The sequence below is a fragment of the Telopea speciosissima genome, chromosome 3, assembly GCF_018873765.1.
Source record: "Telopea speciosissima isolate NSW1024214 ecotype Mountain lineage chromosome 3, Tspe_v1, whole genome shotgun sequence".
In the NCBI taxonomy this organism is placed as follows: domain Eukaryota; kingdom Viridiplantae; phylum Streptophyta; class Magnoliopsida; order Proteales; family Proteaceae; genus Telopea; species Telopea speciosissima.
This window is the reverse complement of record NC_057918.1, coordinates 12,238,699-12,382,321: the sequence shown is the minus strand read 5'-3', so window position 1 is coordinate 12,382,321 and position 143,623 is coordinate 12,238,699. Positions and strand designations below refer to the sequence as shown.

General features: G+C 38.0%; 8 protein-coding genes, 2 long non-coding RNA genes, 3 other non-coding genes and 1 pseudogene across 20 annotated transcripts in view; 6 read left to right on the top strand and 8 right to left on the bottom strand.

Moving 5' to 3' along the window:
• The window catches only part of LOC122656937 (cytochrome P450 704B1), a 2,748-nt gene extending 2,409 nt beyond the window's left edge, over positions 1-339 (top strand). For both annotated transcript variants that reach the window (XM_043851641.1, XM_043851640.1), the window contains exons 5-6: positions 1-21; positions 113-339. The exon at positions 1-21 is cut by the window's left edge and continues 180 nt beyond it. In XM_043851641.1, the coding sequence (XP_043707576.1) occupies positions 1-21; positions 113-292 (201 nt within the window). In that variant the 3' untranslated portion in view covers positions 293-339. The remainder of the gene's footprint in view (positions 22-112) is intronic.
• A 4,645-nt stretch (positions 340-4,984) lies between these two features.
• On the bottom strand, positions 4,985-16,748 carry LOC122653555 (2-hydroxy-palmitic acid dioxygenase mpo1-like). Of its 2 annotated transcripts, XM_043847422.1 has the most exons (5): positions 16,742-16,748; positions 13,920-14,311; positions 5,523-5,585; positions 5,366-5,437; positions 4,985-5,276 (listed from the first exon to the last, which is right to left on the bottom strand). In XM_043847422.1, the coding sequence occupies exons 1-5, from the start codon at positions 16,743-16,745 to the stop codon at positions 5,160-5,162; spliced, it is 648 nt and encodes a 215-aa protein (XP_043703357.1). In that variant the 5' UTR covers positions 16,746-16,748; the 3' UTR covers positions 4,985-5,159. The 2 variants fall into 2 exon arrangements, with proteins under 2 accessions (XP_043703357.1, XP_043703358.1); XM_043847423.1 differs by lacking the exon at positions 16,742-16,748 and having other exon boundaries at positions 13,920-14,382.
• A 1,704-nt stretch (positions 16,749-18,452) lies between these two features.
• Positions 18,453-19,424, bottom strand: LOC122654853 (annotated as a pseudogene).
• Positions 19,425-38,164: 18,740 nt separating this feature from the next.
• On the top strand, positions 38,165-39,862 carry LOC122653886 (thioredoxin-like 1-2, chloroplastic). Its single transcript, XM_043847842.1, has 5 exons — positions 38,165-38,192; positions 38,244-38,546; positions 38,967-39,143; positions 39,273-39,437; positions 39,555-39,862. Exons 2-5 carry the CDS (start codon positions 38,316-38,318, stop codon positions 39,792-39,794), a joined length of 813 nt encoding a protein of 270 aa, XP_043703777.1. The 5' UTR covers positions 38,165-38,192; positions 38,244-38,315; the 3' UTR covers positions 39,795-39,862.
• A 6,289-nt stretch (positions 39,863-46,151) lies between these two features.
• LOC122656486 lies at positions 46,152-46,770 on the bottom strand. Its single transcript, XR_006332112.1, has 2 exons — positions 46,614-46,770; positions 46,152-46,302 (listed from the first exon to the last, which is right to left on the bottom strand). It is a non-coding gene; the product is annotated as an uncharacterized LOC122656486 (long non-coding RNA).
• A 7,709-nt stretch (positions 46,771-54,479) lies between these two features.
• On the bottom strand, positions 54,480-70,006 carry LOC122653757 (pentatricopeptide repeat-containing protein At5g15280, mitochondrial). The gene is made up of 2 exons (XM_043847692.1): positions 69,997-70,006; positions 54,480-58,420 (listed from the first exon to the last, which is right to left on the bottom strand). The coding sequence occupies exon 2, from the start codon at positions 58,396-58,398 to the stop codon at positions 54,538-54,540; it is 3,861 nt and encodes a 1,286-aa protein (XP_043703627.1). The 5' UTR covers positions 58,399-58,420; positions 69,997-70,006; the 3' UTR covers positions 54,480-54,537.
• On the top strand, positions 58,703-59,148 carry LOC122653759. Its single transcript, XM_043847698.1, has one exon. The coding sequence runs from the start codon at positions 58,902-58,904 to the stop codon at positions 59,061-59,063; it is 162 nt and encodes a 53-aa protein (XP_043703633.1). The 5' UTR covers positions 58,703-58,901; the 3' UTR covers positions 59,064-59,148.
• On the top strand, positions 63,500-69,361 carry LOC122653758 (KH domain-containing protein HEN4-like). 4 transcript variants are annotated; one of them, XM_043847695.1, is made up of 8 exons: positions 63,500-63,595; positions 65,045-65,637; positions 66,344-66,775; positions 66,872-67,126; positions 67,252-67,503; positions 67,779-67,840; positions 68,068-68,142; positions 68,321-68,943. In XM_043847695.1, exons 2-7 carry the CDS (start codon positions 65,068-65,070, stop codon positions 68,114-68,116), a joined length of 1,620 nt encoding a protein of 539 aa, XP_043703630.1. In that variant the 5' UTR covers positions 63,500-63,595; positions 65,045-65,067; the 3' UTR covers positions 68,117-68,142; positions 68,321-68,943. The 4 variants fall into 4 exon arrangements, with proteins under 4 accessions (XP_043703630.1, XP_043703629.1, XP_043703632.1 ...); XM_043847694.1 differs by having other exon boundaries at positions 65,026-65,637; XM_043847697.1 differs by lacking the exons at positions 68,068-68,142; positions 68,321-68,943 and adding an exon at positions 69,213-69,361 and having other exon boundaries at positions 65,026-65,637.
• Positions 70,007-86,010: 16,004 nt separating the features above from the next.
• On the bottom strand, positions 86,011-86,140 carry LOC122654700. The gene is made up of 2 exons (XR_006331953.1): positions 86,101-86,140; positions 86,011-86,048 (listed from the first exon to the last, which is right to left on the bottom strand). It is a non-coding gene; the product is annotated as an uncharacterized LOC122654700 (long non-coding RNA).
• A 7,201-nt stretch (positions 86,141-93,341) lies between these two features.
• On the bottom strand, positions 93,342-93,425 carry LOC122657160. The gene has a single exon (XR_006332234.1). It is a non-coding gene; the product is annotated as a small nucleolar RNA R44/J54/Z268 family (small nucleolar RNA).
• An 87-nt stretch (positions 93,426-93,512) lies between these two features.
• Positions 93,513-93,582, bottom strand: LOC122657155. The gene has a single exon (XR_006332231.1). It is a non-coding gene; the product is annotated as a small nucleolar RNA Z267 (small nucleolar RNA).
• Positions 93,583-93,816: 234 nt separating this feature from the next.
• Positions 93,817-93,900, bottom strand: LOC122657162. The gene has a single exon (XR_006332236.1). It is a non-coding gene; the product is annotated as a small nucleolar RNA R44/J54/Z268 family (small nucleolar RNA).
• Positions 93,901-102,919: 9,019 nt separating this feature from the next.
• LOC122654241 (polypyrimidine tract-binding protein homolog 1-like) lies at positions 102,920-119,300 on the top strand. Of its 2 annotated transcripts, none has more exons than XM_043848235.1 (10): positions 102,920-103,157; positions 109,047-109,256; positions 110,086-110,148; positions 110,250-110,323; positions 110,413-110,508; positions 111,546-111,603; positions 111,677-111,781; positions 111,872-111,953; positions 118,292-118,404; positions 118,629-119,300. In XM_043848235.1, the coding sequence occupies exons 1-10, from the start codon at positions 102,972-102,974 to the stop codon at positions 119,076-119,078; spliced, it is 1,437 nt and encodes a 478-aa protein (XP_043704170.1). In that variant the 5' UTR covers positions 102,920-102,971; the 3' UTR covers positions 119,079-119,300. The 2 variants fall into 2 exon arrangements, with proteins under 2 accessions (XP_043704170.1, XP_043704171.1); XM_043848236.1 differs by having other exon boundaries at positions 118,292-118,357; positions 118,629-118,771.
• Positions 119,301-123,423: 4,123 nt separating this feature from the next.
• Positions 123,424-135,829, top strand: LOC122654242. Of its 2 annotated transcripts, XM_043848237.1 has the most exons (4): positions 123,424-123,598; positions 124,714-125,155; positions 134,513-134,553; positions 134,628-135,829. In XM_043848237.1, exons 2-4 carry the CDS (start codon positions 124,840-124,842, stop codon positions 135,588-135,590), a joined length of 1,320 nt encoding a protein of 439 aa, XP_043704172.1. In that variant the 5' UTR covers positions 123,424-123,598; positions 124,714-124,839; the 3' UTR covers positions 135,591-135,829. The 2 variants fall into 2 exon arrangements, with proteins under 2 accessions (XP_043704172.1, XP_043704173.1); XM_043848238.1 differs by lacking the exon at positions 123,424-123,598 and having other exon boundaries at positions 124,353-125,155.
• The last annotated feature ends 7,794 nt before the right edge of the window (positions 135,830-143,623 follow it).

Genomic DNA, 143,623 nt, shown 5'->3' with positions numbered 1-143,623 from the left:
TTCAAGTTCACCGCATTTCAGGTATGTAAGAAGTAGAAAGAATCAGTTTCACCTGGCACTTCAAAATGTGAACTGGGTTGATTTACTTTCATAGTGAATTGGTGATTCACAGGCAGGGCCTAGGATATGCCTTGGGAAGGACTCAGCATATCTCCAGATGAAGATGACACTTGCCATCCTGTGTAGATTCTTTGACTTTCAACACACACCCAAGCATCCCGTGAAGTACAGGATGATGACAATTCTATCGATGGCGCATGGATTGAAGCTCAGTGTCACTAGACGTTCTTAAACTCTTCTTTGGTGTCAAGGTAATAACTATGAATAATCATTGACTCCCGGGAAAGGGTAGAAGAATGGGACCTATTATAAGACATACTGCCCTATTATGGTTGTTTTCTGATTTGTTGTCAATACTCTTACACAAACAATTAAATGAATTACAGAGTTGACTAGATGTGTTGTCCATTTTTTATTTCTCTCTGGTTTCAGTTCAGAAGTAGAATATGTTTGGTTTGAGGTAATTCCAAATATGATGGTTGAAAGCACTGAATTCCTACCAATTGGAAAAAGAGGATGCTATGACTTGAAAAATTGAGACTTGCAGTCAAGGTCCTCAAGGAATGATAAGGACTCCATTTGAAAGATAATATGATTGGAAAGAAAAGACTGAAAGTGAATTCCTTTTTTACCTTACTATGATTTGATATTTGATGGGATACCCAAGCATCCCATGAAGTGACAATTCTGTCAATTGCGCATGGATTGAAGCTCACCTTTACTAGAAGTTCCTCGAAACTGCATTATTATGGGGTCGTATGGTTGTTTTCTGATCTGTTGTCAATACTCTACAAACAATAAAAAGACTTATAAAATTGACTAGCACTGTTCATGGTTTTTTTGGTTTTTTCCCCTCTATGATTTTAGTTCAGAGGTACATTATTTTTAGTTTGAGGTAATAGTAAATATGATGAAAGCTCTGACATCTATCAATGAAAAAAAAAAAGGAGGAAGCTTTGAGTTGCATAATTGAGAGTTATAGTCAAGATTCTCAAGGAATGATGAGGACTCACTTGAAAGACAATGATAGAAAAGAAAACAAAAGACTGAAAGTGAATCTCTCTTTTACCTTATTAGGATTTGATGTTTGATGGGATCGAAATAAAACGTAACATGAAAGCTTAAACACCCATGATGAGCCCACAGAATAGTCTGTACAGAATTTTTCTCTGAAAATCTTTCAAAAATTCGGAAAAGCTTAGAGAAAAATCAATGGGCGAGAAATGTTCTCTTCTTTTATCTACTGAACAGTGAACATAAAGTATTAAAAGGTCAAGGTTTTCCATTTTTTCAGGCAAAATTTTTATTGTTAACCCGTCCCCTACTTTTGAGTCTTTGCCATCCTTTCACAGCCTTACACCCAAGTCCCTAGGCCTTAACTCTTAATGGGTCCATAACTCCATATTATATAGTACGAGGGGCCCTTCTTTTGATTTCAAGGAGTCTCACAGTCTCAGTAGAAAGGTAATCATGAACGAAAGAGAAAGATCAAATGTGATGATTAAAAATTAGTTGTGACGATCAGTAAAATAAAAAGGACAAGAGCTCCAACCTTCACCAAAGGTTGACCGAGCATATGGGAAAGATGCTCCAACTTTCGAACTCTGAAGCAAGAGATCTTAACTTCGCCTCTGCGATCGCTATAACAGGCGCCATGGACTATGCAAACCATCTGTTCAAGAAAATCACGGAACCGGACATGTTCATGCGGAAATTGGAATACAATGCTTAGGGGCTCAGCTCAAAGTTCGAATCCCTCAAACGCCATTTCCTCTATATCCAAATGGAATAAAGGCTTGAACGACCTGATACTTTCACCTTTCGTGTCTCCTCGAGGCCTGCGTCAAGCTCTGTTGGGTTAAAATGGGGAATGAGGTTCATGGAAGGATTGTAAAGTTTGGATTCGAATCGAATACTATGGTTAGGAACACTCTCCTTCATTTTCACGCCAACTGTGGGGATTTAACTGTTACTCAGGCACTATTTGATGGTTCGCCATCTATTCGAGGAAATGCCGATTAAATATCTGATGTCTTGGAATGTGAAAAGTGGGGACATTACCACATCATGGAATACGATGATTGCAGGTTATGTGCTTTGCAGGTCCTGTGACAAGGCCTTACAATGCGCCGATTTGCAGATGATGCATTAGAACTGTTCTCTACAATGATAGAGGAGTCTTATGTGTTTGCAGTCACAGAAGATGAATTCAATCAACAACAAAGCACTACGGGTGTCTCTTAAAACATTTGATGGAAGCGTGCCAACTAATTTTTGAACTCACCATGACATTGAGAGGGGTCTCTTAAAGCTTTAACGGATCTAACGAGTTGAACAGATAATGCAAGCATACCAGGATTTTAAACACAAGGAATTGGGGATCGAATTGGTCCACATATAAGGAAACTCACCGATTCTAGGGTTCCTTAAGCATGAATCGGCTGTATCAGATCAGTCGGATTTGGGATCGATCACAGCCGATTCACCAATCCAATTCCTGATTTTTGAAACAGTGAAGCACAGGTACAATAAGCATTCCACAGTTGGTCATGGGATACACAAGTGAGGTACACTATGCAATGCGCCGCACTTGAGAAGATGAAAATCCTGCATAAAGTTAGTCTAACTTGTTTAGGATAATTAGTATTTTTTTTATTTTTTTTTTTAACACAAGTAAATAATTTGTATAGGTTGCACAACGTTAGTCTAACTCCTACGTTCCAACATCAATTATGAATGTATGGCACATAAAGTTTAGCAATACTCACTACAAATAGCACTATTATTATGTGTCTAATGGGATCCACTCTAGTATATGGACGTTAGACTGGGCCAATCTAATATGTGATAGGTTAACTTAACAATCCAACCCCTCTTCAAACACCCACTTGAAGATTACAAGATTGAAAATAAAATAATTGGAGAAAGAACACTACTTGGTCGTGTGGCCTACGAGCACGTATCAGGCGTCCAACATGGGGTGGGTGATCATTTCACCATGCTTGTGTCCGTGCATAAGGGCATGAGACCAAGCAGCGTTCTTTTTCTCTAAAATGACATACACATTTTCATTAATAGAGCATTGACTGAAGTGTTTTATCTAGCAACTAAACTACAACCAATTGAATCAAACTGAGAAGCTTTAACGAGAACTTCACATTAACAAACTCTCCTCACTCTTAGATTTCAGAAGTGCTTGAAAACTCTCTTCACTTCACCACTTTGCGCTTGACTATCACCTTTTCCTTTCTCATCTTCCACACTTCTCTTCTTTGCAAAATCCTCTTTTCTTTGCACTCGGTTCACTCCACTTCTCTTCTTTTCTTTTCAGCTCTAGAGTTTCAATATATCTCAAGCATCTTTTCAAGATACTCCACGCAACCTTTATATAGCATAAAGTGCTTCAGAAAGAAAGATTTTGTGGAGCTATTGTCAATGTGGGACCTATAGTGGAAAAGATGGACCTACTGTCAATACATACTCAAAAGCTAAATGAAGATTTCAGACCATCGCCGGCGGACCGGTTTTGTTGGATTTGGAAAACTTCTTCCAGCTTTCAATCCGTCTAGGTTGGTCCATTCAACCGCCTTGCTTTTCCGATCGACCACCCAGTCTTCCAACGAACATCACTCACTAAAGTAGCCATATCTTTCATGTTTTGAGGTTCAACCCAAAATGACTGCAAGCGGTCAGAAATTATGCTTGAATCTGCTGGATGTCCAAGAGTAGAGTTTTGAAGCTCACAGAACATGGCTACTGTCCGAGCCATAACTTTCAACCCAAATATCAGAGCAGCCTGATTCAAATTCTAGATGGAAGCTAACTTGATTTCCAACAAATCTCATGCTTACCACTTTAGGGCCCAACGATCAGATGTGAAGATTTAAGGAAAACAAGTACTGCCCTGACATTAAACCTGCAATCTGCAACTCAGCATGCTTCAATACCAAGTGAAAGTGTAGAGAAATTGATGGTGTTGACAACAATGACAACGCTTCGTCAATACACCACCTTGCTTAACACTAATAATGATTATCCCAATGGAGTGTAATACCATTTAGTGGCGGGCACTGCTGGGTGATTATCGCATTCTGGGTCACATTCAATTGGGGGAGAGGGTGATCTTCTGGAGCTACAGCCAGATCACAGTGGTGATTATGTTTTCTTGCAAATATGTATGCAAGTGCAGGTTATTGGAATGATGTATTTAGAGTCGGAACTCAGAATAGCAATGAAAAAAAGGGGAATTCAGAAGCCAGAGCCTGCTAACAGATTTGTTGATGTTCAGCCTTCCTGCTTGTCTTAATTAAATACATGTGTAATTTATGAGTGTTTCTTGCACTTCTAAGCCCAACCCATGATGATTCTCTTAGAACTACTCTTTGAGGCTATGATCCATAAACTACTGGTTAATGCAGTCTTGGTTTTTACAATTCCATAAATAGATCTCTTAGGCCTGGTTGCCATTTACAAGCCACAAAACAATCTCTGAAGTGGTTCTTGATTTACAGAAAATCACTAACCTAATAGGCCAAATAATGCAAATCAAGTTTTTAATCCTCTAGGCATACTTGAGGACCTGAAATCTATCTTTGTCTTGAATAACCTTAACAATTTAGGGACTACTCCCTTAATGAATCAATGCCATAAGTTAAAATATTTTCACTGAATGGAATCTAGGTTCTTCAGTAGCCAACCTATAACTGTGATCCTAGATCAATATATAAATAAATAAAATCACACTAATTATTTGAACTACCACTGCTTATTCAAAAAATATGCAATTGATAAGATGATTATATTTCTTTCTCTTTCATCATCATCCCCCACAACCCAAAAAAAAGGAGTTTTTTGAGGGAACCATTAAAAAGTGGAACCCCTTGTATTTGAACCACTTGTATAAGATCCACCCCAACTTGAAACCAGTTCTTGAAGCAGTCGCAAGCATTTTAACTCTAAAAATTTTACAAGTGTATATTTCTTTTATATGGTACATTTCCATACACACAGAAACTATAGTTAAATCATGGAATGGGCTCCATGAATGTTCTTCAACAACCAGTATAACTTGTATTGACTGCATATTTCCCATTTACAAACTAAGAAATTTTCTTCTGATTCTTGGATTTCCATTCTTTGATTTGAGCATCTACTTTTGCTCGCACATTTGCATGAAAACCAGGATATGGTTCATAACCACATAACATTTGAAGAGCCTGAAACAATAAAAAAAGCTGCTATATCTATCTTGCCCTTAATTTCAAGGAAACAACCTTATAAACTTATGAGGATTAGACAAATTTACCTCCAGTAGAACAAAGAAAGGGGCCATTAGAAAGGCTTGAAGGAGGTTGTCCAAAAGAGCTGGTGCTCGTTTCTGCAAAAATATTTGAATGAAATGAATAGATCTGATAAGCAATGAATTATCTCTCAATCACAAATAATTAATACTTAGAAGTTACCTCAAAGACTCCATGGCCTATAAACTGTCCAGACCAACAAAACAACTGTGCGGCCAGACCTACCTGAAAAATAACACAGCCAATACAGTCACCTTCCAAGTCTAAAACAAAAGAGAAGCTAGATGGCGCAGACTATACCTTCAAGTTTTTTTGCTTAGATCAACAGAACATAACATGCACAACCAGAAAGCAAAAAAGACAACTTTTTCCACTCCCAAAAAGCAAAATAGAATCTCATGTCTTTGCAAGCAGGTCAAGTTTGTGGGCATCCCTTTGGGGGGGGGGGGGGGGAGTGTGTGTGTAAAATTGCAGAAACTCATGTATGAGAGAGGGGCAACCCTCCAAAAGATTAATCAGGTCTAATGGATTAATACCTCAACAATTCTTCCTACTCTCAAGACAGATGATGTATTCCAGGAATCTTGTCCCCTTACTTTTTCCAGTAATTAATAGCATATTTTTTATTTCATCATAAAAAAAATGTATATTTTGTTTCAAAGAGAAACCAGGGCAACAAAGTTCATTTTATTTTTTGATGAAATACCAGCATAATATTAGATATAAACAAAAGGATACTTTCATTATTTGTATTCACATCACCATATGAATTAATCTGAAAAGGCCATCAGATATACTGTACAAAATACAAAAACAAATAAACAAATAAACAAATAAAACCTCTTATGTTCTTTTACAATTCGAAGAAAACAAAAAATCTACAGCTATCACGTTAACATTACTAAAAGAGACTAAAAGGAGAGGACGTCATAGAAGTTATTGTCCTGACAGAAAAACTCCATTCCCATGGTAAGGTATGACATTGTCCAGGAACATAGCCATATTTTCTGAGTCTGTTTTACATCAATCTTGCCCAAGCCTACCATTGCATCAAGATTGTGGGAAAGGGTTGACAAAACTATAATCAAGTCTTGGGCAGAGTTTTAAAATCCTCATGTTAAGGATGAATTCGATGTGTTTCAGGCAATCAGTAAAATTTGCCAGCTTGATATTCTTCTTTTACCAATTTCTGAACAAAAGTCCCATGAGTATTCACTTCTGGTGTTGCATATCATGAACTGTATATTACAGTAATATTTCCAGATCAATTTCCATGGTACATGGAATTGAAGTTTCCAGATAATTTTTCCTTGGACCTCCAAGGAAAAATCATTCTCTAAATTTCTTAGGGATGAAAATGGACAATTGAAATCAGGATTGATCTGGAACCTTATCCATTTATTTTCGTAAATGGTTACCAGTATGAATTTGGATACTTATTGGAATTTGCAGGATAATCAGATATGAATTCAGATATCGATACATCCACTCCAACTATAATTTAAGATTACAGATAATTATTTAACACTGTATATATATATATATATATATACACACACACACACAAACAATAATGTATTACTTTATGCTAATATTATTAATATTTTTTTTTGGGTGGAAAGTATTATTAATATTTGGATATAATGAAATTTGAATTTAGATGCGGGTGCATTCATTTCATTTTCACTTGTTTACATCCCTAGATTGTCCAAACGAGAACTTTATTCTTCCTCTCACTTCATCTTGCTTTTAGAAGAAAGGGTATGGATTCTCTTCAATTCCAAAAGCACCACAACTCACTACATGTATCATAGGATATTGGGATACCCTTCAGCGCGTTCAGTTGGCCTTTTATTTTTTTTTTTTCTCTTACTGTTTTCTTATTATAAAAATTGGTATATAAGTATTAGTCTTTTCTGTTTCTTTTTGAGTAAATTTCATTTCTCCATTTTGTCAAACAAACACTTTACCTATTATACAACTGCTACATGCCCACTCCTACCTAATCTATACATTTCAGATCATATTATAAAAGGGAAAATCTATTTGTAACCGAGCTGGTTACAACAGGTTTAGTAACCACTTTTTTTTGCCTTTGCCCATAAGACAGTACAATGTTTTAATATGGGGATAGTTTTGTAATTGGTCTTGGAAATTTAGGACTATAGAAAATCAGGATCTAAAACCAGAACCTGTGAAGAAGAAGAAGAGAGCTGAGAGAGAGAGAGAGAGAGAGATGGCGAAGAGAACGATGGGAGAAGTTTCTGAACCACGATAGACTTAGACTATCTCTATCATAATTAGAAAACCAACTAAGAATACACATCTAATTCCAATGAAACAATGACTACCAAAACAACTCTCCTAACACTAAGACTCAACATAGACTCAAACCTAAACTCTACAACTCAACATAACTCAAGATTAGGAACATGAAAAAATACTCCAGCTTGGAACAATAAGAATAGATATTAAAAGCAGTTTCAATCTTGAATATATGTAGCAGTCATAGACACCAGTGAACACACACAGAACTTCATTCTGGTAGCAATACCAACTCAAGCACACCAATCATCAACAATAACATCATAAGCCCTTCTCAAAGAAGGCAGGTAGTTGGTAATAATCTTCACAAAAAAGATAGGGTAGCAATGATGTGATTAGTAAAAATCACATGATTAGAGATCTGATTAGTAAAGATCAGACACTTATGAGCCTCAAACAAAGATCACAAATAAAATTGCAGCATAAGTTGTTGCGAACCAGGTAAAAGTGCAGTTAGGTTACTGGGAACCAAGTAGCAGCATAAGGTGCTGGGAACCAAGTAGCAGCAACATAAGGTTGCTGGAGGCCAAGTACCAACAACATAATGTTGTTGGGGACAAAGTAACTCAACATAAGGTTGCTGGGAACCAGATAAGAATGTTGTTGCTGAATACCACAAATAACCATCTTCATAAGATAAAATTATTGCTAAGGGCATGAGCAAATGACACGAAGAAGAAAATAATAATAATAATAATCTTTAGCTGATGACTTGAGAAGATAATAATAATAATAATAATAATTTTCAATCTCCCCCTCACGTGTAGCATTACACATGGACAAATAATGCAGAAGATGCAATACATAATATTCCTCCATCATATGGCAGCAATAACCATCATCATGAAGGATGAGCATCTCATAAATCCCATAATCAAGAGCAGCCGCAAATAAGATCTCACATAGGTCAGATTTAAACAAATCTTAGCAAATAATCTCCAGTAATTGCAAATATACGACCAATGGCAATTCTGTAAATTCTGGCCATACACATGGGCCCATCCAAGCAAGAAAATACTCAAAATATGTCAATAATAAGAGATAGTGGCAGTTCAATAATTATTTTGAAAGTTTGGGACTCCTTTTTTTTTTTTTAAGGCGAACAGACCTTGGGATGGAAACATAATAAAAGTTTTAGAAATAGGGCTAATTTGGAATCACATATTAAGTGTGGGGACAAAACATAAAAGAATCAAATTTAGCGGGGTATTATATAAATTACAAAAAAAGAGGTATACTAGAAAATAAGAAGAAAATATCTTCTTCTTCCTTAGGCTGAAACTGACTCACGATAGAACCAGCGGAGAGCAACTCGATTTCTAGGGGGCATAGCACATTCGTATGGACTCCTATGGCTCTGAAGCTTTGTATGAAGGCCATAAATCCATCGATCTACCAGATCCAAGCAGTAATCAACCAAATATAGGTTCAAATACCAGGATAAAATTCACTGGGATCATCCCTGACAGTAACTCTATACCAGCCCTGTTTGCAGGCAACAGGCATGCTTCTCAGCCCTATGATGTTCTGTGGGACTAAAGCTGGACAGAATAGGTTGCCCCTAAGAGTATAATTAATAAATGAGATCTCAGGTAGAAACGAGAAGAACTAATATAATTGGATTCAAATCTCAAGGACAGTCAGTACCACCATAAACTGAGGATAACGGTAGATGATGATTCAAAATTCAACAGGGAAGAAGGAGGACTCAACAGCATAGCCACAACAGCCTACAAATAAATTTCCTTCAACTCGTCCAACAGGTACTGGTACCTACTAAAGATTGTCTCTGCCACTACCAAGGACAAGAGATTCCATGTTCTGACTTCTAACTCCTGAGACCTGCCCATCCAAGTCCTTTCTTCCATGTGGTTACTGTGAGCCGCAACAGAGACAGGAGGAGCTTCAAATCTTCAGAACTTCAAACTCCCCCATGCATTGGGGTTCAACTTGTAGAGTTCAGCAAAAGATCAAGGCCATAAGGGAACATCGTAAGCATATAAAAGAAAAAAACCAATACGACAGTTGAACAACAACAAACGATAGCATGTAAGCATCGGAACACACTAGCAAACCCTATATTTTTTTTTAAAACTAGCGTTTAATAGTTTTTTTTTCTCCTTTTCTTCTTCATAGCTCTAATACCATGTAGCAAATCAGGATCTGAAACCAGAACCTGTGAAGAAGGAGAGAGAGAGAGAGAGGATGGAGAAGAGAACGATGGGAGAAGTTTTTGAACCACGATAGACACAGACTATCTCTATCGTGGTGCTCTGCCTTTATTTATAAAACCAGAAATTAGACTCTTGGTAGGAAACCTACTAAGAGTACACATCTAATTACAATGAATACCAAAACAACTCTCCTAACACTAAGACTCAACATAGACGCAAACCTAAAATCTACAACTCAACATAACTCACGATAGGGAGACTCCCCCTATCGTAATAAACCTTTAACAGGGACTACCCTCAAAAAGCTAGATTCCATCTTAAAAGAAAAAAAAAAAGGGTAGTTATGTAACCCTCTCTCTCTCTCTGTGTGTGTGTGTGTGTTTGTTGCTCCCATGGCTACGAAGGAGGGGCCACGTCTTCTTCCTTCAGTCATCCATGTCTCAGTTTCTCCTCTCAGCTGAACTCCCTTCAAAACATCCAAACATTCTTCCTTGCCTATAAAGGAATCCTCCTGCATCCACACCAACCCCAAACTCACAGACATCATCTTCGAGTTCTTTGACTTTCGAGAGCACCATTTGGTGGACGGCTGGTAAGAAAGAAGTTGCAGGGGAGATGATGCAGGGATTTCGGCTGCCCTACCAGGTCAAGGCCAGAACCAGTCAAGCACCCCACGATGCACCACCTTAGGCACAGGCCCAAGATGGACGACGAGGCTTAAATGGTAAGTCAAAAATATTCTAAATCATAACTTACGGACAATCGAGATTTACTGCTCTATGTCCACAGATGACCATTGCGATCTTCCGTGAATGTCTAAGAGTAAATGAGACTAAGCCTTCTCAAACGAACGATCCCGTGGTCTTCCGTGACCAGCTTTCGTCTATGTCCGAGAGTGACAGTCTTGAGTCCTTGCAATCGTGGTCTTCCGCGACTGTCGTGCCATCTTGTGTGCGATAGTATTTATTGTTGCATGGTTATGATGTTGAAAGGTTTTGATTCATCATTAATTAATCACTTGGACTCTAACCACTTGAGTGGAACTCTTAAACATCTTTACTAATGCTGAGGAGCTCCAACAACTAGTTTTTTTTGGAAAATATAAGTTGAATATTGGAGACTAAAATGGATTAAATACTTTCAACCATTTTGAATTATAAATGGTTCTCTAACAACTAGTTTCTCTTGAGAATGGACGAAGAATTCAAATGTTCAAAGGAGAAATTGAGCTTGACACTAACGACTAGTTTAACAGCTAGTTCATTTGCCTATAAATAGGTGGAGTCACTTGAAAGAAGAAACCACTTCTGTTGTAAGTTGAGCTTGTGTGGCTTGAAAGAAATCCTTGTCCTGTGTGGCCTGGGTAGAAATTCTTGACCAAGGGTGGTCCGGGTGTTGAATCCGAGGATAGTGGTTGAATTGTGTACGGGCTTGATTCTTTCTTGGGAAAAGAATTGAATAGTGGAGAAATATTTAGTCCGTGATCAGGGTAGTAGACGTAGGACAGTTGGTCCGAACCACTCCAAATCGCCGTGTGTGCATGCTTGTCGCTCTCTCTCTCTCTCTCTCTCTCTCTCCCTCTTGTACTTAGTTTACTTCAAGCAATTGGTAATAACCTCCATGACACTCTCTACATTTGTTTCTAATTTATTTTCTGTAATATGCCATTGTGTGATGTTAGGATTAGTTTTGGGTTTCTGTTTTGTTTGTTATATTTTGTTAATTAGGTCACAACCCAATTCCACCGCCTTCTTGGGTTGCATTTGATCCTACATACACCAATGGAACGACTATGCTTCTCCACTTTGTGGTGGAAGAGGTAGTCTAATCTGAAGGGAAACTGTGTCTTATTAACCGCGACCACAAACTCCGTCAAAGAAATAGCCGAAACAGCAATAGCAATGTCAAGGGGAGTGTGGGCTCCCAGAGTGGCACAGTGAATGAAGAAAGAGAGGAGGAGTATATAACGCTGGGGTTACCGGTGGTTGGAGGACTCATTGTGGAGGTTCTCATATGTGAAGAAAGCACAGCCATAATAGACTACGATGCCTTCGCCAAAGTGTGCCAGGTTGGTGAGATTTGGCAGTAAAGCTTAATGCCAATTCCTTTTCTACCCTCTATGCCATGGGTTGGTAGTTATTTTAAGTATTAAATGCTATTTTATATGAAGTTACCTCTTACCCTAATGTAAAAATTAAAACCAATTGTGCTAGAGGGGCTAAAGTACGGTTACATATTCTGTTTGTAACCTGCTTGGTTACAAATATTCGAACCAATAATAAAAAATAAAAACCCTACAAACTATAGCCTAACAAATTTTGTAATAAGTGGTTTATAGAGGTGCAGTTTTAGGAGACTTAAACCAATTAGTCAAATAGAAAATCAACAACATTTTTGAATAATGAGCACTTTGAGGAGTAATAAGACCTCATGCACCTGGTAGGTTACTTTTCTGCCTTGTTTTATTAATATGGTCATCACTGACCTGAAAAGCAGCATATCATCCCTTAGTTTCTCCCAACAAAGTTGTATCCTTTAAGGTTCCCTTGAGACCTCGGAAGTTTCCATTTTTGCTCTCTGTACCATCTGCCTTCAAGCTTCAATATTCCATGAAATTGCCATCATTGGATTCTCATAACTTCCTACTGTTGCATTTTCACCTAAACTCTGCTGCTTTTGAAGGGGATTAAACAGAAATCCAAATCCCGCAAATATAGTAAAGAGATTACTCAACATTCAAATGCCTCCAAGATAGAGATCAAGCAAAATTAGGTACAAACCCTCAATTTTATGTAGCTCTAGAACTACACAAACCTCCCTAATGAGTCCAGTAACCAATCAAGTTGAGTCAGTCCCTTGCTTTTCAATCTCCTATCTGAGAAGATAAAATGTTTTATGTGGTTTCCCACATCATCCAGTTGGAAGAAAGAGAATATAAACATAGTAAGAACACTGAACTAAATGTTAAAAGATATGCAAAACAGCTGAGATCTTGGATGATTGAGTCGTTTAAGGGGTTTTTGGTACAGCTTTCTGATTGTTTACCAATCTGAAAGCACAATTATCAGGAAACCAAGTCCTTAAGGGAGTCCACAATTTTCAAAACATAACCTAGAATGCTAACAGTCAAGAGTACTGGTGCTAAGGATATTCTATTTGTTCAGCCCAAAAGAGGCCAATGCTCCGTAATTAAAAAAAAAATAACTGTTCCATAAAAAACAAACAGATACACAGAACAGTAAGAAAGAAGACGAGAAATGCAAAAATAAAGGACAATAACGGATGTTACACAGTAAAGTTAAAGAGACCAGAAAGATAAATATGCCCAACTCTGAAAACACAGCATAAGCTCACAATTTTTTTTCAACAATCGAATAACCCACATGGAGAAATGCAGAATTGAACAAGCTGAGAACAAATATAGAAATTAAAAGAGAAAGTCAAAAAGACGCTTCTTTTCAGTTCCAAAAATAAATTGGCGTGCCTATTTTTAAAACAAAAGCTGATTTCTTAGTTATCTACACTATACTAGAGTACATCTTCTTGAAACAAATTAATAAGTAGATAACAGAAACAAAGATAAAAGTAACCCAATTTCAAAATATGGCCAAATAAGACCCTTCAAATTTGTGAACAGGAAAAAACATGCATTGCTTTCAATTCAGAAGACAAAGATGAATACAATATTTTCCGAAAGAAGTACCTAATTAAGCTACCTAAAATTGGATCTACTATTATGAGCTAAAGGCCACTACCAAACAATCCCAGATAGATAGTTAATGAATTGACAGTTAGCAATCTCAGATACTCCAAAAATGGGAAACTCCGTGCCCAAATTACAAATTACCTGTTTGCAGACAAAAAAACAAAAAAGAACAAGCAGATAAACAGAACAGCCCAGTTCATAATAAATGAATAAAACAACAGAGCGAATCAATAGTCATGATTCAAGGAACACTGGCCACAATACCCATTTTCACTAAATAACAATAAATCCAAATAAAATTCGTGAAGAAGATAGAGGGAAAAGAGAGAGAGGAGGGGAGGCACAGCGTCTCACCTTCCAGGCCAGAGAAAAGCCAAGCAGAGCTGCAAGATAACTGCCAGATACCCAACAGAAGAAGCAGAGTAGGGCAGCCAAAAAACCAGCTTTCTCATCGAAAACAATATAGAACGAGGCATATAGCAAAGTAAGAAAGAAACCAATATTCAGAACCAAGTTGACGTTGTATCCCAATGGAGCGAATCCAACCTGAGGGAGATTGAAAAGGGTAGGTGTGAAGTACAGAAGAAGATGAGATGAAAATAAGATAGGCCAAACAAATAACATATGTAAAAAAATATTAATGGGGTTGCTATGATAAGCCCCATAGAAGGCAAAATGCTTCTCAAGATCGAACAATCCAATCCTCCCCATTGAAATAAATTTCAGGAAGCTTGAAAATCTTAAAACTCGACAGAGACCAGGTAGATTAGATGGATTTATAAAGGGGAATAGAAAGATAAAATAGGATGAATGATTCAAATTTGGAGAATCGGATGATTGAGGATAAGGTTCAGATCAAGCACACGAGATTGTTGAAAACAGAGGCGCAAAACCCTAAGACCTGTTAAAATAATTAAAAAAATTTGGCCTAGACAGGTCTCGAACCTGTGACCCAACAATCCCGAGGCGCGACAAAACTCGTTAAAAAAAAGTTGGCCCATACAAGTCTCGAACCTGTGCCCTTCGCATTATTAATGCGACATTTTAACCAACTGAGATAATAGGCCAATTGACAACTGTTATGTAAACACTATAAATTTAGTATAGTATTCTCGCTCTATATGCCTTATGTTCTCTCCCCTTCTCTCTCATATTTTGATTAGTATGAGATCTTTAGTTTGAGCTTTGATAACCATGTTCAAATTGTTTTTGGAAAATTAGGTTTTTCGATTTAACTTGACCTGTCAAAAAATTGGTGAAGTTGATTTGGTCACTTGTGGAATCCAATCATTTTATAAACTTCACTAAGTTCGATTCAATCCCTAGAAGTCATCTTTTGAAAATGATGGGTGACAACACGAAGCGGTGAAGCACGCCAATATTCAGTTGCAAAGGGACATAAAAATAGAGCATGTGTGATAGTTTCCTTTTGATCCTTACAAACGGGGCACTGAGAAGAAAATGCAAGGTTTCTTGCTATAAGGACCTGATTAACATCAAGCAAGTTAGTGCAAAACTGCCACAGGAAGAGCTGCATCTTGGGGAGTAAAGATAAGCTCCAAAGCCATGTTGAAAATGGGTTTAGAGTAGACTCTGATTGGGGGGGGGGGGGGGATTATTTGAAACTGCCAAGAAGTGATATGCAAATTTTACCGAAAAGCAACCAGTTTTGAAAGGGGGTTCAAATCTAATCATTAGGAGTGTCAATGATAAAAATAGGAATCTGGGCAATGGCAAAGGTCTCCGGCACTGAAAAAATGTTATTTAATATACCAAAAACCAATTCTTTAGTTGTTTGATAAACAAGGTCAGATATTTGGGGGAAAGAAGGGGAGGGTAGCAGCTAGTGATATGACCACCAAGTAGGGAGATATCAAATGTATGGGTTGATATACCATTACCAATACGTCTGCCCATGAAGTAAGCTACGCCAACCCCAAGAACAACTTTGTATCCATAGATCGTCAAAGCTTTATGTATATATATATATATATATTTTTACGCCAAAAGATTCTCTTCCGATTTGAGTCTTTCCATCAAAAACGTCTTAGAAGTTTTATAAAGTTTCGAAATCACGCTGGCCGGTAGAAGGAATATAGACATCACATAGATGGGTAATGCTTGGACAACTGCTTTAATAAGGATTTCCGTTCCCGCTGTTGATAGAAGGGAGTCCTTCCAACTGAATAATTTTTCCTCAACAAGCTCTAAAATGTAAACAAATAGAGCACTTGGATCGACCAAATTTAGAGGGTAGGCCAAGGTAGTTTCCATGATTTGTAACTTCTCAGAAACTTATTATCCAGGTAATTTCATGCCAAATAGGGAGAGGGGTAGTAGGGCTGAAGAGAATGCAAGTTTTCCTAAAATTAATCTCTTGACCTAACATGGTGCAATAATCATCAAGTAAAGAGAAAAGGGCTTCGCTCTCCCGAATTCTTGCTTTTGAGAACTCCATGCAATCATTTGCAAACATGAGGTGGGAGATCAGTAGGCTCGACCGACTAGTCTTAATCCCTTGGATTGAACAATTTTGTTCAGTTTGGATGAAATAGGATGATAAGACTTCTTGGTAAATGATAAAACGGTAGGGGCTTAGAGGACACCTTTGGCGGAGACCTTGTTGTGGGGCGAATTTACCAATTATTGACCCATTGACTCTAATCCTACAAGAAACATTAGATACACATTCCATAACCCAATAAATCCATTGGTTCGCAAATCCCATTTGGAGGAGAAGACAGTTTAAGAAATGCCTACTTTATCTTATCATAAGTCTTGCACAAATTAAGATTTAATGCCATATACCCCGCTCTACTCTTGGAGTAGCACATTTAAGAAGAATCTCATGAGCAACATAAACATTGTCAGATATTGCTCTTGGGGAGAAGGGGGGATAAGGGCAATCTGAAATAAACTAATGATAGAGTTTAGGAAAGGTTTGATCCAGTTTACAAGGCATTTAACTATAATTTTATTAAAAAAAAAAACCAGTGCAAAGACAAATGGGGTAGAATTGGCTAATCTCCTCAGAGTACTTTTGTTTTGGGATTATAACCATTATAGTATGGTTAAAATACTTTTAGCATATGATCATTTTCAAAGAACCATTGTATCGCAGAGATGACATTGGGTCCAATAGTATCCCAATTTGTTTGGTAAACTTGAATGACAACCCATCAAAACCAGGTGCTTTAAAGGCTCTAATTTGAAATGTTGCAAGCCTAATTTCCTCACTTGTGAAAGGGCAACATAGAGTTCTACTACAAAAAAAAATTATAAAAAGAAAACGCAACATAGAGAATTATTTTGTTGAGGGGAAATACAAGGGTGGATGCAAGAAAGGATATAAGAAGGAACACTTGGTAACCTATGCAGAAATCAAAGAGGAAAAATAGTCTGGCAACCCATTAAGGAATGGATTACAAAGAGTCAAAGACCTGAAGGGAATACAAGAAAATAACTAAATACATGGACAACCTTATAGAAAAAATGTAAATGTGGGAAGAGAGAAGCTCTAAAATTTATTGTTTTTTGGGAGGAACGAGAAGTGTCCGGCCTTTGACCAATTAATTCCCTCAGGACTCGTGCACACTCCCGTAACACACACGAATTGGGAGATATTGAGACCACCATGTTCACCAGGGAGTTTCCTCTTAGGCAAGTGACCCCAAGGTAGGAGGCGAAGACGCGGAGTCGAACTGAAGCTCTAAATTTTAAAGTTTTATTATAGCTGGATTTGCCAACTCCATTTCGTTGTTTTATTGTAAATAAAAAATTAAGTCAAAATCAATTTCTTTAAAGGAGAATAATGATTAAACATGTACCATGAATTTCACTACCGTTTCTTTCATAAATAAAAAGTTTCACTTTCCTATGATAATATGATTTAAATCAAATGCCTTTCCCGATTCGCAAGTCTGGCTTCAAAAGTGAATCTGTGAATGGCCCGGCCCGGTTGATAGTGGATAAATGTTTTAAAAACCGGAATTGGTCCAGAATCGAGGGAAATCGACTAGAAACACCCTAACCCTAGTTTTTGTACAGGATTAGTCCGATCCAGATCAATCTGTCCAAATTTTCAAACCCTGTACTGAATTGGTTCAAGTCATGTTAGGTTATGGCAGGTAGGAATGCTAGTCCGGGAACAATTTGGTTTAACCCAGTTTTGATCTAGTGAGAAAAATAGATAAAACTTCTGATTTTTTTTTTTTCTTATTTGGAGAAAACTTTTCTTCACCATTTCACAAACCCCCTATAAAGTTTTAGTATGTTCCTCAAAATGCCTTTTCTATAATTCTTTTGCGCATCCAAAGCCCTACAAGAACTCTACTCAATCTTTTTTATTTTATATTTTCTTAAAGGGATTGTTTCATTGACACTCGTGAATGTGTCAAATAATTTATAATCTTACTTTTTAACTTAATATTGTCATTTTCACTTGTGTACTTGAAATATGTGCATGACAATGATGTCTATTCATAATGACATAATGACATGTTGATTTCAAATAATTTTTGAAAACCATTTTATAATCCTAACTTAAAAAGTAGAAAAAATTACTTTTACCACCCCTATAGTTTGAAAAAATTATGCTGATCTTTCTTTAAATTACGCCTACCCCCATCCAAAGGGGAGGTGAATGTAATTTTAAGGGGGATCGGTGTAATTTTTTCAAACTACAAAGGATTTTTTATAACTTTTCTTAAAAAATAATATAAGACAAGGAACAATTAAAAAAAGATGTCATATTCTAAATAACAAACGAGTTGGCACAACTAAACCCTCTTCGCACATAACAACTCAAAGAGAAATAACATACAAACACCATTAATTGTATTGCAACACATTAACATGAAATCACTCATCATCATCATCATCATCATCATCATCGCGTCGTCAATCAACGTCTTGAAATAGCCACAGCTGACATTGAAATTAGAAGGATGAACACAACAATTCCAACGAATGACCCAATCAAAGCTCCAGGAGATACGTTGACAGAAGGAGTTGAATTGCTGACATATCGCAAACCAATTTGCTCTCACATTTCCTTTGTGTGCTAAATACACTATTGCAGCTGCCGCAGAAGCTCCAGCAGTTAGCAGAGCCAGCGATGCCTTCATTCACAAACCCCCCAAAACATATCAACATTGATCAGAAAACTAATAAATTTTCTCAATTTGGATCCTCTGTTGTCGCCGCCGCGTGGCCTGCAGCCTCACACACCCAAGCACCCTGACCGGATGGGGTAGGGCGGTCAATTTGCCCTATCTGTGTGAGGCTACACGCTGGCCAGACGGGCAGATGGCAGTAGAGGATCACAATTTGTTAACCCTAATAAGCTTGAAATGTACGACAGTGATTCTTTAGAAATTTAGTTGAATCGATATCCGGAAATATATACCGAGTCAAGGAAGACCAAGAGAATTCGACTGGTTCTTGCTCCGCTCCTCACAATGTGAAAGATGGATATGAAAAGAGAGAAAACGAGATATGTGCATACCAGTGCATTTGCTACCACAAAAAACCTAGCAATAATAATAAACACACACAAATTACAAATAAGTAATATTAATGCAAGTAATTAGTAATTAAATAAATTACTCCAATAAACTAATTAACTTACGTGAATGTGGGGAGATCACTGTATTGGGCTCTGAATTGGATGAATTGTGTGAAGAAAGGGAGAGTTTCATTAGTGGTACCCATGGCGATTGCACTTGCTAATGTTCCTATAATTGCAACTATCCTCAGAATGAAGTCTAATATAGAGACCCCTTTGTTCATCATCACCCCTCCTGGGCTTCCAACAAGGGCAGAAGTCTCTCCACGTTCTACTTCCACTGCCTTCATCATTTTTAATGGCTGATTAGTGATTCGAGTTGAAAGAAATGCTTCTGGGCGGGTTTCTTAAGCTAATAAGCTCTTGGATCTTAAGAGACTATTAGAATGCTAAGGCTGACTGCTTTGAAAGAGGGTATGGCGAAGCTGTTTATTTATACAATCTGGGAGACTGGAAATTAAAGAAGAAGAAAACCAATCAATAAGCCTTTTGGGCCCTCATGCACCAAAGAGCAATCAAATTAAAGGTGGGTATTAGGTTTGGGAGTTCTTATGATCACCTGCCCTTACTTGCTCATTTTTTTGTACTTAACAAAGCACAAGTGGTCATATAGATCGAAGGAATAGAGGACTGACTCGAGCCTTCCCCAAATACCCATTAAAGTTTCGTTAGTTGTTGTCTAATCAGAATGTTTCTAATTTGGTGACAACTTCAAAGTCTAAGAAACACCTGATGATTGAGTGGGTGCGTTATTGTTAAATCCTACTCCACTTGATCCACTCTTTGTAGAGTTGTATTAATTATAATTGACTCGTTTCCATGTCTATTCTATGCATTAAGTTGACCACTGACTGGTGAAGGAACTAAATATGCATTACAGAAATAGGTTTAGTGGTTTTGGTTTGGACTAATTATTTGGACCTCAAAAAGCATATTCCAATATTATCTCCTATATATGTTTGGAAAAAATAGTTAATTGGTTGATAATGCAGACCCCATTTGTTATATCTGTGCTCAAAAATCTGGGCTAATTTGAAATTTTGATATTAAGTGTTGCAATACCGACGAATGACGACATCGTTGACCTTGGACTATAGCAGTCAAGGATAAAATTATTGACAGAAAGGATGAAAAATACTTTTACCATAGTAGAACTGTCGACTACCCTCTGTGCACGTGTTGTGGTGCGGAGTCAGTCGGGAGGGGAACCCGAACCCCCCACTCGGATGATTAGTGATAAGTGGCTAACCGTGAATAATTAAATTCAACCATGCATGGTAGCTAATGACATTTGATGCGTATGATCCATAGTATTTATGCTCTTGAAGGTGTGCGAGTGAACTAGGGAAAGTCTCAGCTCGATCCGAGTAAAAAAATAGGCCATTTAAGCTTTAAAACTAGATTAAAGGAATGTGGGCCCTACCTAGCCCTAAGTGAGACCTACCCCTACTTAATGTTAACTTAGTCTAGGGGTATTAAAGTCAACTCACCCCAAGTGGTGCTTGTAATGAAGGTTTATAGGAGTTATTGATCGGAGCGTATGTATGTATACTACCTAGATCAGGTGGGACCTACCTACCCCTATATGACATTAAATCGGGTTAGAGACATTAGCCCACTTTACTCTTTTATATGGACTGTGGGCCTAAGTTGGTTAGAGGGCCCAATAACTTAAAAAAGGACCTAAGTTGTTAGTGATTAGCCAAACATACCCTAGGAAACTAAGTATAATGTCTAACCAAACATGCCCTAGTGGCCATGTGTGTTAAATAGAGACCATTGCACTATTCACCCATTTCTCCCCCAAATTAGAAACCTAAATCGATTTGGAGAAGAAGAAGAAGAAGAGGAAGAAGAAGAAGAAGAAGAAGAAGGTGAGAGGAGCACACCCTTTACCTTGCCTCACCATTGTAGGTACACTCATCTCCATTTCATTTTCCTCTCTCTCTATGCAATCTTTGGAAGAAATCATGGAAGAACCATGTCCTACCATTGATGGAGCTCTACCTAGCAAGTGGGGAGTGCCATCAATAAGGGATGTTAATGCTTTGATGCTTGTACTAAGTGAGCTGTTATGGCTTCCATGCTTCCATAAATGTTATTCTAAGACCATTAGGTAAACCCTAACCCAAGAGCTTGTGATTTTAGGTTTCTCCTTGGAACCTTGGGTTAAACCTCCATGGTTATGTATCAAACAATTCATGGAGGTTTGATTGAGCACATCTACCCCTCTTATGCACTTTCATGTACCAAAAAAATCCCTACTATTATGGGATAGTCCATCAATGCCAACTCTAGCACAAGAATGTATAAGCTAGGGTTCATTGATTTTAAATCTATCACCCATCTCATGTGTAAGCTTGGGTTTATAAACCCTCTTGGTGATAAGACATAAAACCCTAGATTTGGGTAATAGTTCGAACTAAAATTGCATGGTATAACCCTAGGATATACCTATTTAAGCCATGAAACCAAAGCCCAAGCCAAGTATTCAATGTAAGTCTTTTCTGTAAAAAGGTAGATGCAGTCGGTTGAAAACGGTAGAAGCAACCTAGGTGCCCTTCTACTTTTTTCAGATCTGCCTTTCTACCTTTTTCTCTCTGCCTAAAAAGGGTAGAATGAAAACGGTAGAAGCAACCCAGGTGCCCTTCTACCTTTTTCAGATCTTCCTTTCTACCTTTTTCTCTCTGCCTAAAAAAGGTAGAATGAAAACGGTAGAAGCAACCCAGAACCCTTCTACCGTTTTCAGAAATTGCTTCTACCTTTTTTCTGACCTTTACCCATTGTTTTGATCATAACTTCGTCAATACATACTCAATCGATGCAACTCGAATTGCGTTATAAACTAGACTTGAAGGGCTACATTTCATATGAAGATACCTTTAGCCAAATCTGAGGGGAAGGCCCTATAAATTGGGTTCAAAGATGACTAATGTGCATTGATAGCTTTACCACAATCGAATTTACTTCAGTGACCTCGCCTACTTCGACAATGCTTAAGTAGGGGTTTTAAGGGATTTTAATAAGGGTTATCTACAAATGTTAATGCCTTCTAAAATATATTAAATTAGGTAACTACAACCGTCTGGAGGAGCCGTACGGATACACGCGAGGATTAGAATTTTGGTTAGCATAATTGATTCGAAGAACAAGGTGAGGAAATCGGATACCCGACCCTATTTTGGAATGTTTTATATCTCGTTGTGTGACTGTCTTACATGTATCTATTTGTTTAATGGTCTAGAGTGTATAACTAATAACGCCTATTTGTTAGAGATAAATTGGTATAAATTCTTCCATGTTTAATGTAGATGCTAGGATGTATTTTATATTCGAATTACTATTGTGATGAGATTTTGAATGAAAACATAGTTGTGTGACGAGACTGAGAATGCGAATGTGATTGAATGATGAGATGGACATGTGTGATGAGGATGGTTATGGTTATATATGTTGAGATTAAATATGGTTATGGGTGTTGCGATTGAATATGGTTATGTGCCGTAGTGTGCACCGGACTTGGGATCAAAGATTGAAAATAATTATATGTATACGTGTAGGCTAGAGGGCGCGAGAGGATAGCGAGCCCGACATGGAGGGACTATGAACTCGACCTCTGGCCTATACCTATGCATGCACCTTTACTCATTTAGAAGCATATGGTTAGGATCACACTTCCCCAGTGCTACACCCCTTACCAACAGGGGGTAAGGTGTTGGGTAACCGGTGGTGACTTCCGACGGACTGGGGGCACCATTCTCAACAGATCAGTTCCGTAGTGGGCGCCGGGACAGAGTGAGAGCTAGGGTTATATCGGGGGTTTGCCGTACAGGACGTACACGTGTATGGCAGGCTTCCAACCACAACTCGGGTGGACATTGTTGGATAGGCCATCCGCGTGTGAGAGATGGAGGGCCGGGGATGCTACCTAGGGTGTTGCAGTAGCACTAGACCTGACTTAGGCATTTCTTTGGTAAGTGGATAATATGCACGTGTAAGTTAGAGGGCACGAGAAGATAGCGAGCCCGACGTGGAGGGACTATGGACTCGACTTCTGGCCTACGCATGTACGTACCTTAATATGCATTAGATGTATGCTGGTTAGGATAACACTATACCCGGTGCTATGACCCTTGCCAACAGGGGTTTATGTGTTGGATAATCCCCCCATGGGGACACCAGTGTGTACCAATTGAGGTGTTGGGAGCGACAATTTCCATGCGAGGACTGGAACCGTGGTAGTGGGGTTATATCGGGGGTTTGCCGTACAGGACATACACATGTATGGCAGGCTTCCAACCGCAACTAGGGTTGACATCGGCCGATAGGCCATCCGCGTGTGAGAGATGGAGGGCCGGGGATGCTACCTAGGGTGTTGCAGTAGCACTAGACCAGACTTAGGCATTTGTTTGTTAGGTGGATAATAATAAAAATTGAATTCATGTGGCATTACTGTAAATCAGACCTGATGTACGAATTGTCCTGGTGGTATGGGACACTGTGGGATTCGTTTATCATGTTTGATTTACACGCTTGTGATTGCATTTATGAATATTGTAGCCATTTGCATGATTCGATTTGCTCATTGGGCTCAGTGGAGCTCATTCCTCGTGGAAACCTCTTTTTAGATGATGGTGCAGGTATGGTGGAGCTGGTCGGCTCAACGTATGATGTCCCTGAGGGCATTAGCGATGGCTGGTGTGCTCCCAAGGTTGGGGAGCATGGATCGGACTGCTACTGCGAGGCTCACTACCATGGGGAGTAGTAGCTTGGGTCGTGGGCCGCATTTTTATACTTTATGTTTTGCTACATTGATACCTTGCTACCTTATTATTTTGACTCATGTCATGAGTGAGGTGTTATCGAAATATTATGTAATACATAAGTCCCGATGGGAATGATCTATAACTGTTGACATCTTGATGTGGTGAAATGATAACTTTGGATAAACTGTCACAGTCAATATATCTATGTTATCACATAGTCATCACTACTCTGATTATGATTATTTATATTTCATCTAGTCGTTTAAATTAACGCGTGTGGTGTGGGTGAGTTAGCTTAAATACTGCATCAGTGATCCTGGTGGATGTGTGGAGCGTATTTGTACGCTCTAGTCACGGATTCCAATGGTATAGGAATCAGGGCGTGACACCATTGACCCTATTAATCGGATCCGGGTCTTGTACCCGATTCATGGAGCCCATGAGGAGCGGTCTGACCCAACCCACGAGCAAGGGGAGGGAGTCGTTTATTGTTTGAGTGAAAGACTGTAAATTAAGGGGGGGGCTTAGGATTTTGCTATAAATAGATGTTCTAACCCTAAGTCCCTGCATAATATTGGCAACCAACATTTGTCTCTCTCCCTACTCTCCAAGTAATTATGTGTTCTTGGGATTCCATCTCTTCCCAAGGATTTGTGGTGTGAAGTTATTCTTCGTGGAGAAATCTCTCAAGATATTCGAAAATCGTGAAGGAGATCGTTCGAGTTCGTAAAGCTAGTAACCAGACCCGTACGAGATCTTTCTGCTGCGTTCCCATCTCCGTTCAGACTAGGAAACACCCTAATGGGTGATGATTTATTTACAGACCCATTGACCCATTGACAGAGAAAACTAATATGAACCAAACGATTTCATTAAAATTTTTAATCTAAACCATCTAGGTCTACTCAGAGTTGGGAAAGAATACAATAATGTCTAGCATATTGGTACACGTGAATTGACATACATAGGATGTGTGTCAATACAAAAGTGGGTATTTGATTAATTCAACTCTTAAATTCGACATGTGGCTAATCTAGATCATTTCCTTTCTATCCAATGGTCAGAATGGACATATCATCTATTCATGTGGTAAATTAGAAACTTAATGACATAACAGTTCACCATGGTTTGGGTAGTTATCCATCTAACATGAATGATTAAAATCACCCAATTAAAATTGATTATTGATAAATGAGAAACCCATTATAGCCTTGGAGACGCGGATGAGATGAGATGAGATCCTCCGCCTCGCGTCGCAAATTATTTAGTCCCAACTAAGTGTAAGTTTTTTTTTTCCCCCTATTTTTTGATTTAAATTTAAGGGAGAAAGTTCTCTAAGCTGTCGGGGCAAGATAGTACATTAGCACTCTTTGTGTTTTATCTCTCTTCTTCTTAAAGAAAATGACTTTATTGTCCTCCTATATATGATATCATTTCGTTGCACCTGATTGATGCACCTCCCTATGCCGCTTGCGAACCCTCTTCCAAAATTTAATGCAATACTATAAAAGTAAGGAGCAAGCTGATCATGCCCTGTATGCACCCCAAGCCCATTATCCAGACCCTTCAAAAGTTTAAGGGCTGGAAAAAGAATAAGTAGACAAATCCTTGGGCCTAAGATTTTCCAAAGAGTACATCTATCTAACCCTTGGGCCTACGAATTAAAAGTTCAGTATGGGCCTTGGAAGCACTTAGCCGTTGTTAATTTCCCTTTTGTGACATATGACTTCTCATTCTTAAATGGGTTAATCAGGACAAGCTTGATGATGATGATGATGATGATGATGTGTCTATCTCTCTTTCTTCCACCCTTTGAAATGACTCTCTTATCCTTCAAAGGGAGAAAGAGAGAGATAGACACATAGAGTACTACCATACAGTATACCACTAGCATACCCAACCTACCCAATTTGCATCCCGGATTACAAGGAGGAGAAGGAGAAGGGTTACACTCGTCAAGAAGCTTTCTTTACTCGCCAACTCACCATGTCTCTCCAAACTATCCACCCTAGCTCTTAATGGGAAAGATTTGGGCTCACAGATTTTGTCAAACATGTGAGAATTTACAAGAATTGAACATGGAGAGAGAAATCAAATTTTGAATGCTCTCCAATAATGCTGAGATGGTACATGCATGAAGGCTTTTGTGTCAACCGAAAGATTTAGGTTTAGCATCAATCAATCAAAAGATGAAAAGTAGGAATAAAGGTGAACGAGTGACACGTTGTTAGAAGCATTCATGAACAAAATATGTTTAAGGCGGCTTTATATCACTATAAAGAATCCCTAACTAGGGGAGTTGAACATGTAGATCATCACAGTGAAAATATAATATTTAACTTTTCTCAGCACATATGAAGTTCATGGCACAATACTTGATCAGCTTCTGCAAATGATTGAAGAGATTATAAATTGTTTCTTGGATTTCCAAGATATGAAAAAATAATTGTCAAATAAAATATATAAGCCAATTCTAAGACTCATGCTAAGAAACCCTAGAATCAGTGAGTTTTCAGATGTGAGGATCAATTCTATCCCCATATTCTAAAACAATGTATGTTTAATGTTGCTTAAAAACATATTATGATATTTTCTAGACCTCTCGAAGTGGCAGAAATCTCGTGCACCAGATACGCCTTTTACTATAGTTATGGTTTAGAACTACAGAGTGATCGATAGATGTCCTTATCCATTATTCCAGCAGTTGGGAAAAAGAAATACTGAAGAAAATTAACCAAAAAGTTTCCTCTGCCATGAGACAGAAAACCGCCCCAACTCCCAAATCAATGGTCTCTCTCTCTCAAAACCAATGGGCCATCATCGCGCACTCTTTCGGACAAAACCGTATTAGAGACATTACAATGAGAAATAAGTCTTGAGCTCAAAATCTCGTATGTTTTGCTTGTCTTGATCAGTCTTGACTCTTGACTCTTCAACCCAAACATCCTTCACCAGCTACCACCTCCCAGGCAGGATTTAAAAAGAGGACAAAAAGACAGCAAAAGAAAGAAAAAAAAAAAACTAAAAGATGATGAGTTTATTTCATCTGGTATGGCTCGGAATCTCTCGTGTCTGATGGATACAATCACTAACTTTCTTTGTAAATTTCCTCCTTTAAGTCTCTGCCAGGAATTTCTCCTTGCCGTTTTTGAATAATTATCTTTTGGACCCAAAAAAAATCTATCTTGGGTTCTTGTTTAGATTTTTCACAGTACTTGTATCAAATATCTTTTTTTATTGTCGGGTAAAACTTCTAGCAAATATCTTACAATCAAATCATGGACTTTGTCCTGAAAAAGGCAGGATGTGGCTCTTTAAATTTGTTTTATCAAATATAAGGGAGGGAATCCATAAAGAAAATATCATTTACATGGGATCCATATATTCAAAGTAGAGAAAGAGAGAGAGAGATTAAATAGAAAATGTGAGGAGTAAAAAAAAAAAAAAAAAAATGCATGTAAGAGGGGAATCACATTATCATCATGACAAAGTTTTTATCCAAATATAATTACTACGGCTTCGTTTGATTCGACATAAAATTTTATAAAAAATTTTACACAGTAAATTTTACTTCGTAAATGTAAAATTTTACATGATGAAAAGTTTTTCAATATTTATTTCCATTAAAAAAACAAGCATTTGAAAACATTTATACAAGTAAAATTTTGTAAGTCAATTTTTTTGAACAAATAGATAACATGGAACAAAAGAATTGAAATGGAGCGAAATCTAAGTTGCATTCGATTCCTCATCATATTTAGTTATGCTTGGATCTTAATATAATTAAAACATCATGGTTCTTTACTAGTGGTAAAGTTACGTTTAAGTTGGATTATTTGGGCGCGCCATGTAAAGGGTTTGGATGATTTTTCTGACTTATCCATTCAATGGGTAGATTACCCTTTGGATTGTGGCAAATTTGTTAGTCCCAATTCAATCATATGGTCTATCATATATTATGTTTTTTCTTGTATTTTGAGTAGACTTCTGTATCATTTTTCAAATAATTTCATTAAGTAACATAGAAAATTCAACTGCGTTCTTACTAGATGAAAATATACTACTGTAGACAACATGTTCATAAATCTTGATCTCTAATTAATCTACCACGAACGCAAAGAAAAAAAAATTGTGACATTCCAAATATTCAAGGCTATGTAGGTAAAATTTTCTTTGCAGAACATGATGGAAACATTTTGTATTAGGGTTTGTGAATGAAAAAGCATGTAATTTTGATATATGATTAGATCCAATTCATTTTCCTAATGGAAAAAAAATGTACAAAGTGCCCGAGGTTCCCGCCACTGTGAGGTCTGGGGAGGGTCATAATGTACATCGCCTAATGAATTTGACATAAATCCAAATCCATACCTTGTTAAGAGTGCATCTATGTCCTGTTCTTAGCAAAAAAGACATACTATGCCCTGACTTTTTTGATAGTGATATCACACACCAATCCCAAAAGGTTAATTGACTTAGGATCATGAAATGGCGAATATACAGACCTTTATCCCATCAAGTATAGTACAACCTCAAGTGCACCCAAAAGGTACATCTGACGGTGCACATGCACTTGAAGAGTGTTTTAAACAAAATCACTGTAAAATGCACCGTCAGATGTACCTTTTTAGTGCACTTGAGGTGTACTGTACTTGAGGTGATATTTGGTCACTAGAAATTTGGTGCGCCATGTGCATTGTCTCTTTCGTAGAGTTATCGATGACTCCTTAGCCCTTACAAATAGGCATAGATTTTCCAACCCACTTTAAATTTTGGACACAAGTAGCAACTACCTCATCCAGGATGTATCGTTTGTGGAAGAAACTTAAATGAAAGAGTTTAGCTACCATTAACATTTAACCGTCACCATCCATAGAATGCCCTAATTAGTCCAATGAGGTACATTCCTCATGGATAGGTCCACATAGGTGTTAGAATAGGGCTGTCAACAGTTTGGATCTTGTCCACTTTGGTAGTTGGATTTGGCCCATTTAAGTCAAATAAGAATATGGGAAAAAGTATCTTTGAGTCCACTAGTATTCATTCAATGGCGTGCTAGGCAATAATTATGAATAGCTCATACTAGCACAAGTTTTTTTTTTCTGTTAAATCTGTCTGGGAAGCCATTAGAAACAAAACAGCAGCACCAGGCTGGGCCTTAACGGTTTGGGATCGAGATCTCCTCCCTAGAACCTCTATCTTTGGTTGGCATTTAATGCATGATGCACTCCCAACGGACCACAAAGTGAGATGCAAAGCTGTTCCCTTAGCCTCTCGTTGTGATATTTGTTATGCAGCCTGTGATTCAAGTCATCATATTTTCTTAGAATGTGGCTTTTCAATTCAGTTGTGGAGGAAGATTATGTACAGTTTCAACCTAACTTGGAGCGGGTTCCCTTCCATTGAAAGGCTCTTCTCATGGTGGCGCAAGAAAATAAAGGTGGTCCCATTACCGCAAGCATGGCGAGTTTTGCTCATTATTGGCTGCAAGCAAATATGGTGGGAGAGAAACAAAAGGCGTTTTGAGAATCGGCAGAGAACTCCCTCTCAGGTAGTTAAAGCTTGCTTCGCTGAGATGTCGGATTGCACAAAAAATAAAGGAGCCTTGGTATGCTCAGTCCAGGACCTCACCTTGGCGCAAGCCCTGAATGTTGTGATTGCTAAGGCCCAGCATAGGACCAATTTTGAAGTTAAATGGAAACACCCCCCCATAGGCTGGTGGAAATTGAATATTGACGGGTCCTCTTTAGGAAACCCAGGCTCATTTGGAGCAGGTGGCATTTTTAGGAACCATAATGGAGCTGTAATTCATTGCTTCGCAGCATACCTTGGGACGGGTTCAAACTACAGGGCTGAATTGGGCGCCTTCCTTACAGGCATGAGGCTCGCCTGCACTTTGATGCCAGAGAAGCTTTGGATTGAAAGTGACTCTCAGGCAGCAGTTGCGACCATTCTCACTGGCAACTATCCCTGGTATCTCATGCAAGAATGGTGGGTAGCAAAGCCGTTCTTGGATTCCATTCAATGGCGAGTCACTCACTGCTACAGAGAGGCGAAATCTCCAGCTAATGCGCTTGCAAACTTGGCAGCTAAGAGGAAAACTACAACTTCTTGGAACACAGCTCCTAGCCTAATTACAAATGCTGTTAACTGGGAAGCTCTTGGGCGGCCAAACTATAGACTTCAATAATCTTCTAGCTTGTATGTTTGCCAGAATCCCTTGGATTGCTGGTAACTCTTAGTTCCTTTTCAGCCATTCCTTGTACATATTTCGTTTCTTTTTTAATACAATTTTGCTGACCTTTAGCGAAAAAAAATAATTATGAATAGATAATTTCGAGACATTGCGGAAACCTATATTTATAGCATTGGAAGTCCCTTGACCCTAGTAATATCATGAATCTTTATGAGGAACTTAAAAGAAAATGCCCTAAAATGACCTTAGAAGTATGGTTTAAGGTATTGGTATTGTATCGGATGATATATATATACTGGTTTTTTAAGTGACTGATCAATACCGTGCCAATATCGTAATCATGAGCAAATTTATTTGATACGGTCAATACCAATCTCCCATATCGATTTCTAGATTGATTGAGTTCCGACAACGTGCACTAAAACCATGCTTAGATGCCCTTGCGGGTTTGACCATAGCAATTATTACCTTGAATTCGGTTTAGTTTTATAATTTTATGATGATTTAATTTCAAGTATTAAAAATGGTTTGATAAGGCCTTGATTAATTTTACAATTATTTCACAAAGATTATATTTATTTATTTATTGTCTTTTGGGTCCCATTGTTCGTTCGATCAAAATGATTCTTCCTTTTCATCCCATTTTAAAATACTCCGTTTAGCACTTTAGCATAAACCCTAAAGTCAGCCCAAGCCAGCAGAAATAATTGGCTTGGGCCGAAATAAAAAGAGAATCTATCGATGTGGTCGAGAGGTCAACAGACCAATTGTTTACATTGAAGAATATTGCACATCGGAAGATTCCCTTTCGACTTCAATTTATAGGTAGTTGTAGAAACTTGGACTCTTGAATTCATAATTTCCATTGTTTGGATAGGCTTTAGTCTTACGATTCCTCGCATACGGATCAGGATCTTTTGCAATACTAGCAGATGTGCGGTGTACATCTTGCGGCACTACAGAGGTCACATTGCACATATGACACACATGGCCTCTACTGTGCCGCAAGATGTGCACTGCACACCTGACGGTACTGCTGCGGATTTTTATCCCTCACCGATTCAATAACCAGCCTACGACGACACTTAAGACTTACTAGTCCCAAAGGGACTTGATAAAAACAACCAATTGAATTTTGGTCAATTACAAGATAAGGATTTTTCAAATATGAGCCTACCATCATTTTTGTCATTAATGAGCCATAACCGCCTTATCTCTCTTAAGACCTTAGGAATCTTGAGGAATATCTTAGATTAAGGATGTCACCACAATCGTTGGCAACATCCAATATTATAATAATAGGGTGCATCACACGTTAAGAGAAACCTATTAAGAGAGAGCAAAGAGACTTTAATTAGAAGTTTGCAGATAGAGACCTTTCGTAGTTGTAAAGACTTGAGCTCTCTCACGCTTGAGCTTAGCTTGCCCCATAGCTTACTTCTCTCTCTTCTAGACTTTTCTTCCTCACTAAGTCTTCTTTCTTTTGGCTTTGGTTTAATTGAATTTGGTTTGCTATACTGAGAGAACTTCCATTGTTACTATTGATTTATCATTATTGTCCCTAATAGAACAATGATGATATGCCGGAAATCCATGAGTTTAATTTCTGATGATTTTACTATTTATTTTTATTTTTTTTGATTGTTTATATATATGTATTGTTTTTTCAGGTTTTGTGTTCTTTATGTTAGGTTTTGTTTTATGTGAATTTCTCAAATATTTTAGTCCAGTATTGATAGAGAGATTGGTTTTTAAGTGTTTGATATTGACCTTATGATTCGTCCATCATTCTTATTTTTTTTTATAGATTTTATCTCAATTTTATTTGAATATTTATGCATACATGCATTATAAGAATTTAGGGTTTTTTTCATTATGCATGAATTAAAATTTTTTTTTTCTTCATGTTATTTTATGATTTGTTACTAATTAACAAACAGTAGTTTAGGGTACTTTTTGTATGATTATATTCTCTAACTTTTGTATTATAGTGTAATTGGATAGAAATTTGTTTCTTATCTCTTTTCTTTTTTTTTTTCTTGTTTAACACTTTCCTTAAAAGCAAGATATATTATAATTTAAGGAGAATGTTCTCTATGCCGCAGTGCAGCCTGCACCCAGGCACATGGGCAGTCTGTGCAGGGGAGCAAGGTAGTCATTGCGCCCACCCCCATGTGCCGGGCGCAGGCTGCGCTGCGGCAGAAAGAACGGCGCCCCTATAATTTAATGATGAAAATACTAAAGAAATATGATGTTCAGTTTAAAGGGATGAACTGAGGTGTTAACACCTTCCTTGATCCACAATCTACCAGACTCGATCTCTTGATTAGAATCTTTATCTGTGCGATGACTCGGTGTCATTGAAACTTCGATCTTAATATTGTTTCCAAGGGAAACTTAAATCAAAGTAGAGTCTCTCTCTCTCTCTCTCTCTCTCTCTCTACATGAAATGATGTCCCTCATTTTTTGCATTACCCTTTGCCGCAAGCTCAGAGAAGCCTCTCCCTAAGAATATAGTGACATCTAAGTAGACTAATATGCCTTCACTAGAGTATATATGAATAAGAATTGAGTTGGACACCAGACTAGCATCTAATCCGATCATCTTTCAACAAATAGTATGTAAGGTTTTAATATTCACTTCAAAGATAAGTAACAATATTTTAAGAGTATTCAAATAAGATAAGAGATCTCTACTTGGTCGCATGATCTCTACTCTCTACACAAGCATCTGGGCCAATGGGTGAACACATCTGGATATCTACTTAGGGGGCAAAGACGTCATCTCACAGTGCCCTGTGAGAGGGCATAGGAAACACCACGAAGTAGAGATCTTTTTCCCAATCAAATATTTTAAATTTTGTAAGTTTATTATATTACTTATATATTTTTATTTAATTAGATATCCAAGATTATGAATACAGAACAACGGTTACGTATCTATTGGATATTCTACACTATAAGGATATTATCCTATGGTGACCACGTGTTAGAAATTTCATATTATACGAAATTAGCCCTACTTAGGAATTCAATAAATAAAGGGATAAATACGCATACCCCCTAAGTGGACCAAAAAGCACAGATGCACCCCTAATTGTCTGACAATTCCACTTGGACCCCTCGAAATTCCAGTATACATCCTTAATTCACATGACAAAGCCATTTTGGACATGGTCCATTCCGTTGAATTCAAACGGAAACTACTAACTGGACGACAGTGAAAGGACAATTATACCCTTTAATAAAAAAAGAAAATGAAACAAGAAAAATGAATTTGTAAAATACCTAAAATACCCAAAATACCCTCCCTTATTTTCCTTTCATCTTTTCATCTTTTCTCTCTCACTTTCCCTTTCACGATCGAGACGCTGTAACCTAACTGGAGCTCAGCCATGGCCTCCCCCCCACCCCCCCCTCTCTTTCATCTTCTCTCTTCACCCTTAGGGTGAGTGGTGATTCTATTCTTGTGCTTGAAAGTACTAACCTCATAGTATCCTTAGCCCTAGCCCTGTCACTGATCATCAAATCACATCTGTTCAGGAATTTTCAAAATTTCTGAAAAAAGAAATTTATATTCTTTTTGGGCTTGGGAATTCAATTCCAAAATCCAACCCCTTTCGAAATCTGTGATCACTTCATCAATCAATAGACGAACAATCGATAGATGTCTTCTTTCAATCACCAAATAAAAACAGATTCAACTAAATAAATAAACAAACAAAGAAAAGTAATATACAGTTTAAAAGGAAGGAGACCGGAGGTCCATATGTTGAGCAGACCTGCCGGAAATGGAATTTCGGAAAGAAAGAACAATATGATACAAATTCCATCATTCCATCTTTGGGGCCAATAATCTGAATTCTGAAAAGGGAAATTAACTCACTCTAGATTCAAATAAAAACTAATTAAAATCAATCTATAAGAACTCTAGCACTTCCACTCTTCGTCTTTATCTTTCTTGTGTTCAACCTTTTGTCTGGATTCTTAGGGCATCGATGCAGTTGTTCTTTTGGAGGACAATCGAAATCAATATCCGAAAAGGAAGATGAAGCGGAAAGGACTTTTCTGTCGGAGCCACAACAATCGAAATCAATATCCAAAAAGGAAGAGATATAGGAATGTCTCTGTTCTTCGTCTCCGGCAAGTAGCAGAGCCGGCGATGTCCAAACCTCCACCAATTTTATCGTTACAGAGATCGAACTCCAAACCTCCAAGTACAGTTTAGGGATATGGGAATGTCCTTGAAGGGTGAAGAGACAAGATGAAAGAGAGGGGGGGACGCCACTGGCTGAGCTCCAGTTAGGTTACAGCGTCTCGATCGTGAAACGGAAAGTGAGAGCGAAAAGATGAAAAGATGAAAGGGCAATGAGGGAGGGTATTTTGGGTATTTTAAAAATTCGTTTTTCTTGTTTCAATTTTTTGTTTTTATTAAAGGGTATAATTGTCCTTTCACAATCGTCCAGTTAATAGTTTTCATTTGAATTTAAATGAATGGACCAAAATGGCCTTATCTTGTGAATTAGAGATGTATACTGGAATTTTGAAGGCTCTAGGTGAAATTGTCAGACAATTAGGGGTGCATCTGTCCTTTTTGATCCACTTAGGGGGGGTATGCATATTTATCTCATAAATAAAATGCTTCTGTACTTTTAATCACATGAAACGATGGGCTACCAGAGTGGTTTCCGGCAGTTTTAATGCCAGAAATTAGGTCTTGAGAAGATAATTAGTATCATAATGAGAAATTAAATTGATGAGAGTAGGTAGATCATCTCGGCTTACTCATTACTTGAGACGAGGCGGCTGCCGATGGGGATATGGACTGGTAATTGAACCCCCAGCTACCAAACAAATAGGAAAGATCCAATTATCCAAACACTAGCTAAACTTAGGTCTTGGGGAAGGGAAGTGGAAAAACCTAACACTATAAGGCTAAAATGATAGTTTACCATAAAAAATAAATAAAAAAAAAAGAGACTTATATGATAATATGATGTCAAATTTGTGGTCTTATGGATGATGAGTTGATGGCTACGTTTGGTATGTATTCTGAGTCGATTTCATATTCTCGAATGATAAAAATAGTTGAGTTTATTGTTTGAAAATGTGAAATTGACCTAGAATACATATCAAACACAGTCGATGAATTTTCAGGAAAAAAAATTGTGTTTGTTTAGAGGTCATGATTGTGAATAATTCAAGAATTAGACAACTTGGGTCGAAAATATCTATCCTTGAGAATATTTTGGGAGTAAATCAAGAGCTGCACAATTTAATTTGACAGTTTTATAATTTATTCAAAATTTAAATAAAAATTAAAAGAATTTTAAAAAAGAAAAAAAAGAATCTAATTCTAACCCACCCTCTTATTTTTTATTTTTTTTTTCCATAGTCCCGTTTTTTACCAAATATTTGAATTGATAAAATAGACTTAGATTTTGAATTATTCTCGAGTCCAATTATGTTATATTGATGACTAATGAAGGAACATCAGGGAGAGGGTTTCATAAGACATGAGAGTGCTATTTTGTACCCATAGGAAGAGAGGGTGACAAATCGTCTAATATAGGGTACATTTATTAAGGAGAGGGGGGTGTGAGGTCCATTTGGGATGTGAAAGAGTGTGCGGCTGTGCCTGATGTGAAAGGGTGTGCATAGAAATCTACACATTGCCGTCATGAGTGTTTTTTTTTTTTTTTTTTTAAATAAAAAACATTATATTCATGTTTACTCAGTCAGGCCTGAGTCATCTAAAACTTTTTTCTTTTTTTTGGGGGGGGGGGGTACGAATCATCTAAAACTATTCATGTAAGAGTGAAAGTGTAGGGGGAGAATATTTTGGGGACCATTGTCAAATTGTTAATTTGTCAAAAAATCAAAATGCATGCAACATACAGTAGACTAACAAAGGATGTTATTCACATGTTCTTGGCTGCTGTCGGACTTTTTAGTTGATGTTGGACTAATGAGAATACAAATCTTAAGGAAGATTTGATCCAACAACCTCTTTTTAAAATATTGACTAATTCACTCAAATGAAAATTCACATAGTGTGTCGGAGGAACCTAAGTTCAACAATCAAAATGATGAAAATCTTTTGATTTTTTTTTTGAGATGTAAAAAGGAGAAAGGAAAATGGTTTTCTGAGCAAGTTGTATAGGATCTTCCAGAGAAGGACAGTAAGGTCATTTCATGTGAGAAAGAGAGAGATAGGCATAGAGATGCTAGTGTATACCTGCCTTAATGGTTCAAAGGACGCCAACTATTTTCATAATGTTTTCAAATAAATATTTCCATTAATTTTGGCTTCTCTATCTCTCTCTTTTGTTGGGGTACAATATCTTATTATTTGTCGCTTGCATTAACGGGATGATTTCAAATGGCCATCGGTCCCAAGGACTTGAGGCCTAGAGGAATCGGCCCACATTGCATGTTATCTTCATTAATGAGGCTTCGATAAACTGGTGGGTCCATCTAGGTGTTCAGTAGCAACAACCTCAAGTAAATTTTTTTTAGGGTTATATGAGTATTTCGATAAATTATCTGTATAAGGTTTTACTATATTTGTAACGACGGTTCTTTCTCTGTAGTCAATATGAGAGGTATGAGGATGAGCAACTGTAACCCTATTCTCCAATAATAGTGGATTTCATCTCACCGAGGATGCAAGTAATATTACCGAACCACATAAATCTTCATGTTTGCATTCTCTCTTGCACTCCCTCCCAATCCCCTCCCACGCCCTTGCAGCTTTCTCTACCTCTACAATTCCCTTTCTTCTTCTCCCCGCCAAGTGCAACTCCCTCTCTCTCACCCCTACAACTCCCTTTATGTCTCTCCCTAGCCCCCTACAATTCTCTCTCTCATTAATAGGGTGGTGGGGAAGTGGGGCATGGGGGTTTACCCATCTAGGGATGGGAGGGAGAGGGATACAAGGGGAGGGAAATGCTAATGGGAGGATGGTGTTAGGTACTTGATCGATACGTTAAAAGCTCTAGAACTGATGGAGCACGTTAAATCAAGTCAAGTTCAACCTATCTCATATTAGACTGACCCAATCGAATACCCATACACTTGATCGAACACCATTTTGACACATAACAAAGGGTGAAGGAGGAGGAGATAGGGAGGGGAGATTGCAAAAGATAGGGCCTAGGGTGAGGGAGAGGGAGATGATGGAAAGAGCGAACAGGTCTAGATCAGCTCCCCACATGGGGACGGGTGGGGACAGATCCGACCCCTCCATGGTGCGTGGATCCCACATCCTAGAGATAGGTCCCACACACCCATGAAGGGTTCAAATCTTTCCCCACCCATCCCCATGTGGGGAGCAATCTTTTTTCCAGAGCGGACATGGGCTACCGAGGAGAAAGAGAGGTAGAAACTTGCTCTTCAAGGAGAATGAAGGAAAAAAAGTATTTGAATAAATTTTAATTTTGATCTGCCTTAAAAGACAAACTACCGTATAGTGCTTCTTAAACAAGGTGATTATTCCACATGTGCGGCCCAGATTTCCCCTCATTACCATGGTTCTAAAGTATCCGTATCGTATCAGCATATGGCCTGACCGCCTGATACATACAGTATCGGTGTCATGTCCGAGACCGTTACCGATAACCTTAATCGTTATCCAGTTCAAAACTTCCGTTAATACAAAAAACTGATCGAAACAGTCAGCGACGCGGTTTAGCCGTTTCATGAAACAGCTAAGGCTAACTGCCAAAATTCCCTGATAGAAAACAGGGAAAAAGGACAGGTTGAAGCAGCAGAAACAGACAGAGAGAGAGAGAGAGATCAACTTCGTTGTCAACAAGGATCAAATATGGATAAATTTTAAAACATATTAAAAGACCCACCCCTCCTTCCACACTCCATATCCATCTTCTTCTCGTCTTCTCCGCCCTTTTTGAAGGAAGAACAGAGCCCCTCCCTTTTCCGACTTGAAACTGTCAAAACACAGTATTTTATATTTCGCTTGCGTTCGTGAAAAAGAAACCGTTTGGGTCAAACGAGATAAGTTGGGTTTTTGTGGGTTTTTTTTTCTGGTTTCAATTTTCTGAAGTTGAATTCGTTACAACTCCGTTCAAGTCTAGAAGCACTGGTTTTGATTGAAAACGAGAAGTGGGTTGATGTTTCAGTGATTCCCTTGGGTTTTGGATTCTTGGTTTTTGATTGTCGTTCGAACTTTGGTTGACCTCTTTGGTTTTTAGTATATAGCTATGGCGTCTTCTCTGAGGAATGGTTTCTCTGTTCATGGGTCGAATCATATTGAATTGAAAACAAATAGGGTTCGTTTTTGTCCCACTATGGGTTCTTTGCAGTTTATATACTCAAAACCCTCAAATCTCCCGGCTTTGAAGAGCAAATTTAAAGGAACACAAGTGTGTGTTTCAGATAAGAGGGCTTTGGACGATTGGACTCCCATAGGCACTTCAAAGTTCTCTGTCAATGTAAGTTCTACTGCTGCGTCTTCTTCTTCTCTATTTTTCTCTGCCAATTTATTCCTAAGGAGTTCTACTTTCTGGGTTATGAAGTAATTTCAAAATTTTCCCTTCTTTTACAACTTTCATTGCTCTCTCTGAGTTTCGTTTCTTCTCGTCCATTTTAAGTAAAGGACTTCCTCTGTAGATCGAGTTGTTCTTCCGAAGAAGAATTTATAGTTATTTTTTGGGGTCAAAAGATCAGAGAGATTTTATACTTAATTTCGCATAATTCTTGCTTGTTTTTAGCACTTTCTTGATGCCAGTAATCAATTCATCATACAGAGACTTGGTTTAATTTACATCTAGATTATTTATTTTCTGAAGAATCTTGTTGCAGGATCAATCTTAGAACTAATTCCATTTTTTATTCTCTAATTTCAAGCACAGGCATTAGTCGGTGTCAGCCGAGCTATGAGATGGTGGGAGAAAACCCCCAAACCCAACATGGTAGAGATTAAATCGGGACAAGAACTCGTCGATGCACTGTCGAATGCGGGAGATAGGCTTGTTATAGTCGATTTTTACTCCCCTGGTTGTGGAGGTTGCAAAGCCTTACATCCCAAGGTAATTGCTTTTGCCGAATCAAGACTTTTACAGAGAACAATAGAGAAGTCATCATAAAGTTCTTTTCTTGCTCTAAAAATTTTGAATTTTTTTTGATGAAATTTGTGTCTGTGGCTTCATTTTCTTCAGGTTTGCCTGCTTGCTGAGTCGAACCCAAATGCCCTGTTTCTCAAAGTCAATTACGAAGAGCTCAAAACGGTGTGTCAAAGTCTCAAAGTCCATGTACTCCCCTTCTTCCGATTTTACAGAGGAGCAGAGGGTCGTCTCTGTAGCTTCAGCTGCACCAACGCAACTGTAAGACGTACAATCATCTCCTATGAATTAAGGCGTTTTGTTTCCGAATATTTATTTGATGGGTTTTAAATATTTCTGCAATCTAAGCTTAGCTTTCCCTATTTTTTGCCTTCTTAGATCAAGAAATTTAAGGATGCATTGGCAAAACATGGGACTGACCGATGTAGTCTGGGGCCAGTTAAAGGTCTGGATGAGTCTGAGCTATTGATGTTGGCTTCAAATCGCCAGATTTCGATTGATTTGCCTTTGAAATCCACAGGCGAGAAACCAGTGGAGGATTTGGATCTAAAAAGGAAAATCATTTCAGTTGATAAGAAGGCAGTCCATAAAGAAGAAAATGCTTCATTGGTAGCATGAATAAGCCATTACCAAGCTTGATTTAGCCAAATTGTGGAATAGAGCTACTCTACTTTTGCCTCTTTTTTCTCTTTTGGGTTTTTTTTTTTTATTTATTTTTAATTTTTTTTTTTTATATTTAATATTGGAAATGTATATATCAATTAGGGCATTATTGGGTATCTATAAGTGGGCTTTAGGTTTTTTGGATTAAGCCCACTGGTTTGGTTAATCTGTTGATTAGAATGCCTTATTCTGATCTGATTAAAGAGGATATTGCAGGTCAGATCTATCCCTTTCTCTTCATTAGTTTTTATTTTTGTATTTATTTTTTCTTTTGGGGAGGGGGGAGGGGTTGAACAGAAAATGCTTGCTACTAGCTTGTATTACAGTTTTGGTAAGAAAATGAGATGATGATATTATAAAAGCTTGATGTATCAATGTAAGGTATTTGAATTGTCTTTCATGGGCACATTAGATCCTCTCTCTCTCTCCTAAACAAATTAAAATGTTAAGAATCCAAGTAGGGTAATCGTCGAACTCTTTATCATCTCTTTTCCATCCAATTGGTTTGTCTTCATTTAGGACACCAAGAGGTTTAGATTGGAAATCATTTATTTTTGCAACCAGACTGCTCTTTTGATTTTAGGAAATTTTTTGAATTTTTATACCATTTTGTCTTATTGTTTTTTTTGTGATAAATAAAATTTATTACCGAAGGAACAACGTTCCAGAAACATCAACGTACAAAGGATTCAGAATACAAGGAGGAACATCTTGCCAGAAACAAAAGGACTCTGAAGAAGAGCCTAAGGTGGCTAAACAGTTAGCGACGGCATTGGCTTCTCTGAGGGCGTGAATAAAGATGATCTCCTCAAACAACTGAGAGAGGAACCGACAATCATTCATAATAGCCGAAATTTTCCACGGAATAGTAGAAATGGAGCCCTTTAAGATGTTTATAACCAAGAGGTTATCACTTTCTTGAACCTCATCTGAACAACAACTGTAAGAGCATGACAAATCGCTAGAGCTTCAGCGATCAATGCACAGTTCCAACCTATGACTAATGAAAGAAGAGGAAGACGATCTGCAAACCCCGACCTATACCTATGAGACCTGGGTTACCGGAACTAGCACCATCCATGTTGAATTTGTAGAAATGTTCAGGAGGAGCCAGCCATCTCACCCACCTAGGAGAACTTTGAGAGCGAGATAGAAAAAACTGAGCAAAATCTTTGACATTGGAGATAGCTTCTTATTGACATTCTCTTTTATTATTCCTTGGAGGTGGGTAGTTGGCCGGATAATACTTATCTACCTATCTCTTGTATTATAAGCTGAGAAAAGTTTTCATACACGGCCGTGTATGTCCTCTCTCACAAAGAAATGGAAAAGTCATAAACCCCCACCCATTAGTTAATGCCTTGAAATTCCCACTCTCACATACACGGCTTACACAGCCGTGTATGAAAATTTTCCCCTTTTAAGGAAGAAAAAAGATAGTTACAAAAACTTGTTATATCGTTTTCAAAGCATTGGATTGTATTTAAGGGCACGATGAAACCTCTTTCTTCTCCAACAATTAAGAATTTATGTTCTTTTGGAAGCTCCACATGAGGAGAGTTGAACATTCAACCTAACCAATTAATAAGTTTGTGATTTTGTGTAGGGAGCTTGGCTTTTACCTTCTGCCTTCTGCCTTCTGCCTTCTGCCTCTGGGGTGAAGCTTTGGATAGACTAAACTCACATAAATGTGAATCACCAAACCCCCCTTATTTTATGGGGTTTTGTTTCCTATGTTAAATGATCTTGTAAGATGTGTTTGGGTTGGAAATATGAATGGCAGGAGTAAAGTTTCTCAAGTTTTTAAGTCTCTATAGTCTCAACGAATTTCTAGGTTTTTAATTCCCTCTAGTTTTAACAGATTTCTTATCATCCAATTCTCACAATGAGAAAATAATTGATGGGAAGAAGAACGTTGCCCGATCATGTGGTCCCTGCACTGACAGAGGTCAATGAGGGGATGTGTAGGGGCATTGATCGGGTGGGATTTTTCATTTTGTGTGATGGGATAGTCCTTTCAAGGGGGCTGTGTGTGGGTGCAAGCTACACGTGACAAGGTAACATTCATGTGGCAAAAATTTGGAGAGGTAACACAGTTAACACAGCTGGTAAAAGTAGTGAGTGGATTGTTGGGACCAAACCCCATTTCAAACATTCGGGAGAGTTGTTCGGGTAGAGGATTTATGGGTTGTGGGAGGATCCACAATTTCACTATATTATGGCTCTGTTTGGTTGCAAGGGAAATTGAAGGTAAAACAAGTGAAAATTTTCTATTTTACAAGGAAAACTTTTGTAATCATATAAACTATTTAAATTTTGTAATTGTAACTTAACATAATTGTATAAATTACTTAAATTTCTAACCATATTTAGTAATGACATTGAAGGTCGTGCTTGGCGCATTGGTCAAGTGCTCACTTGCTGAATGCTTGATCATAGCCTCATGGGTTCAAGTCCTGAAAACAGTCAAACCAGGAGTAAGGCTGCGTACATTTGACCCTTCCCAGACCCTACTAAACTTGGGAGCCTTGTGCCCTGGGTACGGCCTTTTTTTTTAGTGATGACATTTTTAAAATGTCACTTTTATTTTACTTTATAAATCCAAGAGATTTGGATGTAAAAGTAAACTAAAACTTAATAATTAAATATAGAATGATATTGAATTAGTGATATAATCATTTGAAGTAATGATTACAAAAGTTTCTTTTTAAATTTAAATTTTCACTTCTCTTTGCTTTAATTTCCCTTATAATCAATTGGAACCCTCAAAATAAGAAGCAAGATAAAGAATTAGGCAGCCGAAACAGTTTCCAAACCCGAAACTGTTTCGGCTCCAAAACCCAAACCGGGCAACTTATGACCTCTTCTCTTATTTATTGCTCTAAGTTGTGTGTCTTACGAGGCTTGGTGAGTACTGCGATTCAATTGTCTTGCAGACTTTCTGTTGGGTTTGATATGGGGCTGTTAATCAGTGGGTTTGAATTGGTTTAGGTTTCACTGGTTTTCGGTATAAGAATAAGGTATAAGAATAAGTGAGTTCAAAACATTATCCAATAAAGGTGCATCAGTTTTGATTTGATTTTGATTTTGACTCAAGTTGGTTTCAGTTTATCATGTAAATATATTCAAAAATATGAAAACAATGTTGATTTCGCTGCGATTCGATTTGCCTTTGGTGTCACAAAGCTCCAATCTTTAAGGTTATTAAGCAGACCCAAGTGGGATTGAATTAGAAAAATTGAAAATGATAGAATATACAATTCCATTGGCAACTCCATAACAGTAATAATAGACAGATCCATGGATAAGCACTAAACTGCAATCATGCAATGTGATATCCCCATCAGCAGGCCACGACCCTACAAAAGAGAGGGAGAGAGAGAGAGAGAGAGGGAGGGGATGGGGGGGGGGGGGGGGAAGAAGGTTGGGTTTTTCTTCCCCCACAATGAGGAGATTCCCTATCTTTGTCAAAATTCGTACAATAAATAAAAGAGAATCATGGTGGGTGAAGTGAAACTTTCTCCAGAAAAGAACAAAAACAAGAAATTCTCACCATCATGGATATGGATTCAAGAATCAATAATAATGTTACAAGAAGACCAAAGAAACTGACAGCTTGATTAGGTTCTCTGTACGAGTGAAATAAAATCATAGCCCTCTACTCTGCTCTGCTCTGCTCCCATTAACTTGGCTTGAGAGATTCCATCCCACACTAAGCAACGTGTCAGATCCCTGTTTCATTAACTAGAAGATTAAGATATAAATAAGATCCCTGTCTCATTAACTAGAAGATTAAGATATAAATAAGATCCCTGTCTCATTCCACTTCTTTTTTGTCAAGTTCTTTGACATTGATTGGTGGGTCCCATAAGAGTTGTGGATAAGGATGTCTACGTGGCTTTACATTGACACACAATAATGATTAAGCTTTTCAGAGTACAAAGGTTTAACTTATTCTAATTAATTAATGTTTTAATTAAGAGCCCTTACAATTGGAGGAGGTTTTTTTTTTTTTTTGCTGACTCTTTCTTGTAGGGCTTATTCACTCCATTCAAATGGTACACCTAACGCAGCATCCAATCCATTTTTTTATTGCCACTATCCTTGCATCTTGTTTTATTAAATTCACAAAAATTATTAATGCAGAATTGAAGGATATTTGTGCCAAAAAAAAAAATTTCCCTTGTGCAAAGACCCCACAAACGAGTTTGCAAAAAAAGGAAATGTGGAGGAAAGAATTGAAGGACATTTGTGCAAAATTTGCTTCCAAAACAGGCAAGAACTGCTTTAAAATAGCCCACTTAGAAATAAAGTGAGCCTAAACATTCAAAGACCTACTAATATGCACAAAAGTACAAGAATCAAAACAAGACTTCAAATTCAAAATATCCATAAAAGACATGGTTTGCCCCGCGGTGGGGTTTAGTCCCATGTCGGTAGGGTGGGGTGTGTGTGTTTGTATTTATTTGCATTCTGCGACTTGAAAGGTTGGTTAACCCTTTTGAACTGATGTGCGCACTTGACAAAAAGAAAACTTCAAAATATCCAAAACTATAGTGGAGATAGTAGTTGGGGGTTGAAGAGGGGGGGGGGGGGGAGGGCAGGTTAGGAATGGGCTGAAGACACTGCACCAATGGCCTAGGATATTGAGGAGCAAGACCCTGCTCTTGGTTAAGCGTCTATACACGCACTGCAATGCCTCCTGCATATCTTGGACATTCCACTCTAAACAGGGCTGTCTTCAACTAAGATTAAAAAGCTTCATCTGCATGTTAGAAGTAGCTACAATGGTGTTCAAACAGAGGCTAGCTATAAATCCATCCTGTAAACAAGTACTGTGTACATGTATGGATAATTATGACCAGAACATTGCCAAATTAAAATAATTTCAGCATAAAAAGAAAACACTGCCAACCTAGCTCGCATAAAAATTTGCAAAAACTAATGAAAATGACCTCTTGTTTTGGTAGATTAATAGGGGGTATATAAATTAAAACTCCATGGACTCATGTTAAGTTTATGGCCTGAAGCCAAAACAAGCAAGTCACTATCAGAACAAAAACAAGAATTGAATGTAATACCAATTCCATCCACATTCGATGCTTTGAGGGCAACCAAGTGACCATTCCAAATAAATTTGGTCCATGAGAATATGAAGAAAAAATTTAAGTGTTTGATAAACAAATTCTTGTCACAAAAAGAATACAGAGTTGAGCCAAGCCATGCAATTCCTTCTAGATATTGATCACATCCTATCCATCCTGCCCATCAACATAGAAAGAATAATTATACATGAAATCTTATAGTTATTCAAATTCCAAAACCAATAAAAGCATGAATTGAAGTTGGGAGGAGAATATGATAAGGAACACCCATTTTTTACAGCATAGCCCAACCCAGCAATAGATGCTCCGGATTCCCACTCAAACTTGTCAAAAAAGGCACACTCATGCTAAAAATTCAAATATGATTCTGCTAAAGACAATGGACCATGAGAAAAGAAAGATGTGGCCAACTGAATGAACCGGTAAGGTTGGAAAACCTTAATCATGAAACATCAGGTTGAGGATTTGGTGTAATCTCGAAAGAGAGAAAATGCCTGTCATATATACAAATGGATCAAGGAAACCATTCAAATTCATGAATGCCTACTGTCATCTTACAGTACTGGTAACTATGAGCTCCAAGAAAGATGTTGGCTACCTTGGTTGGAGAAATAAATTTTCCAAAGACCTGGTTACAAACATTGATTATCAAAAACCATCCATTACAAAAAAATAAGAGACTCAAGGCAAGAAAGGGAGGATAGGGTAATCACTTTTTCGATCACATCTTCCACTTTAAAATTCTGACAGGGCAATAGCATTTGCCAAGCAAATTGCTACCCCAAAAATCTGAATTACATGTGTCACCCTATTATGAAACATCAGATATTACAGGATAATACTTCTTATGCAAGGGAGGTACTCTGTATCAATTAATTGAAGAAATTAATCTTTGCATGCCTGATTATCTTATCAGAGGTTTTCACTTTTATGAACATGGATCAGATAATTATATGCCATTTTCAATACATTTACTAAGGTATACTAAATGGTAAAACATTGACTAAGGCATACAAATACAAGGAAAGATAGCTAAGGTGAGGGTCGTACACTCATACAAATTATTTACAAAAGGATATCCACACATGTAAGAAAATCTCTGAGTCACACTTAATTAAACTATCCACTAGGCATTTAAATGTACATATGAACATAATAGTAATATACATCATTGACAGGGTATGATCAATCCTAAAGAATAGGTTTAAAAAAAAAGCAATTGCCTGTCTCATAAATCAAGGAACTCACCCAACGAATCTTCAAGCATGTTAAGGTCACTCTACGTATGTATCTTATAGATAGCTCCCAATCAGATAAACATACTATATTTTGAGAGAGGGTGGTGCTTGAGAATAAGCCTACAAAGAGCCCCACAAAGTTTGATATGGGACAGAAAAATTATGTATACGTAAGACAAAAGACTCCTTTTTAGTAGCTAAAGGAAAAGAAATGCTCAAACAGACCAGTTTAAATTGCTTATTCCTAAAGTTGACTTGGACTCAAAAGTACTAATATTTTACCTAAACTGAGAAACATGCAACTATATATATTATACTAATACACCATAGTCATCCATTACTAAATGATGACCATGGCTGTGGATTACAAAAATAACATCCAGCTACCTAGCAAGCAACAACCGGAGAATGACTGCCTTGACAGTAATTACCTCTCCAAACCTTAGCCGACTCATACAAACATCAAGTTCCATATCTGCTATGACTTCATCATCCAACTCTGCATCTGTGAATGTAAGAGCCCTTTGGAGCTTCCTGTGACAAAAGATCTCAACCTCAGCAATGGAGATGGCGTCACAGTCCGGTGATATGAAAGTGTATGCATAAAAACCTCTTATAGTTCAACAGTTTCATTCCATTTCCGAATGAAAGCATGCGGTCACACCTGAAATATGAACACATTTATGGCCCATATATGAGTGTCTACAATACAACATAATCTTGGAAGCATATGCAATTCATTATCCCTCATATGAGGGCGGACATGAAAGAATGAGGACATAAGAAAAACCACCTCTTTATGATCATTACTAGCATGAGTCATCTTTATAGTTTTTTACTTTCAGCAAATATACGCATAGCAAGATTACTGTGTAATATGCATGTAACGGTTTCTATTTAAGATTTTGGATGTAAGTGTAAATGATAGTTGAATAAGCAGAAGGGCAGACCTATAAGGCCGCTGATTGTGAAGAATTGTGGTTTTTAGGCAGTAGTCGATAGTGTTGAACACATGATTGTGGAAGCTACAATAGATAAGAGGGATTCATTTGGGGTGTGTATAGAATGTCTAGTTGCAGTGAATTAGGTTGACTTGACTCTGTACGAGTGTTGAAAATAGATTTAACAATAACCCCCCCCCCACATAGAGTAGGATAGAGTTAGTACCGATAAAAAAAACAAAGAAGTAACAATAAATATCCCATCTTTTAGAGCCCAACATACTCTCTCCTACCAAGCATAGTATCATCAAATATGGAATTGTTGCAACCAAAGAAAGCAAATCAGTGAAAGGCTGAACTTCTCCGTCGAAACATTAATGACTTATATTATTTCACCTCACATGACTTCATAATATTGATAAATAGGAAAATCATTAACTTTAAATTTCTGTACACTTCTTCTTGCAAACTGTCTAGAGTATGAACATTTTTTTTTGGGTAATCTGTTGCACATATTTGCAAGAATTCAAGGAAGGATGGATGTGTTTGTAAATATAGTGAAAATATTGGCTTCAAGAGGTGTTTTGTCAACTGCAAGGTCAAGATCATTGGGCGCTCTAACAATTGACATTGAACAGTCTTTTGGCAGGCATCAACTCCAGAGTCCAGACACATGATTGAAGTTCCTTTCTGAATTTCCCCCCCTTTTGTAGCAGGAAAAAGGGCATCAGTGACAAGAAAAATAAGGGAGAAAAAGAAACAATAGGTCCTATTGCCTTTGCCCCACAAAATGCTATTCCCTGCAGTGATTCTTACCCACGAATATCTCCTTATAGACTCATTAACTAATGACTAGTGTCAGTTGTACATGGAATCATCCACATCTTCAAAAGAAATTCAAGAATATGGGTTCTCAGAGTTAATAACATCTTTTCATTTAATAAGAGAAAAAGTCAGCTAATTTGCATATAATACCTCAACATACGATGTGTTGGGGAAAAAAAAAATTAAATTCCTGAACATAATGATGCAGAATAGTACCCCCTCTACACCTAATCGCATACAGCAGTTTTTTTTTCTTCTCCTGTATCATTCATTTATTATACTTAAGATTCCGCACTTAAAAATGGTTGAAGTACTGTTCATGTGACACTGTTTACATGAACAGTGATTTGGTTGATATGTGTATCTTCTATTTTCCTAGTCCTAGTTGGAGTCCTAGTTTCTAATTACGTCAAGTCCTAATTCTACTGTGAGTTGTTAGTTCTAGTTCTTTTCCTATTGTAACTTGGAATCCTATCATGATTAGGAATTCCTAATCTGATTAGGAGTTCCCCTTTCTATTTGTAATTTCCCCTCTATTAAATAGAGGGGCTTTCCTATCAGTGAAAAAAACAAGTTATTATTCTCTCATTCTCTCTTTTTTCTCTTCTCTCAAGTTATTGGTTACAGGTCCTAGGTTTTCTACATGGTATCAGAGCTAGGCAATCAGTGACTGACTCTCTCCAAGATTGCCATTTTGAGAGTCGGTTCGGGTTTCTGGTTTGAAGAAGAAAACCCTAATTCATAGAAAAAGAAGAACTAGGGTTTCATGTACTCAATTCATTTATTCGATTATGAAAACTCTACATCGATTTGAATCTGATTTCGCTCTTCGATGAGTTGCTGATTAAATACTGATATGTTGATCGATTAATGAAGAACCTGGTTCTGGGCTGTAGTTGCTTCTGAAGAACCTGCTTTCGTTGAAGGTGCAATCCCTTTTTCTCGATTTGACGGTGATCGAGGGGCTGGAGTTCAGGACCTGCCCTATTTTTGCTCAGTTTCTCTTTGCTTATCGTGAGGAAGATCTCTGATTTTCTGGTTTTCGTCTAGCTGAGTGTTGCTTGGCTTAGTTATTGGATGGGCTCTTGTTCTCTGATGTTGGCTATTGATTTCTGGTGGTATCGATTCTTTGCTGGTATTTTGTTGCTGCTGGTTCGATTGAAGCTATTCTTCCATGGAGTCAAATATTTATCGCTGCTGTTCCCCCACCGCCAGATTGGAGTTGCAGGTTTTCTGTTTAATCTTCGACCTTCTATTTGGAGTTGCGTGGAAATCTTCCTTTCTTGGAATCATATCTTTTCGGTTTCTTGTGAGGTTGAAGTTGCGCTTTTGTTCCGCCTCCTTTCCTCGCTTCGATCCGAGTTTTGGAGATAACATTAATTTTCTCCATGAGCTGCTGCTTGTTTCGATCGAAGAATCGGTTGGCTGCTGGTTCTTGTTTTCCTCTGTGGCTCATTTTCCTCTTGTGGTTGGTTCTTTCTCCCATCGTGAGGTTGAACTGTTGAAGACAGTGTTATAATGTTTTGGCTGGTTGAGTGAGGAAGACATCCAATATCTCAAAGTGGGTTTCCTTTTATGAGTTGGTTTCCTTTTTGGTTACTCTACTTTATTCCTAGCGTTTATTTTATTCTTTAAGTTCCCTTTTATGCCCTTATCATCTTTTCTTATCTACCTTTGTCCTTATTTTACTGCTCATTCCAACATTACCCTTTTGCCTTGGGTGGTATTTGTAAGTAGATTTCATCTAAATTATCTACCCAAGAGCCCCTTGACAATTCTGGTTATTTACTAGATTGCCACTCTCCATAGCCATTATTTTACTTATTGCATCCCATTGCTTTTTGTTTAACAAAAAGGCTTTTGCAAAATTTTGGTTATTTACGGAACTATCATTACCTTTTAATACATTCCCCTATTTGACTACCCAATTGACCCTTGAAAATTCTGATTTATTACCAGTTTACCCTTTGGCTTGGATTGTATTTAAAAGTGGGTTTCCACCAAATTACAGTCATGCCATCCTTTTTTCCAACACCGTTCCCTTTCAATAATTCTAATTCCCTTCATATCCCAAAACATACCTTTGGCATTTACCCATAACACCTTTGGAAACTTCTGGTAAATTATAATTTTGCCATTCCTTCCTTTTTAATTACCCATTGCACTTTTAGAAAATTCTGGAATAATATGTTCTTGCCCTATCTTTTACATTATCTCTGTTATGTCCACGTGTACTACACGTGAGGGGGAGATTATGTACAGTACACCTGCAGACATTGTAGAAGCAGAACTTGCAGGAACACTTGGTGCAAAGCATAGACGATCAGAGTTTTCACCATTGCCAATGGGTATCTACTTTGTTATTGGGTTGAGTCTGACGTAAGGGGGAGATTGAAGTATTGAAATATTGAAGATATTTGTTTGTTGCCTATTTGAGGACTTTCGATTGGGTTGATACAGTTTTTTTCCGTTGTCTGATTCAGTTTGTTTTCGCTACTTGTTGCTCTAGTTATTTCACTTCAAGATTCTAAGTCACTATGACAATCTGAGATTCATCACTGGATAGCTATTGAAGATCGTTGAAAGCTGCCTTTTTTGGAAGACATTCTAGTCCTGGTTTGCTGATCATGTCTGTCCAAGTTTTGAAGATATATTTTTTCAAGTTCTTGAAGGTTTATTTGGGAGCTGCATTCATATGTCAAGCTAGATTCTACTACAACTTAGTTTTTTTTTGTTTTTTCATTTTGTTCAAGTTGGGCATTAGTACCTTGTATGCACCAACTTGAGGGGGAATGTTAGCATTATTAGGAGTTCTTTTTTCTTTAGTTCAAGCTGGATCTTCTTTCTTTATTTATTTGTATAATCCAGCTTGAGGGGGAGTGTTGAAGTACTGTTCATGTGACACTGTTCACGTGAACAGTGATTTGGTTGATATGTGTATCTTCTATTTTCCTAGTCTTAGTTGGAGACCTAGTTTCTAATTACGTCAAGTCCTAATTCTACTGTGAGTTGTTAGTCTTAGTTTCAGTTTGAGTTGTTAGTTCTAGTTCTTTTCCTATTGTAACTTGGAATCTTATCATGATTAGGAATCTGATTAGGAGTTCCCCTTTCTATTTGTAATTTCCCCTCTATTATACATAGAAGGGCTTTCCTATCAGTGAAAAAAACAAGTTATTATTCTCTCATTCTCTCTTTTTTCTCTTCTCTCAAGTTATTGGTTACGGGTCCTAGGTTTTCTACATCTTGAGAACAATTTATGCCCAAACACATCTCAAGTTGTATTTGTCCTCTTCCTATATTTACTATATCAGCAAAACCCTACATATGCTCAGAGACATATTTCGGTATAATTTCAAGTTTTAAGCATTCTAATAAGACTAAAACATTTTCATCTTATAGATTACTTCTATAAAATCAAATATTGTGTTCATTAAATCTTCTATGCAAGAGTATAAAAAAGTTCCAGCATTAAAAGAACAACAAAAGTTCACAACAGAAATAACCCACCCTATCAATGAAATTGAATCAAAGGTTAACTTACTTGGTCCCGCGCATTCAACATGGACCATTCTTTTTTGGATATGAGTTCTCGTGTCTTCTCATATGATAAGTTGATATGATAATTTAGGTCCCCAGACGAGATAATTCTTCTGCAAAGGGAATAATGGCACTTAAAAACTAAAATTTGGCCGAAGGATGATATTAATACTGGAATATATATGGGCAGAGAGGGGCCGGGGGAAAGGAAATTAAGGAAAACGGAGAAGACAGGATCGGAGGCGAAGGAGTCGAGAGGGAAAGAGATATATAGAGAGATAGAGGAGATTCAACGTACCTGTTCCTTCTTCAGATCTCAAGTAGAGGGGAGGACCTGCTATGCTCATCAGGAAAGACAAGTGAGAGAAGAAGACGTCCTCAGGGAAGACTCAAAGCACTGTTCTCAGTCGCGCCTCGTTGTTACAGAGAATCACTGAAAGCTGCGAATGAAGAGAGCTCTCTTACAGTCGCGGACCACAGTGAATGTGAGCGTTTGGAGCAAGATTGTGATCATAAGAGAAAAAAGAGATTGGATGAAACCTTTTCTTTTTTCAGCATGAATATTACTGCTTTCTTGATCTAGAATCCCCACTTGCATCATCACCAGTGCACCAGAGAAAAACTCAGCCTTATCCCAACTAAGTTGAGTTAAGCTTCTTTTTTTTTTTTTTCAGACTTATCCCAACTAAATGGCATCAGCTACATGGATCCTTTTGCTCCAATCAACTCTATTCAGAGCCATACATGTTACTAGTCCTAAGCTGTGCATGTCTTTCCTCACCACTTCTCCTAGAGTCATTTAAGGCCTGCCCATGGCTCTTTTAGCTGCTTCAATTTAAATCAAATCACTCCTCCATACTGGAACATTCAAAGGCCTCTGTTGCACATGTCCATGCCACCTCAAACGACTTTCTCATGACTTATTATGTATCGGAGCTTCTCCTAAATAATCGACCTCTCCAACTCTCCAGAGCTTGGCCCTGACTTCTCTTTCTTTTCTTTAATCTCCAGAAGCAGTCACGATTATCAGGTGATATCTCTCTCTATCTACTACTTCTTCCACTCTGGCAAAATTGCCGGAAAAAATCCACGAAACCTGAAACTTAAACCTTAAACTCCATGAAATTTTAAACCTGAATCCTATAAAAGACATGCTGTAGAGAGAGAGAGATTGCCAGAGAACAAAGAGTTACAAAGAGATCTTCAGAGTACAGAGAGGGAGAGATATCTAAGAAGAAGAGCCAGCTGATATAACTAGACAGATGTAAATATGCCTATCAAGAAATATGGTTTTGGATTTACCCGTCTAGAAAAATTTTCATCTTCAATTCATTTTAAGATAAATAGTCTATAAAAGAATCTTGGTGCAGTTTTCAGCAGCTGAAAACAATCTATGGATTTGAGGTTATTCATTATTAGTCTGTGGTTCAAACCATACAAGTGTATTCTTTCTACTTTAAACAATCCAAACAACTTCTACGAGAAGGTTAGCAAAGTAAGTAAATTTCAGGGACTCAAATCGTGCATTGAATTGTTGTTCTGAATCCCTCTACAGGCTGGTCATAAACCAAAGAGCTTTTCATATTTTATTTTTAGCAACTATAGGATTTGACTACAGCATTAGCATGATTACATTCTTAAAACTGGTTAGTTTCAGGTATTCATTGCGCAATTTTTTTAGTATGGGATTTGGATGTTAGAGATAACCTATCGATTGGCAATCTGTTCATCCAAGGAGGATTGTTCAGGCAAGTACGTACAGGCAAGTACAAGGTATTGCTCTCTTCAGGTTTATTGTCTCACTCCCAAGTTCCTAATCACAGTTCTTTCTTCTTTCTTGTTATTTTTATTACTTGGGACAGCCACAAAAAACATAAATAATTAAATAAAATAGATTGACAGAACCAACAGTCCACAAACCTGTCACTGTGAGGCAGTAAGCCTTTTTGCAAAATGTGTATAAGGCATTCAAGTGATCAAGTCCTTTGAACACGCAGACATACAACCCCAAGGATCTGATAGGAACAAACCACAAATCAAAAACCTCAATTTCTTTTTACGGGATGAAGTAATCACTATCGTTAAAAGAAAAAGAGATAAAGAAGAAAGTAGCTATGAAAAAAAAATGTGACTGAAATCTAACCTAACCGGACACGCTTGAAATTGAATAAGAGAGAAAAGAGACCTTTCCACTACAAAAAACTGAATTTGGTTGCAAAACTGTGAACAAAATCAAAAAGAGTCAGCTAATGAGAATGAGAAGATCAAATTGTTAGAAGAAAACACATTATTGCAATAATAAGGGGAGAAAAAGATACAAAATTTTCATATATACTTTGATCAGATAAAGGGGGATAATAAAACAAGGAGGAATGAAAATACACCTGACATGACCTCTACAACTCTTCATTTCCAGACACACCTACTGTATGGATCCGATTTGAGGGAAAGAGGGTCTTATCACAAAACAAATGGAAGGAAAATGAAGTGCCCAAGATAGAAGACCCGAGGAGGAAATGGAAGGAGTGAAAAAAATATAAACTGCCAAGGATCATTAGCGACATTTAAAGAGCTGGATAAATAAAAAGGGGTGAGAAGAAGAGAGAAGTCCTCTGCAATGGTAAAGGTTGCTCCATTGTGACCAAATGGTCACGGGTTCAAGTCTGAAAACAGCCTCTCTGCGAAAGCAGGGGTAAGGCTGCATACATTATGACCCTCCCCAGACCCCGCAGTGGCGGAAGCCTCGTGCACTGGGTACGCCCTTAAGAAGACAGAAGTCCTGGAGAATAAGTATGGGGGTTGAATGCAGTAACCACTCCAAGAAAGGAAGGAAAGATTTGGCTTACATCAACATGTTTAAGACAATGGTGTTCCTGTACAGAGTTTTTTCGGGGAGCCTATATGATTCTCCCATTAGACAACCAATTTATTCAGAATGGAAGGACATAACAGAGGAGCACCACTCAATACTTAGAAGCAAGATGCCTACATGTTGCAAGCCAAGCATTTTTCATCTGGCATCAACTCTGAATTTTTCAGTGCTGGCATTGTACTAACCCATTCTAGCCTTTGGATCTTTCTTCCCAGTAAAGCCACTCCGTGAAAGAAGTTGTGACAGAAAACCACCCCTTTCACTACTGTCATTGTCAATGGAATTTCCTAGATTGCTTATGAGGGACCAGTGAATCTCGAAATCTGGAACATATCCATTTTGTTGCATCTTATGTAAAAGTTCTGATGCCTTGCTTGGATGGTTTTCCAAACAATATTTAATCAGAGACTGGTACATTTTCTGGGTTGGACATTGACCAAGCTGAAGCATGGAATCCAATAGCATTTGTGCTTGGGCCATTTGACCATCTCTACAAAGTCCACTGACAAGAGCATCCCACGTATTTACGCTTGGTTCAAGTTTCCTATCCAACATCTCAGCATGGAAATCAAGAGCTTGGTTGAAAGCTTTGCAGGCACAAAGACTCTGTATGACAAAATCGTAACTGGAAGGACTTGGAATGTTTCCTTTCATCAGCATTATATTCATAAGATCAACTGCCTTGTTCAGTCTTCCATAAGAACAAAATGCTTTAAGAAGCAAGTCATAGCAGATGCTATGGGGAATCAGGCCTTTATGCTTCATCCTATCCAAAAAATCTTCTGCTTCTTGAAGCCTACCATGAGTAAGAAGACCCACTGCAATTGCATTTTGGACAACTGAACTGTGCACCCAGCTCCTTAACTCCATCACAGTACTCATCTCCAATGCTTTATCAAGCTCCCCTTCATTACAAAGGTGCCTGATTATACTTCCAAGGCTGCGATTATTTGGTCTTAGATCCTTGTCAATCATAGTCTTCAGAGCCTTCTCAGAACTAGAGACATCTTTACACTTCAAATAGCCATTCACAAGAAAGTTATAAGATACTTCATCAAGTAGCAAGCCCTTCCCATGCATTTCATGTAAAACTGTTATCACAAGTGTACTATTTCCTGAATTAAAAAGATGGTATATCAGAATGTTATAAACTACAAGGATAGGACAATTGGTTACTCTTAGCATACACTCTTTCATCCTCAATGCGTAGAGCACCCTACCCTCCATACACATGCAGCACACCAGATTACAGTAACTTGAGATCGAGAGGCTAAAATTATTTCTTGTCATGCTAGCTATAAACTCCAGTGCTCCTCTCAAATTGTTAATTCCACAATGCCCTAGAACCATCAGATTATAAGTTTCCGGGTCTGGTTGTACACCCTTTGCCAACATTTTTTTGAATTGGAGGGTTGCCTCCCCAACTTTCCCTATCTTACAGAACCCTTTGAGTATAGCACCGTAGACAGAAAGACACGCTGTTGCTTTCTCACTGAATATCATCTCCTTCAGAGCCATCACTTTCTCCATTCTGTGAAACCTAATCAGTTGAGGAATTAACAGACTACAGACATCCACACAGGGGATCATGTTCTTTCCCAGCATGGCATCAAGTACCCAAAAGGCTTCACTAAATTTTTTCTCCGTACAGAACCCCCTTATAAGATGGTTATAAGCTGCTTGATCCAAGACCCAGCCCTGCCCTAAAACTTCTTCCATCAAAACATGTCCAATGCTTGCATAACCCTTCATAGAAAGCTCTTCAAGAAACATGTTGCAAACATTAGCAGTTGAGTCAGTGTAGGTTGCTAGCATGTTTTCAAGAAGCTCAAGTGCTTTTCTAAGCTGTCCAAGTTGGCATAAGTGACCGATAAGAACCTTACAATCCTTAAATTCAGGTAACCATTTGTGTATCCATGCCAGCTCCCAGCACTCATGAAGTTCTCTGACGTTCCCTTCTTTGCATAAGGCTGCAATTAGAGCTGTAAAAGTCTCATTCTGGATAAGTAGGTTCCTTCGGAACATTCCATCCAAAAGCCTTCTCCCTTGACATGTGAATCCCTTCTTGCTAGTTGCCTGGATAAGCAAATTTAGAGTTGTTTGGTCTAGATGACTAGCCAGTTTTGGCATTTCCTTCACAAGCCCAATAGCTGCCTTAACATGTGAATGTGATGCAGAGAGGTGATTAACTAACGTTGTGTAGGCACATAATGAGAGTTCCTGGCCCCACCGAACCATCTCATCTTTAACCCTTAGTGCAGTTCGTACATTTCCATGGCTACATTCCTTCAATACATGTGAGTTAAGGTCAGGAATGAAAGAATCCTCTAGAATCTTCATGACGGTCTTCTCAAACTCTTCAAGGTCTGTCTCTAAATAAAATCCATTTCCAAGGGCATCAAAGAACTCAGTTTTTGTAAGTCCCACGTCATTATCCCGCTTCACTTTCACAGACAATGGGTTTAACCCCAAGATCACAAATGCCTTAGAAAGAGGATCCTCCATTGGAGATAATTCAATCAACTTGTGGTTCACCATCTCCCTAATAATCGCCTTTGCTTCATCAAATAGTCTAGCTTTGCAATATCCAGCTAAAAGGACTCTGAATGTCGTTGCATTTGGTGTTATCCCTCTCTCAAGCATTTCATCAAGAATGTCCCTAGCATGTTTCCACATACCCTTCTTAAATAACCCACTAATAATAGCGTTATAAGAATGTATATCAGGTCTTAAAGATCTTGAGAAAAGATCTGATAGATAAAAGAAGACATCTTTTAGCTTTCCTACTCTGCAACTCCAGCCAATCAAGATCCCAAAAGTTATTTCATCAGGACTGAATCCTAAATAATTGAGGTCCTGCATGAATAAGTATGCTTCTTCTGCACCAAAATTCCTACAAAGAGAATACATAATCTTATTGCAGATGGGAGCATCTGGCAAGCACTTCATTTCACTCAAGAAGCTCAACAAGTCCTCAAAGTCCTTCTTTACGCAGTACCCTTTAGCAATCTCATTGATAACGAGACGACCAGGCTGCACACCCAAGGCGGTAAACTTCCTAACAAGATTTCGAGCTTCTTGAATTTTTTCATCCTTACAAAGTAATCTAACAAGGAGCTCAAAAGTAGTTTCTTCCACACCACACGGTCCAAACCCAGACTCTACCATGTCTTTGTAAACTCGAAATGCTAGGTCAGTCTTGTTCATTCGAACCAAATTAGCGAGTAGAACCCGATAACATGATGAAGACGGTATTAAACCTCGAGACCTCATTTCATTGTACATCAAAATAGAGTTCTCTAAATCCCAGACCTTAGCATACCCTTCAAGCGTCGCGCTGAGAATTTCAGAGTTGCACAATAGAGGTTCCTCTTTTCGAAGCAACAATTCGATCTCTCTAAGCAACCCAACTCGGACAAGCATGGAGGCCATGATCTCGTGGGATTGGGGGAGATGTCTAAATTCCTTACTCTGTTTCGCTGCCAACTTGAACAATTCCCATAAAAGTTCCACCTTTCTTGCTTCAATTGCAGATTCCCAACACTCGGATTCGAAACCCTGTAAAATTTCAAGTACATCTTTGGGTTTTAGCGGCGACAGCCTCAGGAACCGACGTGTTGATTCAGGTAATATATCAGTTAGCTTGAGAAGAAGGCCTCGCAGAGAAGCCTCAGCAGAGGTCACGAACTTTTTCTCCCAAAGGTACGAACACCTCAAAATAACAGAGCTAACAATACGAGAACAAGCAGTCGAATGTAAATCTGTCTGGGTTTTGGGTTTTCCGTCTCCAAGAGATGATGTAGGTTTCTCGAAGGCGCAGACTAGTTTACAATCCGTGGAAGAAGGTTTATGTTTATTGTCGAACACAAGTCTGTGATTTGGTTCGGAAATAAGAAACCCAGCTTCAGTAGAAAAGCTCAATTGGTGAGAGATGAGAGAACAAACCTGAAGATGGAGAAGTTTGGTCCTTGGCAAACATAGATGGAAATAGGATGGGATTTGGAGCAGTTGATGAAAGAAAACTTTGTGGGTTCTTCTCATCTATTGTGTAAATCTGTGAGGACTTTTTTTCATTGCCTAAAGGGTTCAGAGCTCGAACATCACTGAGCCTTGAGGGAATCCAGTGAAATTTGTGTTCTCTGGCTCTTCGACCAGAGTAGGAAACAAGGGAGTCCTTAAAAGGACGAAAATGTAATAATATGAAAGGGAAGAACTAAAACAGTCTTTTGAACCCAAAATGTCAAAAGCTTTAGTGGTGATGAAACCATCCAGGTCCAGAATCCAGATCAAACCCTTGGGACTTTGGGAGTTTGGATTTGGATTTGTGCTTGCAAGTGACAATCCCCTGGTTGACTTTTGGTGTCTGGGTCGTCGGAATTTGGTCTAAAAGTTGAAAACAAGCCTTCTTCTGGTTCTGGATTCTCATAGCTAGATTTCAGTAACAACTGAGAGAAAAAGGTTTCTTGAGTACTCGGGGGTTCTCTCTTCTGCAGAAGGGAAACTAAACAAAGGGAGAGGGAGTAGAAGAAAGCCAAGAGAAATAAATGGATCAGAACTGGAGTGGCTTTCTGATTGGATTGGTTGGTGCAGCAATTACTTTGTCTGCTTATACACAGACCCTCGTCTCCACTACCCAATGCATCGTAATTGGTTTCCTTGTTCTTATGTTTGGTCTGCTAGTGAAAGAAGGTTTTATTTCTCTTTAAACCAATGTAACAATCTTCTTTTGTCGACTCTGTAACACTCGGGAAATCTTGAATAAATGATGGTATATTTCTCTGTGGTTCAGTATCTTGTCTTGTGATGTTTCTTCGAGTTTGCTTTATGATTTCTTGAAGATTTTTTTGTATTAATGGTTGAACTAGTATTGCTATTTTGGTTTGTGCGAGGATCTTATTATTGGGATTGTGAGGTAAATTATATGCTGTTTACTCTTCTCAAGACCTCATTTTGGACAACTGAACTGTGCAACCCAGCTCCTTAAAAAAAGAATTGTAGTTTTCTGGAGATCTTTGTTGATTAGGAGGGTACCATTTCTGCATTTCTGTCGAGTACCTGCAGCTTCCCTTGATAGGGCTGTGCTCTAACCGATTCAACAACAATCTTAGGGATTTGGGGTGTACAGCATACATATTCTTATGATTTCATTCAAACAATTTCTATTTATAATCGTGGTCTGTAACAGAGACATTCCGCCCTGGAATTTCAAGGAAATTGTAAGTATTAATCACAGCTCAATACCTTCAATGGTGCTTCAAATCCTGTAAGAGGCAATGAAGCTAAATGTATGTTCCTTTTATTTCCCCAATGAAAAGGTATCAATAATAGTATCAGCATCACTGCAATATGTAACCAGCACTTCTTTGCTGATCAACAAATGAAAGTATATAACTGATAAAAAAACAATGTACAAATAGCTGACCCAAATTCCCTAGCTTAGGCATAGTAGATTTACTATATTTTCTATTACCAATAATTTCTATACTTATAAGAAAATCTTTATTTTTATCTCCCTGTGGTCTAATATAAACTTGTGTGATCATGAAACATTCTTCTAAAAGCAGCAACTCCATCATCCATGAGTCAACAATTTCTTATCTTTTAATCATCAACTACAACAATCCCAACTCCAATTCCAGAGAGACCGACTTGGTTATATGCTCTGGTGAAACCTGAATGTGTTGATTTTACAGCATTTTTAAGCCGAGTTTAGAACAAGATAAAACTACGACTCCTAGAGATCTTTTAGCTGAAAAGATTCACCGACCTCCTGCCCTGAAGCCTTAATAGCTGAAACCCATTTGATTCAGTCTCTGGACATTCTATCATTTCGCAGAAAGTCTTAAATGTGTATTTCATCATATACTGAATTTTTTGGACACTTGAAGCATTTTGAATAATCTATTAGGCAGATTCCACAATCCCCTTAACTAATGAATGCTGAGTGGTGATGCACTTTTCAAGACATCATTGTGAAACAAATCAAGCTCTTTCTTCTTGCAACCATCTACCCATGGTCAAAGAGGGATGTCAATACTGATCAACCTTAAGGTATCCAAATTGAAACTTATGAGCCATAGAATGAACACTTGCAACTGACATCCATAGATGTAAGTAGACACAGCATATGCAGGGTAAGAAACAACTATGCTTGATCAAATGTTCCCATCATCTAAATTCTAAATAGCTTTAGTCCCACCTCGAAGCACCTCCACTTAATTTGTACTAGCTAAGCTAGGGTTATTCTGGTCCCCTCTTTAATGATGATGAAATGGACTAGCAATGCAGTAAGTGGTGGCCATAAGCACAGCAAATATTTGTTATCCTGAGAACCTTTGCTGGATGAATAAAGGAAATCAAAGAAGTCATTTGTAATAATCTTCCCTCCTCCTTTCCAGTGAAAAAGGTACCTTCTACATCAGGTGACTGATTATAGATGGGGTATGCCTGTGAAATAATGTCTAGAAGCATAATAGACAGATCAGATTAATAATCTCTTACAACATTGTGGACATAGATAAATCAGAATTCAAAATTAGTAAAGCCTCAATAGTGGTGACTTGATTCTCTTTAATAGTTGTTTTAGTTAATTAATATTTGGCTAATAGAACTGATACCAATTCATGACAAAGTAGAAGCCATTGCAAAACCCAATCATGGACCACCAAAGTTTCTAAAGAATTGCTTTAGAACAAGACAAAGACAACTAGTATCCAGCCCACTAATGCCTGTCCTGCATCCTACATCAATTCAACTTGCTCAATTTATTGACCCAGTAAAATCAAAGGCTGCCAACAGATTTTCTTTGACACAGTACTGCAAGCCACAGATCGTCTCTAACTAACATCAAATGTGTTTCTGTTCATAGCATTTCAATAAATTCCGATGCTGTTTATAGCACAATCTGGAATAACACCATAACAAGGATCCCCACGAGCAGAGCAGGATCAGCCATGCATAATGGTTCATGACCGCAACAAGAATTAATGAGCAAACAAATACAGCTGTGGTAGTGCCACCAAGTCTGAAGAGCCTAATGCCCAGCCCATGATGGAGAGAGTTCTTGGTTCCATGCCATGAAGACATCAGCAAATGTTGGAGCAACCATCCAGTCATCCTGTACCAGCAGGCAAGAAAGCAAAAAATAGAGAGAAACCATGCATGGAACGAAGTTGAGAGTTTCAAGAAACACAGGATAGAAGTTAGAACCCAAGTGATTAAATATGTAGTGTTCAAATAACAAAGAAGCTTCTGTGAAGTAAAGAAAATATTTACCAACCCTTACCACCAAACACTGTTTCATCATCTTCCTCCTTGTCATTATCATAGATCCAGCATGAGAGAAGAAGGTAGAAACATAGCCAAAGACAACTTGCTATGTTTGAGGATAGCTTTTGGGCTTATTCCCAAAGAAGAAAGAGTAAGTGCTCTAATAAAACAGAGGAACAAGCATCTCCTCTATGTGGAAAGTAGAAACTGGAAACAAGTGGTGAAGAAGAAGAAGAGTTTTTCCTTGCATCTTTTGAGGTAATAGTGTAAGATTAAGACAGCTTATCTCCTCTTTCGGCTACGCTACACTGGTATAGTATAGCTAGTTTGCAGTGACAAAGCTACCCTCCCGAAGAAATGAACAACTCTCCTCAATTATTACTAGTTGTTACAGTTATTACACTATTCCATTATTTCCTCATTAACCCGGCCTTCAACAGTTCTCCTCTCAACCCCCTTCTCTTTCAACTCATGGTCTTTACTTCTATAACAGTCTAGCAATTGTTGATTACTCTTTAGGTCCCCTTGGCCCTTGTCGTAAATAGTGTAATACTAACAAATAACTTCTAACAGTTACTAATATCCTATAGAGGGAAAAAGAACAGTAACCAATTGTGTGGTTCCTGCACACAAAAGCACATGAAAAGACTGCTCAGCCCCCAATGAAATAAAAATCCTACCTAAACCAATGCTTCTATGTGTACTTTCATTGGCCCCGTGCTAGTGCAGGGCCACGACCGGTTAGTGTTCTCTTGCCCCATAATTGAATAACATTTTTTTTTTGGTGTTTGTAGGATCTTTATCCCCTCTAGTTCCCAATCCCACTAACAAAGGGCGCGCGGGGGGGGGGCGCAATGACCACCCTATCCTTGTCCGAAACACTCTGCCTGAGTGGGGTCCACCCTCCCTTATTAGAGGAACTAGGTAACTGGGCAGGGCAGGAAATTGGAGGAGATAATTTTCTAGTGTTTCTAATTCAAACAGACTTAGTTCAATGGTAAACATTGTCTACTACTTAAAAGCACGGTTTGAGGAATTAGAAACGAATTAACAGATTTTAATCAGAATGATCAGAGGATTTCTGCAACCCTCTTTTGAATTATCCATAGTTTAAGTTTTTTTTTTCTTTCTTTTTTCTGTAGATCCATAGTTTAAGTTTGATCTTCATTTTTTTTTTTTTGTTAGTGTGAAACAAGGAATAGGAGGAGGGGAGGAAGAGGAGATGGTGGTGGGTCCCACATATATGGTTAAAAATGAATGAATTAAATAAAAATAAAAAAAGGAAAAGAATATAAAATGGAGAGAGAAGATGAAGTGTTGGGGTATCTGAGGAAGTTCCATCATGTATTTTTTTTTTAAACTCATGAGCAATAGCTAATTTTGGGGAAAAATTCTAGTACTAGTAGATGTAATAAATTATAAATCTGTTTATCAATTTCATCAAGGCTCCGTTTGTTTTGACATAAAATTTTACTTGAGAAGATTTTTACTTAAAAAAAAAAAGGGATTGTAAAATTTAAATTATGAAAAAGTGTTCCAATGATTTTTTTTTTATGAAAACAAACACTAAAAAAAAATTCAACATATAAGTTGAAGTAATATTTTACGCCAAAACAATCGGAGCTCAAAGAAAATAGCTAGCAAGGGCAAAATGGACGACAGCGATGAAAACCAGCCCATCGCTGCCGCCGAGAACCAAAACGAGTTGGTAAAAGGGCCAAAAAACATTAAGCCCAGAAAAGGGGTGGTTTCAGTCATTTCACACTGCGACGATTTGGAAATTTGCTGCGCCGGCAAAACCCTAGAACCAAAACGAAAAGTGACTATTCATGGTATTCAATACATTGTACAATCAATTGCAAAGAGTCGGTTATTTGTTCTCCCGCATCTGGAGGAGGGAAGAACTCTTTGTCTCTTAGATCTTCAGAGCTATCGATTTAGAGGTTTTTATCTTATTTGATCTTTCAAGGTATAACTTTGTTTCTCTTGTCATGCGTGCTTCTCCAGTTTATATCATTGTATCGTCGTGTTTTCCGATTTAAGCCCTGCGGATCTGTTCGAGTTTCTCTTAGTCAGGTCAAGAATTTGGTTTGAACGGTCGGTTTTTTTAATTTTTATATCAAATCTTCAAGTCTTCACGACCTCAAAAGCTTCGGCTTCAGGTTGGTTTGGGGGTTTGGGGGGGGTGTTGTTATGCTTCTTCCCGTGGTTGCTGCTTCTTGTATGCGTTACACCTGGAAATTGTTGATGTTCATGTTTCTCCATTAGCATTGTGTATCCTGTAATATTTTCTTAGCCTACTTGAGTTTTTGTGTATTAAGATCGGTTATATTAATTTGTTTGTGTTAAAGAATGTAAACTTTTATTTGGAAACTGGTGTTCTAGTTTGAGAATCAATGCAATAAAGGAATTTATCCACTTGTTTGATGGATCTCTTACTTATTCGAATTTCGTAAGGAATAGTTGAGGTAAGCTGCGTCCCTCATGAAAAGAAGAAAAATAAAAAAAATAAAAAAAAAAGGAAAAGGAAACAAAACAATGTTGTCAATAATCGAATTTATAAAATCCCGCAGCTTAGTGACGTACCAATTCTCATCTTTATAAAGCCAATCGGCAGTTTGAGTATCTAGTGTAGGCTTTACATTGTTCTGTGAAATAATAACCAGTCAGTGGTTTCCTATGCGATTGATGATTTGTGTCATACTGGCAATGTATTTGATTCTTGATACGGAAAGATTAAACTGTATGGTGGTGTACAGTTTCCCCTGTTGGTTTGATTTATGGTATCCATGATGTTCTTGTGAATAGCTATTTATCAAGGCAATACTTAGATACTTACATCTGGTATCCTCAACGTTTCTGTTTTCATCACAGTATTAGCCATTAGTTGACTGTTGTTAACACTTTAGTATCTATTGGAACTTACATAGTCACAGTTTAATATGCTCCATGAACCTCAATTATAATGATGTTCCTTGCAGTATCTTCTTTTGAACTAGTTATCAACCATCCACAGTTACTGTCCTGATGCAACATGATGATGTGTTGAAGGGCCTTAAAGAAAAAAATATTTTGTGAGCAGGCCCGCATCTCATTATTGAAATGTAGGAGGAAGCTAAAGTTCATAATAGTAGGATGGGTAGATTTGACTAAAAAATTCTTGTGACAATTTTTTTAGAACAAGAAAAGCAACTAGCCCCCATTTTACAGCCTGAAATCATTCTTTTGAAGATTGACCTGTATTTGTAAAATTGTCTTATTTTATCTTCAGATGGTACTTGGTTTTCATTTCCCAAGTAGTACTAATGTCCTATCATCTTTTCTTACATTTTGGACTTCTGATTAAAAGGCTTAAAATTCTACAATTCTGGATCCTTATGTGTTGTTTCTCAATGGCAGTGATTTTCCTGGGAATTTGACATCTGGCCTATTTTTCTTGAAATGGCTGGCCAGAAGAGTAACTATGGGAAACGGTCCCATTCACAAGCTGACTATGGAGAAAATAATGGGAGTAAGAGACGAAACCCTGGTGATGATAGAGGTCAGTATGCTCCTGGACCAGAAGATACTGTATACCGTTATCTTTGTCCTGGAAGAAAGATTGGAAGTATCATTGGCAGGGGAGGTGAGATTGTGAAGCAATTAAGGGCAGAAAGTCGATCTAAGATTAAGATTGGGGAGAGCATGCCAGGGTGTGAAGAGCGTGTCATCACTATATTTAGTTCAAACGGTGAAACCAATGCTGTTGAACCGTTACTTTGCCCAGCACAAGATGCTCTTTTTAAGGTGCATGACAGGCTTGTTGCTGATGAGGTACCGGGTGAAGAAGATGATGAAGGGGCTCAGCAAATTTCTGTTCGGATGCTTGTGCCATCAGATCAAATTGGGTGTGTTATTGGTAAGGGTGGGCAGATAATCCAAAGTATACGCAGTGAAACTGGTGGTCAGATTCGCATATTAAAGAATGAATATCTGCCTCCCTGTGCTCTTAGTACTGATGAACTTCTCCAGGTAAAATGTTTTTATTTATTTTATACAATATACATATCTGTAGTGTTTTGAATGCATTATTTATGCACGATGTTGCTTAAACCCCATGTTGTCTACATATTTCACCTATTATTCTTGTCATATACAAATGGATGAAAAGTTTGTAACAAGTTAAATTTTGTTGTCATGATGGCTATTTTATGGCTTCGGGTCTTTTGATTCTTGAGTATCTTACATGAATTGAGGCAACTGCTTGATGTTAATTTTGTGAGCATAGTAAAATTACGAGTGGACAGACAGTTTTGCTTTTGCTGCTTCCAGCAATACTACTAATTTTTATCATTATTAGTACCATTGTTATTCAACTTCCTATATTAATGTTTTCTGCTGTTGAGTTATTGGGGGCGGGGGAGTGGGCTAGCTAGGAGAGTATGAATTCATGATCACTGCAAAATACTTACTGATTAGATAGTTGAATTTAGAAATTCCTTCTTGAAGCGCAGGTTTTATGTTATAGTCATGTGCATGTGTTCGATTGGTCCAGGGGTATTTGTTTGGTTGGGGGGGGGGGGGGAGATGAGAAAGAGAGAACAACTTGTGTTCAAATCTATGACTGACTGAATCAAACTTTGGTGCTTTGATGTTTATATGGCTCACTTTAAGCATCATATCAACTAAATTCACCTTGCTAGTGTTGTGACTTTGCTTAAAATGTTTTTGGTGTCAGATAACTGGGGAAGCCACTGTTGTGATGAAGGCTCTCCATTTATTGTCGTCTCGCCTTCATGATAATCCTTCTCCATCTCAGCATCTGCTTGCATCTTCCACATCCAACATGTATCAATCAGGTGGCACGTTCATGGGTTCAAATAGTGGTGCACCTATTGTTGGTTTAGCTCCATTGATGGGTCCTTATGGTGGATATAGGGGTGACACGGGAAGTGAGTGGCCCCATGCTTTTTATCCTGCTCCAAGAGATGAAGCCTCAGCCAAGGAATTCTCTCTGCGTATGCTCTGCCCAACTGGAAATATTGGAGGAGTTATTGGAAAGGGTGGTTCCATTATTAAGCAAATCAGGCAGGAATCTAGGGCATTTATTAAAGTTGATAGTTCAGCTGCTGAGGAAGACGATTGCATTATTACAATCTCAGCAAAAGAGGTGAGCATCTTTAGCTGTTTGTGGATTTTGCAAGGGCAAATAACTAAGGGTTTAAGATGCATGGTTTTTATGGTATTTTACTCTCTTGTTTTCCAGTTTTTTGAAGATCCCATCTCTCCAACTATTGATGCTGCAGTGCGCTTGCAACCAAGATGTGGTGAAAAATCTGATAAGGATTCAGATTCCTTGATCATGACCCGTCTGCTTGTGCCTGTCTCACGTATTGGTTGCCTTATTGGTAAAGGTGGATCTATCATATCTGAGATGAGGAGACTCACAAAAGCAAACATTCGCATACTTTCGAAGGAAAACCTTCCAAAAGTGGCATCTGAAGATGATGAGATGGTGCAGGTAGGGCAATAATTGAAATTGTATTTGATATATGTATATTACATTCTTTGTATTCCTTGTGGGGCCATCTTCGTATTTTTTATTTATATCTAAGGGCAACATATTGTATTTGTATCATTGTCCAGATCACTGGAGACCATGATGTTGCAAGGAATGCTTTAATTCAAGTGACCACACGGTTGAAGGCCAATTTTTTTGAGAGGGAGGGTGCATTATCTGCATTTCCACCAGCTCTTTCCTACCTTCCAATGTCTGCAGATATTACAGATGGTTCAAAATATGGCAGTAGGGACAGTAAATCACATGGACGTGGACACTCCTACTCAACGGGTTATGGTGATGTTAGTGATGCATATGGAAGTTATAGTGGATCACAGGTATTGTTTCCATATCGATGCTGTTTGCATGTTGTATCTCGTCTCTTGTTTTCCTTTCTGCATTGATCATATTGGTGGCTATGTGGTTGTCTCAAAATTTATCTTATGCTGTTTTAGTTATTTATGTCTGCCTATGGGCATCGTGATTTGCTTTAGAATTAACTGATAACCAATTAACTAATATATCATATCTTCCCTGCTCAAGCTTGCGTGCTTGCTTTCTGCCTTATATATATATATATTCTTCTGCATTCTTATATTTCTGTTTTCTGCAGAGTGGTGCTGGGGCTTATGGAGCATACGGTGGTTACTCTTCAGTCCGTTCTGGTAGTGCGGGGTAAGAAGTTCTTCTCCCTTTCTTAGCAGCCTTTACTGAGGTGTTTTGCTTTAATTTGTACCTCTTTTGGAGACATCTTTTATACTTCATTTTTTTTCCCCATCATTTAATGGGTGAATATTCCTGTTGTTTCTATCTGTAATAAGGGTAAAATGTCATTTATTTTCAATTTTTTTTAAAGATTTTTCATATGCATGTGGACCCTGATTTTAAGCTTTTGTTACCAGGTTATCTGGTACGAACCCCGTTTCCCATGGGAAACATCATGGTTATTAGGTGTCCTCGATGATTAGGACCTGCAGGTAGATCATTGACTCTTTTAATGTTTCTATCCTTCGGATTAATGTCAAGTTGCTTTGTTATATGCTAGTGATATGATACTATACATGAATTTGCTATCTTAACCCAGCCAGCCGTCCTATATTTAGGTTTCTAATGCTCCTGTTTTACCTTTTTTGCCTTCTCTTCCCATTAAAACAGCTTGAGATCTATGAAGCCTGAAGCCAGCCTACTGCCTCTTTGATGAAGCCTCCAGCCTAGACCAGAAGACCAGATGAACAGGATTTGAGAAACCAATGGCCCACCTATGAAGCTTTGTTTAGGAGGACCAACTTTATCCGGAGAATGTTAATTACTACTGTTCAATCCTTTTGCTGCCTTGACACCACATTTTACTGATCTAAAATACTGTGCTCTTCCCAAGTGCCTATGTAACCAGCAAGCCTTACAGGTTGCAGCAACTATTTTGACGACTCTGTAAAACTTTACTTGGTGTGGTCCATGAGTATCTCCTTCTTGGTGGTTCTGTTCGGTTATTGGTTTTAATTTCAAATTAGATCTCAGCTGTATGAGTTAGTTTTTTCTTCCTGTCAAGTATTGGGATATAGGTTGGATGGGATGGGTATATTTGTCTATTAGAGCCTAGAAAACTGTAGGTAGTAGGTCAGACTGGTTTATGGTGGAACCATCATTTTATTTTATTTGATGCAGGCAGTAATGTTAGTGATTAATTTTTATGCATTCCACTCAGCAAATATTTCTTTTTAATTTTTCCCATATATATTTAATTCCTTTTATTCAGTAGATGTGGTTTCTGTTCTGTACACCAGTATGTGCATGCTGGGGACCCACAGAAATGTGATTGCCTGCAGTTACCCAGTCCCCTGAACATTCTTATTTTTCATAACTTCCTCCAAGAAGTGCTCAGCAACCACTCACATGTGTTTGTTTAGATGTGGTAACTATTTTTGAAATGCCATTTCTCAATATCTGGTAGTTAATGAACTGGTTGGGAGTTTACTACACAAGAAGCAGGTTATGAAGCCACAAATTGGTTAAAAAGGTGTGTGTTGGCGTCGTGGTGCATGTTCAGGTCATTGTTTGGAGGCTATGGTCTGATGTCAAGACCACAATGATTGAGGAACTCCAGAACGGCCCAAAGAGTAGGTTGGATATCTTTGTGATATCTGTTCTGACTTTTGGACATGTGAGCTGTTGGCAGATCATTAGGGTGTGTTAGAGGTGCAGACATTTCATGTGGTAGGGGTATATTCCCAGCATGTTCATGTTAATTTGTCACCTTGATCAGATGCAATTTAAGCCTTTGATGCAATTAATTTGGCAGGTTTTAGGAGTGTTGCATCTTCTGCATAAGAGCAGGTAAGTAATTCAAAGACTAGGCTCATTTTAATCTGGTAATTATTATTTTTTATTTTGGGCAGAAGATCGCTGCCAGGTTACATGGCTCCTGCACAAGTGCAGGGGCCAATGGGAGCATGCACAGTGGAATCAACGGGGATGGGATTTTTTTCATTTGGAGGGTTTATTTTGCACTATCCTGTTTCTGGGTGCAGGCTGCACCCAGCCTGGCAGGGATCTTTTTCCCTTTTAATTTCTATTACATTGGTGTTGCGTAAGTTGCAAGCTAGTTTAAGTTTACAGCAACTGTTGTGTTTATGCTTGTCATTGATATGTTCACTTTTGGGTCTCTTTTTTTCCCAGTGTGGTCCTATTGTTGCTGTTTGTTTTTATCTTTTAAATTTGTTTTAATTTTTTTATTTGTTTGAACTGAGGAAGCAACAATCTTAGTGTTATGCCCAAGTTTAGGAACCTCCCACTGCCTTGAATTTCTTTTCCCCACCTTTTAACTAAATGACCTCTGTTCTCTCTCTCTTTTTGAAGGGTCATTTTGTTTTCATTAATTTTTCAACAGTGAGCTATGTTTCATATGAATATTTCTTTCTTTTGCTAGACTATACAGGTTGGTATACATGAGTTACCTTTCATGGGTTGGGAGCAAACATCCCAACAGTAGTCCTCTGACTAAAGTATTGGAGGTTGGTCTTTTTTAGTGACCTAGAAAGAGTTTGGACGGGAGCTTATAAGATAGAAAGTTAATTATGTTACTGTGCTGGTTTGTATGTGCTCTTATTGGTCACTGGCACAGCAATTCATATCAGACAGTTCTGATGAGATCGCTATTCAAATGATGAACGTTTAAACAATGAATGCGAACTGAGGGAAAGTTGATGTGATTTTTATCTTGTGGTATATGTTGCTAGAGAATGCTGGTGATGTTGATTTCCAATGGGTGGCATATTTGGTTCATATTCTGAAAGGATTTGTACTTGTCAAAGTGTCATGGTGTGGGATTGCTAGTGGAGTCCACTTGTCCAATAGAGGCAAAAAGAACATGAAAGACTGGCATTGGTTGATGCTGGATTGCATTCACATAATTGTGCTGGGAAAGTGTTAGTTGATAATCTGGTTTTAGACGATCCGAGACATCTTGTGGAGTACTGGTTTTTGGGACAATGGATTCTGAGGGTTATTCAGATACTTGGATTCATACGGCTGAAGATAGCCTTGAGGAACCAGGGTTTGGAGTTTTTGGCTCTTGGGCCAGGGATAGATGAGGGAAGGATCGGGCTCCTCTGCAGCGCAGGGGTGCGCTGGACATCTTGTGGCGCGACACCAGAGCCCCCCATGTGGGCGGCGTGGATTGATGAAGCACAGTTGAGCGTGGTGGTGCACATGCGATGGACCAGGATTTTTTAATTTTGAAATTCTGATTTCCAGCCTAATCAACGTCTTCTAAATGGGAGCTTGTCCACGTGGCAAGCTAAAATGCTGGGCCACAAGATGTTCGTTGCACCTCGGCGTTGCAGAAAGGAATTTTTTTTATGAACTTGAACTTGTCGAGAAAGTTAACAAAAAATGTATTTGCAAGTTTATATGCACCTTTTCTTTGCCCTTTTTATTGGACAAACTTGATCTCCACAATGAAGTTTAGGTATAAATTGTAAATGTCAATTAAATCGGTTTCATCATTTGCTCTTAAACAATAGCTTTGTGGTCCGTTTGTTTCGGTGTCAAGTTTATCTAGATAATCTTCTATTAAAATAGGGAAATTTTCATGGACACCCCCTTTAAGTATATGAAATATAAGACATACCAAACTTTGGAAAAATAGCACAGATTACCCTTATTTTATGTTTTTATTTCAACTTAGTCAACTCCATTAAGACTATACTCCATTAAGTCTATGCAGTTAAGTTGTTACTTCTTTTATAATGGCAAAATTATGCTTATGTCATGGTGAACTCACTATAATACCTTTTAAGGGTAAAACCCCAAATATAAACCATTCTTTTCATCGTTGGAGATTTGCAACTCATGGGGAGGTGACTATTAGGCACCCTCCCTCCCTCCACTTGCTGTAAACTCATACCTGATGTTCGATGTTCAGTGGGTTGTGCTCTACTTCATGGGCCATCAGTCGGTTATTGATTTCTCTGTTTGAGGCTTCACCGTGGAGTTTCATGTCTGCGAAGTTTACCTTCCATCAAATTTTCGTTCGGTAGAGAGCATAAAGGGTTAGTGATCAAAAGCACAATGAAATTGAGAGTGAGAGCTTTAGATTTGAAGGAGACTTTGAAGATTGAGATGCCATCTCCATGTTCTCTGCAAGACCTAAAGAACACTGTTGCTGAGAAGATTTCTTCTCTTCCTGAAACCCTCTCAACCGGAAAGATGAGATTCCCGAGTCTTCTCCTGAGGAATCTCTCCAGTCTCTTGGCATCACTTTTAGGGATTTGATCTTCTACACTCTTTTTTTTTTTTTTGGGGGTAAGTGATATCCTAACGGGTTCTCGAGAGGAACCTCCACTATGACCCAGCAGACCCAGGCGGAAGAGGATCGTCAATTTTAGGCAAGTAATAAGCTCGTCGATCCTCAATTTGGGGCAAGTAATATTATTTCGGATCTACAATTTAAAACCCGAATGCAACTGCATAATTCTTGCACAATTACGAATCCTCAATTTGGCGGCGTTGTTCTGCTGCTTGAAGGCCCTGTAGTTTCGTTCGTTCCATAGTCGGTAGATGGTGGAAACCAAGCTAAAACGCCTCACCTTGTTAAGAAGTGTGTCACGTTTGAAGTGGTGAGTCAGTCATGAAATTTCTTCATGCCAAGATTCTAGGGGCTCTCTAATGTAACCATTGAGATGAAGAACACCCTTCCAAACCGTTGCTGAGAAAGGGCATTGAAAAAATAAGTGATCCATGGTTTCTGGGGCATTGTGGCATAGAAGGCAGGTGGTGTTTGTGATTACACCCCAGGAGGCCAGTCTACTCCGCGTTAAGAGTCTTCCATGGAATGCAATCCACGCACTGAAAGAAAATCTGGGCTGGGTAGTAGAGAACCAAATGAGCTTGTGCCAATCTACTGTGATTCCTGATTCTCAAGAGGCAAGCCAAGCCGATTTGAAAGAGAACGAGCCGTCAGCCGTGTCCCTGAATCTTTGGTTGTTGTAACCGACAAAGATGAATATGATGTTAAATCGAACCATGAGAAGAAAGTATTTGAATTTTGGAAAATGGTGAAGGACAGACTGGGAAGTCGGGGAAGGCCAAAAGGGAGAGGGAGAGTCTGAGCAGAGGAGGGGGAGGGGTGTCAGAGACGGGGAAGGAAAGGGATAGGGAGATGCCACTGGTAATGGTCGTCGGAGCCGGAGCAGGTGATGGTCGCCCAAGCATCCAGTTCACATGTACAGGTTTTTTATTTAAATAACTAAGGGGTAAAATGCATATTTCACCTTTTTGGGTACTAACTGTGCTTAACATCAGGGGGAAGATTGTCATTTTGATCAAGTTTGGTTAGTCCGTGACATATTAAATACTTAGAGGGGTGTCTAGAGGGGTGTCTGTGAAATTTGCCTTAAAACTTATGTATGAAAAAAATTTAGAGAAAATTACATGATTAGCTATTTTTTTGTTTTCATTTACAAAACTGTCCACCCTATGTTTGAGCTAACAAAAATAGACAAAAACAAGTTTAGTTTTACAAAACTAGACAAAACAGTGACTCTCCGTCCTTCCTCGACGTTTCCTCTCGAAAAATCTCTTTTTTTTTCCTCTATTACTTGGGATAGCGAGAGAATGGCGGTGGCGGGACAAGGGTAGGGTTGCGGGGAACAGAGGATGCCTGGGCGAAAAGGCAATGACAGGGATAAAAATGTCTAAAAAGTAAGTGTGGGAGGGAGAGACACTATTTTGTCCAGTTTTGTAAACCTTAACTTGTTTTTGTCTATCTTTGTTAACTCAAACATAAAGTGGATAGTTTTATAAATAAAAATCCAAAAATAGCTAATCATGTAATTTTCCTAAAAATTTATATGTTGAATAATTTTATGTATAAAAAATTTTCCAAATAAAATTTTATGTCGAAACACACGGAGAATGACTGTCTATGTAGTCAATGTGCAATGAAAGAAAATTCATACGGTGAAATTGGTATTAGATGTGGGGATGTGGTTCTATGATTTTACGAACTGTTCTGTGCCTCTGTTCAATTATTAAACTACTACATAGACACAGGTCTGGTTTAGCAACGTTATATGGAACATTGCGGAGTGAACTTGGGAACGTTGTCAAACCCCACTGTGTTCCGCAGGCATGTATTCCAAAGGTTTTTTGTAGTTTTAATTACATTAAAAAAATGAGGGTAAATTTCACATACTTCCCGAAGTTTGATTTAATTATAATTTTACCCGTAAAGTTTGGAAAATTGCACGTTCTTCCCCTGAGGTTAGTTTACAAACTAAGTAACAAAAAACGTATTCAGTTAAATGGTGAGAAAATGTTAAAATTCTGTTTCAATTGATCCAAATGCCCTCATCTTCTTCAAATCGTTTAGGATTTAAAAAGACTTGCAACTCATCTTTCCTAAATCATTTCTTCAAAAAACATCCACCCTCTCACAAAATCCATATATCTCAATTCCCTTAATTGGAGACTTATTAGCGGCAGCTGCAATCGATTTCGGTTAAGAAAGGAGAAGAAGAGTGTAGGGTGTAGGGAAAAAAAAATCAGATAGAGCTTACCATTAAACCCACAAAAATCCGCTTCAATGGATTCAGATTCAAGCTGAAATGATGAAGTAGCAATTTGGCCCCTCTTTTGGTTTCGTCAAGCATCGATTAGGTGTTCTACTTTCAAACCAAACAATATAGGTTTCAATAAACCAAATGATTTGGGCCACCTGCCAAGTCTCCCACCATTGCTCCCTCACATGCCTCAACCCCATCTGCTTCTGCTTCGTCTCCTTCTAAAGGTGGTTCCGCCGCCATCCCCACCTCGTCATCCTCATCTGTCTCTACCTCAGACACCGAAGCAGGTGCATTGTCTCCCACCGACAGCTCCACCAACTCCTCCGTCGATGCTCTCGTAGGCAACACTGACAACGTTTCCGCCGCAGCTGGTCCCACTCCAGAACCTGCTCCTGATGCCAGCAAGAAGAGCAGTGCAGTGGACCAAGGTTCTCAAGACCAGTCCTTCCTCCCTGACCATTCTTTTCCATGCCCATTTCACCTCCGACGGTCCCAATATAACCAATGTGAACCATAGGCCATTATTCTGGCCTGGTTTTCCTCCTGCCAGCGTACTTTGTACTGAAACCTTGATTCTGCATCAGGTGCATTCTGAAAGGTTGATTCGGGAATTTTGATTTTTGAAAGATTTTGTCGTTTTTGTTTTTTAACTTATGGGTATTTTGATAATCTAGCCTTACAAAGGGTAAATTGTTCATTACCTTCTTCACGTTAGAATTTAACGGTTAAAATTAACGGTGTGAATGGTTTTACAGGGGGTGTACGTAGAGGTGTGAACTTAAATGGTTTTGCAGGGGGTGTACGGTAGAATTTTAAACGGATGGATGTGAAATTGTGAAAATCTTAGGGGTACATGAAGAATATTGAGTCCATTTTAGGGGTATGCGTATTTAACCTTTTTTTTTTCTGGGCCTGGGTTGCAGTTCTCGACGTGGGCCTGTAATAAAACCTAGAATTTGAGGCCTAATCAGACAAGTGGTAATAAACTTCGAGTGATTACTTCATCTTACTTCGCTCCTTTGACGTTTGCCCTACCTGGGTTCCAGAATCCCATTGACACCTCTCCCTCTCTCTCGCTTTCAATAAATTTAAGTAAAGGTCTAAATTGCAAACACACCCAGACCCTAACCTCTCAATAGTTGCGCCCTTCGGTACATTTTCTTTGTGTTCAGCGAAGCATAGGTTTTTGTGTTTCCTGTTACCATCAGGTTTAATGGTGAGAAACGTCTCTCCCGTCAAACCGTAACAGCGAACCTCTCGATCCCTTTCTTATATTATCTTTTGGATTTATGTTAGTAGAGGCGAAGTTATTTGTTCATCCAATCGGAATCTACTATTTTAGTAATTTATTTTGCTCCGAAGGGGCTGGGGCTGATCTAATCTCGTTCCCTTCGCTTAGTTTGAAGTACTTGTATTGAGGCAGTCTCAAATGAGGTAAATCACATTTTCGAACCAAGAAATTTTTTCCATTTGTCCATTTTGGTGCTCATCTCTAAAAGTCCTTAATGTAAAGGTTAAAGCATTCTTGATGGAAAAGATAAAAGTTGTCGTAATGTAAAGTGGTCACTGCTCATCTCTAAAGGGTGCTTAATGTAAAGTGTTTTATTGATGTGAATGTAAACTTTATATTTTTAATAATAAACTATTACCGAATGATAGGAGCAATTTTAGTTAAGCCTTTGTTTTTAAGTTGATACAGTTAATACTAGTGGATACTTTGGCTGTGTTTGGTATGCATTCTCAGAATACATCTTGGGTCTAGAATATATATTCTGCGGTGAGAAAATAGAGAAGAACAAGTGTTTAGAATACTTTCATTCGGAGAATGCATAAATTTGAAGGGTGCTCTCTTTGTTGTAGCTTGGCTAAATTCCCTATTGAGCTTTTCTGTGTTACGATGAAGGCATTCATGATCTGTCCTCCTTAGGCAATGGTGTACTATTTATAATTGTTTTCCCTTAGCTGATATAAACCTTTGAATGTATTGGTTGTTTTGTTCAATATTTATTGAAACAAAATGATAGGAAACGCCGGTGACATCAATGTAGGGAATAGTTGGTTGTCATTAAGTAGAGTCTGTTAGTAATCAATTATTAAAAATAATTATGGATTCATCTTATTGAGTCCAAAAATGGAAAATACTGACAGATTTACCCATGAAAATAATGACAAAACCATGGTGGAAACATACGGTTACATATGGCAACCTGGTGCAAGGCAATGAGGTTGCCGGTAGCGGGCGGAATCCAAATTAGAGAGTAGAAACATACGAAACAATGAATTAGAAAGTTAATCAACATTCATCCCATTTTGTTTTGTCCCTATTGTGCATGAGCATCTATGTGGTCAGATCTAAGTTTAGGATGCAACAAACATCATAAGAGTACATAAACAGATTTTCTATCTCACACTCGGTATCAGATAATCTGTAAATTCATTTCTCCAGAGTAATAGAAATTACAGCAAGGATACAGAACATAAATAGTTATATCTGAACAGATGTAAACAATGAATTAGAGCAGATGTAAACAATGAATTAATTGAACCATCAATGCATTTCCATACAAAATTTACTTAACAAATGGAAAATAAGCAAAGAGGTGAGATTTAAAAAAGGAAAAAAAAAATATAGAAATAAAAGATTAAAAAATCTAATTTTGGCTAGTAAAACAGAGATGATAGTAGAGCAATAGAACTTGGTGAGACCCTTGACTAAGCACCATTTGGAGCTAGATTGTGATCATGAGAGAGAAAAAGAGATTGGAATGTAATCTTTTGTTTTTCTTTTTTCAGCATGAATATTACTGCTTTCTTGATCTAGAATCCCCACTTGCATCATCACCAGTGAACCAAAGAAAAAAGATTTAGAAAAGAAAAACTCAGCCTTATCCTAACTAAGTTGAGTTAAGCTTCTTTTTCTTTTTCCAAACCTAACTAAATGGGGTTGGCTACATGGATCCTTTCTCTCCAACCAGCTCTATTCAGAGCCATACATGTTACTAGTCCTAAGCTATGCAGGTCTTTCCTCACCATTTCTCCTAGAGTCAGTTTAGGCCTACCAATGGCTCTTTTAGCTGCTTCAATCTAAATCAACTCACGCCTCCATACTGGAACATTCAAAGGACTTTATTGCACATGTCCATGCCACGTCAAACGACTTTCTCGTAACTTACTATGTATCAGAGCTACTCCTAAATTACCTATCTCTGCAACTCTTCAGAGCCTGGCCTTGACTTCTCTTTCTTTTCTTTAATCTCCAGCCGCAGTCACGATTATCAGGTGATATCTCTCTGTCTGCTACTTCTTCCACTATGGCAAAATTGCCTGAAAAACTCCATGATACCTGAAACTTAAACCTTAAACTCTATGAAATTAGAAACCTGAATCATATGAAGACATGCTGTAGAGAGAGACAAAGACTAAGATTGCCAGAGAACAGAGAGTTGCAAAGAGATCTTCAGAGTACAGAGAGGGAGAAGAGATTGAAGAAGAAGAGCCAGCTGATATAACTAGACAACTGTAAATATGCTTATCAAGAAACATGGTTTTGGATTACCTGTCTAGAAAAATTTTCGTCTTCAATTCATTTTAAGATAAATAATCTATAAAAGAATCTTGGTGCAGTTTTCAGCAGCTGAAATAAATCTATTGATTTGAGGTTATTCATTATTAATCTGGTTCACAAGTGTATTCGTTCTACTTTAAACAGTCGAAACAACTTCTACGAGCAGGTTTGCAAAACAAGTGAACTTCAGGGACTCAAATCTGTGCATTGGATTGTCGTTCTGAATCTCTCTACAGGGTGGTCATAACCAAAGAGCTTTTCATATTTTATTTTTAGCAAATATAGGATTTGACAACAACATTAGCATGATTTCATTCTTAAAACTGGTTAGTTTCAGGTATTCATTGCGCAATTTTTTTAGTACAGGTTTTGAATGTTAGAGATAACCGATCGATTGGCAATCTGTTCATCCAAGGAGGATTGTTTAGGCGAGTACAAGGTATTGCTCTCTTCAGGTTTATTGTCTTACTCCCAAGTCCCTAGTCACAGTTCTTTCTTCTTTCTTTTTTTTTCCTTATTACTTGGCACAGCCATAAAAAAACATAAATAATTAAATAAAATAGAGTAACAGAACCAACAGTCCACAAACCTATGACTTTGAGGCAGTAAGCCTTTTTGCAGAATGTGTATAAGGCATTCAAGTGATCAAGTCCTTTAAACAAGGTGAGATACAACCCCAAGGATCTGATAGGAACCACAAATCAAAAACCTCAATTTCTTATGGGATGAAGTAATCACTATCGTTAAAAGAAAAAGAGAGAAAAAAGAAAATAGCTACGAAAAAAAATGTGACTGAAATCTAACGTAACCGACCACTCTTGAAATCGAATAAGAGCGAAAAGAGACCTTTCCACTACAAAAAATTGAATTTGGTTGCAAAACTATGAACAAAGATAAAAAGAGTAAACTAATGAGAATGAGAAGATCAAATTGTTAGAAGAAACCACATTATTGCAGTGATAAGGGGGAGAAAAAGATACAAAATTTTCATATATACTTCGATCAGATAAAGGGGGATAATAAAGCAAGGAGGGATGAAAATACACCTGACATGATCTCTACAACAACTCTTCATTTCCAGACACCTATTGTATGGATCCGATTTGAGGGAAAGAGGATTTTATTGCAAAACACAAATGGAAGGAAGATGGAAGGGCCCAAGATAGAGGACTAGAGGAGGAAATGGAAGGTGTGAAAGGACTAAAAACTGCCAAGGGTCATTAGTGACATTTATACAGCTGGATAAGGAAAAAAGGGTGAGAAGAAGACAGAAATCCTAAAAGTTGCTCCATTGTGACCATGTGGTCACGGGTTCGAGTCTGGAAACAGCCTCTCTGCGAAAGTAGGGGTACGGCTGCTTACGTTATGACCCTCCCCAGACCCCACAGTGGCAGGACCATCGTGCACTGGGTACACCCTTAAGAAGACAGAAGTCCTGGAGAATAAGTATGGAGGTTGAATGCAGAAACCACTCCAAGGAAGGAAGGAAAGATTTGGTTTACATCAATAATTTTAAGACAATGGTGTTCCTGTACAGAGTTTTTTGGGGAGCCTATATGATTCTCCCATTAGACAACCAATGTATTCAGAATGAAAGGACAAAACAGAGGAGCACTGCTCAATACATAGAAGCAAGATGCCTACATGTTGCAAGCCAAGTTCCAATTGAAAATTAAGCATTTTTCATCTGGCATCAACTCTACATTTTTCAGTGCTTGCACTGCACTAACCCTTTCTAGCATTTGGATCTTTCTTCCTAGTAAAGCCACTCTGTGAAGGAAGTTGTGACAGAAAATCACATCTTTCGCTACTGTCATTGTCAATTGGAATTTCTTAGATTGCTTATGAGGGACCAGTGAATCTCGAAATCTGGAACATATCCTTTTTGTTGCATCTTATGTAAAAATTCTGATGCCTTGCTTTTTATGGTTTTCCAAACATTATTTAATCAGAAACTGGTACATTTTCTGGGTTGGACATTGTCCAAACTGAAGCATGGAATCCAATAGCATTTCTGCTTGGGCCATTTGACCATCTCTACAAAGTGCACTGACAAGAGCATCCCATGTATTTATGCTTGGTTCAAGTTTCCTATCCAACATCACAATATGGAAATCAAGAGCTTGGTCGCACGCACAAAGACTCTGTATGACAAAATCATAACTGGAAGGGCTTGGAATGTTTCCTTTCATCAGCATTATATTCATAAGATCAACTACCTTGTTCAGTCTTCCATAAGAACAAAATGCTTTAAGAAGCAAGTCATAGGAGATGCTGTTGGGATTCAGTCCTTTATGCTTCATCCTCTATCCATAAAATCTTCTGCTTCTTGAAGCCTACCATGAGTAAGAAGACCCACTGCAATTGCATTTTGGACTACTGAACTGTGCACCCAGCTTCTCAACTCCATCACAATACTCATCTCCAATGCTTTATCAAGATCCCCTTTATTACAAAGGTGCCTGATTATACTTCCAAAGCTGCGATTATTTGGTCTTAGATCTTTGTCAATCATAGTCTTCAGAGCCTTGTCAGAACTTGAGACAACTCTACACTTCAAGTAGCCATGCACAAGAAAATTATAAGATACTTCATCAAGTAGCAAGCCCTTCCCATGCAATTCATGTAAAATTGTTATCACAAGTGTACTATTTCCTGAATGAAGAAGATGGTATATCAGAATGTTATAAACATGATAGACACAACAATTGGTTACTCTTAGCATCCTTAATCTGCAACAACCATTCCGTCTTAAAATTTCTATCTTGTTCTTTGCAAAGTCCTTAAGTAATATAATGGAAAAATGTTGTTTGGAAACATTTAATAAGGCAGTGAAGTTGCCTAAATTCTGAAATAGAGATGAGCAGCAGTTGGAGATAGAGGGAGAAATCCCCATTGGCAAGTGGGGGAAACTCTTGCCACCAAGAGTTGCCGAGATTATATCCTGATTCACCAGTAAAACTATCACTAGTTTCTGTAGTTGCAGTTGCAATTGCAATGTGAAGATTTGAGATGTCATGGTGAAGGAACATATGGATACAAAGGGACAAATTTGGCTGTGTTTGGTAGGCATTACCAAAACACATTCTAAGTTGATTTTGCATTCTCGGATGATAATGATGGATGTGTTTAATATTGTTGGATAGAATTTCCAGGCCGTCTCAAATGAGGTAAATCATATTTTCAAATCTCCTGCTTGGATCTCCTGCTTGGACCAAGAACTGGAGCAAAAAGATTGTCAATATTAGGTCAATGTTGAACTTTATATTGGTGATCTCTTTATCCTCCAGTTGGTAAGTAATGGTTGCATTGTGTTGATGCAATGGAGGTTCGCTAAGCCATGATGAGGCCTAGCAGCGGCAATTTTCTCTAACTATAAATTAATTTCTATAAAAATAGATTTTGATTGCACAAGTTCAAAACGAGATTCAAAATAGGAAGTAGAAGCAAGAGGAATTGAACAAGGCATCTAAAGTGCAATTTAGAGGAGAATAAAAATCTAGACAAATTTAATCAACTTAGTAAAGTGGCGGCTCTCTGATCCGACAGGCCATGCTCTCTGATCTGACGGACCATCCATGGTCGTGACAGTTTTTTACACTTTTATTTAATATTAAAACTCCCTTTTCAAATTTGATGATGTCTGTATCCATAAAAAAACAGACTTACATTACATTTCAATTGCAAGGTACGACGACACAGAACGTACTCATTGTGTACAAGGCGATGTAACTGAGGATATCTTTATTTTCTATTAAATAAAGGAAAATTTTCACGGATACCTTCTAAAAGTATCCAATATCTCAAAAATTTACCATACTTGGTCAAAATGTCAGAGACACCCCCTATTTTTATGAATTTATTTCAATTTAGTCCACTCCGTTAGTCTCTACAGTTGAGTGTATGTTAACTCTATTTAAATGGCGAAATTACCCTTACCTGTGAAACCCATTTTCCCCACTTCTCCATTTTCCACTTAAATGACGAAATTACCCTTACCTGTGAAACCCATTTCCCCTTCTTCTCCTTCTGCTGTTTCTTCCGCCGCCGCCACCACCACCACCGTCACCCCCTCCAGCCCTCCTTTCTCTTGCTCCCCTGCAACCCCGCCACCACCCTCTCCAGTCCTCCACCTTTTTCCTTTGTTTCGTTCTCAAAGGGAGGCGATCTGCAATCAAAATTTCTGCAACGTAGAGGGGCGACCCCCAATCAAGATTCACATCGTTGGAGACCTACAATCGAAGGAGACTCTGAAAATCGAGACGCCATCTCCGGCAAAGAATTGAAAAACAAAGGTTCGTTTTTTTCTCAAAATTTTATCCTGTTCTCTGACGGCCAAGCCCTTCTCGGTGGGCAGCTACAGAGGAAATATGAGACGAAAGGAATATTGGTTAAACAATCAGATATTTTTACAAAAATTACTCGTCTATAAAGTTATAAACAGAGATCCATATAGCAACTTCACTTCGGAGGCTTGGAAGATAAAGATGCCGCGCCCAAAGAAATCAAGGGACTGGCCACAGAGGTTCTGAACACTAGGAAATCGATCACTGCTCTCGCTCGTGTCGATGTCTCTGCAAGACCTAAAGAACGCTGTTACTGAGAAGATTTTTTCTCTTCCTGAAACCCTACATCTGTCTCTCAACCGGAAAGATGAGATTCCCGAGTCTTCTCCTGAGGAATCTCTCCGTCTCGATCAGGCAGTCCAACCGATCGCCTATCCCGAAGGTCAAATCGAACGCGAAAAGGGATCGACTCGGACGCCGAAGGATCAGTGGACGGTGGCGAGAAGCCGTTGCAGAATGGCGTTCATGGGCCTACTCAAAACTACATCTTCCTGAGCAAGTCGGAGAAGGAGAAGACATCGAGGGGAGAAGATGACGTGGCAGCGGTCTGTTTGGCTGTGATGCCTCAGGTGGAGGTCATGCAGGCAGATACCATCTCGCTAAGAAGAGCCGTAGAGGAGGGGGAGGGGTGTCGGAGACGGAGAAGGAAAGGGATAGGGAGATGCCGCTGGTAATGGTCGCCGGAGCCAGAACAGGTGATGGTCGCCCAAGCATCCAGTTCGGAGGTTAAAATGGACATTTCAAATTTGGGGTTAAAATGGATATTTCATTTTGTTTTTTTCAAATAATTAAGTGGGTAAAATCGACAGTTTATCTTTGGGAGGTCACTTTGCTTAACGTCAGGGGGAAGTTTGCTATTTTGACCAAGTATGATAAATTTTTTAGATATTAGATACTTTTAAGGGATGTCTATGAAATTTTCCCTTAAATAACTGGGAGCAGTTTTCTATACCAGGACTCCCATTGCTCTCTCTCCGAGAGCGATAGACTCATGGAAGTGCTGGCATAGGTCACACTCTTTGACAGAGAATTTTTTTTCTAAATAAATTTCTTTTCGCATAAAAAAAAATTACAGGCTCGCTAACCTCGATTAAAAAAATATCGCCATTCATTCAGGGAAAAAGGCTCGGGTGATGTCAACGACTTCGACCATCAGTAGATCATCCAATATTATGATTGGGTTCAATGGACAGGGAAGAAAATGAGGGAGGACAGAATTCGACAATGAGCCTGCGTCGAAAGCAACATAATCTAACATCTTCAAGAAATGAGTCCAGGATTTTGATGAGTCCACATCTTCAAAATCCTCAAAAAAAAAAAAAAGTATCCGAACGATATTGTCAAAATCCTCAAAAAAAAAAAGCAAAAAAGTATTTGCGCGACATTGGAGATAAGATAGAGGAGAAAACAAAACTCCTAGCAGCTGATCCAATAGCTTCATAAAAGGGTACTTAATGTAAAAAGAAAAGTTAGTAGGTGTTATTTTTATTTTTAAGTTGGGAGTGGGTGTAACCTTTATATTCTTTTATAGTAACTTAAGAATAAACTCTTACCAAACGATAGGAGCAATTTTAGTAATCTTTTACTTTAGGTGTTATTCATGAGTTGATACTAGGGGATACTTTGGTTGTGTTTGGTATACATTCTCAGAATACATCTTAGTCTAGAATAGAGAAGAAAATAAAAAAGAATTAGTGTTTAGAATGTTTTTTAGGCTCGGAATTTATTCCGAGATGCATACTAAACACAACCTTAATTTGCAGCCTGACAAAATTTGAAGAGTGCTCTCTTTGTTGCTTTTTGCGTTATGAAAGGCATTCATGATCTGGCCTCCTTAGGCAATGGTGTACTATTATTGTTTTTCCTTGTTTTGTTCAATATTTATTGAAACTAAATGACAGGAAATATTGATGCTAGTAGGGAATAGCTGGTTATCATTAAGTAGAGTGTGTTAGTAATCAATTTTTAAAAATAATTATGGATTCATCTTATTGAGTCCAAAAATGGGAGATATTGACAGATTTGCCCATGAAAATAATGATATAAAACCATGGTATAAACATACCCAGCCAGCCTCGGCACGGTTAAGGATGGCAATCTGGTACAAGGCAATGAGGTTGTCGGTAGTGGGCGGAATCCAAATTAGAGAGCAGAAACATATTAAACAATGAATTAGAAAGTTAATCAACATTCATCTCATTTTGTTTTGTCCATATTCTACATAGGCATCTATATGGTCATATCTAAGTTTAGGCTGCAACAAACATGATAAGAGTGCATGAGCAGATTTTCTATCTCACACTCCATATCAGAAAGATAACCTGTAAATCATTTCTCCAAAGTAATAGAATTTACAGCAAGGATACAGAACATAAATAGTTTTCCCAATGAATTAATTGAACCATCAATTCATTTCCGTACAAGATCTATTTAACAAATTGAAAATAAGCAAAGAGGTGAGATTTAAAAAAGGAAAAAATATAGAAAATAAAAGATTAAAAATCTATTTTTTGGCTAGTAAAACAGAGATGAAGTAGAGCATTAGAACTTGGAGAGACCTTTGACTAAGCACCATTTGGAGCTAGACTTGTGATCATGAGAGAGAAAAAGAGATTGGAATGAAATCTTTTCTTTTTCTTTATTCAGCATGAATATTACTACTTTCTTGATCTAGTTACCGCACTTTCATCATCACGGTGAATCAAAGAAAAACTCAGCCTTGTCCCAACTAAGTTGAGTTAAGCTTCTTTTTTATTTTTTCAAACCCAACTAAATGGGGCCGGCTACATGGAACCTTTTGCTCCAATCAGCTCTATATAGAGCCATACATGTTACTAGTGCTAAGCTATGCATGTCTTCCTCACTTCTCCAATAGTCATTTTAGGCCTACCCATGGCTCTTTTAGTTGCTTCAATCTAAATCAAATCACTCCTCTATACTGGAACATTCAAAGGTAACTGTTGCACATGTCTATGCCACCTCAAACGATTTTCTCGTGACTTAATTATGTATCGGAGCTACTTCTAAATTACCTGTCTCTGCAACTCTCCAGAGCTTGGCCCTGACTTCTCTTTCTTTTCTTTAATCTCCAACAGCAGTCACGATTATCAGGTGATATCTCTCTCCATCTGCTACTTCTTCCACACTGGAAAAATTGCCACAAAAATTCCCTGAAGCCGGAAACTTAAACCTTAAAACTCCATGAAAGTTGAAACCAGAATTCTATGAAAGAGATCGAAGAAGATCTCCTTCAGAGCCATCACTTGTTGCTTTCTCACTGAACCCTTTCAGTTTAGCACCGTAGACAGAAAGACACGTTGCTTTCTCACTGAATATCATCTCCTTCAGAGCCATCACTTTCTCAATTCTGTGAATCCTAATCAGTTGAGGAATCAACAGACTACAGACATCCACACAGGGGACCATGTTCTTTTCCAGCATGGCATCAAGTATCCTAAAGGCTTCACTAAATTTTTTCTCCTTACAGAACCCCCTTGTAAGGTGGTTATAAGCTGCTTGTTCCAAGACCCAGCCCTGCCCTAAAACTTCTTGCATCAAAACATGTCCAATGCTTGTATAACCCTTCATAGATAGCTCTTCAAGAAACATGTTGCAAACATCAGCAGTTGAGTCAGTGTAGTCAGCTCTTCTGAATGCATGTTCCTGTTATTTCTTCAATGAGAAGGTATGAATAATAGTATCAGTATCACTGCAATAAGTAAACCAGCACTTCTTTGCTGATCAACAAATGAATGTATAGAACTGATAAAAAAAAATGTACAAATAGCTGACCCAAATTCCCTAGCTTAAGCATAGTAGATTTACTATAATTTCTATACTCTTAAGAGAATCTTTATTTTTGTCTCCCTGTGGTCTAATATAAACTTGCTTGATCATGAAACATTCTTCTAAAAGCAGCAACTCCATCATCCATGAGTCAACGATTTTGTATCTTTTTACCATCATCAACTACAACAATCTCAGTTCCAATTGCAGAGAACTTGGTTATATGCTCTAGTGAAACCTGAATGTGTTGATTTTACAGCATTTTTAAGCAGAGTTTAGAACAAGATAAAACTACAACTCCTAGAGATCTTTTAGCTGAAAAGACTCACCGACCTCCTGCCCTGAAGCCTTGATAGTTGAAGACCCATTTGATTCAGTACCCTTGACATTTTATCATTTTTCAGAAAGTCTTAATTGTGTATTTCATCATATACTGAATTTTTTTGGATTCTTGAAGCATTTCCAATAATCTATTAGGCAGATTCCACAATCCCCTTATCTAATGAATGCTGAGTGGTGATGCACTTTTCAAGACGTCAGTGTGGAACAAATCAAGCTCTTTCTTCTTGCAACCATCTACCCATGGCCAAAGAGGGATGTCAATACTGATCAACCTTAAGGTATCAAATTGAAACTTATGAGCCAAAGAATGAACACTTGCAACTGAAATCCATAGATGCAAGTAGACACAGCATATGCAGGATAAGAAACAAGTATGCTTGATCAAATGCTCACACATCATCTAAATTCTAAATAGTTTTAGTCCCACCTCGAAGCACCTCCACTTAATTTGTCCTAGCTAAGCTAGGGTTATTCTGGTTTCCTCTTTAATGATGATGACATGAGCTAGCAATGCAGTAAGTAGTGGCCAAAAGTACAACAAATATTTGTCATTCTGAGAACCTTTACTGGATGAATAAAGGAAATTAGAGAAGTCATTTGTAATAATCTTCCTTCCTCCTTTCCAGTGAAAAAGGTACCTTCTACATCAGGTGACTGATTTTAGATGGGGTATGCCTGTGAAATAATGTCTAGAAGCATAATAGACAGATCAGATTAATAATCTCTTACAAAATTGTGGACAGATATAAATCTGAAGTCAAAATTATTAAAGCCTTAATAGTGGTGACTTTATTGATTCTCTTTAATAGTTGTTTTGGTTAATATTTCCTTTTCTGGTCTTGCTTGGGTAAAATCAAAGTGACTAGAGAAAGAGGATAAGATGAGCATCTCTACCTCGCTTGTTAGGTTGAGAGAGATTTAATTTGCTTTCTTTTTGACTGCGTTAGGAATTTAAAAGGTGGGCGGCTAATAGAACTGATACTAATTCATGACAAAGTAGAACCTATTACAAAACCCAATCATGGACCACCAAAGTTACTAAAGAATTGCTTTAGAACAAGACAAAGACAACTAGTATCCAGCCCACCAATGCCTGTCCTGCATGCTGCATCAATTCAACTTGCTCAATCCATTGACCCAGTAAAATCCAAGGCTGCCAACAGATTTTCTTTGACACAGTACTGCAAGCCACAGATCATCTCTGACTAACATCAAATGTGTTTCTGTTCATAGCATTTCAATAAATTTTGATGCTGTTTATAGCACAATCTGGAATAAAGCAGGGCAGGATCAGCCATGCATGATGGTTCATAACCTAAGAATTAATGAGCAAACAAATACAGCTGTGGTAGTGCCATCAAGTCTTGAGAACCTAAGGCCCAGCCCATGATGGAGAGAGTTCTTGGTTCCATGCCATGAAGACATCAGCAAATGTTTTAACAACTATCCAGCCATCCATCCTGTACCAGTAGACAAGAAAGCAAAAATAGAGAGAAACCATGGACCAAAGTTGAGAGTTTTTAGAAGCACAGGTTAGAAGTTAGAACCCAAGTGATTGAATATGTAGTGTTCTAAACTTTTAATAACAAAGAAGCTGATGTGAAGTAAAGAAAATATTTACCAACTCTTACCACCAACCAGTACTGTTTCATCATCTTCCTCCTCTTCATAATCATCATCAAAAATCCAGCATGAGAAAAGGAGGTAGAAACATAGCCAAAGACAATTTGCCGAGTGGTTTCCTACTTACATGATATGGACATAAAAGCTTGCCGGCAAGTCATCCTTGGCTGTACCCCTAAACCTCATCCCCACATGCGGGACCATTGATGAATAAACTAAACCCAAAAAAAAAAAAAGTTATTAACAACTTCAGTTTCTCTCTGAAGCCTGAAGCATAGTAGACATTCCAAACAGCCCATCCAATCCCAAGCAGTCCACACTGCACTGAACTCAACCCCAGAGGAAGGATAGCTTTTGGGCTTTTCCCAAAAGAAGAAAGAGTATGTGCTCTAACAGAACAGAGGAACAAGCACCTCTTCTATGTAGAAAGTAGACCTATATTTGAAGGGATGTAGAAAGTAGAACTGGAAACAAGTAGTGAAGAAGAAGTCTATTGGACTGGAAACCAAGTTGGACAGACCATGGACGAATGGGCTTCAAAGGGACTGGGTGTTCAGCTCTGTTTTATAATGAAATAAAGAAGGGTAGAACGCCATGAATCTTGCTGTCTTACATTGCAGTAGCCTATGGATGATTGATGTAATTTTTTGTGTAGAGAGGGAAAGGTTAAATCTGTTAGGATCCTGATGGCATTTCACTATTTGACCACTGGCATTAAAACAGGAAATAGAAGTGTTTTGAATGCTTTATGGGCTTGGATGTGACATTGCATGGGTGCTAAAACCAATGGCTAATTAAGTCCCAGGATCTGTTCCCATTACAAGAGCAAGGTTATCTGTAACTCTGCTGCTAATAATTACCCTTACAACCCTTGACCTTTCCTCTATGGGTTTTTTATGTTTCCTTCAGCTGTAAGAATTCGAGATTGATTGGAGCTCAGAAGTAACTTTTGCATCAACCCCAAGGGGTCAGCTCAGTCGGCAAAAGACCAACTCCTCAAATAAGAGGTCATGAGTTCAAACCACTTTGGACCCTATCCCCATCCCCTAATTTCCCCCCCCCCCTCATTATACAAGCTCTATTCCCCATCCCCTAATTCCCCCCCGCCTCATTATACAAGCTCTATCCCCATCCCCTAATTCCCCACCCCCCCCCCCTCATTATACAAGCTCTTAATCCAACAAAAAAGAAAAAACTTATGCATCTCAATTAAGAGAGAATTGAAACAGAAGTGTTGTTTTGATATATCAAGATCTTTATTGGCAGACCAACTTCTGGTAAGGAATAGTACTGTAATTTAAATGTAATGAGTTATAAACCGTGGGCATACGTTCAAGAGTTTACTTGTTATTAAGTTCACATTAAATTTAGCTGATGTGAAACCCGTGAGGCATGTTAAAATTTTTGTTTGGGGTTACCAACCCAACATTTACAGATGCATTAGAGACTTGAGAAATTAAGAATGAAAACTTGCTCAAAGTAAATTGTGGTCTTCAGGTTCATCAGAGAGAGAGAGAGAGGTGGGTTTGTACATATTTAATGGACTTCTGGGTGGAGAACATAGAACAGAGACTGATATGGTAAAAAGAATGGTTGTGAAATATTAAATGGGTTTTGAGGGAGGGAGGGAGGATGATAGAGAAGATAGAGAAGGTGGGATCTCGTCAAATGAATATGATTATGTGTGACATGACATGAACATGAGCTTCTGTTCAGTTACCTTTACACCAAACTTGCTCAGTTGGGGCCTAGTGTCTGAACTTAGCCTCCGTTTTTCCTGGTATCTTTTTTTCGAGGTAAGACTAAAGTCAGCTCCTCTTTCGGCTACCCTATATATGCTACACTGCTACAGCTAGTTAGCAGTGACAAAGCTCCACGTTTTATAGTTGTTACAGTTTTTACACTATTCCATTCCATTCCATTCCGTTATTTCCTCATTCTTCAATACTTTGTAAATAACAATCTATCAATGGACCCCCTATTGTAAATAGTGTTTTACAAACAAATAACTCCTAATGGGATTTTTCAGTTCATTGGAGGCCGAGTGGTAATTTTGTGTATTTTTGTGTTTAGGCACAGAAACAATGTAACCGGTTAGCGCTTTTTTTCCCATAATATAATATGTTAAGGAGTACTAGCATTCTCATGTTTCTATTTCTCTCCTCCTTAAAACAAGGGGCAGAAGTTCTTTTCATATGAAAAGAAGAGAGAACAAATTTTTTGAAGAACCTCTAACTTTAGATTTCACAAGAAAAAAATGAAAATCATGTGACAAGCAACAAAAAAAATTTCCTCAATAGTTTGTGATGCTTGTCCCTAGGGCTTTGGGCTTATCTTTCATATCATGGGGAAAAGGCAAATCCATGGAATCACGTCTCTCTATAAAATAAAATTTATGGCAACAACCAAGCCCACCACTACAACAAACCCACGAACAGTTGAGCACATTTTACTCACTTTGAATTGTAAGGAATCCTCACAATCCACATGTGTCTGCTGCACTTGATCTAACATTTCACTATTTGGCACACGACAAATAGTGAAGCATCATACTTCACATAGTACGCCTAGAGTGACATTATTGAGAAAGGGTGTGTTGGTTAAGAAGTAAGGGTGTCAAAAGGTGCGGTTCTGGTTATTTGGTTTGGTTGCAGCAATCAAAATCAGAATTGTTTTACATATGGTCCATTTTTATCGATTTTTATTCAGTTTTCATTATTCAATTCGCAACTGTTTTACATGCAGTTTGTGTAGTGTCGTTTTGGAAAACAGTAATAAAGACAACTTCGGTTTTCAAGGCCTTTATATTCCTATGTTTCTCCATTCTCTCCTGATCGCCCTCACTCATCATATTCCCATGCCCATGTGATAAAAAAATACTTCTCACATTCATCCATCATTTTCTTTTCCTATTCTTTGGTTTTCCATTTTTTTTCTTCTCCACTCTCACATGATAAACAAACTAATTCTTTTATTAAAAAGTATATTTTATTAATCCATTTTAACATCATCCATAAATTTCAATTCATACTAAAACAAATATAATATAAAGTTAACCCATGACATTTTACTTACTTTATGTTTCAAGCATGATGCAATAATTATGTTTTTTAAATTAATTATTATATTATTAAATAATCCAATTGATGCATGAGTTGGTATTCGATTCCATTTTGACATCCTTAGAAGGTTAATGATCCCATATAATTAGCGGACCTTATAATTAAAATTCCATTAGCCCCTGAGGATATATGTGGAATCCTTATTTTGTCCCTTGGTGTGGAATGAGATTTTAACAACCAAACTCATTGTGAATTTCCTAAGAAACGCTAATTGTGCTTCTTCAAATTACAATATTGTCTTGCGCTTGATAGGTATGATTGTCAAGATTAAGAAGTAAATTTCATCAAAGAATGAGCATTCAAGACCTTTTATATACTTCACTAATATCCCAACCGCTTTCCATTCAAGATTAAACTATCTCTTTTCTCATTCTTGAGCTAGTTCACCTTGGATATTTATCTCCTCTAGTTCCTGTCCGGCCCAGTTCTTCAGATCCTCTAGGAGGGGGGTTGGAATGACCAACCTACCCCTGCCCGTACTCTCTGACCAAGTGGAATCCACCACCCTCCTATTAGAGGAATTGGGGACCTAGGCCAGTAAGGCACCTGGAGGATATAATTTTCCAGTTTTGCTGAATGAGCCTCTATTATATTTTGCAACAAAAATATTAATGAAGTAGTTTCTAGTTTTGCCGAATGAGCCTCTATTATATTTTGCAACAAACATATTAATGAAGTAATTTTCTGTCCGGGAGTGTCATCTATACCAACACTCCCATATATCTATTTATCTCTACTTCAAAACAAGGGAGCAGATGTCTTTTCAACTGGGAAGAGAGAGATAGACTCATGACTCATGAGTATGACGGAGAAGTATCCAAACTACCCAATTTTTCCTTCATCCTCTTCAGGGATGTCTTCAACAAATCGGCCTACTGGTCGTGAAAGTATCCGAACTACCGAATCACAACCAAAACGATCCACTCATTTGAGCATAGAGTGTCAGCAAAGGAACCGATTTTAGCAAGATATTCAGGAACCCAAATCGAGTGATTTGATTCTTAAGCTGGACGAGTGTAGTACAAGTGGCTTAAACTGAAATTGGAGTTTAGCTCTCTTATGAGAGTGATTTGACCTAGCACTGGGAACAAGAAGTAAAAAATCACATGCCATTATTTCATCACGTAATACATTCAAGTTTACAGACCTTTAGAACAGTTTTAGGAATCAGTGTGTATAGAATGAATTATTGAAACAGGGCTAAACGATCCTAATCTTCCACAAAAAGAATTAATCTCGAAGTGTTCATTTCTGAAGAAAATGAAGCTGAGGTTAACAGATAGGCATCTGCATGGGTGCAAATGAGATTCATGATAGGAGGTTAGCTAGAGAGAGGGGGCATTCGAATTTGGGTCCCCTGTAGCATGACAGGATTCCAAGAGCATACCATCCAACAGCCCGTAATACTAAGGCACACACGCGGGGTGTTGGACTGCATTCTCAAGCACTGTGGGCCTTTGGATCTACCAAATGACAACCAGCTTTTCCCTTCATTGGTACCACCAACATTCCCGATCTTGTTTCAACAAATAGTGAACAAAACAGCCAATGTACTAATTGCTTTATAACAACAAAGGAAAACAAATTATAGTTGTACACCATTGCCTAAAGAGGCCAGATCATGAACAGGAAAACAGAAAAACTCATTACAAGCAAGTTTGTTTTTGGAGCCCAACAGGAAATCAGCCAGGCTACAACAAAGATCACCCTTCAAATCTCCGTTCTTAGAAAACAATCATCAGGCTGCAAATTAAGCATCCACTGATATTAACTGTCTCAACTGATGAATTGCAACAAAAAGCAATGGAAGCAAAATCACAACAAAAAGTAAATACAAATACTAACTGCTTCAGAAGCAAGAACTATTGTCTCATCGAGAAAATTAGATAATACTCCCAATATATATGCTTCATACGCAATCTGAATGAGAATGTTGATCTCATAAAAAACAAAGGAAACACCAAAGAATTTAACATTGCAAAATTAAAATTAAGACCTACACAAATATTGAATAAATAAAAAACCAAACTTCAAAGAACATGTATCTAGGTCTCCGGAAGAAAAAAAAATTTGTGGTCTCTATTGGAAGAGATAGCCTCAGCGGTAGTGACAATTATGTATCATCCATCATTTCTTTATTCTGATAATAAATTACATATAATGCATCATTGGCTTACTCAAAAAAACAAATGAGCGAAAAAAATAAAATGGCAAGAATATACATTGTATTTAAAATTAAATGATTGAGAAAGGAGAAAAAAGGAGGAGAGAATTAGTATAACCATATATATCATTTTATATCAAAGGATCCATATGTTTTCATAATTTTATGCATCAGAGAGATTCCCAAAGACAAGTCATCATACTCCAATGGAGTCAAATATCCCTGTCTATCTTGTCATCACTTGCACATACTAAATACACAAACAACAATCTTGATATATAAAAAATAACATTTAGAGCCAAAATTGATGGTGAAATGATTAAGACATACAAAATTAAGTGCCTCAGATTAAATTGTTTTCATAGGAGTTCCTCATAGTATATTTAAAACCATCATAGGCACAGATGATAGTACAATACAGTTAATAACAAAGAAAACCATCAAAGAGTGACATACATTTGAAATCAAATAACAGAAACAGCAGTAACGATACAACCAACAAATGCAAAAACAATAGATGGACAATTTACCTAAAGCACAGAAACAAAACCAGAAGATGGATTGAATTGAAGAAAATGATAAATCGAGATCGAAGAAAATTTCAAAGTAGCAATTCAAAGGCACGGGAAAACAGAACATTGAGCATCAGAGAGATTCCCAAGACGAGTCAACATCCTCCAGAGGAGTACTGATGTCCCTGTCTGTTCTATCATCACCTGCTCTTTTTAACTTCTCTATCGCATCAAAAACCACATATAAGATAGATCGTATCTTTAGTGCTAAGAAGATTGTGGAAAAGAAACCAAGAAAGCAGATTTAACGCATCCCAGATTAGAGCAGCCCCTTCGCAGCAAAGAAATCACAAAAAAATAATAGACTCAGAGCTTTGACCCGCAGTAATCCAAGAAATAATATAAGGAAGGGCATAAGAGATTAGCAGTTAGGGTGTGAGAGCAAAAATGTTTTTCACCATTAACGTCGGTCCTAAACACTGTATAGAGGGAGGAATAGGTCCAGAGTGCCGCAGAATTAACCAGAAAGCCTAATGGTAATCATCAGGAAACAAAAACCTATGCTTCGACGATCACGGAGAAAATGTAACGAAAGGCATAACTCATGAGAGGTTCGCTGTTAGGGCTAGTGTTTGAGTACATTTATAGAGAGCGAGAGCGAATAGTCCGGAGGAATAAAGGATTCAGGAACCCAAGTAGGGCAAACAAATAAGCAAAGCAATAGGAAATTATCAATCGAATTTTGTTGCCACTCTGATCTGATTCGAGTTCAAATCCTAGATTTTATCACAGGCCCACGTCGAGGACTCCAACCCAGACCCATTAAAAAAACACGCCGCGGCTCGAACCACATTATTTTCTGAGCTTATTCTGGGATTTTTGGCCCATGGACCAAACTAGGGTCGAGAAATGTCAGCCCGAGGTCAAGGCATGTGGATTGCCACTTGCCACCAGGCTTAGGTTGAATCCCCCCCCCCCCCCCAAAATGAAAAGCTGAGCAAGTATAAAGGGTTGAAGAAATGCAAAAGAGGCCTGTTAAATGCTTGCATTTTGAATCATAATTTATAGTTTGGTCCTACCACCTATTAGTGCTAAATGTATATTAGATGTACGTCTTGTAACCATGGGAAAGGGAACTAGCTCTTAAATGGATTAGGATCGTTTCCAGGGAGCCCAGCACTTAGGGTGCTACCAGGGGGCATCCAACGGTTGAGTTGTGCCACACATATCTTGGCGCATGCTTAGGGATGTGTGCAGCACAACCCAACGGCTGGCAGCACCTTGGGCATGCTGAGCTCCCAAGAGACGAGTAAAATTCCTCTCAAATGTGCCTATCCTTCCCCCAATCTGAATTTGGAACTAACCTAACCTAAAAATCAATCTTCGAGCTTGAGTAGTCAGACTTATCAGTGATTTTTTTTCTACGAAAATAGGAAAGAGCAAAAGCTTGCTATACCAACCTCCTTGGGCTATTGGTTTTTAGAATTCCTTCCTAGACCCAACCTTCTTTAAGTCAACCCATGGCCTATATCGATTATCACAGAGTCGTCTATTAAGTCAATCGAAACTGAATTCCTAAGACATTCAGTCACTAAGAAGTTTTCCTTCACCATGGATGAAGGAAATCAATGTTCGTTAATAATCATAAAAGCCTACCCTCCTATTTACGAATATTCAATAATCCTCATCCCCCCCCCACTGATGAGCGATACTCTCTCTCGACCATACGAACATCTCGGTCAAGGAATTATCCCTTAATCCCTTGACCGTGGCTAAATGGAAACTATCGTAGCTAGGTTATGTAAGATTCCGCAACTTTGTTTAAAAAAATAAAAAATAGTTTTGATATATATATATATTTGTTATAATTCAAAAGCACTCTAATTGGTTATGCACATCTGTGTGTAAGTATGTATGGATATTAATAGGGTAGTGCGTTTTCATACATTATTTCAAATTGATCAAAGTTTTGTGATATATAACAAAAGTTTGATCTCAAATGATTTACTACTAGTGAAATTTTATGTTTAGGATAAGTTGCTTCTTTTGAATTTCAAAATTTTAAAATATATATGTATTTTTTTTTTTTTTTTAAATAAACTATAAAACTAGCCATAATAAGAGCAAGTTGGTAAAATTGATTGGATCACAAATTTACTAAAAAAAAAAGTTACATTGATTTTTCATCGATTTTACTTTCAAACAAACAACTATGCTAAATAAGTTTTTTTTGATAGAATATGCTAAATCAATTTCACTTCACTTCCGTTGCAACCAAATGACTTAAAAGTCGGGAAAAAAAATTCCTTCACCCCCACTCCCTTCATTTCCCTTTCCCTTTCTAGTTCTCTTGCAACCAAAAAGGGTCCAAGGTATCTAGATGCAAAGTAAATTGAAATTTAATAACCAAATAGGGAATACTTTGGAGTTTGTAATATAACCATGCGGGATAATAATTACAAATTTATTTATTAAATTTTTATTTCCCCTTACATGCTCTTCTCATCCCTTCAATTTCCCCTGCAACCAAACATTGCCTATATAAGGAATGTGTGCTTTCAAAATCTAAGCCTGTATTTGGCATGCATTATCGGAATAGATTTTAAGTCTAGAACCCATTATAAAATCCAATTCTTCTCTATTTGTTCGTTTTAGAATGTATTCTATATCCAAAATCTATTATGAGATTGCATACCAAACAGCCTTAAATTGTAATAATATTTTTGGTAGGAAGTTTTATTAATATTAATTTTTAAAAATTTGGTGTAAATAGTGTGAAACCCATAGTAAAAGTTACAAAACTTTCTTAGCATAAATTAAGTACATGTGGGGATGGACGCATTGCCTTTACAGATTTAGTGGTAACGATTTAGCTCACCATCAACAACTCAGGCATTTCGAAAAATAGAATAAAAAAAAGACAATACTGATAGAAAGAACTGTGGCACTGAAATGACTGAATTGAATAGTACTCTTGCTCGTTTTTGTTCTAGGGAGCTTCCATTCTCCGTCCACGCCAGCGATCTCTGTGAACCCTTACTGTTAAACATGGACGCTCGATTGTAAGCCATTTAGGCGATCCTCAGCCGTCGATGTATTCTCGTTTGCAATTCTCCCTTTTTAACACCGTGAAGTCCGTGACGGAGGACAGAGCTGGAAGGGGTTGCCCATTTAACATCGTGACTGCTGCTGCAAGTTCTCATGTCTTTTCTCCTTCAACTTACTCGTGCAAGTTCCGGCAAGGCAACATCCAAGCTGACCTTCTTCTCCAGCTGATCTCCTTCTTCAAACCTCCCAACATTCCAAGCATATTCGTAAATGGGCTCAATAATATTGTATAAAATTTTTAGACTGTCTCAAGGAAGTAAACCTTTTGCCAAACTTACCAATTGTTCAAAATGCTCAACTCCTATAGGCACTACAATGTTCACAAGAGGTTTACCTCATTTGAGACTGTCTGGAAATTTTCTGCAAAGTAATACTGCACCCATAATCAATGGCCTACTGGAATAATATGATGTAGAGGTCGCACAAAATGCCCAGGTAAGGCACAAACGACTTTTTGAGTTTATAGGCTTGTAAAGGGTAAGGCTGTTTATCAGAGTTTTTAGGGTTGTAAAATACCAATACCCTCCCCCTTTTTCCTACTGGGAAGACTAATCTTAACCTGCCTCAAAATTAAACTACTCTTCTTCTGTGATAAGAAATGGATGCTGCGCACAGTCAGAATTCAATTTCGTGACAGCCATGTTGGTTTTATTATTGTGATGAAATGAACTGTGATGTATTTAAGAATCCATAGCAATTTTGGTGTTTCTGTTGGGATCTCCATGCAATATGTGACCTCTCTTTAAGACCTGTGTATTGGGCAGTCAAGTTGAGTTCGTGTTAGATCTTTGATGGGTCACTATACAATTCAGCATAATCAGGTCTTCTTGGAACATGCATTGGAGACTACATTGATGCCATGGATCTGGTTGATGCTCATGTCTAAGCTCTGGCCAAAGCCACACCTGCGATAGCTGGTATCTACAACGTTGGCACAGTAAAAGGTACTAGAAACAACTTTCATGTTATAAGCTCATATTATCTGAGTGAGTTTCATGTGTGAGATTTGGTACTTATATATTCTTATAAATGTTCCATTTCTGTGAGCAGGTAGAAAAAAAGAAACATATTTATGTGTATGGAAAGATCCACACAGCTCAAACCAATATGTTGGGACATTTTCAAGAATTCACAGCATATAAGAAAGAAAATCTGGAAGCTACAATAGAATTGCATTTCTAGTTGAACCATCTGATACATAAAATTCAGAGAACAAGAAGAAAGAAAACTAATGTAGTATCAAAACTATCTCTGTATGTTATAGTATTGAAATTGCTATGATATTGCTTGGGGCACAAACACAGAAGTTAGAAAATTTTCTAGAATATACTGAAGATACACTAATAATTCTAGTTCCTATGGTGGAGCGGCATACTTTTCTGGCTTTACTAATAAAATTAAATATATTAATAAGGATGCTATCGATGCTGACAAGCTAATCTGGCATTTCTGAATCCAACTTTCTCCTAACTAGAAATCCATTTAGACTGCAATTTTCTCCTAATTAATATCACCAGTTAATGCAAAAGCCCTAAAATACTGACCATCTCACTATTTCATAACTTTCATTGACATAAAGTATCCTGTGGTTAAGAAGAATTGCCAGTCTGAGTCTCTTAATAACTTTCTGAAACATGACCAGAGTCCAGAGGATAAACAAAAAAATTTGAGGTTGAAAATCAGCTAACATTAACCCAGGCAGACTTTCATTCTTCCTGTGATAAAAAGCACAACTTTTCCAAGATCCATATTGACCCATTAACTAATATTCATCATCTTCCGAAACAAATCAATAACCCAATTGACTCTAAATGCAGTTAGTATTAAGATTATTCTTCATCCAACTCTTCTCATCGTTTTCATTCATTCATAAAGAAATCACTAGCCAACTCCATCAAATTAGGAAGCTGTTTAGAATCCCAAATCCAGGACAGCTAGGGCTGGCACAGAGACTAATGATTTCTACGCCTTGCCAAGAAGAGGTGCATGTAAAACAGAATAAGAAAAATCAGAGCAGAGTCACACTTAGTTACCAATCAACAACATAACACTTCTGATAATGGGCTCAATTCTCACCAGCACAATATTTGAGGTTCCCAAATAAAAAGTTCACTAGATTTAATGAGTTAATAATTACCATGTCAAATTTATAGAATAACTACTAAATCTAATCACTTCTTGACATTTCCCCACTTCTGGTAATTAAACTGTCAAAACCATTTTCAGAACATGCTTATTAAGAGACTGAGTAAAGCATACCTTAGAGGCTCTTGTGTGCTTTCCCCTACATAAGCAACAGCTGCAAAATGCATTTTCTGCAAATATTTTGTTCACCTGTGTGATTAATTAAGGAAAGATGTTCTAGATCCCCTGTTAAATGCAAAAGTAGCCTATAATATTTTCTTTTTTCAGTTAAATGATGTAGCATATAACAACTGATGATGTGTTTAGGATACAGCTTAATTTAGCACCCCCAAATTGTCAGCATATTTGAACTGAAGTCGCCCTGGTTGAAATGATTAATGCTACATGAAATTTTAGATATTTAGCATATCTTGCTTGAAATGATTAAATTCTATTCGTTATGAATGATAGCTAGCTACCATTATAGTCACACTTGGTGTGAATCCTTCAAAAGTCGAAGTGCAGCATGTGAACCTACGTAGCCAGCTCCTCCCGTCCCGTTACTAGAACATGTGTTACACCTGGTTCATGGTGGGGAAACTGGAGGCTGAAAAGTAGAAAAACAAAGAACAAAGAACAAAATCTAATTAAGAGATGGAGAAGAAAAAGGTGGAAAGAAGGAAAAAGAAAACATTCCTGCATTCATGAAAAGCATTTTACACAACATCCTGAAGTGCGTGCAGCAAATATGTATGTGCTTATAGAGATACACATGTAATGTTGTAGATATCATTCCACATGCTCCAAACACAAGAAACCATTTAATAAAATTTCAGAAGATTTTAATTCTACCAAAAACAATTAAAGGACAAAGCAAACTCCACAGGATAAGTCTTGCACAGAACCTAGAGAAGAGAACAACCACACTTCAATGAATACTTCAATAGGAGTTGATTGATAGCTTCTCTGATGTTGCATGCAGGTAAATAAAACCGCTGGTGTTGATTGATGCAAGTGTGTTCACTTGAAGGCACCAGAGATCAAACTAAATTACCTAGAATAGTATCCTATGCAGTGGTGAGTGTTCTGTGATTCTTTACTGGTTTTGGAACTGTTTATGGAGATTAAACCTTTCTTAGTCAAATGCAACTTACTGAGTTTTACAAGAAATGTTTTGAAGATGTGACCATTGGAATTACCTTTGACCTCAGAAGGCTTAAAGATATAGATTTTCAGAACTTTGAACAAACAACATCTTATGCACAAACCTGAATAGAACTCTGTTCTTTTCAGGAGAATCCATTTTACACCAAAAGGTACCATTGCTTGCTGGAAAATATTGATCTTAACTTTATCCCTTCAATGGAGAAATAATGGGGTAGGAGGATCATACCAAAGGATTTAAAACAAATCTTGTTCATATATGCTTCCATATTTAGCATCTCTTGCAGATCAGAACATTTCAATTCTAATCTTTCAAATTTTGGGCCTTCTTCACTCATGCTCATTTCTTCTTGTTGTTTATTGTTCTTTTCCTTAATAGCCTGACAGTTCTGTTGTGATTATTCCATCAACATGGATTCCTATATAATTACAATATAGGAATTGCCCAAATCCACTTGATAAGAAAATTAATTAAAAGATAAGTAGGGTTAAAATTTGTTTAACATATACTGGTTTCAATTTTGAAAAGATATTCTTAATCCCCAAAGTTAGTTACTACTTATGAGTTCCAAGAAAAAACATGGTGGAACTTCCTAAAATACCCCAACACTTCATCTTCTCTTTCAGTTTTTAATATTTAATTTTTATATTTTTAATTTAATTCATTCATTTTTAATCACATATATGAGATCCACCACCTACTTCGATGTTGTGGATGTGTGCATAAGTGATCAAGTTGGGATAATTGTTGGACACCACTGATTCACCCCCTCATAGTGACCATATCAATTAAACAGATATGTCCATTTTCAACCACTTGATAGAAACGGCATGGTCTAGATAGGAAGTCCTTAGCCTCTTCTCCCAGAGAAGGCCACTTCTTCCCAAGGATAGCTAAAGGAGACTTGGGGCAGGAAGCGGCACAGACCAATTAGAGGAAAGCGGATAGAATTTGCATATGACGGTCGATGTAGACACTTCAATTTTTGTCACATTAAAGGACTATCACGACGATGATGATGAATTGAGTCCAACATTGCTCCCAAAGATCGAATGATGGAAAATGATCGTTTTGCCCATAAATGAATTGATCAATCTTTGCCCTTGACACAAAATCTATTTCCTATGGGAGTTCAATTGACAACATCAACCTTGGTTTGCCTAGGGTTCAAACTACCACTTTTTAACAACGTCCTCACCCAGATAACTATGAACTCCAAATACAACCCTTATTTTAAGATAACATCGACATTTGTTTTCTGTTACAAGGTCACAATTTCTATGAATAAAAAAAATTTTCTTTTATTGTTTAACACATACATATTTATGTTTAATATTAAGGATTGCATTGGTGCCATAGACGTGTCCCTGCCAATTTTTTTTTTTTTTGGGTGTCGGTTGCCATTATATATAATGGAATGTTAATGACGGTTTCTCTAATTATATAATAAGTTATATATCTTAAATAGAAAATTTCCTTGACATTACTTCAAAATTTTAAATATATAATGAGGCAATTCCAGATCCCAAACTGGAAAAGTTAATCTTATGTAAAAATGAGCTTGCTTTTTGTCAACCCATATAATTTTCAACATTTTTTTTTGTTGTAGTGTGATTCATGAGAATAGGTATTATATTCATAACAATTATGGATTAATAATGAACATAATGACATTTATGTAATAATTTTGTAGACAATTTTTTTTTGAAAAAAGTGTTTGCCAAACGTTGTTTCTATTAATGAAACAATTATATAATAGTTTTATCAAACGTTGTTTCTCTTCCACAAGACCGTTCTCATAGCACGGAATCGAAAAGAACACTTTCATGAAAAAAAAATAAATCCCAAAACGAGACTATTACCAAATGGTGTCTTTGAGTTTATGTGTTTATTTTATGGGAAAATGAATACTAACCGGTGCTCTATGTGTGTGTGTACCTGTACCCAGACACAGCCTGTCACGAAAAGACCGTCACAATCCCTTGGAAAGGTGGAAAGGTCTAGGGGTGCGGCAGTCTTTTTTGCGTAGGGCTGTGTTTGAACACAAGTACACACATACACACACACACACACCGATTAGCGTTCTTTCTCCCTTATTTTATTTTTGGTATTTCATATTTCTGGTTCACTTTGGGAGAACCGAAAAAACAAACCAGATTTACCAATTACCTTTCTAGTATTTTTGTTCCACAAAACAAAAAACCATTGAAAACGTTTCTTCATTGGTACCAAGTGTGGTCCAAAGAGCTGGTTTAGGAACTGCATTTTAATTAACCTGTATCTTTTGATGCAAATTAAGTTATCAAAATTCATAAGAGGTCGGTGCTCAGTCTGGTCTAGTGATCTGGTTCACTGTGGCCTTACCCAACAACCCCCAAACATGTGCCGTTCCCGTGCTGGTGTCGTTCACCAACTCGCCGGAATATTGTGATTTCATGCACTTTATATCTTGGTGTTTTGCTGAAGCAATTGTACCAGATGCTTATTCATGCTCTTTATTGGTGTTAGCGTTGGCACTGGGCTCGATTTCCTCACCGTCTGATGCCGTTTGAATCCAAACTCTGATGACGCCACGTGTACATCTTGCCCTGCTGGCTAAATTGTACCAGGTGGATCATAGGTGATGGGCACAGAAATTCATTTGACAGCAATTGTGTGGTTCGGAATGGTTTTGTCGGTAAGAGGGCTTTAGTAGAAAATAAAGAAAGAAGAGTCTCTACGGATAAAGAACAGATGCTACACCGTCTGTTTGGCTGTCTCTCTCTTCCAAACCCTAAAAGCCTAAAACTATAGCCTGAAAATAACTGTGGATTCTCTCTCTCTCTCGCTCTCTCGCTCTCTCGCGTTCGCGTTTGCTCGGCGCCCTAATTCCGAAACCTTAAGCTATGTCTTATTCTTCGGGCCAGCCTCAGTTCCGGTACACGCAGACGCCGTCGAAGGTGCTTCACCTTCGTAACCTTCCATGGGAGTGCATGGAAGAAGAGCTCGTCGAACTTTGCAAACCCTTCGGCAAGATCGTCAATACCAAATGTAACGTTGGTGCCAATCGCAACCAGGCCTTCGTTGAATTCGTAAGCACCTGTGATTGCAATTTTTTTTCCGCCTTCTCTATCTTCGTTTTTAACCCTTATTTATTTGATCACGATTGAAACCTTATCTGTTGGATAGTTCTATCGCGTATTCACGGGAACATCACTTACAATTTAGTGTTCGGATTCTTAGAAGATTACAAGCCACTTCTTCGAGTTGGGCGGGCTTCCTTAGTGGAGCAATTCAATAGATTTGTTTGTGCCCCCCATGACTGATCCAATCCAGCGTTAATTGTGGCACAATAAGTAAAAGAAGATTTATCTTAATGTGTTAATTTTTTGACCAACAAAGCGAACGACACATAATGTTCTGATACAAGCGATATTATTCAAACTAGCATCCAGAACTCAATTCTGAATGGAAAAAACCCAAAGTGGATGCTGAGAGCCACAGGATTAGGATTGTAATATGTGTACTGTTGCATGAATTGGTATTTTCATAATGGATACCAGATGTCTTGTGGTCATGTTACTGAAGGGAGTTCATGCTTTTATTTCTTTAACTGTTGTTTGTGTGGAAAAATTGGTTATCCTTGAACACACTTTTGTAAGGTTGTTGCTTGGCTCAGTAAAGGCCAGACAGGTCCTTAATTGGTCTATGATGTTTGATTCCTAGCTTGTACATGTAATTTGGAGTATCAGAGTCACCACATGCATATTGTTTGGGATGCCTCAACCATAGTTCGAAAACTTGTTTCGGTAACCGAAATTGGCAAAATTTCGCCAAAATATTGCATTTTTGTCTATCATGCAGACCTGACCGAAGTTTACTGAAATGACCAAAATCTTAGTGCATTTTTGTCTACATTGTGGACATGACCGAAATTTCGACTGAAGTGACCAAAATTTACCGAAATGACCGAAATTTCGCAGAAACAGTGTGGATTTCTTAATTCTCCTTTTATTTTGTCTCGGCCTTGTCGGAAGCACCGAAATTTGGTCTCAACTTTCCACCCTTAATATGGCCGTTTATAGTTTATCATGTATGGCTTTCATTTCGAACTTTGGAGATACTTGGTCAACACTGTTTAAATGAATAAGGAAATAAAAAGTGAGACTTGTTGAAATAGGCAGACGAGTTCCTTGTGGCATATTCATTGCCCTTCACTCCTTGCCTGTACTGAGAGTGGGGAAGCAGTTATTTCTCTTTAGCAATCAAATTTGAATGCTGGCAAATATTCAATTTGACTGGAAGTTAACAGATCTAAGGACAAATTTAACAAGAAATCCACTTGCTCTGTTTAGATCTTTATGTATTAAGCGACAGATAGGGAAGGGTTACAACTTACAAACTCTTTAAAATCCTTACCTTCTTCCTAAAGGCTTTTTTTTCCCCCCCCTTCTGGAAACACGTAATGGTTGTCATGAGGCTTGACGTGTTGGGGTTGGATTTTTAGCTTTCAAAACACCTCGTAGTGCCTTGGCCTGATGCGCAGTGCAGTTTATAGATGCACCAGGTGCTTGCAGGGACAGGATGGGTTTGGCTTTGATCTTTATCTGGGCCCACCTTTCTCGGCCTCCAAGGAAACAAGAAGTATTTAAATATGCCCCTTTGCTCACCTTAAATTTTCTTCTTTTTATGATGATTTGGGTATTCACTTCTCCATGGTCCCTAGCATGGTTTCAAATTTTACATATTTAGGCTGAAGCTCTCCATCCAAAGCTGTTATTGGCAAAGCTTGAAATCAGAAAATTTGTGTTTATTTCCTAGGCAAGCAGTTGAACCACTGTGAAGAAATTAAGGGATAAACATTTTAGAAGGTAAATTTCAAGTTTCTATTTTGGGTGTCCTGCTTCTTCCAAACCTGCTTTCAAATTTCAATTTCCTAATTTTTGTTAGAAGCAATCCGGAGCATCTCACATTGTCTGCCTCCCCAAGTTTTAGTGGCCCCTCAATGATCAAAACATAAGCAGTGCAAAGATTGTTTCAGCTAGGATTGCACTGGGTGTGCTATTTCTGTTTATGTATGAGTTGGAGAAATGCAGAATCAAATCAAGAATTGCATGATTGTTGTCAACGTGTTGCCTAGGCGTCCAGGCGCCTTGTTGGTTTCGCCTTGCGTCTAGGCCCCTCCAATGCCTTGGGTTGCCCAAACACCATGACAACTACTATTGCATCAATACACATAGGCTGGCTCTAGGTCTTAGGAAAGAATCATTCTGGTTTTATGGTCATGGTCAAGTTGTTTCTTTTTTATTTGTCTCTCATTTCTCCTTTCAAATCTTTTGAAAATTTCTTTAATCTCTGTAGAAATCTTTTGTTCTCTCTTTCAACTCATCCAACAGTTTCAGATGGATATTCCATAGAATGAGAGAGCATATTATTTGTATTTACTAAATTCTCATGGCTAATCATGTTTCTAAGAAAGTCCTCCTTTGGGCAATTAATTGTGCCATCAGATCTTGCTGATCAGAGAGACTGGTTAAGAAACACCGGGGGGGGGGGGGGTGTTAAAACAAATGCTCTGTATTGGGAACTCAAAAAAGGAGTATGGGGGAAAGAAATGCAGAAAAAATAAGAGATCATTGGTGCTGTGAAACTTCAGGCTTTTTTTTGGGGGGGGGGGGGGTCTTTGGTTTTGGAAAATAATGAAAATCCAAATAGTAAAAAAAAATTTACTAAATTATTTAACTGGTCTTGAGAATCCGGTGCCATGCATCACCTAAGGAGGGTAGCTAGTGCAGATCTTATCACAAGGGAAGAGAAGAAGGAGATCAGTCATCAGCAGAAAGCCCAACAAGCCCACCCAGCCTAGTACACAAAGCATCCAGTTTGAGCCCCTTGCAGTTTCTGCTTTTGGTTCAATTTCTGGATCAGGTTTAATCTGTAAGTCGGTCCAATTGGTCCATGCGTGGTGGTAATTAGTTTCTATTTTTGAATTTTGATAGTGTTTTTTTTTTTTTGTGGGTTGGGGGGGGGGGGGGTTGGTGGTAGGCAGGAAGAACGCTAAAACTCTCTCGGATAGGATCCCAAGTCTGACTGAAAACTCAAACCTCTCAGAATGACACCAAACTCTAGGAAACAATAGTTAATAGGAAGTGTATAAGAACCCTTCAAAAGATGGGAATGCTCCAATGAGCAGTTTGGGAGTAATTTAGGAAACAGTGATCTCCGTACGGAGATCCCAGAAACAATGAAGCTGAAATTAAATTAGATCTATAACTCGGATTGGGCTGAAACTCAAATCGAGTAGCCTTCTTGTCCAATCAACCCAAGTCCCTAAGTATGAAAGCAATTAGATGGTTGAATTTGATTTAATTTTAAAAACTCCAACTCTGAAATAGAAATGTTGCAGAAATAGGAGATTTTAAATAAATCAAATTCACTGGTTAGAATCCCCGCAAATCCTGGTCGAGTTCCTCTCTTTTGGGGGGGGGGGTTAAAGACCCCAGAAGTTGGGGTGAATCTGACCAACAGATTAGTCTGCGGTAGCACAAAAGACCAGCCTGAAAACTGGTCAGAAACAGGGGTATCGTTGGTTCTGAAATCAGGGGTTAGTGAGGTTGATACTGGGAGGGATTGATCATCATTAATAACACCCAAATCAGAAAATAAAAACTAAACCAAATCAGAGATTCAAAACTATGAATTGAAGTGTAATTGATGAGGACAGATCAGTACCTGGCTGGGGATTAGAACAGAGTAAGAAATAAGAAAAGAATTAAAGTAACCCAGGCCTACCACCTGCAAGGTTCAGTTTCTCTCTGTTGTTGGCTTCTCACCAAGACTGATTCACACAGCTTCATGCGCAAGGCATTCATTCCAAGTCCAATCGTATCTATGGCCAAGGCCTTACGCCCTTACATTGTATTTTATAAAAACTGAAATTAAAAATCCTAATCTAACTAGAAAAGCAATCCTATTGGCTATTACAATTCATAGCTGAAATAGTAAATAAAAGTAATTAAAAACGAAGCCTAACACTCCACACAAGTAGTAATAAAACTTCAACTTAATCTCTAAGCTATCTGGCCGTGGGACCCATAAGATATGCATGTCGACCTCCTCTTAATATGCTGACTCAATAGTTATGAATAGACCCTGGATATAGGCCAGGTACGTGCCCACCTTATAGCCCAATCGATTGACAATATCTACATCAGATAGTTACCATTTTACTACTTGTTTTTAGTTGTTAAGATAGTTTCTATTTTGAGTTTTGTTTGTTTTAGAAGGCAGGACTCTAGTTACTAAATCCAAGCCTTCATAGTTTCCATTTTGTAATTTTTCTATAAGTTTATAATTTTGAGTTTTGTTTGTTTTAAGAAGGCTGGACTCTAGTTACTAAATCCAAGCTTTACTAGTTTCTATTTTTGAAGAAGTGTAAGGTTGTAAGGAATCCTCTAGCCTATGAAGAGAGCTTCTACATTCTTTCATTTTAATGGTTATAAATAAGAAGGGAACAGACATTCCCAATTTGGATAAGGCTCTTTTGCTGTATTCTATGTGATACAAGACTTTTTTGTGAGATGCAGAAATTCCTGGTGGGATGCTAGGTAGGCTGGTGTGATACTAGTCAAGGCTTGTGTGGGAGGCTCTAGTCATATCTTCCTTTATCCCTAACCTCTTCTTTTTCTAAATCAATCCTTGTGATTTTAAGTAAGTACCAACTTACTTAAAATTATAAACTTATAGATAAAATTATAAAATTATAGTCAAGGTTTGATCTATCAATGTTCGATGGTTGTTTGGAGACTATATTGCTGCACTATAAATATCTCAGTTTGTTGAGCGTAATCACCGCTGTTTGGTGATTGTTTGGGAGATATGGTCACTATTTAGAAGGGGATATCAGAACCTGGTCGCAGGCTAAACTCTTAGAGGTCTAACAGTCCCTGCTTCACCCATTCTATTGCTATTCTGTTGAGCCCTTGATCTGTGATATCCTGCCGTTAACTTGGGCTAATAATTAGTTATTTGGTTCTCTACATTGAAAGGGAAGATCGACCAGCGTTGTGTGCTGTTCTGCTCGACAGATCTGGAGTTTTGGTAAAGTTACTATTTTTGAAATGGGAGAGTGTTCTCTGTCCTGGTGTGTGGCTTACGCCAGTGCTCCCTGTTTCCATCTCTCTCCTCTCCAGTAGGGGGCAGAGATGTCATTTCATGGGGGAGGAGAGAGATAGACACTTGGGAATGCTGGCATAGGCCACACTCCCAGACAGAACATTTTCCCTTCTGAAATTTAAGTTTCTATTTTGATGCAACTATCAACATCAGCATATACAACCGTTGAATCATTGATAAAGTTTGAGGGATTTGACCTCTATTGGGTACCCAAAGTTGTCTGGAGTTTCGGGCTGATCTGACCCCTAGATTTGGGGATGTCAAATTTCTTATTACTGCTGGTCTCGACCCTTTGCGGTTCTGCCTGTTGGGTAGGATTCTGAAACTTATCAAGCGTTGAGTTTTAATCCATTAGTAGCTGTATGGTCGCATGCCCAAGACAGTCTTAGCGTAGCATTTCATTCAAAATAAAAAATACCTATTCTGACAGGTTCAACTAATGAGTTCCAGATAGATATTGCCTTGAAGGCACCAACGACCAACCTGAGTATTAAGAAGGATAAAACCCTATTCTCTAGCCAATCACTCCAATCTCCTCCTCAATATCTTCTAACTTAAAGCCAAAATGCATAATCGAGGTGTGCGTCTTTCTCTGATTGTTGCTGTTGACTTCTAATTTTGCTGCTTTTATTGTGCTAAGTCTGGAGAGTTCCTTTGTTGGGCCGATTTTTCGTCTGTTGTATGTGTAGAGAAATTGTTTACATTTGGTACTGCTCGCCTTGGAATCATAGATCGTGTTTTTCATTTTGGGTATGTTTTGCAAATGGAAGCTGTATCATGACAGGAATCACTTTATTCTTTTGCAGGCAGACTTGAATCAAGCGATCTCAATGGTTTCATATTATGCTAGTTCATCTGATCCTGCTCAGGTTCGTGGTAAGACTGTGTATATTCAATACTCGAATAGACAAGAAATTGTCAATAACAAGAGCCCTGGAGATGTTACTGGGAATGTGTTGCTGGTTACAATTGAGGGTGTGGAAGCTGGTGATGTCAGCATAGATGTTATTCACTTGGTAAGTTATTGTCGACTTAATTGTCAACATATTCTTGTTTTCTTTTAATTGCATTAACTGTGGAGAGCACTTCTTTGTCTGGCTGAACCAAGTGTTGAAAAGGATGAAGTACATCAGAGAACTTTCTAATCTATGTTACTTTTTGTAAGGCAGCGATGGTTTTACACATTACTTAATATTTTGACTTTCAGTTGACATACTCTGCATGGATCAGCAGGTCCATGTTAACTCGGAGAAAACCTCGTTGTCAGCGTACTGCATTGGGAGAAATACCACGTGTGTTTTGCTTATCTCTTTCTTTTGACCGTTCTGTTCTAAGCATTGTGCACGTAGTATCATATTGATGGTATTTCTTCTAACTGCTCTTGATGTGTTATGCTTAATTCCTAATGTACGAGACATCAACCTGAATGGAAGCTTGCAATGCCACTGCTTGTTCATACTCAGAGCTCCGCTAATTGCTCGATTCTTATAATAGTTTCGGTTCCGTTAATGAAAACATTTTGGTTGAACATTCCATCAGATCTAACGAATGGCATCCTGAATAAATTATGTGCAGTTCGTTATGGAACATTAATGCGCCACTTGCGGTGATATTTCTTTCCATTTAATTTATTTTGTTGGAGAGAGTTTATAAGTATGGTCATACTTTCCTTTCCCCCTCCTAGAGATATTGAAATGCTTTTAGCAACATGTGTCTTTGGCATTTAGTTTAGATTTGTTGGTATTTCCTATTGCAACCTATTGTTTCGGTGTCTGGAATGTTTGGAACTGTATTTCTTAGCTCTTGTTTTTTATTGGAAGGTGCCTCACTTAACCAGTGTTTCAGGTGTTTTCCGCTTTTGGGTTTGTGCACAAAATAGCAACTTTTGAGAAGGCTGCTGGGTTTCAGGTTATGTATTTTGTTGATATCTTAATCTTCTACAAATCACTTATGTGCATTTATTTTTCCATTTTTAGTTTTTCCTTAATGTGACAGCGTATTATTCGCAGGCATTAATCCAGTTTAGTGATGCTGAGACCGCTTCTTCTGCATGTAGTGCATTGGATGGAAGAAGTATACCCAGGCAAGCTATTATCAGGCAAAATTATGTTACTGTTGATGCCACAGAATTTATGGTCCTGTCTAATTTGTGGTTACAAACCTACATTACAGATATCTGCTTCCAGAGCATGTTGGATCATGCCACTTGCGCATCTCATTTTCTGCTCATACTGATTTGAATATCAAGTTTCAATCTCATCGTAGCAGGTATTTGGGGGCTTATCAGGCTGCCACGTTAAGTTTTGTATATGCATTTCTTGAATCTCCTCTTCATAGATAGATGCTTGACAGTATAAAGACTTAACAACCAGAAACAAGAGAGATAGGGAGAATAGAATGGAGAGAAAGGATAGAAAACTCTCGATAGATTAGAATGATCTACTGTCAGTCCCCTTATTTATATTAATGAAACTGAAACATAATAGCAATAGGAATAGAAATCCTAGTATCCTAGTCTAACTCTAACCAACTCTAACTTCGGAAATAAAGTGCTAGACTGACTAGGAAGATAAAAAGGAAACTAAAGATATTCCATGATAGGGACACTCCCCCTATTGTGGTTAACTACAAACCCCCAATGATGTAATCTTTGACAGATGCATAATCCTTGGCTTTGGTAATTAAACTGCTGCTAATTTATGTATCAGTTTTGCTACCTAGGAATAAGTGAAGCTTGCTGGCCAGAATATAGATGTGCCTGCTAAGCTTTTTTAATCATTTTCTTCATCCCATCTTTTGGACACATTTCCTTCAGTGACCCTCAGATTATTGATTAGCAAATACATCTCTGAGTCTAGATGACAATAGCTGCAGCTGCTGGGTTTGTCTACTTGTTATCTGTTTTTAGTTCTATATGCCTTGAGTTTTTCTTATTCCTTGGCGATGTATACTATACAAAATAGTATTTGCTTCATTGGAAACAAACTTAATGTCATCTTGAGAGGGCAGATACCTCCAAAAGCAGCACATGATATCTAGAGTTGATTGACCTTTTTAGGCTTAAAACTATAGTCTGATACCAAGTAAATCAATGAGTTGTTTTATTTTGAGATAATGTTCATATTATATTAATGTAAATTGCAACCTCATAAGTTGCTTTAATGCAAAGTATTTTCAACTTCTTCCATTTTGTCCTTTTTGCTTGTTTGTGCTTTGTTGTTGTGGCAATTCTGTCGAATGATTGCACAATGGCTTCTGTATTGCATGTCATAGCACATTTAAATTTTGTTTGCTTCACCATGCAGGGACTACACAAATCCTTATCTTCCTGTAAATCCTTCTGCCATTGAGGGAACCATGCAGGTTAACTTTTTACCATTTACACATCAGCACAGTTGAATATGTATGTCACAAACTAAGACATGGGTTTCTCCAGTCTACTTTAGGTCCAGATGGGAAAAAAAGGGAACCTGAGAGTAATGTGCTTCTTGCTTCAATCGAAAATATGCAATATGCTGTCACAGTTGATGTTCTTCACACGGTATACTTCTCCCCTAATTTGCTTGTTGTAGGATTGATCTTATTACTTGGTATTAGTAATGAGGGGTGTATCGCCTATCGCCTATTTCAGGTATTTTCAGCATTCGGTACTGTCCAGAAAATAGCCATCTTTGAGAAGAATGGTGGAATGCAAGCACTAATTCAGTACCCTGGTAGAGTTGCTAACCAATGTTGAATGTAACTTTTCCTGATTGTGTTATTTTGCAATCTATGTTTATTGTCAGTTCACATAGAAGCAGCGTTTACTCCCAGCCTGACCTGATTGTGTTATTTTGCAATCTGTGTTTATTGTCAGTTCACATAGAAGCAGCATTTACTCCCAGCCTGAAATTTACCTGTTAATAATTCTCATCAATAAAATTTTCAAAAACATTTTGTTGACATAGTATCCTCTTTTAAGTTGAAGCTAATTGCTTTTCGGTTATGAAGCAGCTGTAAGATCATATATTACTTGATGAAAAGCATGACCAACTTGGATTATTTGCAAGCTCTTGGGGTTACCTGTCATTATTACTTTAGGGACTGATTGTAGTGGGATGTGTATCCTTTGAATTTTCCAATTAAGTTGCCACCACAAATAGGGCTTAAGATCCATGGAATAGTATCTCAAAGCTACTGGTTGAGGCATGAGAGAGTTCTGTTTCAGGTTAGATGATGGGCACCCAACTTACACGGCAAGTCGTATACATATGTGACATGTTTTAATATTAAAAAAACTTTTAAAGATATTAATGTAGTCCTATATAGACAAGGTCTAATAGGAGCCAGGTAAGATCAGAGTTTTGAAACAGTCTACTAATTGGGCAGATTTGGGGCTGTTTTAGGGTAAAACTAGGGTTAGGATAGGTTGTTGAAGGTAAGGTTTATAGGGCTTTAATGGGCAGGTATAGGAGGCTTTAATGGTATATACAAATTGGGATTTGGATGGGTTTTGAAATTCTACAGATTTAGGGTTAGGGTTTGGGTTTTAGGTTTTAGAGTCTAGGCTGAAAACTAGGGTTTAGGATGGGATTTTGAGGCTGGGTTTCTGGTCGAGTGTAGCTGGCAGTGGGGGAATGGTTCAATCAGAATTTGGGAGTTCTCTGTTGGTTGGTTAGGTCTTGACAGAATTTAGATTAATTCTAGGGTTTTGGGTTTTATGGGAGATGAGGGGGATTAGGGTTTAGATGGTCAGATTGGGTTCAAAGTTGAATCGAGTGTAGGGGGGAGAGGGAGGGATGTTTGCTGAAAGTTTGGGACAGATCTGATAGTGGGATGGTGGTTGCTTGAAAATCAAGCTAGGGGTTTGATGATGGAGTTGCAGGTTTAATGGAGGGGATGGGTTCAGGTTTAATGAACTGGATTTGGATTGATGGGAGGGGAAGGTTTAGGTTTAGAGGATTAGGACAAGGAGGTGTAAACAGAATTTAAAAATCAACTTACTTGGTTGAAGAGAATTCCAAAACAGCAGCTTGCAACTTGAAGAAACCTCCCGATCTTCTCGATGCAAGGAGTCAACTGGAGATCCACCAGTCCCTTTAACCTTGATATGACTCACAAGGCAATCTCTGAAGAGAGACAGCAGCAGTAGCTATAGCCAACAGCAGAAAATCATATTTTTTAAAACTTTAATTGGTGGGGGAGCCTCTCCCACGCGATTTCTATTAATAAGGGCCTAAGGGCCACAATCCTAATACAATTTAAAATCCTCTCACATCCAAAAACGTGGAGGGAGTGTGACTTGTTGAAATAACTCAAGTAAAAAGTCCTAACTACACCTATTAACTTAAAACACTTAAAACTCTTAAACTAAGAAGATTCCTCATCAACCAATAAGATATAAGATCTTACTAGCCAATAGGAGCTCTTCACTTAAATTGACCCAACTTTAATTGAACCAATTGGATGCAATCAATTTTAAACCGGTTCAATTAACAACATAAAAATAAAACTAAGTATAGAACTGAAATAAACTAAACTAAGGCTCCTACTAAAACCCTAGGCTTAGGGTGGCTTCTTCAATTCGAGGAGACTAGGATCTGCATCAGATATGCAATAAGGCATTAAAATGAGCTTTCCCTATTTCTTAGATGGAACCCTAATTTGCCGTGGGTGGTCAAGTCGGACTTCTTCCTCCATTTCTGATTGTTTTCCTCCCCTCTGTTCCTTTTCTTTCTTCTGCAAAACTTTTATTAGTATTTGCATGCGTTTTTTTCCTCTTTAGTAGCCATATGAGCCCAGCATATGTCATCTTGCTTAGTTAGGGGGCAGAGAGTAATGGATCTTTTCTTTGGATCTTGTGAGGCCTTTTTGAAGATTCCCATCTGCTTCCTCCAAGCAGCCTTGGACATCATGTCGTCTTCTTCTTTGTGATATCCTATCGAATGACCGGAGGTGAGACAAATTTTGCCACCTTCGGTTCAGACAGAGGCGCACAGTAGGATAGGGTTGTGTGGTTTGCTAAGACAGTTCTGTATAGCTCCCTCCTAATTTCCTTTGATAGTAAGGAACGATTTCCTCCATGGTTCCTTTCTTAGATGATCTTTGGATATTCCTCATACTGGACTAATTTAGTTATTCATAAAAAGAAACATTATAATATGAATTTTTACCCTTGGAAATACGCTTATGGAGAACAAATTTCAATTTACTATGCAAAAATGAAAAATCAAAGAATGCAATCTATCAAAGTGCAAAATGCGAGTTATGATATTTCTTGAGAATTAAGTTGGGTATAGATTTAGCCAACTTAGTGCTATTTGTATTCTTTATTCTTCCTGACAATTAGAATTAATAAAAAGAATATAGTAAACAAATGTGATAAGAGTAATATTGTTTTTTTTGGGGGTGAACTTATCTTATGAGGTTCAATAATAACAGAAAGAAAATAGTGGAAAATTGATGAGAAATTAATGCAGTGCTAAACCCGAACCAGTGAGATCCAGTTGGCGAAGCAGATCGACCAGATCTAATGAATCTGATTGTCCTGCGGGTAATGGGCCCACTAATGGTATGGAAGAGATCTCAATCTGACGGCTATATTTGGGCAGATTTGAATCTAGATCTAACAGTCGGAATTTTATATGGTAACTACAAGATCTTAACAATTAATTTCCAGAATTTAAATCAGTCATAAGTAGGAAAACATTTGAATTTAATGAGGTGAAATAGAGGAGAGGAAAAAGGGGATCGGGGGATCGTTGGGTGTTATCATGGAGATAAAATAGGGAAGAAAAACAACCTACTGGGCCCTGGCGAGAGATAGAGGTAATAGGGGGAGAGAGAGAGCTTCAGCCATCAATGACAACAGCCAAACCAATTTATTTCATTCCATTCAAATTGTGGATGAGGTCTAGCCTCTTGCATGTATTTATAGATTAGAAAAAGACATAAAATAGAAGTCTAATTAACCTAAACTTCTTACGTGACTCAAACAATTAAATAATAAAATAAATAACAACTGAAATAGATAAAGAACCCTTCCACCGCGGGGTAAAAAGTAGAGTCTTAAGCTGATCATAAAACTCAATTAAAATAACTTTAAATCTGGCTGGACTCATAAATTCCCTAATCCAGCCTGCCACTATAACATTAATATCAAAATAAAATAAAGATGAGACCCAAAATAAACCTCATGACTAGACTGTAGATAAGGTTCCTAAAAACTAGGAAATCTTGAAATAGGAGCCGCAAGCCAAGTAGATGACTTCAAACTAGGCTCCACGAATTGGATAAATCTTGTAAACCAAGCCTGAACCGAAACTTGAACCATGGGCTCAATTGTGAACCAGACAAAACTATAACCATGATCATGCTCCTGTATTGGTGGGAGATCTGCTTGCGACAGGATCACAGGTAAGGGAATAAAACTAGATTGTAGAGAAAACTGACAAACTAGCCAAAAACAAACCAGATGTGCAGAAAACTCTGATCAAATGGTCAAATCAATTACTATATCATTACTGCATAAGCTGATTTAAGTTTGATAAACATATTCAAGTTATGGAAAAATTCAACTTGAATTAGGATTCTGAAGTTCAGACAGAACAGATTTTGATGGCATGAAGTTTTTTAGGATTCAAACAGTAACCAAATAATGAACTAATCCACCGATTAACATTTGTCTGAACCTTAAACAGTAATCTGATATCAAAACCAGAAAACTATACCACTAAACAGAGATTTAGGAGTAGACTGGATGCCATAGATTGATGGACAAAGCCCAGTCAAGCCATTTTCTACCTGTCGGTTCATGGGCGTTCAGGTCTATATTCTGTTATACTGAAGACCATAAACAAGCCCACATTCAGCCCCTATGAAGCCATCGACCAGCAGCTAGAAAAGGAGATGTTTTGACAGCTTTTAATGGGTCCCATATGCCTTGCGTGGAGAACGAAGTCCAGTTAGATATGTGAGTTTCTGTGGGCCCCATTGAAGATAGCAAGAGAAGGAAGATTTATTTGCTGGTTTAGTGTAGTTGCTATTTACTTAAGTTTCAATTTTTGTGACCATTATTAAGTTGGAGTTTCCATTTTGTAGTTATAAGTTAGAATTATTTGGTCTTTAGTTTCTATTTTATGATGTAATCTTGGATTAGGGAGTTTTTAATTTATTGGGTTGTAATCTGTACCTCCTCACACAAGAGGGAGTTTTTTGAGACTATTGTAGCATTTAGCTTTGTACAATGTGCAGAACTAAAGTTGGCATGTCTTTGGTGGATGTGTGCATGCATGGAACCCAACTAGCAATCTTGTTATATATCTTAGTAATCTCTTTCTTGGTCTTCATTTGATTTTTTATTGTTTGCTTGCTCTTTTGATTGTTCTTGCAGACAATTCTATCATAGTCTTGCTCTTTCTAACAGATTGCACCCTTACCTTACAGTAACCTATTGGCTTCTTGAAGAAAAAGTATACAGTTTTTCACGGTAGATGACCCATATCAGCAAGCTTCACCTGTCTGGTAGCTTCTCAGGACTCGGTTTCTGGGTTTAAATGCATGCAACCAATAGAATTATAGTGTTTGGAATGTTTTTCGTATAAGCCTGAAAAGCTGCCCAAAGCGTTATTTTGGGCTTCTTCACTGCAGGACCTGAAATCTCCTTTATCATTCTGAGCTCCTTTCTCACAATCCCTTTCTCTCCTCCAATAGATAAGACTGGCCCCCTCTTATGCTGATCTGGACCTGGATCGGGTGATCCTGTTTGATATTGGCCTGTCCCTGAAACCATTGAGTTAAAGGTGATCCAGCCCATTTATTTAAGCTGCTAGGATAGGCTAACTGATGTAGATATGGTCATTCGATTGGGCTCTAAGCTGGGCATGTACCTGGCCCATATTGAGGGTTTATTCAAACCCATATCGAGACAGCATAGTATGAGGAGATCGACATGCATATCTTATGATGGGTCCCACGACCAGCTAGCTTAGAGATTAAGTTGAAGTTTAATTACCAAATTATGTGGAGGCTTGTTAGGTTTAGTTCTAGTTAATTTATTTCTTATTTCAATTATGATTTGTAATAGTTAATAGGATTTTACTTTCGTAGTTAAATTAGGACTCTTTTAGTTTTCTATAAATAGATTGTAGGAGAATTAATAAAAGTTTGAAGAGTTTCTTCATGGAGCTGTGTGATTCAGTAATCTTGGGTGTGAAGCCTTGGGCGTGATGCCTTGAACAGTGAGTGTCTGAACCATCGGTGGGATACAATTGTTACTTCTTTTATTCTCCTTTTCTATACTCTGTTTTCTTACCATAAAGGTACTGTTATCTACTCATCGCTTAGCATCTTTGATCTTAAGTTTTATTCTCTGATTTGACTTATATTTCATTCTCGGATCTATTATTAATATTGGTTCTCAGATTTCTTATATTTTCAACACTAAAATGCCTGATCTAATAACCAGCGGCACCCCTGTTTTGATCAGTTTTCAACCTGATCTCTTTCGCCAACCGCATGGTGATCTGCTTGGCAGCTTAGGACCATCTCTTAGGGTTTTCAAGGCCCCCCTAAGAGTGTTCGACCTGGACTTGGGCTGGTTCTGAGGTGTAGAACTGCCACTGTTAAAAATCACCTAAAGTCTGCCTGTTTTAAAAACAGACCTGAGTTCTTTTGATTACTTTAAATCTGTCCATTAACTGTGAACCAGGTTTGGGAATTAATTGATTACCCTCTAGGTGAAACTCGATCTGAGTTTGAGGCTCATCTGACTATCGGAGTCTCGGATTCGAGTTAATTTGTAATCTCTTTATTCTGCTGTACTCAGTTTCGGATTTGGAACTCCTCAAATTACTTTCAATCTGAACTTTAGATCTTTCCTAACTCCTGAAGGGTATCAATACTACTAAGTTGTGATTGTTTGACTAAGTTTGACCTTCATCTGAGAAGGTTGACTTGCTGATTTGGTTTTTGGAGATCCTCTGAGAGGGTTCTAGGGTTCATCCTACCTTACCCCCCCCCCCGCGCCCAACACACACAATCACTGACTCGTTCTCAAATTTATATTTTTCAGATGTCACGACGGCTACTGTTGCTAAAGAAGCTTTGGAAGGACATTGCATCTATGATGGTGGCTATTGTAAGCTTCATCTGTCATACTCTCGTCATACTGATCTCAATGTAAAGGTATTAATATAAGTTTTTGAGTTAAATACATGACCGAAAAAAAAGGGGAAAAAGTTTAACGGCTTTACAAGAAAACAGTGGTCCATTATAGGTCAGAAAAAAAACCAAAGAGTTGTTGGTCCATCAATGTATGCTTCTTGACACTTGCTTCTTTTAAATATCTCTTTTTTGTGGGGAATGCCTTTTCTTGAGCTTGATCAATTGTTATATGTATGTTCCTGTAGGCTCACAATGACAGAAGTAGGGATTATACAATCCCTGATGCAGGATTGCTGCCACTGCAACAAGCTGCGGCTATACCTACTGCTACAGGTGGCTTTCAAAGTCCACAAGCTGCAACAATGTATCCGAAGAATGAATATGTTGTGAGCGCACAGGCTTCTGTTTCAGATGGACAAGCGGCATCATGGGATCCTAACATGCAAGCTGGCAGACAAACTTTTGTGTCTGTTCCAAATGCATTTCCTGGTCAAACATACCCACCTGGTGCATATCCTCCGTATGCTCCTGCAGGAAGTTATCCTATGGGAACTGTTCCTGGCTCATCTCACCAACAGCCTCAGCAGGGTGCCGCTGGTGTGGCTTCTCAGAGATTACCTCAATACGGTCAGCCAAATGTGTGGCCTGGTGGTGCGCCGCCACCTACAGGACAGCCTCCATATTATGGCCAATAAGCTTCGCATTGCTGCAGCTATTCTCTCGTGCCTGTTGTCCTCCAGAAGTGGAATGCAAATATACAATGAAGATCTGTACCCAATTTTAATTCAGAAGGATTTGGTCTTGGGGCATCTTCTTAGCCTTCTGATATGATCGCCGTGTGCCTCTGCCCTCCAACTTTGCTAGAGGAAAATACTGTGTTTACATTTCTATCATTTGATGTTATTGGGTCAATTATGGTTTTTTTTTTTTTGTTTGGTGATGTTAGTTGCCAGTATAATTTTTTTTTATATTTTAAACTCTTCAAATCATTCATTTGGTTTGCTTTATGATCACCCAGAAATTTTGCTGATCCTTTTTGAGTACGAGAAGTTAACTAGACTAGAGGTTTTGAAAAAAAGAAAGATAAACTACCCCTTTTGAGTGATTTGCTTTCGTTTACTGAGGGCTCTTGTAAGAACCTGAGCACACTAGAGCAAGCAAGCGAGCGAATCATTCTTTTGGCAATGAAATAACTAAATATACTCTAATAATTTATGAGGAAAATGACAAGATTATCCAAAAATGTGTTTGAGTTTACCAAAATACCCACAAAGTCTTTACTTGTATATATTTTATTCAAAACTAAGATGCGTATTATAAAAATACCCAAAACAGTGTACAGCTACCTAATCATGTGCCTTTTTACATTTTTACCCTCAACTGTCTCATTCTTTTTCAGCTAGCGCTGCTTTTGTTGCCTCCACCACCAGCAGTGGTGGTGGTGGTGGTGAAAGCTTAGGTTACTGCCGCATTTTCTCTGAAGAATTGCTCCAGTTACTATTGCATGCACCCACATTTATCTCTCTGAGATGGGGTTTTGAGTAAAACCGGAGTCCAGTATTAAGGTCCTTGGTTATCTCTGATAAATGTGGAGGGGGTTTAAACTTAGTTGCATGGCTTGAGTAAAATCTGAAGAAACAGATCATGGTTCGGGGGGTTTCTTTAATGGCGTCACCAGGGTTTTTACATGAGGTAGTGGAATCTAATAGAGAACTGATCAAATGGGATCGATCGTATATTGGGCGGTCGGGTGATTTGGTACACACAGAGCTTCACTGCCTCTGAAATTGGTGTCTCAAGTGATTGGAAGAAGAGAGTAGAACCCATGACTCGGCGAAAAAGCAGTTTGTTAGTAGATTCCTTGACAGGTTGATCCGCGAAGGCCAAATTGTTAGAGAATCTCTTTATTAGTGTGTTTGGGTGGGCTTGAGATGATGAAATGAGTGAAACCCACAGAGAAGGCCCATGAGTTGAACGAGAATAAAGTGTTGTTGGGAGAGCTTGGCAAAAACCCGATGGGTTGTGGGGCCTGTGAAGGCAAATACCAAGAAGCTAAGGAAAGGAAACCCTCATGGGCTCTGAGAAGCTTTGTTATAATTCAATAACCAAATGAAGTTAACAATTGTGGTGACTTCTTCTTGCGGCAATTCCTCCAAAAAGGACACTGTTTACTTGCTGCTGCGTCCACCCACCTTTACCCTCTACTTTACCATTTTACTTTGTTGCACTTTGTTCCCACTCTTTGGATTCTCTCTCCTCCCACTCCAATCTTTATAAATCTTTTTAGGGAGAATGTTCTCTTTGCCCCAGCGTAGGCTGCGTCTAGGCACATGGGTCTGCCACTCAGGGGGCAAGGTGGTCATTGCACCCACCCCCATGTGCCTGGGCGCAGCCTGCGCTGCGGCACAAAGAACAGCGCCCCATTTTTTTAGGGAGATTGTTCTCTATGTCGCAGCGTAGGCTGCGCCCAGGCACATGAGCCTTTTATATACCTTTTTTACTATAGATCCTGATCCTCTACTGCCAAGTTGCCCGACATAAAAATTAATAACTATTGTTTCAGATCTCTTTCTTCCCATTCAAACCATTCCCGAAATCACACATAAACAGGGAGACGACATAAATGACAGATAAAAATAATCTCCTTCTCCAGACATCATAGTTATTAGCAGCTTTTATGCACTACCCAGTAGTGATGCGAAGGCTTTATGAAGTTCCACTTCTAATCCGATGCTTACATTTTCAAATTCGAGTGTTCCACACCATATTGCAGAAAGAACTTGTTATTAATGCATTCCACTCTGGCAACTCTTATTAGCTATCATTTTTTGAAAGATACAATACAAGTGGAAGATAAAAGTGCAATTTTTAAATTGGGGGAATTAATGAAGTTGGAGCCACTATCATGGAATTAGGTTATATTTGATGAAATTCTTTCTCTTGGAGTACTGTTCTACTACCGAATAATGTATAATAAAATAAAGAGTTCCATGAAAAAGGACTCAGTTTCTATCCACCAATGGTGAAGCGAGTAATCCGAAGAAAAAAATGTATAAAATAAGTATAAAATAAGAGGATTTGATTAGGAAAGTTTCCATGTTTCTTTTTTGAAGTTACTAGAATGAATTAAATTATTAAATGGTCACTGGCTCACTGCCTAGGTGGAGGAGTTAATGGTGTAGCTCTTGAAATCCACTATCTGTTGAGGGTGATAGGATTGGAGATTCCTCATCATTGTCCATTAATAGAGAAAGGTGGGGGTGTACCGATCATTTCGCGTTCGATTGTATCTAGGCTCAGTTATATACTTAGATGCACGACTGGGTGGCGTTCCTTTTCCCTAGAGAATTATAGATGAATTCTCCATATTGGATCAATAAGGAACATCTATTTGAGTGTCTTCCAGATTGCAACAAGGTTGGCACTCAAGGAATCAAGCTTTAGGCGATTTTGTTCCAAAAAATAATCATATGACAAAATCTATAGATAGGTTAATTTTTATCAAGATTTAGATAAAGAGTTTTGATCAAGATCTAGATAAAGTAAGGTTATGTTTCCACTTTCCATGTTTACAGTTTACAATTCCATTTGAAAACTTTATATGGAAAGTAAAATTATTATTACTCTATCTGATTATAAGTAAAAAGGAAGGGAAAGTGAAATTTATTTATAAGAGAAGAAGAAAGTGAAATTGATTTATAGACAAAAAGAAAGTTTTATAATTCCAATAGTTTAACATATCTAAACATATAATTTTTCATATATAATTAACCTTTTCATATGTAATCTTTATTTTCTTGTCAAATTGAAAGGATTTGATTGCGTACAAATTATACCATAAAAAAATAAAGAAGTAAAGGACAAATTCAGAAAAAAATATCTAATGGTAATTGAGATGGTTACAACTGATTGTTGTAACTAAGGGTGCAACAGGTCCGGGTTGAGCCAGAAAACCCCAACCCAACCTTGAGTCCCCTTAATGTCAGAGTACAATTTCCTTATACCCAAAGAAAACAAAACAAAAAAGAAAAGAGTACATGGTTTATTTTTTCTCTCATACTTTTAATATATGGACCTTATATATGTAACTAAGGGTGCAACAATTAAATTCCTCCCCACACTTGCATCGTGAGAACCCCAACTCAAATTTTATGAGGCGGAAAGTTCATTGATTTATTGTGCAACAAAGGGACGTTGTGTTCTAAAGCAATAATCCATATGAATAAAATCATTATTCCCCGTATGATACAAAGTGTTTGAAATACTCTTAAACTTATGATATTGTGTTCAAAATGCCATCCCCCATCATGGTCGTGGCTCTATGTGTACCCACCAACAACCATTTGCCCATTTTATAAATTAAAAGTGGGAAAACGCTGGGAATACTACATGTGTACTGCAAGCTAGCGCCCGCTATGTGTTTGTCTCTCTCTTCACCCTTGAAATGATCCCTGCCGCTCCTTGTATGATACCTCGTCATGGTGCCGCCCGTTAATTTGCCGCATTTGGGTGCTATGCCTATCCGTTTTTCATTAAAAATAAGGGAAAAATGACTCTGTCGGAGAGCGTGGCTCCTGCACCCAGATAAAAGAGGGGTGAAATGACCACCCCATCCTAATGAGAAGCAGATATCCCACTCCTGTTGATGCTTCCACGTATGTTTTCATTAGCCCTCATGCTGACATAGGGACACGCTCCGACACAAAGAAAACGTTCCCACAAAAAACAAAAAAAGAAAAAAGAATGCTAACCGTTACGTGGTTCTTGCGTCTAGACAAAGGACCGCATAAAATTACTGCTCAGCCCCAACTAAACTAAATACCATTAAGTTAGATCATAAATGTTCTCCGTGCAGTCTTATTGGCCCCCACACTAGTGTAGGCGCTACACAAAGGGTTAGCATTCTCTTGCCCCAGAAAAAAAAAATTAGTGAAAATTCAATTTTATGGTAAGATTTCCCTTTCTAACTATTTTTGTTCTGGACCAACACTTTCCCTCTTATCATAAAGCAACAGATTAGTTAGTATTAAATTCAAAAAAGTAGAGCCAAAATACTGCCTTCATCTTCTGGGTGTCCGATACACTCGTTTCTTTATTTCTTTCCTGTTACTCACTCCATACCTCTCCCTACTTTCTACGAATTAGGGTTTTCTCTATCCTTAAACAGGGTTGAGCGTTTTGATACTCTTGCCTTGACTTCGTTAAGCTATAATTTGTAAGCTCTATGTCTCTATTGCACTCTCTTAATTTACTCGCCCTTTTTTTGTTCTTCTTAATATCCCGATTCTACGTTTGGTTCGAACTTAAAAGATGAATATGACCTAGTTTGCAGACGAGTTTCAGAACATTTGTCGGTATCTATTGTTTTCATCTTCGGTAAATTTCCTCATTTGATCGACATGACTCTCTGTGGGTTCACTTGTTGTCTTTCTGTCTGGTTTATTTTATTTGTCGCTTTGTTCTTCCTAACTGTGTCCTTTCATCGTGAATTCCGTAATTTGACGTTTTCAGATTCGTTGGTTGCTAATATTGTGACTGTTGGCCCTTAAAGAATTGTTGGTTTTTTTTCTTTCTTTTTCTTTAAAAGGCTTTACATGTATGTGTTGTAAAGATTTCATCTTCTTGTGTGCTTGGTGCAGTTTGTTCAAAATATGACCACTGTAGAACATGTTAGATATTTAGTGGTAATAAGTAGTTCCGTTTATCATCCATTCTTGTTAGTGATATGTCCGGGTATATCAGTTTTAGTTGGACAAGCTCTCTCTTCAAATTCTTCTTTTGGGTCAATAGATGCCTTCTTATTATTATTATTATGCTAAATTGGATTTTATGCTTAAATTTGAATCTTGTTCATAGCCATTCAACATACCATACGATTTATATTCCAGGGTTTGTTCTCACTGGTTCTGATGATTGAATGATCTATTCAATTTTATTGAAATATGCTAGGATTTTGTTTGCGGGGGTGGCGGGGGGTGCTAGATTACTGAAGTAGTTCAGGTTTTCAAGGAGATGAACCATGTTGGTGGAGTGGACAGTTTCTTGGTATTTAATGGGGATGTTCTTATGACAGTTTAGTACATGGAGTTGTCTGTTGGATGTTGGGATGTTCTCCATGACATGGCATGATGCGACTTAACCATCCTTGGACTATTCTGCGTGTCTACATTTTTTAAGCATATTTTTTTTTCTATTGATTTCCAGCTCATATGATCATGATATCTGGAGTTTTAGTTCATTTAACTGTGGCTGAAGTTACTGTTGAGATCTATTTTTTCAACTTATGTACAGCATTGATCGATCTCATGCTTTGAGCTGATCACTGAGCAGTTTTGAGAGAGTCAGCGGCAAGTTCACTGTTTACAGGAAGTTATATAAAACATAGCTAAGACGGGGTCGCTTTGTTGTGTGGCTGCAAGGCCACAAGGAGCCAATACGGCTAGCAGAGAGTGGTCCATGAGTCCCAGTGAACCTTACTGGCAAACAAACACAAGCTTTTCTCCTCCTTTATCTGGAAGATGGGATTATAGGTTCCAGTCTGAAGGCATACCATATGCTACGTGCAATGATGCTCAGCTTTATGGGCCATCAAACAGTAAAGAAAGCAGGGGCCAGGGAAGAGATGATCAACTTCCTCTTCACCAGTATTCTGCTTCTGATGGCTTTGGGTCATATTTCAGCAGTCCATCTGATAGTTTTCAGACTCCACAGTGGACCCCTCCACCTAGGCAAGGGGTGAATATTGATGATCATGTGTCTGCAATAATGAGAGGTATCACAGTACATTGATGCATGTCTTTTTATATCTAGTCGTATCACAAGTATTTTTGATGTTGTAAAATTGTACTGTTATGAATAGGTTAATTTCCTAAAATAAACTTATGAATAGGTTAGTTTCCTAAAATAAACTTATTTCATCTGGAGAAGCCCTTTGGGATATTCCGTTGAATTTATGCTGCTTGGATATTAGATACTTGTTCAGATGTAGAACCAGAAAAGTAGGATTTTGGACTTGAGTGGGAATGCAAATTTTTACAAATCATTTTTCTGTTGCATAAAATAATTCCTTTTCTTGTGAATGAAATCCAAGTTTTTTTTTCTTTCTATTTTTGTTTGTGAAGAAGCTCCCAACATCATTATTTCTGATAAGGAAACATAGTGAATTGAACTACTAGGAAAAAAGGCCAATCTCCAAACATCTCACAATTTGTGGCCTCCTTTACAGTGTGTCAGGTGTACAACAACTGCAAGAAATTCATGTAGAAAAATTTGAACCTAAAACAATGCAGAAAAGAATTGAAATCACATACAAACAATCACACAATCGAACATAAGGATTTACATGGTTTGGCAAGATTACCTACGTCCATGGTGAGATGATATATGCTTCACTATAATGGAGAATGGGGTTACACCGGCTTGCCGTGACACCTCTCTCAGATTGATTACAGAGAAAGAACCCTTGCTACAAATATATAGCAAAACCCTACACAGGAAATTTAACGTCCCTTCAGAATCATCCCACTTATGCAAGCGACATCATACAAGACATCAAATCCCCAACAATTCACGATACAGAAATCTTTAATTTCTTAATTGTGCTCTTCTTGTTTCAACTTTCACCTGAGGTGCGGGGGATTTTCCCTCATCCGGTCAGGCAGTGACCCTAGGTATTGATTCACGTTGGGCCTGACCACTTACGCTGTTGGAGTAGACCTTTCATCAGAGTAACTAGCAATGGTTGAGTTGGGCTGATTGCAAACCCAAAACATCCAAATTCTAACAGTAGAAACTAAAGAGGATTTGCTGAACAGGATCTCCGTAAACATTGGAAATTTGGAATAAGAGAAAAACTTATGACTAGAAATAGAAGAATCAGAATGACTTGAGATTCAGGTTGGGAGCTCTACTCTATGTGTACTAACAACCTGCAGAAGTTCTCTGAGATCTGAGATGTTGACAGGGGTGTGCAGGCCTGCAGGGTAATCATATTAGAACTAAGAAAACTGGGCAGGTTGTAGAAACATGAATTATAGGCAGAGTAAATCAGATTTTTAGAACAGACATCAAGAGATATATTTTACATAGAATCTGAGAAATTAAATTTGAAAGAATTCTATAATGAAGTGATAGAAATAAAAGATGGAAGAATAATAGATGTCAGGAATCCTCCTGTGGCCACCCTAGGAATCCTTCAAGTATAACACTGTACATCTCTACCAGAAGCAGTTGTAAAAAGCTGGAATATATTCTCATAGAACTCGTGGGTTATGGCCTGTGGCCTTACAACTTATTTATAGACTTGAGACTGGACTCAGTCAAATACTGATTAGGAATTCTAAACCAATCCTAAAGCTGACTTGAAACTGAGACTGAGAAATAAGCTAAACAGACCTGCCGCCAGGTATGAATATCCAATCCAACTCGGACTGCAGAAAACAATAATAAACTGAATCTGAGAAGAAAATACAACACGATACCTAATCCTAGGACTCTAAAACGTTTTTTTAAATAACAAGTTGCTTCTGAACAACTAACCACCACCGGACTGAAAATCAAACTCCTAGCTGATAAAGGAACTCCATGTGCAAGCTAGTTTATCCTCCTTTTCTTCTTAGCAGCTGCATCATAGGCGCTGTTATTCAAGCAAGAGTGGGAGCAGATGAGCTAATTGAACTGATAGACCTTTGGATCGGATGCTTAAGTCGGTTGGTGACTTTGGAAACACAAATAGCCAGAGTGGGCTTGAAGATTGGTAGTTTTTTTGGTTGCAAACAACCTTGTTAGTTCATGTAATTAGAAATAGAGCTGAAAAACTAGTTTCTTTTAGTTAAATGAGAAATATTATTGGTTTCATGCTAAAAAGGGCCGGGGGGGGGGGGGAGTCATATGTGACTTGAAGTTCATGCCGGTTTTCTGTAGGAAGCCTATGCATTGTAGCCTGAGGTGTATTGTTAATGATGTCATGGGCTTCTAGCCTTCTACTGCCTGTACTGATTGTGGATGTATCTTCAACCTTCTGCTGATTATAAATCAGCCTTCCATACCATTAGGTTCGTTATATTACTGGGTTTTTTTTAATAACTTCTATTAGAAATCAGTGACATATATTTAATGCATTTTTCTGAGTGAGCATGCATATATTGCTCCACATGAATGCCTGACATAGGATTGGGAATAAAAAGTTGATTTATTTTATTGTCAACTTAACTCACTCACCTCAACGAAGCCTTGGACAAACTATTTGAGATTTTGAGTTTGGCCAAACAAATTCCTTATGAAGAATTTCAACTCAAAATTTCCTCCTCTTCTGCTGTAGAAGCTACAAAGGCTTCTTGTTTTGGTAATTCAAAGAAAGAACGACAAAAGAATAGTAAGAAATGATTTATATTTATTTGATATTTGATAGGCTCCTAGGCAGTGCTAGAGTTAATTTCATCAACATGTAGTTGCAATCAAACTTTGACGGTGTGACATACGTATACGCTACAACATTTCTCTTTACACGAGACAGTTCAATGTAAACACAGGCTTGGATTTGTTCTACTCTTGTCATTGAAGACTTGTATTCTGCTCTCCCTAATTTAGTTTTTTGAGAATTTGAGGCATTCAACTAACACTTGTTTGCATATTGATAGGAAAGTGGCTTGAAATTGATTGTTGTTGAAATTCAAAAGATCTGAGAAAAATATAATAATGATTAATTTATCAAAAAATAAATAAATAAAGAGAATAGAAACAAAGGAGAAGAAATGGAATAGACCTGAGAAGCCTGTCAGAGCCTAAAAAATCAAGGCTATCAGAAACTAAAAAAACTACTTTGAGACATCAGCATTTTTTTCTCTTTGACCAAATAATGTTCTCATCTATTTTGTTAGATTTTAAAATTTTAAAAAAAAAAAAAAACTCAAAAGAAGAAAGAAAGAATTGCTTTTGATGTGGGAGCATCTTAAGGTTGTGCATGTGAGGACTTGATTGTTCATTTTTTAATAGTTACTGGATGGGTTATTTAAAGACGTTTTCTGTCACATTTCCAGTGAGAAAAAAGGTCTTGCATTTACAAGCGATTTTGGTAAGGCTATGATTAATTTACCAGCACGATTTGAGGTTGTAGTGAGATCCTATTTTGGGAACTGTAATTTGATCATGAGATTGATCTACAATTTATTTAAGTTGCTATTTATGAATGGGTTAAGTGCTTATTGCTGTTGCTAAACTTTTGACTGAGTCTATTTAGTTTTGTTTTCAAGTTTTTAGCAGTGAGACTTGCTAAGTTCCATCGCATTATATGCTAATGAAAGGGCCATGGAACGTCCAAAACTTGCCAATGGTCTATTGAAAGCCATGGAACGCCCAAAACATACGAATGGTTTATTGAAATTTCTTGTTGTCAATTCTTGTGGAGTTGTTGCTCTTCTTTCCTGCCATTGTGGTTGTTGCCTTTGAGTTCTCAGTGCTTGTTTTTGCTTGCACTAAGTACTAAGGTGAAGTTGTGATTCATCTTGCTGCCCTCATTTCTTAATATTTAATCTTTAGTTTTAAGGATCACATCTGATCTATAATATATAGTGGATCGGACAGTCAAATAGAAGTATTATGATTTTGCTTGGAGAACCTCCCATCCATACACATCCTAATGTAGTTAGGATTTTAGGGTGTGGTTTTTTCTTATTTTTATTATTATGTAATGGGTCTGGGCTGGGGTGATGTTAGTTTAGTATGGAGTCTTTAGCTGCTAGTAGGAATTTCCAAGTTTATAGTTGCTTGGGAATTGAATTGGCTGAGTTAGGTAAGTTTCCATTTTCTTCATTGGAATTTAGTCTATAAATATTGTAATTGTACAATTGATTGGGATGGAGATTGGTAATTGGAATGGGATTCTTCGCAGATATATTCTCTTGTCAAAAGTGTTTGAAGGGCAAACCTATTCTACGGTTGATGAGCAACTTAGGCAACAGGTCATGGTTTAACTGAGTTTCTTCTTTATCTTCCTTCAAATCAATTTCAGAGCTTCAGTAGGAATCTCTTCAAATAAGTCAAGTTTTAGTCTCAGCTTTTGTTTGATACCCTATTCTGGACTTCTAGGTTGTACTTGCACAGTGATGCAGGTTTATCACCAAATTGGGCTTCTTTCCCTAGAAATAAGTCTAGGGTTGGGTTATAGACATGTTGGGCTTTTGGTCCCATGGGTTTTCTATGTAATAGGCTACTACTGTTATGGGCCTAAAGTTGGGGTACCTAAGTTGCAAACGGGATTAACCCTATACTTAGTTTTAAATTGAACCGGTTGAACCATTGATCAATTTAAGTGATTTTAGAATATTCTGTTAGGGTAGAATCTTCTTAACTTAAATTTTATTTTAGGGTCCACACCTCTACACGAATTTAGAGAGGGAGTGTTTTGTATTTAGACTCAGCCTGGGATTTCTTATTCCTAGGCTGTATAGGAATTTAGGCCTTTGGCCTAGGGGTGTCAACCGGTCGGGCCTAGCCGGGCCTCACCAATTTTACAAGCTGCACCATGTCCGACTGTTTAAGTATTCAGGCTTGCCTTAGGCGGGCATGGTACAATTTCATTTCGGTCGGTCAGTGTTCAGCCTTTAATCGGGGCAGCCTTATTCGGGCTAAACGGGCCTAAACTGGGCCTAAAACGGGCTAATGAGCCGTTTAACTCTAAACGGTTTTTAAACCGTATGGGTTTACTAATTGACATGCAACCAGAATTTTAAGTTCAAACCATGACACCATTGGGCAGTCATGGTACACCTCAACTCAAAGTCAAATAAAGCTTATCCCAACTAAAATAGCAGCACAACACCGAATAGAAACACATCTAACAAAGTAAGTAGAGGGGGAAAAAAATAGCAGCACAATACCGAATAGAAGCACATCTAACAAAGTAAGTAGAGAGAAAAAAAATTGCAGCACAACACCGAATAGAAGCACATCTAACAAAGTAAGATCTAAAAACAAAAAACTAAGCCTCATTTCACCTACTTTAGTGTATCTAACCAATAAATGTCAAAGACCAACAAAGAAACAAACAAAAACAAGAAATTTGGAGGTAAGGAGAGGGGAAGTTTATAAGTAAAAGGGTCGGGCTGGGTTGGGCTATTACCGGTCGGTCTAGATCAGGCCTGGAATCGGTCGGTCCGGTCGGGCACCCGATGGGCTAGGACCCCACACCCGGATCGACCCGATTACTTAAGCCCGACACATTTAGAAATTGGGTCGGGTCGGGCCGGGCCGGGCCTGGAATTGTCACCCCTACTTTGACCATTATAAATAAAAGCAAACCGTGGGGCTCCTCTTTACCTCACTGTTTATGAAATTTCTTTCTTGCAAGCTGCTGCAACTGTTCTTCTACTGAAGATATGCTTTGTGTGTGAACAATGCAAGGTGGGATTGGTGTGTGATCCAATCGACACCTTGTGGTGTGAAGCCCGGGTGGTTCGTTGGTGGGGTTGGATTCCGATCCAATCGACACTTTGCGGTGTGAAGCCCGAGTGGTTCTCTTCAAGTTCTAGTTTCAAGTTCAAGTTCCAAGATTCAATTTTCATTCAAGCTACTGCCATTACAAGCTGCTGCCGATTACTCCCTGCTACTGCAAGTAAGTGTGACAGCATCCCAATCCCCCTACTTCTTCTTCTAAACCCTCTACAGCCCAACCCTAATTTCCCCCTTTTGTTTTCTTCAATTTTCCATAACCTAATTTTCCATAACCTAATTCACTCACAGGCCTAACCCTCCATCCGAATCCTTCCAAATTCAAGCCACAACACCCTCAACACACCCCTTCCACTCGATCCAGGCCTCTGCCCCCACACAGCCCCCAAAACCCTAATTTCTCATCTTCATTAAATCCCCAAAAACCCTAAAATTCTACCTAGACTATTCCAGCCACTAAAACCCACCCATACTTTGGCCGGGTGTTCTCTTCTACCCCTAGAGAACTTGACCTGAAGCCCTTGCTCTAATTACACCTCTAAACCCTAAATCCCATCACTTCCATCTTTTAAAGAACCCAAAAACCAAAACCCTAACCTGCTGACATCTGAATTTTCACGCTTCCACTCATCAAACCATCACTGGACCTTCACTGATAGACTCCCCTAGACCTGCCTAGCATAATCATACCCTCAAACCCTAACCTAACCCTAATTTTGACCTAATTTCGTATTTTACCCCAATCAGACTGCCTGTTCACAGCAGATCCTGCCGTACTGGTTAATAGTGGGTCTTCTACCTACCTAGGACTACATTACATAGTCCCCAGAAATGCGAGTTTGATCCGTTCGGATCCCTGTTGTTTGGATCTGCTACTTTGGGGTGTCATCCCTTGGTTGAGAACGCAGAATCTGGGTTTGAATTCCAAGTTTGTTCGAAGTTCTGGACTGAACTTCTGATCTGCTTCTGTTTCTTCCGCCTGGTTTAGTTTCATAGATTTTTATTAATTTTTCTGGCTACTGGTTTGGGTGTTTGTCGAGTGGATTCAAGAGCCGTAAGGGTGAGTATCTAATCCTGAAATTGCAAATCCAATGGTGCCACATGGATTATTTTTTTCTGTTTGAAGCAGCTCCTGTTCTGGTTTCTGTTGTCAGGTTGAAGAAGTTTACGAGTCTAGAATTTACTAATAAGGACATATTCTCTGGTTATTTACCCAAAGTCCTTTTCTGAATTACCTTCTATTTTCCTCCAGTTATAGTTTAAATTACAGTAAAGTCTCTTTAAATTTTTTTACACTAAAGTCCTAGAGTCTACTTTGCCTTTTCAAAAGGGTCCAGTACTGTTAAAAAAATTTACAGAATTGTCACTATTCTGTTTCATGTGATTATATTAGTTGGGGGAGGGGGCGCTACGCAAAACCGAATTAGGGTATTGAAACTCTAAGTTGCATCACTTTGAGATTGGATCAGTATCGATTGGGAATGATCTGTATTTTTTGTATTCTAGGTTTCTATTATAAAATTCTATGATTGTTTTTTCAATTCATGTGTATTTTTACAAACCAAAGAAAAAAAAAGAGGAATTATGCAGCGGGATTCGCTGAACAAGTATTTTTCTAATCAATTTATTAAATAAAGTTACAAACTTGACTCTTGCATTCTCTTCTTTTCTTTTTGGGAATATCTTGACTCTTTGATTTCAGCTCATTGAGTTCTCTAGTTTCAGAATTTTCAGACTATATTGTTGACTGAACCCAATGAAAACTTTTTAGATTGTAAAAGTAAGACCTAATACTGTTTTTAAACTTTAAAATTTCATAATTAGATGACTTGTTGCCCTTGAGGAGTTCTATAAATTTACTGTTCTGACAGATTTTGAGATGAAGAATTCTTGAGGTCCGCACTGGTTGATTTAGAAGGCAGTTATTTGTTTTCAGTTAGGTAGCTGTGTTGTCATGAACATTCTTAAGTTCATGCCCTTGTGTCACTCAAGCTTCCTGTCCAAAACTACAGCTAGCCTACATACACATGAGTATGGTATGTCACATTCAGCATTCCCTTGAAGCCCCTACGCCATACTAGCACCAACATGTAATCACTCTTGTCCGATGTGGCCTTAGGAGAGTTCATTTTATGCAATTCATATTGCCATCATCACACATCTGTGCTCTTGGCGAATAATATGGGAAGCCTCCAATCTTGTCAACAAAATGCTAACCTTGCTGCTGCCTTGCAGTTTGCAAATAGGAGTCTAAGCTCAGAGATAGACTTTAGTCTCTCGGCAAGTTCTGTGGATATTTACTGGTATTTCGAATTATTTAGTTTGACCTATTCACAGGTAGCACTGGCTATGTAGGTGATGGAGGATGTGTATGGTATCACAAAGCTTGATGTGAGGGAAAGAGGTGGGATTTTAGGTTATGGGTTTTGTGGATGGTAACCATGCAGTGTCAGTTTGTATTTTGTAACTCATATTGCCATTAATGCACGTCCTCTACTTCATTTTAATGAACATGTTATATTTTTGGCTAGCATCAGGTTGGGCCTGGGTTTTCAAAAACCTGTCCCAGACCACTCTACTTGCACCCCTCTGCACTTTGTGTGCTCCAAGCATGAGCTACACAAAAGTAAATGAGGTTTTGACTTTAGATTGAAAACATTTCTTCTAGTCTCAGAAGCATTATGGTCACTAAAATCTGATCAACTGGAGTCCCTATTTGCTGTTTTTTTATGCAAGGAACTATGGCCTCTAATAATGGGTTGTAATATACCTATGTTACACCTATCATATGAATGTTGTTTCCAAACCCCTCCCCCTCCCCCCCACACACACACACACAAAAATGCACTCAAGGAAATCTCCAAACTAGATCATAATTTGTTTGGATGCATTGCTTTAACATGTGATGTAATATATGTATTACTTGATATTGATGTCTATGGTCTCATGTACTAGTTGTGCGTAACTTTTGCTTTCCACCTATGCAACAGCGCGTGGAACTAGGTGTGTAAATGATATTACCATTTTGAATGAATTCCTGTGTATTTTATTATTTTTATTTTTTCATGCATGAATTAGAATTTGCTGGGAGTTCCACATGGTTTCCATAATTTTCACATTTTCTCCTCAAATTCTAATTCGTAGTTGCTTTTCTCCTCTTATCTGTGGTTCAAATATTGTTTTTAGGTTGAGTACATTGTTCCTTGTTGCCAAATCAGCCCTAGCATATTTTGGGTCATGTTGGACCAACTAACTAGTAATATGAAAATGATAGCTTTGCCATGTTAGTAAAGCCTGGGGGGTTTGTGCTGCATACCTTGGTTCCATACCAGCCTTCACCTCTAACAGCTTACATCTAAGCCCTAACACCCCATTTCCCCCAAACTTGAAGCCAAACTTCCTGTTTTGATGAAAACTGTACTTCCAGTGTCTTCCTTATTTGGCAAAGAAAATTACACCCAGCGGTTTAATATAGTGCTGACTCAAATATTTTGAATAAGGGATTGGTTATGTATTTGATATATTCAGTTCAGTGAGAAATTTACTCTCCACTCCTGGCCTTGTCTGTTGTAGCCTAAGAAAATATTATAGTTGTTCTTGTGTCATGGGAAGGTAGCTGTTGTCATTGCTGCTGTTTACTTTTATTCCCTATTTACTAAAGACTATCTTTCATGTTTACCAGAGCCAACTTCCGGGCCATTATCTTTTACACCATCTATGGAGGTATTGTCTTAATCTTTACTTTCAAAATTAATTTTTCCTGTAGTCAACTTTCTGACTTGATTCTTCCTCGGCAGGGGACTTCGGCTATCCGCTACAGTGCAGGATCGTCTTCATCCCGGTCAGATGGTAGTGAATACGAGCCCATAGCCAAGATGCCTGCTTCCTCAAATCGCAACTTCTCTAGTCGTCGTTCGTTCATGTCCAAACCCATCCACCCTCTATCTTTTCCAAACCAAACTCTAGAGAGAGAAACTCATGGGAGCATTTCCACTAGAAATTCCATTGATCTGTCAACCTGCAGTGAGAGCAGAAGTAATCAACATTTGGATCCAAAATCTTTTCAAAATTTTGCAGAGCTTCGGTCTGTTTCTGGGGTTTCAGATTTTGATTCTACTACCTCTCAGAGAGAAGCACTGCGGTGGAGCAGTGCTAGTAGCAGCATTGATTTTACTGATGTTTCTGAGCAATTGGATTCGGAAAAAATTGCCCCGTCATATAATCTTACAGAGGGCTTCAGATGCGGATTGTGTGATAGGTTCCTGTCCCAGAAATCACCATGGAGTTCTCGTAGGATTGTGAAGAATGGGGACATGCCAGTCACTGGAGTTCTTTCTTGTTGTCATATCTTTCATGCTGACTGCTTGGAGCAGACAACGCCGAAGACGCAGAAACTTGATCCTCCTTGCCCTCTATGTGTAAAATCAGAGGAAATTGTGCCAGACCAGTGGGCTTTTACCAGTTTGAGGAATGGGTTGCCAAGGCTCAGACCATTTTGTGAGGAAGGACCATCTAGGCCTTGGGGCTGTGGTCAGGTGGGAGATTGTGTTGAGGGTGCATGCACTCACAATGCTGTGGTGTTACTGAATCGAAGCCGCCTTAAGAAGCTCTCCTTGAAGAGTAATTCAAGTAAAGATGTACCTGATAAATTGAAGAAAAATATGCCACATTCCTCACATGCATTCAACAGAATATCAGTTGATCATGGAGCTGGTGGTTGTTCAAAGATGATGGCAGACCTGGCACTGAAGAGATGTTGAAATTTCGTAGGTTATTAATTTGGGGGTAACATTTTTGCCCTCCCCCAATCTAAATTGGTTTTGGATTTCAGTTCAGGTGAGATGGTAATTTAAAGCAGATTTATTGTATTATTGTACAGATTCAAGTGCATGGAAACTTCGGTAGGGGCATAGGGAAATGACGGCATATTCCCACCTTTGCTTTTAATCACTATTTTACTTGTACGATTTCCTACCTTATATAACCTTGTCTGTGTGCATGCTAGTGTTTAGTTTTTTCTTTTTGGAGGGGGGGGGGGGGGGTTGGGGTGGGGTGTTGTACTTGGCCCCCTCATGCTTCAAATTGATTTTAGATCCCAGTTTAACTCGATTTGTTTGGTGCGTGTGTGTTGGGGGGGGGGGGGGGAGGGTGAGTGGGAGTATATTGCTGGGCATGCTGTGCTTCAAATCCGAATTGTATGTGTTTTTTTTCTGCTGGTTGAGCTATGCGTGGCTTTGCTGGTTCAGATAGCTGGTTAAGAGCTGCATCAAATATGTCCTCGATTGACTTTGATCCCTGTTGATGATACGCCCTGAAAATAGTTTATTGTCATGGATTGGCCATCTAGAACTGAAAGATAGGGGGGGTTGGGGTGGGGTGTTGTACTTGGCCCCCTCATGCTTCAAATTGATTTTAGATCCCAGTTTAACTCGATTTGTTTGGTGCGTGTGTGTTGGGGGGGGGGGGGGGGAGGGTGAGTGGGAGTATATTGCTGGGCATGCTGTGCTTCAAATCCGAATTGTATGTGTTTTTTTTCTGCTGGTTGAGCTATGCGTGGCTTTGCTGGTTCAGATAGCTGGTTAAGAGCTGCATCAAATATGTCCTCGATTGACTTTGATCCCTGTTGATGATACGCCCTGAAAATAGTTTATTGTCATGGATTGGCCATCTAGAACTGAAAGATACTGATTAAAGAACTTAAGAGGTCTTTATTTTGTGCTTTTGATTCCAGAGCAATACTGGCTGAATAGTTTTATTGGTCCCTATTCCCTTACCTACCAACTATCCTATTATATTGGCCTAATTGTTTTGTAGATGATCAAGATCGTCCCTGTTATGTGATATGAAGCAAACAGCCCATCTGTGATGTGGCCCATCAATCAATTCTCCTGGAAATTCTTCTGGTGTTATGGATCTCATTTGTTGTGTTGTTTGATTTGAGTTTTAGGTGTTTGTGTAGCCTTTTCTCTCCATTTTCATCTCAGGTACTTTCCAACCTGAACTACGCCATTGATCTGCTTCATTTTATCACTTGTACAATGATCCGGACTTTACAATCAAATTTAGTCATAAACCCTAATATGCAATAGGCGGTTTGGAAGAATGTCATCTTTGGTACTTCAATGGGTCTGGTTGCATTGTTTAAGCAAAAGCAAACCCCATTCGGGTCGATGGCCAGGTCTGGGCTAAGCCCAAGGACGTCGGGTCAGAAAAACGTCACCTTTTTTTTTTTTTTTTTCCCCGTTTTCTTTTAACTGTGTTTTATTTTGTTGGGGTTGAGGTTGTGTTGGGGGGGGGGGGGGGAGTCGTTATCGTCTACGGGCGCAGTTCCCTAGTTCCTCTCACAAGAGGGGGTGGGACCCACTTGGAGCACCTGATCGAACAGTCTATCTAAGTGGGGTCCACCCTCCTCTTGTGAGAGGAACTAATGACCGCACCGGTCAAGGAACCGTACACGAAAAAAATTCGTTGGGAGGGGAGGGGTTTGGTTTTCTAGTGGTGCAAAATTGAAGCGGCAAAACATGAATTTGGATCCTCTACTACCGAGTTGCCAGCAGGACAGTGCTGCCTTGACACGGGGCTGCGCGCAATGTCCACCTTACCCCCACTTGGGCAAGGCGTTTGGTCAGGGGTAAGGCGGACATTGCACGTAGCCCTGTGTTAGGGCAGCACGGTCCTGCCGGGCAGCTCGGCAGTAGAGGATCTGGATCCGTAAAACATAGGCCCCTCATATTTGCTGTCCAAAATTGTTCCCCAAAACCTTACCATGGTCATGAAAATTTTAGAAGTTCAAGCACCATTTCAAGAAAAATACATAATAGGGAAAAGGAACACTACCTGGTCGTGTGGCTTTTGCATCCAGATATAGGAACAAGCGAAGGTATTGCCCTGCCCCCTATGAAGTAAAAAATCGTCTTTATGTTGATGTCACTGTGTGCGCTCTCATTGCCCCCCATGCTGCTGGAGGCACTACACGGTAGGACATTGATCTCTTGCTCTACAAATTAATATGAAAAAAAAGTTTGCCTTCCAACAAATGGTAAAGACTTATCACACCATCTTAAGGTTCATAAATCCCTATAAGGTTTTATTATGTTCTTCAAAATATCCTCCCGCGTGCATTTGAAGCCCCACGGTGAATGAATTTGGAATTCCTTCTCATTGTGGCTTAAGAAAAATTCAGTCTTACTAATACTGATATCTGATTTCAAATTCCACAACTCATTGTAGACTCCAAAGTCCAAGCATCATATATCAAAAAATCTTTCAACTAAAAAAACACATTTCAAGTAAAAAATATTTCTATATATTGCATTTGTAAAGTTCAAATTTCTCAATCATCTCCACCTTTATCCAATTTCTTTTTTTGATCCATCTCGGCATCATATTCTACTTATAATAACAGAGGGGGGGGGTGTTGGTGAGCTCTTTTCTATACGTTTTAAAAAATCTCCCCACGAACTCTTTTGGATTAAGTTAGAAGAAAACTGTATCATTACGCGTGGGGGAAATCAGAAAGTGTGCCAAAGATAGAGATATGTAATCGAAGCACAGCTTTCGTGGGTGCACATGTTTAACCCCACACAGTCACACCATAGGCCATGTGCTTCCTACCAACCTTGGTGCCTTATCTAACCAATAAACACACTTAATTGAGCTATCTAGCAGCAGCGAAGGGTTATTATCATTCCATACTTAAACATCACAACTCATAACCATTTTTCAACTAACTAGAGATTCTTGTGCAGTTCATCTCCTCCTTTCAAATTCAAATACGGCAGTATCTTTTTGTTTCTTGGGCCTAGAAAGGGAGTGGGGGGGGGGGGGACCATTGCGTCTCTCTCTCTCTCTCTCTCTCTCTCTCTCTCTCGTGAACTGTTGGCTCAACCCCAAACAATAGGACACTGTGTCTGCAACAGGACAAGGCCCAGATCCTTGATGGGAACCACATCAAATTTGTTGTATTTGGTCACATGATGAGCCAAACAGTGGTTATGGTAACAAGATCACTTGGGTTTTTTAAAGTTTTGAAACATTCTCCTTCAAATACAAACACAGCAGATTTATACAATAAAGTAACAATCCTGTCAGAGTTACAGAGTTTGAGATAGTAATGTTACAATTACTACTTCTTGATAGCATGAGAAGAAGGTATTGGACAAAATAGTACTCTTCACCCCTTCTCCTCCTCTAGTTAATTAGCTTTCTCAGTTTCCCACTCAAAATTTTGAAACCCAAATCTTAGTCTTCTTTTTTAAGTCTAAGCATGCGCTATTGACTCAGTCAGTCATTTGATCATAAAGTTGGACACTCAAAATGTGTGTTGTCATACGTGTTCCACACTGCGGTGGTACTTCAAGTTTAAGCCTCCCATGGTAGCCATGTGACCACCATGTGGTGGTGGGGTAGTGTATTTTAATGTGTTCTTCCTAGCTTATGATCAGATGCTTTAAGGTCACTGTACACCTTTAATTGGGTGTTAATAAATATATAAATATACTAGCTTTTAGTAAGAGTTAACATCAAACCTAAAGACATCCATTTGGTGGGTTTGGGTTGCTTTTGTATATTATCCATAGAGGAACATCAGATGGTGCTGAAGGATTGAATGCATTTATGCCTAGTCAGTTATCCATGAAAAGGGTCTTGCTTGCTTAGCTAGGTCATGCTCATGTTACCTCTCCAAGGAGTTCCTCTCAAGTCTCATCTATATAGATATACAAAGAATAGAAGCTCTTTGGACTTGGGAGGAGCAGGGCATATTAGTATTCAGTCAGACTAAAAAAAACTTGAATTCCACAAGGAGTTTGATGATTTAATCAGCTTCCATAACCTTTGAAATCCAAGTACACTTTCTCTTTCCTTCCCATGTGCACCCTTTAACTATTTCTTGTGTCTAAGCTCTAAGGTAGTTATCATCTTTAAGGCTCATGGACCACCTTGTTTGCCACAAGGAATACACAAAGAAGATGGTTGGTTATCTCAATAGTGGAACTAGAGAAGGGTAATAGTGTCATGTATGTCCTACAAAGAAGCCCTATTCACCTTTTTCATTCATTAAGAGACAATTGTATCTTGAGCGCACATGGGGACTTAGCCCCCCCCCCCCCCCCCTTTACTGATTCTGGTTTTGCTTGGTAGGTTCTGGTCTGGTGGGCATAGTCTTACATTTGTTGGCGTATCTAAGTAACAGAAATCTTGATACCTCATAGCAACAATTAATCTGCAAATAATCCATGAACACTCTTGTGGTTATAACTCTCTACCCTTGTAACTCCAACAATAAGTATCTCAACAGCTTCTATTATGATTAGAATGAAAGATGAAATACAGAAGATGGGGGTTACTAAACATAAGCAAAGTCCTCTTCTCAGTTAAGTATGGGAAATTTTTACTCATTCACTACTCTGTTGTAATGGGTCTCTCTTAAGCTAAATTTTGTTGCAAGGGAAAGAGGAATGCTCCTCCTTCTTTTGAAGTTGACTTCACTGCTTCTTTCTGGCTCTTTTCATGAATTAATGATAAACACACACTCTGAAGACAATTGAGAATGGTGGAGGTCCATTTGTTCATATAGGGTAAGAATTAAAAACATTAACATTAATAGGAAATCTCCCTTAATCTAGATACTGTCTTTGTCCTGTCTCTTAGGTCATTATCAATCTAACTCCTCAATTCCATTATCTTTACTAACAAATTACACCTGGCTATTCTCCACAAGTATCCAATGCATTTTTATTAAATCATCTCTTATTCTCATAAACGAAAAGGAGAACAGAGTAAATGCTAATCGCCGTTATCGTTCATAATCACATGGCCAAAGTATTGACTAAGGTAAATATTTCCATGTAAATTGATAATTATAGCATCCTTGGAGGTTCCAGTCCTCCTTGGGGTTGTCAGTGTGTTTGTGTCTGCTTTAACCAATTTGGAATTACATGAGGTGTATGATTTAAAATTTGAAACAGAACAACAAGAGAATCTCACTGAACTTTACATGAAAATTTTAAAATTTTGAAACAGCAACCCATGATTAGAATCTCACTTTACTAGACAAATTAAAATTTAAGAGAGGGAGGAATCCATCAGAACCTTTTAGCTGCATGGTGGGCAATGCCTGTTTTCTTTTTATGGCTTCTGCACTCAATGAATCAAATGGGTTCTTCTTTACACCCAAATCAAATCATTCTCTAATCCTCAACTACCTTTAATCTTTGCCCATTCTTGAATCTATGCCACCTCCAATGGAAGCCTCTAAAGCATACCCAAATAATTGCTTGAATTCAATTTTAACAGCTATTTCACCAAATCTTCTGTTCTTCATAACACCCAAATCAAATGGGTCTCATTAAACAATCATTCCCAAATCCTCAACTACATTTAATCTTTGCCCATTGAATGGATGCCTCTAAAGCAAACATAATAATTGTTTGAATTCAGATTTAATAATTATTTCACCAATATTTTTGATTGATTTCTGAGTATAAAGAATCTTTTTACTCCTTGGAAGTTAGTTAAGTTAGCCACTAGAGGTATTCATAGTTCAGACCCACCCAATCTATGGAAAAGATATTTAGGTTCTCTCTTTTCAAGGCAAGGCTTCCACTGATCACGGGTTTCCTTTTATTTATTCTATAAGCTCTAACCTTTTGTCCATGACAGCAACCTTTCCTCTTGTGCAATTCAAAAAATTTATTCTCTATTATAATTTTCAGTTGTGAGAGGAGAAATTAAAGGGAAAGATTAGATAAATTTAAAAAAAAAAAAAAAAAAACTGAAAACTCAAACTAATTAGTTAAAATAATACATGAAGCTATGAAACCCTTTTGTTCAAAAGAATTTGTGGTTGATATGCAGTCATTAAAAAGAAGAAAAAGCCGGATGACAGAAGTACAGAACTCATAAATAGAACTCATAAATAGATGATGAATACAGTAGTTGAAACTTGGAATGCCAGAGAGAGAGAGTAGCTAACCCATAAACTATGGTTAGTTTGGTAGTCAACATTGGAAATCATTTCTTGTTTTGACTTTAAGCTGAAGAGATTATTCCCATTGCCCTTGCAAAAAGCCAAACAGTGAAAGCAGAGAAACAGAAACACAACAGGTAAAAGAAACATCAGGTTAGGCAGCTGGAATAATAAGGAACGGCTCAGAATCCACATTCTTTCATGTCCTCATAAAAAGAAGGGAAAAAAAAAAAAACTCACTCAAAAAGTTTTCCAATGCCTAAAGGACAAGTTCGTTAATGGCAGTTAAAAGGAACCATTCATGATATACATGAAATGACCAAAATCTCCACCAAACGTTGTGTGGCTCCATTAGAAAATTACAAAGGGCAAATTACACGTCACTTCCTAGTTTTCGAACAAAACTCAGATCATCCCCTGGATTTTGAAAAAACTCAAATCACCTCCTCTATAGTAACGGTGTTAGTCTACTGTTAGTTATTAGTGTGAAAGGACTATTTTACCCGTGTACTAAAACATTAGAATTAAATTTATAATACTACCCTTCCTTCATCTTCAACATTGGTCAAGGGTAGTTTAGAGATTTAAATTTATTTAATTGGCTGACACCCTCACTTAACAGCATAAAAGTAACGGTAGGGACTAATTTGTCTTATTGGGGTCTAAATCAGGGGTGATTTGAGATTTTTCAAAAACTCGGGGGTAATCAAAGTTTCGATTGAAAATCAGGAGGTGACATGTAATTTACCCAATAAAATACATGGAAAAATGACCATTACAACATGGTCATATGGTTGAGCTGGAGCTCAAACTTTGACACATGGCTAATCCATGCTGGTCATACCTATTCAACAGCTGAAATGTGCCACATCATCTGCCACATGGTTAAAACAAAAAATAAATGTTTTTGCTTCATGTTTGCTACTTATTAGAGACGTTTGACTGGTTTGAAATTATAAAAGTAAGAAGGGGATGGGTAGCTCATTCTCTAAATTTGAGTGCCGAATGGACAATAATTTGGTGATTACCAACTTCTGTACGTACTCAGCTAAATGGATATCTGGTTTCTACCTTTATTCACACATATATATACTTTTATAATTAGATATATAAAACATAGTTGAAAAATCAGGTTTTTAATTTCACTCATTTTTTCAAAAAAAAAAAACCCTTTTGATTTGATCTTGTCAAATATTGTCAAGGCGAGTCATGTTTTTTCTTATTTTTGAATACAATAAATATTTATAAATTAGTGAATAATACTGAATAAATATGGAAAAATCAGAAGAAAAAAAAATTAAGGAATCACATATCAATGCATTTTGAGTTTCTACCACTGAACAAGAGAAGGGAAACGAGGAATTGAGTGTTTCTTATTGTATTAGAATACAGATTTACTATTTTACTCAACCCAGTTCCTAAAGTGAATTGATTTTATAATATTTTAAAAACTACTAAACTCGCCAAGCCTGTTATGACTCGGGTGAAAATACCGAGTTTTATTTGACTCGGATGATTTATGACCGACTCTCTTCATTTTTTATCTGACATAATCTACAATTCTACACAACTCTTGACCAGATTTTCTAAAATTTTAACTCTACTCGGATGACTCGATCCAGTTAAAACTCAATTTTCCAACTATGATACAATATGGCTATTGTTTTATTTTCTCTGACTATAATTTAAAAAAACATAGATAATTATAAATAATCGTATTGAAACGTATAATATATAACAAATAATTATTTATTTTCATAAAAATAGTTTTATCTATATTTACTAATATAAGAAATGAACCATATTATTAACAGATTCAAATTT

Coding starts and splice junctions, on each gene's coding strand:
- LOC122653759 (XM_043847698.1), top strand. CDS start 58,902: ATGGATCAGAACTGGAGTGGCTTTCTGATTGGATTGGTTGGTGCAGCA.
- LOC122653886 (XM_043847842.1), top strand. CDS start 38,316: ATGGCGTCTTCTCTGAGGAATGGTTTCTCTGTTCATGGGTCGAATCAT. Junction 38,547..38,966: donor CTTCAAAGTTCTCTGTCAAT/GTAAGTTCTACT, acceptor TTTCAAGCACAG/GCATTAGTCGGTGTCAGCCG. Junction 39,144..39,272: donor GCAAAGCCTTACATCCCAAG/GTAATTGCTTTT, acceptor CATTTTCTTCAG/GTTTGCCTGCTTGCTGAGTC.
- LOC122653758 (XM_043847695.1), top strand. CDS start 65,068: ATGGCTGGCCAGAAGAGTAACTATGGGAAACGGTCCCATTCACAAGCT. Junction 65,638..66,343: donor GTACTGATGAACTTCTCCAG/GTAAAATGTTTT, acceptor TTTTGGTGTCAG/ATAACTGGGGAAGCCACTGT. Junction 67,841..68,067: donor GTCCGTTCTGGTAGTGCGGG/GTAAGAAGTTCT, acceptor TTTTGTTACCAG/GTTATCTGGTACGAACCCCG.
- LOC122654242 (XM_043848237.1), top strand. CDS start 124,840: ATGAGTCCCAGTGAACCTTACTGGCAAACAAACACAAGCTTTTCTCCT. Junction 125,156..134,512: donor TGTGTCTGCAATAATGAGAG/GTATCACAGTAC, acceptor CATGTTTACCAG/AGCCAACTTCCGGGCCATTA. Junction 134,554..134,627: donor CTTTTACACCATCTATGGAG/GTATTGTCTTAA, acceptor CTTCCTCGGCAG/GGGACTTCGGCTATCCGCTA.
- LOC122654241 (XM_043848235.1), top strand. CDS start 102,972: ATGTCTTATTCTTCGGGCCAGCCTCAGTTCCGGTACACGCAGACGCCG. Junction 110,324..110,412: donor GATGGAAGAAGTATACCCAG/GCAAGCTATTAT, acceptor CCTACATTACAG/ATATCTGCTTCCAGAGCATG. Junction 118,405..118,628: donor ATACTGATCTCAATGTAAAG/GTATTAATATAA, acceptor ATGTTCCTGTAG/GCTCACAATGACAGAAGTAG.
- LOC122653555 (XM_043847422.1), bottom strand. Junction 5,586..13,919: donor GCTTTTCTCTGGCCTGGAAG/GTGAGACGCTGT, acceptor GTTATTTTTCAG/GTAGGTCTGGCCGCACAGTT. Junction 5,277..5,365: donor CTTTCTTTGTTCTACTGGAG/GTAAATTTGTCT, acceptor TTATTGTTTCAG/GCTCTTCAAATGTTATGTGG.
- LOC122653757 (XM_043847692.1), bottom strand. CDS start 58,398: ATGAGAAGAACCCACAAAGTTTTCTTTCATCAACTGCTCCAAATCCCA.